Raw genomic sequence first — 144179 nt, 5'->3', positions numbered from 1 at the left:
ATCCGGTACAGACGTTACTCGCTGACGAGTATTCGACAAACATAATGGTCACGCAAGTCTTTCATGAGCTTTTCTGTGACTGAAAAGCCCGACACGTGATGTTATCTGCCTACCGTACTCCGTACATTCAAAAATCTCATTGCTCTGTTGCCTCTTTACTTGTTGGTTGCCGCTGTTAACTGAGTTTACAACTCTTCTCCATTGAGTTCTGTTGTGAGCTGCTTTTTTCCACTCATTCTGCATGTTAATTCCCTTTAAGTTTTCGTGGAAAATGTTCTTGTACCTTTTCAGTTGTCCACCCGGCCTCCTCTTACCGTCTACAAGCTCACCGTAAAGCAGAGATTTTGGTATGCGGTTTTCTTGCATTCTGCATACGTGACCAGCCCATCTTAAGCGGGATTTTGTGACCATGACTTCAATACTCTCGCAGTTAGCTTTTTCAAGGACCGATACGTTTGAAACATGATGGAACCACCGGACTCTTAAGGTGTCTCTGTTGCAACTTGTTTAATGCGTTCATGTGACGGCGCAGTGTATATTATTCCAAAATAACATAATATGTAAGGCACTTACATAAAACATGCTTAAAAATCATTCTCAATTTCTTCTCTATCCATATACAAGAGCTCTTTCGCTTCCGGAAACAAGTCTACTTTTTTATTTTTAGAGTGTTTTGGTCGCAGATGTGAAAGTAGAGGACCTGAATATATCAATAAGTTGTGCAATATATCTTCAATAGTTTCCTTACGACCACTCTTCCTGGAAAAAATTTTGGGGGAACGATCGAAATTCTTTGTTACTTGATTCAGATGCTTCTTCGGACATTTTGCCGATGGGTATAAATTGAAAACGTTCACAGCATATCTGCACCATGAATCAAAAGCATATGAATGCTTGAAGGCATATAATACCAACCGTAAAGGGAAATAAACAGATCTGCTGTCTCTTTCATGTGACCAAACTACGGTCGAATCAATGGAAAACGTAATTATTGCCGAAGAAATTTATTTTTTTCTTCCAGGTTCGGGTCTAGGTGGATGAAATTTATATGTAACAGTATACTAGAAGGTTCACTCTATGATATTGTTACGTTTTTCGTCGGTTCCGTGTGGATAGAAAGTCACAATTTATTTAAACACTGTTTATTTAACACTAATTAACAAAAACAATAACGATAAAAGACTTATAGAACTATTTACAAACGATTTATAACTAAGAATTTATTTTGAATTTTAGCGCGTCAACTGCACTGGTATATTTATAACTGCCCCCTGTAGGCCACAGCCGCCGGCTTTTCATAGATCGTTAGGTGCGTAGAGAAGGTTTTCGAATGTTCTCGTATGTACTAGTCCATTCCAGTGGGACTCGATTTTTCTCGAACGAATGAATCATTACTGTGTCTATTCTTTAATGCGATGTTAAGGTCATCTGAGGGCGGGACATATAGTTAGGTTACGTCGAGTCCACACGGGTCCGCAACAATATTTTGTATATATAACCTTGCGCGAATGTATGCGTTTTTAGTTATAATAAACATGTAGAAACTAGACTTGAAAAAAATTGGGACATTTTTTCAGATTTGTTGTTGGTAAAAGACCTCTCTTTACGGAAAAAAATTGTCGGAATTGAACAACACAGGGCAACTTCTGAAAATAATAAATTTCATTGTATGAAATTTTTGTACAGATTTGGTAAATTAAGGAAACCATAACTTTAACCCGCCATAACTCCCCGACTAAGTCCCGCATTTCCCGATTTCGTTACACTGTGCGCCGTGATATCGGTATCTAATGCCCAATCCTCTCTCCTGCAGTTTGCTGATCACTATAATGGAGAGCGCTGCCATGAATATGTTGAATAGGAGAGGCGCTAAGACACATCCCTGTCTAACTCCTGTTCATTTCCTAACTCCTGTTGTTAGGAAATGGGTCGCTCAGTGATCCATGATGTGTGTTGTTGTTATGGAGGCTTTTACACACTGTAAGAAATTTGTTGAGTATTCCGAACTTTTTCATAATTGCCCAAGGCGCATCTCTGTTCACAGAGTCGAAGGCTTTTGTCAGATCGATAAATGCAACATAAAGTTTAGACTGCTGCTCTGGGTCAACTAAGTTAATAAGTCTTTCAAAATCAGTAGCGGATATGCGATAAAAATTATTAAAAAACATTCTGTCTGTTTGTAAATCGCGCAGAAGTTTACTTCCACTGTGTTGGGATCTACTGTTAAAATTATTAGACCTCTAACACCGCCTTTTTTTCTCTTTGCCTCCTTCATTTTGTAATAATGATCGCACTAATAGCCGCTATTAAAAATAATTCGGTATCATCTTTGTCCGAACACCACGAACGCAAGATTCGAAAGATCTTGAGAAACACGACAAACAGGAAGCGCAAGCAACGCAAGCACAATCAGAAGCAAGAGCGGACCATAGAGTCTATGGAAGAACCTATTCAACATCTTTGATATCAACTATTATCTGATCAATTACCTTTCATAGTTTTGTTAGCTGTTTTTGATTTATTGTTTTTTTTTTGTAATTCAAATTTATAAGAGTTCATGATTTAGTGCCTTTAAGTATATTATTGCATTACATAAATAAGAAATATTCACTTAAAATTATTTTTTGCAAACTTTGTGAACTAAACTGCATAAGCTACGAATAATTCAAATAAATATATTGATGAAGCAAGTATCTATCATCTCTCTTCTACAAAGCTGGAAAAGATATATTGTTGTAATATACGTACATAATGCTCGTTATATTCTTATGGGTACAATCGATTTCAATAATTATTGCCACACAAATGATGTTATTGCACAGATGCTCTACTTAAATGGTAATAAATATTCTTACATACCACTGTATCAGAATGGGAAAAAAGTTAGTAATGGTAATACCGACACAAACACAAACTAAATAAGAAAATGCATAGACATATAAGTATAATGAAGAATTTGTAATCCTTAGAGATTCTATAATTTTATATTTTCGAAGTTTACTTACCTTAAATTATATAAAATCTATTGTATTACTACATTGCTAAGTAGTTTTTAAAGTCTATATTATTATCATTCGATAATATTCTGAAATAACCTGTCCCCCCCCCCTCAATCTACAAGCCTCATGTATAATAGATTGTATGTATGATAACTCAAGAAAGAGGGACACAATAGATCTTTAAGGTCACGATGATTAACCTACTCTTACTCATTCTACTAAAACACCACTGCGTTAAATTCAAATAAAATCCAGCTTGTTAGTGGCTTTTTACTTTGTTACTACCACCTACCTAACACCTGTATTTAAATAGTTTTTCTCTGTTTGGTTTTTTAATTTTGACGACGAGATTAGATATACCTTCTGAAATTTTAAGCATTTTTATACTTATAATACCGTCGCAACCAAACCAAGCTGGTTTCCCTTTGGATTCAATAACGCATTGATGTTAAAAAATAAAATAAATAATAAAAATAAAATAATAATAAAAATAAAATAAATAATATAAAATAACTTTTTTATTTTGTAGTTTTTTGTAGATTACTTTCTGAAAAATAAAAAAGAAACTAAATATCTTCATAATAATTTAACCCTCTTTCTTACTCCAGTATAATCTCCCAAAAATATACCTTTTTTCTGAGATTATTTGACATTTAATTTAATATTTAAATATCATGCCATAGGAGACAATAAAACTTTTCTCGTATTTATAATTTTCAAGTGATGACATTAGAAGATACTAAAGTTACTAAATGTACTAATTTAATTACTAAAGAATATTTTGATGACCGTTTTTTAAAGTAAAACTAGCTGACCCGGCCAACGTTGTTTTGTTATACAGGGTGGCCCATCGAAAACGTTCCGCAAGGCATAATGGCCAGGGTATTTTCTTTTTCAAAAAATCCAAAAACATGTCAATTTTGTTTGTAAGGGGAACAACTTTTGCTCCAAAATGATTGCAGAATCTTCAACCCTCTAAGCGGGGGTGTCATCCCCCAATTTTTTTCAAATGGGATGGGGGGTCAAGTGGTACGGCAATGAAAAGGGCTTTCTATTCTCTATACTTCCCCGCTTCGTTTTTGAAAATCGATCGAGTTATTGAGAAAATATGGAAGGATTGAAATTTGCAAAATTTATTTAAACATTTATCAGAGTAAATGATAAGGATAAATTCCTTCGATTAATTTGCTGTTTTTTCTTATTATTTCTAGATGCTTACGCATTTTTTCACTTGCCACAAGATTGAAGATCAGGTAGTTGCTAGATAGCTGTTGTGTGACTTGAGCGTTGAAGTTCTTCTCAATATCGTTAAACTTTTTAACAATTATGGTGTAGTCACTTGCAGAAAAAGTAGAAATAATCGAAGTTTATTTTGAAAATAATGAATATGGCAATCGGGTTGCGCAGATATTCAATGAACGCCATCCTGACAAACACCTTTATGGCAAAATTGTTCGCGAGTTTGTAGCAAAATTACGCGAAACTTGTTCCGTTATGAACTCGTTCGTTATGGTGTACTCACTTGCAGAAAAAGTGGAAATAATCGAACTTTATTTTAAAAATAAACTTTATTTTACTTTATTTTAAAACGTCTTCATTGAGTTCTTGTACCAACTGAATTTTGTACGGGTGGAACTTGTGTTTTTTTAATATCCTTTGGACGCTTGTACGATTCACGCCGGTCTCATTGGCTAATTTTTCTTGTACTCAGCGTACTATCCATGGCAACTTGGCCCAATATGAATACCTCCATAGCTTCATTTACTACAGGATTTTCCCTCTGCCTCTTTTTATTCATAACGGAACCAGTTTCGCGTAATTTTGCTACAAACTCGCGAACAATTTTGCCATAAAGGTGTTTGTCAGGATGGCGTTCATTGAATATCTGCGCAACCCGATTTCCATATTCATTATTTTTAAAATAAAGTTCGATTATTTCCACTTTTTCTGCAAGTGAGTACACCATAATTGTTAAAAAGTTTAACGATATTGAGAAGAACTTCAACCCTCAAGGCACAGAACAGCTATCTAGCAACTGCCGCACCTGATCGTTCAATCTTGGGGCAAGTGAAAAAATGCGTAAACATCTAGAAATAATAAGAAAAAACAGCAAATTGGTCGAAGGAATTTATCTTTATCATTTACTCTGATAAATGTTTAAATCAACTTTTCAAATTTCAATCTTTCATATTTTCTCAATGACTCTACCGATTTTCAAAAACGAAGCGGGGAAGTATAAAAAATAGAAAGCCCTTTTCATTGCGGTACCACTTGACCCCCCATCCCATTTGAAAGAAATTGGGGGATGACACACCCGCTTAGGGGGTTGTAGATTCTGCAATCCTTTTTGGGGCAAAAGTTGTCCCCCTTACAAACAAAATTGACGTGTTTTTGGATTTTTTGAAAAAGAAAATACCCTGGCCGTTATGCCTTGCGGAACGTTTTCGATGGGCCACCCTGTATAAATATCCATATAAATATGTTTTTATACATCAGACAACAGTAATTTTTATTCAAGGGGTTGAAACTTATTGAATTACTAAACCGCTATTAAAAAATAGGAGGTGATGGTAGAAGGGTGAAAATTTAGGGTTGTATGTATTTTTTAATGCCACAGTTTTAGTTACCATACTCCTCCGAAACGGCTTGATTGATTTTGATAAAATTTTATGCTGGGTGTGTCTCAAAAGTGGCTCACCGCTATAACGTTTTAATTTTTTCAGTTAAAAAAACGAAATTTGATATGTTAGTATATGACATAAATTAGGATTGATTGACGTATTCAATTGTTTTCAGTCACTTCCTGTTTCACCGGAAATGACTACAACTTTTGATTTTTAAATGGCACCCTCGGTATTTTTTTACTTTTTTCGATAGAGAATAACACTCCGAATAGAATGACATATCATATGTCAACTTTTGACATTTTCGCATATGACTTATTTGAAATTATAACTTGCGGTTCGTAATGAAAATTTGACTCGAAATACCAAGTGTGTGGTATCAAATTATTGGTAAAAAAATGCTTTTTCCAAATATGCTAATGAGCCACCCTCGTTCCATTTGAAAAAAATGAGATATGATTAAAAATACGATTTGAGCATTTTCTAACTGGCCAGGATAAGACACTAAAAAGATTAGACGATCCAATCTAATTTTCCAAGTCTCCTTGTTTAAGAATTAGTGTTTTTAACATAGCCATGGCACTCTAGATTGAAATTTAAAATACAATTATTTTTTATTAAGCGAGAATATCAAAAGTTGACATATGATATGTCATTGTATTCAGAATGTCATTTTCTATCGAATAAAGTGAAAAAATACCAAGAGTGCCATTTAAAAATCAAAAGTTTGAAACAGGAAGTGACCGAAAACAGTTGAATACGTCAATCAATTTAGTAGTCATATACTAACATACCAAATCTCGATTTTTTATCTGAAAAAATAAAAAAGTCATAGGGGCGAGCTACTTTTGAGACGCACCCGGTATGCATATTCGGTAGGTCGTTTATAGGTCGGAGAATAGGTTGTTTTCTTTTTTTTTAAGAGTGGTCCAAATTTTTTTTTGGACAAAATTTTTTATTTTTATTTTTTTATGATATGGCATTACAAAATAAATAAAACCCTACATTATCACCCTTCTACCATCAACCCCTATTTTTTAATAGCGATATTGGTAATTCAATAATTTTTAACCCCGTAAATAAAATACCTGTGTGTCTCATAAAAAAAATTTATATGGCAAAACAACGTTTACTGGGCCTAGCAAGTAAAGAAAAATAAAAAAAATGGTGTCCAAAAAATTAAAAAAACTTAACGGTATGAAAAATAGATAACAACCTATTCTCAGACCTTCAAAGAATTTCATCAAAATTGATCAAGCCGTTTCGGAGGAGTATGGTAACTAAAAGTGTGACACGAGAATTTTATATATTAGATAAATAGGATTCTTACGTTACTTTGTTTTATAAAGATCTTTCAAAGGTTATTTAAATAAAATCTACTAAAAAAACTACTTTAGACACACCAATTAATATAAGGCTAAATATTTTTGTGTTTGATGATAAACTATTTTTAATTCACGACTTGTTTTCTTAAGATACATAACAAACAGAAAAAAATCGAAGAATCGTAGAGGAAGATCAGAGCCGGATGGTGTAACCTTTCGAACAATCGAATATTGTTCCGGCGACAGGTTCAATTCACATGGGATTGGTTGTTTAAAAATAGTTTGAATTAAAACACCAGGTCTGTAATAGGATTTTTAATCATATAAGCTTCATTCAGAACCTCGTAATTACTGTGGTGTTTTTAATGTTTTTTTTTATTTTTTAGTTATAAACATAATATCTTGGTATTATGGCAACGTAGGTAGAAGATTAAATTTACAAGAAAGAAACCCCAAAAAAGCGGTTTTCAAAATTTTAGCAAAAAATCCTTTTTTATTTTCATAGTACTCGGTAACTATTTACTCGGTTATTTTGGACTTATTTGAAAAACGGTATATATTGGAATAAATGAGTGGTTTCAATTACACTTTTTACTTTACGATCATTACGATTGTTCGCAATTTCTAGAAAACACAATTAAAATTAATAGAATACCCTAGCAACAGCTTACGGTAGTCAGTTGTATCCATAGAAAAAGCCAAATATTTAGCTTATAAAACACTATATAGACTTTTGATATCTATCTACAATTTCTCTTGATAAATGATAATCAACCGATCAAAATAACCAAACCGCAAATTTTGAAGTATAATTAGTGGAAAAGTCAAAAGTTTGTTAACTTTTTCCACTAATTGAAAACTCCTACCACTAATTTAGATGTTCTGAATGCTTACATTGAAATTAAAGGAACAAACGTCTACGCTAATTGAAACCAACTAAGCTAGAAACATTACAGAGGCACTAAATTCTATCGTTTCACAAACAAATTATCGAAACAAAAAAAAATGTGTATGTATAAGACGCTATATGGTTAAGAGTACACTTAATACACACAAATTATGTATGGCGTTGAAGTATAGGAGATAAGCAAGTCCATGGAAGGCAAACTTTTAACAACAGGAAATAATTTCATCAGAATTTCGAGAAAACTAAAATTAAAAAAAGAAGGAATAAGAAGAATAACACACAAAGAGTGAGATAACCATCATAGAAGAAAAAAATCTAGTATGAATATGTTAACAGAACAGGAGAAGAAAGATTACCAAATAACTTTCTGTCTATCAACTGGGAAACGGAAACGAAGAAGACCCCGAGAAATTTGGACAAAAGAAACAACAAAGCCAATGTTGTTATACGGAATTTACAAGTTGACGACTGGATCACGCTCTAGAACTGATCTTTTGATGTTATATTTGATAATTATTATACAGGGTGGTCCGAACTGTATTCCGGAAACTTCGGCAGTATATTCTGCAGATAAAAATAAATAAGAAAGTTCGTATAAATGTAGGTCCTAAAATGCTTAGTTTCAGAGACAGGGTGTAGAAGTTTCATTTTTATTTCGATTTTTTCTAAATAATTTCTGAAATAACGTCAATATTTGGATGAAAATTGGTGTCTGGGAGTTTTTTCACATGAGAAATTTGATTTTGATATCAATATGACTCCTACTAGTAGAGGGCGCCACCTACATGTGTTTTAACTGTTTTGAAGCGTAATAACTTTTTGTCCGTACCTGTATAAGACTACCGAGCAAAAAATATACATCTCTGTGATTTTTTACGTAAAAAATATCTCTTTGTAAAAATCACAACGAGCAACCGTTCTTAAGATATTTAGAGTGGAAATAGTAAACACATGTCATTATTGACGAAAAATAAGCACGTTAAGTAGATAGTTATTTCACTGAAATAATAAATTTGGGAAATTTTTATTTTTTTAAATTAATCATAAATTTTTCTGCAAAAAATGACGATAAAACAGTTTCTGTTGAACATTTGGTACAAAAACATTTCAAATTTATGATTTGAGTCTAATAACTATTTAGTCAACATGTTCAATTTATGTCAATGATGACAGGTATTAATAATTTCTATTCCAAATATCTCGAAAACCATTACTCGTAGCGATTTTTACCAAGAAACCTTTTTCACGTAAAAAACGTCGTAAATGTATATTTTTTTACTCAGTAGTTTTATACAGGTACAGACGAAAAGTTATTACTCTCCAAACCAGTTAAAAAATATGTAGCTGGCGCCCTCTACTAGTAGGAGTCATATTGACATCAAAATCCAAATTTCTCATGTCAAAAAACTCCCAGACACCAATTTTCACCTAAATATTGACGTTACTTCAGAAATTATTTGTAAAAAATTCAAATAAAAATGAAACTTCTACACCCTGTATCTCCGAAACTAAGCATTTCAGAACATACATATATACGAACTTTTTTACTTATTTTTATCTGCAGAATATACTGCCGAAGTTTCCGGAATACAGTTCGGACCACCCGGTATATTAATAATTATTAATTTAACGTAATTTGTTACATATTTTATTAATTTTTACACTGTCAAAGTCAATGCCTGATTTATAATAAAATCATGTATTTTTGAACAATCCAATGATAATCCACACATTCTCATAAATACCTGATCTTCTAGAAAAGAAAAATAGTGTAACATCTTATCATCTTATTTACATTGATTTATTTTTTTTATCTAATTTGATGGAAATGTATTGTATATGGTGCATTCTTTGTTTTGCATTGTATTATTTTATTGGTACGATTGGTAGTGATGAGCGAGACTGGTCTTGGTCTTGTAGTCTTGGTCAAAACCAAGATGCGCGTGTGATCTGCAAGACCAAGACCAAGCATGCAATGCTCTTGCGTCTTGATTTTTTTGTGCACGTTTATGTGATATAAGAAATCATTTATTTGTTCAAAATTATTGTTTTAATTTATTACAAATAATGTTTTCTCAACTATTATTGCATACAATTTTAAAGAAAGAAATGCTGTCTTAATATAATATTTTAAAAAATATTTTTTTTGTGAGATTAATATTGTAATAATGTATTTCTTTAAAGCTTTATTTGCATTATAAATTACTATTAATACAGGGTGAATCTTAAATAAGTGTTAAAATACTTTTAGGGGTAGTATATTTCGACCCCAGAAATACGATTATGAGGTTTTGAAATTGATTTTTTTAGTTAACAAATATAATTTCTTGATAATTTGACAACATAGGTAGTAGATTAAACTTATAAGAAAGAAAACCCGTAAAAGATCCAGTGGTTTTCAAAATTTAAGCAAAAAATATATTTTTTTGGAAATTTTCAGAGTAAAATAACTCGATTATTTTAGACTTATTTGTAAAACGGTAAAGAGAAAATATGTGTCTTTTTCGAGATCTACCAGCCCTGAAAATATTTGACAGGTATATACTTGTTTAAGACCCACACTGTATAAAAATATACTATTAATATAAAGATATTCTATGTAGAAAGTGCTTCTAGTAAAATTCTCTTAATAAAATGCAATACTTGAAAGAGTCTGGCATCAAGACCAAAACTGGGCCCTGAAAGGCGAAGACCAAGACGACTTATTACCAAAACCAAGTTAGTTTTGGTCTTGGTCTTGCATTTGATCATCACTAATGACTGGTCGATTTGTGTGTCCTGAAAAATATTCTATACCCACTACTCACAAAATTTTTTATTACTTAAGTTAAGATCAGGAAATTATCAGTTTTTTGTTATTTAATATTTTTAATCGTCGTTGGCAGACAATGCATTTTGTATTACTTTTCAATTAATACATTAGAAAGATGTATAACTAAAAATATATTCTTTCATTTATTAAGGTAAATTGTATATCGATGTGATAAATTATCAAAAGATTAACTAATCCTATATGATATATCCCTCTTTTATAAAGGCCATTCAAATTAATTCAAATAAAATATACAGTAAAAAAATACTACTTTAAATACGTCTATTAATATAAAGTAAATTCGATGTGCGTGATGATAAATCGTTATTAATTCATCACTTGTTTTTGTAAGACTGAAAAGAACATGAAAAAAAAAAACGAAGAATGGTAGAAGAAGAGCAAATCCGGATGATATAACCTTTTGAACAATTGAATACTGTTTAGACGACAGGTCCTATTCACATGGGAATGGTTCTTTAAAAAATAGTTGTAATAAAACCATCAGATCCGTAATAGGATTAAAGACAGAGGTAGGTATATTTTTTAGTGTGCCTTAATAAATAATCTATTCGAAAATTTGTTTTTTAAGACTTACCGTTCTGTAAACGACACAACAGATTTAATTATATTATTATTCATCATCATTTTCTGCTTACTCAACCATTTCCAATTATGGTTAAGCCTCCCTCACATACCGGGTGTTGCATCGTCGAACGGGACATAGGAAATCCCATGTAAATTTTAATGGGGTCAATTATTGACTTCCCTAATTATTTTAGAAAATAATTCTATCTGGTTTATTGAAGAGCACTAAAACCCACATTCAAAAGAATAACTTTAGATATTTTTGATTAACTCGTTTACGAGTTATCGCCGATTTCTTTTTAAACATTTCTCCTTTCTTATGGCCCTGTATTTACTTATGAGCACCAGTCAAGGTAAAAGATAACTGTCAAATGAAGTTGTCATTTCAGAAATTTATCTATTTAGTGGTTTATTATTATTATTAAAAACTCATACCTACATCAAAAATATTAGCCATGAATTACACTACCGAAGAAAAAGTATTGATGATTAAATGGTATTATCAAGGAAATAGTTATCAAAAGGTGTCGGACATGTTTGCTGCTCTGTATCCGAATAGACCGATACCTGGAACATCTACAATCGCAAGAAATATCCAGAGATTTGAGACCAAAGGTACCCTAATAAATAACTGCAGATGTGAAGCAAGGCAGGAACAAAGAGAAGATGCAAGAAATGATACCGACTTGGAAGTTTTATTGTGCGTGGAAGAGAACGATGGAAAGATCAGCACAAGGAAACTTGAGGATGAAATACGAATAGATCACACTACAGCGTTTCGAATTTTGAAACGACATAAATATTATTCCTTCAAATATGAAAAGCACAAAGGGCTACGAGATGGGGACGAAATACGGCGGCAGGCGTTTTGTTTTGATATGATGGAGAGAGCAAACACGGATAGGGAATTTTTAAAAAAACATATGTTTCACTGACGAAAGCACGTTTACCTTAAATAATGAACCCAATGTTCAAAATTATCGATATTCGAACAAACAAAACCAACACAGGTTTGTCGAAACAAGGACGCAATATCCACAGAAAGTAAATGTTTGGGCAGGGATATTCGGACACAATATTATCGGGCTATTATTTCTTACGCGAAATTTAAATGCAGAATATTATTTGGAACTATACTCGAAAATCATATTTTACCTGCTTTACATGATGCCGCTAGGGAAAATCAGGAAATTTGGTACCAAATGGATGGCTGTCCGGCACATAGTACCTTGGCTGTTCGGGAATATTTAGACAATAGTTTTAACGGAAACGTTATTGGCCTAAATCATACAGTAAATTGGCCAGCAAGGTCTCCTGATATTTCGGCAAATGATTTCTTTCTCTGGGGCCATTTAAAAAATAGGATATACAAGGATAAAAAATTCCCAAATCTAGACGAGTTAAAAAATGCTATTTCTGCAGAATGCAATAGAATTTCAGTTTACCAACTAGCGAATGTAAGAAGAGAATTTTATGATCGCCTGGGTTATTGTCTAGCAGTCGTTGGGGGAATATTTGAACATCTTCTTAAATCCTAAAGGTCTAATAATTTAATAGTACCTAAATTAATAAATTATTGAATATTGTAATAATACTATAATTAACCTTGTAATTGATTACTTTATTTTACTTTAATTCATATTAATTTGTATTTATAAATACATCTTTAAGATTTCCAATGTAGGAATGAGTTTTCAATAATAATAAAGCACTAAATAGGTAAATTTCTGAAATGACAACTTCTTATCTTGTTATCTTTTACCTTGACTGGTGCTCATAAGTAAATACAGGGCCATAAAAAAGGAGAAATATTTAAAAAGAAATAGGCGATAACTCGTAAACGAGCTAATCAAAAATATCTAAAGTTATTCTTTTGAATGTGGGTTTTAGTGCTCTTCAATAAACTTAAATAGAATTATTCTCTAAAATAATTAGGGAAGCCAATAATTGACCCCATTAAAATTTACATGGGATTTCCTATGTCCCGTCCGACGATGCAACACCCGGTATATTATTTAGATACTCCTTTTGTAGTTGGGCCCAATGTTGTCAATGGTTAGCTACGCTGGCCCAAGTTATCCTTGCTAATTTTCTAATATTATTGTCCCATCGCAGGTTTAGTCTTTTTCTAGGTCTCTTCAACAGATTGCGGTATTAAAGTCAACGGCGAAGTAATTAACATTAGATTTGCCTATCACACAGTTCTTATTGCCGACTCTGATACCGGACTCCAGAGTTTAGTGGAGCGACTTGAAGGATCCTATAAGAGATACGGAATGGAGATCAATTTCTCTAAAACCAAAGTCATGGTATTTGGAAAGAACCAAAATGACAGTTTTTTTTTTGTTCAATGATGGCGCAGTTCGTTAAACAGCAAGCAAGGGATGGTTTTCAAAAGTAAAATCGATGAAAAATTGAGGTTTAAATGAAAATAATATCAAATTATTAAGTAGTAATCAGTCATGAGAAAATTAACCTAAACACAAACATGATCATAAATGACCCAAAAAAAACACCTCAAAACACAATTTTTTGAATTATTACTACAACTAACAACCAGTATTATTACAACCAATAGCAGTACACAGTAAGGCACTCATTTTTTGTCAATCCGTCTCTGTGCTGAGACGCAACGCTCGAACCTCGTAGGTCGACGGACGGAACACAACTGAAACGCTCTGCAATCTGCCGATATTCGACAGATTGTAAAAACTGGCAGAAAATATTTGGGAGAGTGCAACTACTCTTTTCCTTCTACTATGGCTATAACACAGGCTGTAACTAGACCAAAGCTAGACGTTAACCGAAGTTAGGGTCCACCGACCGTCAACCTATTACTGTTTTGGGTACCTCCATTTTGTTGAGTACCAAAATTGACCTCGTTGTTCTCGGGCGGTATTCATCTTAATAAATTATGAAAACTCTTCTAAAAACGGTCTTTTTTCGTCAATTGTCTATACCACCGGCTGTAATTTAGCCAGTTTTTATTTAAAATGCATACAAACTTGTACGAATTCCTAAAATTTATCGTGAATTACAAAACCACACATGAAAATACATACATACATACCGCCATTACTCGCTGACGAGTATTTAACACGCATCAGAAGATGGTCACGCAAGGCGTTTCCTTTCGTAAGTTTTTCTATAACTGAAATGCCCGATACGTGATGTTATCTGTCTACCGCACTCCGGACATTCAATAATCTCATTGCTTTGTTGCCTCTTTACTTGTTGGTAGTCGCTGTTAACGGAGTTTACTATTCTTCTCAATTCCGTTCTATTGTAAGCTGCTTCTTCCCACTCATTCTGCTTGGGATTTTAAGTTTTCGTGGAAAATATCCTTGTACCTTTTGAGTTGTCCACCCGACATCCTCTTACAAGCTCACCGTAAAGCAGATATTTTGGTATGCGGTTTTCTTGCATTCTGCATACGTGACCAGCCCATCTTAAGTGGGACTTTGTAATCATGACTTCAATACTCTCGCAGTTAGCTTTGTCAAGGACAGATACGTATGAGACATGATGGAACCATTTGATTCTTAAGAGTTGTCTCAGATGTCTCTGTTGCAACTTGTTTAATGCGTTCATGTGTCGGCGGTACGGCACCCAGGTTCCGCTTCCATATAACATGGTGGGAATTATTATTGCTCGGTACACTGCAAGTTTTGTTTTTGTACTCAAGTCATGATTGTAGAAAATCCTGTCTTTTAATTTCCAGAATGCTCTTGAGGCGCTACTAATCCTGTGCTGAATTTCAGAGTCGATATTGGCCCTTTCCGAAATCAAACTGCCGAGGTAATTGAATTCCGCTACATATATACAATAGTTCTTCTCCGATCTTTATAGCAGTGTTGTGATCCTCCGGGGGAGTGCAATGCACATGATTTTAGTTTTATCGATGTTCAGCTTAAGTCCCAAAGCCTCGTATGCCCATGTATATGTGTTCAACATTTCTTGCAATTGCTGTAACGTATTTGCAACTAGAGCACAGTCCGTTATTCCGACGTATTGAAGTTCTGTGATGAATTTTGTACGTGTTTTTGCCCAGAGTCTTTTTATGTTGAACAGACCGCCGTCCTTTCTGTATCTAATGTCCAAACCTCTCTCCTGCAGTTTGCTGTCCACTATAATGGAGAGCGCTGCCATGAATATATTGAATAGGAGAGGCGCTAAGATACATCCTTGCCTAACGCCTGATGCGTTTGTAAGGAAGGGATCGCTCAGTGATCCATGACACTCTTGACTTGTTGTTATGGAGGCTTTTACACACTGTAAGAAATTTGTTGGGTACTCCGAACTTTAAAGAGACATGAAGACATGAAAATACACACTTCTTTACGACATCTTTAGAATTCGTCGACTAAATTTTCGTACATTTTCTTATCCAAGGTAACCGTCGCCTAAGGTTACTTAAATTTGTATAAACAATTTACAAACAAAAATATCCGTCCGGTTTCAGCTCAAGAAGGAATTATTTACATAAGTGGTTATTGTAGTCGATTTTACGCTAGACAATTAAATATTTATACACACAACAACCGTAAGAAGTGAAAGCAGTGCCCTGTAGCAGGAAGGCAAGGCTACGCGGTTATTTATAATGTTCTGCGGCTGAAGATGCGACTGCAGAGATGGACTTAATAATGGTTATTTAGAAATATATGTACAAGATTATAGAAATAATGGCCAGAGTATATCGCGTAGCAAAATAGAAATTGGTAATGCATGAGTTTTATGCGGAATGTTGTTTTTCAAAACTATTTTAAGCGATCATAAATGCTTAACGATTATTTTGTTTCAGTAATTTGACAATAAAACCACATGAAACTTTGAATAATATTTTACAAGCAAATGCCAAAGTTTGAAAAATTTTTAGCTGCTGATTTAGCTAGACATGTTTAATTTTTTGTGACAGAATATAATTATAATTATTTTTTATACAAGACGATAAAATGGTATTTTATCGTCCACCGAAAAGATTAATTCACGAGCGATGAAATCGCTAGTGAGTTAAATTCGGGAGACGATAATGCAATTTTATCGTCGTGTATAAAACAATTTTTTTCCATAGCGAGTTACGTTTTAAAAAATATTCAGAAATTATTATTTCAAGGAATTTATTACGAGTAGAGAAAAAATTGTGCTGGGTTGGCGCTGGTTTCTAGATCTTTAGTTGTCAGTTTTGAGTCAATATTTTTCAATTCTCTTTCGTGTCGATTGCTGATTGAATTGGAGCCAGAAATGGCTCAAAGCGAAATAAGTAAATTACCAACAGATAACAGATATTCAGGCTGAGGCGACAAATCCCATATCCAAACTATTTCCGTTTAAATCCCGAATAACTTATGAAAAGGAATACGAAAATTTTCAAAAATGGAGGCAATTAAAAAACGTGCTAGAAGAAATAAAGTTTGGTTTGTTTGAAAAAAAATCAAGTGCCATCTTTCATAATATAGAAAAACCAACAACTTCAGGACTGTAATTTTATAGTTTGAGTAAAGGTAATCTATACTAATATATAAAATCATTAAGTGACTGACATACTGATTAATCACGATCCTGCTCAAACCAATCAACGTAAGAAGCTCAATTTTGGCATACAGGTTGACTCTAGGGTTTAGAGGTTCGATAAGAAGGGATTTTCGAAATTCCAGTTCCAAGAGGGTGAAACCACCCCACAAATATTACAATATTTTTTATTTAAAAAACGGGCAAGTTTCCGAAAAAACGCATAAATACGTATATTTTATTTTGTTTTTTTACATATTTTAAGATTTTTTAAAAATGTATACAGGGTGTTTCAAAAGATCTGGTTGTTGATTAATCACGATCCTGCTTAAAGCGCTTGACGTAAAAAGCTGATTTTTGGAAAACAGATTGACTTTAGGGTGTAGAGGTTCGATAAGAAGGGATTTTTCGAAACTGGAATTCTAAGGGGGTGGAACTATCCCTCAAATATTAAAATATTTTTATTTAAAAACCGGTGAGTTTTTCGGAAAAACTCTTAAACACGTATATTTTATTTTGTTGTTTTACATATTTTAAGATTTTTTATAAATTTATACAGGGCTCGATACAGGGTGTATCATAAAATATGACCGTTGAGTAATCACGATTCTGCTTAAACTGCTAGACGTTTAAAGCTGATTTTTGGCAAACGGATTGACTGTGGGGTGTAGAGGTTCGATGAGGGGTTTCTCGAATCTCAAATTCCAAGAGGGTGAAAACGTCCCTCAAATATTACAATCTCTGTTATTTAAAAAACGGTTAGTCTTTCGGGAAAACGCTTGGACAAGCATAATTTATTTGGTTTTTTACATATTTTGAAATTTTTTAAAAAGTCATCCAAAAGTCATGAGTGTTCCAAAAATTTGGGTAATTTCTTAACCACGATTCTGCTTAAACTGCTTGACGTAAATAGCTTATTTTTGGCAAACGGATTTTTCGAAAGTCAAATTCCAGCCAGATGAAACTACCCCTCAAATATTACCAAGTTATATAATAATATCGCCATATTGTTTTTTCTCATGCTGACATAAATGTGAGAAAATTTTATCCAGTTTGTATGTTAATGGAAATTCTTGCTTTGCTTTATCATCACCATTACAAATGATTAATTCGACGCGAGCGAAGTCGCTGGTACAAGCTAGTAATTAATATAAACTAATAATTCTGGTAATATTTGACAAATAATTGCTAACTAATTACTAATTAAGTAATAATACAAAAACTTTATGTACTCAAATATTCTTGATTTGTCATGGCGTCTATGACGTTTTAGCATAAATGAATTGAAAAAAGAGTAACAAAAACAAATTAGTCGCAAACTGTCAAAAATAGTTATATAATATGCTTTATAAGAGTTGAAGAATTTTGCAAAATCTGTCAGAATAAATTATAATATATAGGGTGTGCTAATACTTTTAAAATGTGCACGTTAACCATCCCTATAACTTTTGTATTTAACATTTCTTTGTACATTTCAAAACAAATGAGATAATGGACTTACAACTACTCTATCGTTGATTCACCCTGTACATGTAATTCCAATAGTGAGACATATAGAAGACCAAGACCAGTCTCATCAGCTGTATTGAAAAATAATAAAAAAACTAGATAGGTCTCCTGTGAATTAATAAAACATTTCTAGTTGCATTAGACTAAAAATTCAAGTTCTTTGTGGTTATTTGTGCACTAGTTTTTTTGTCACCCTATGTAGTAAGGAAATGAGGCTGATTAAATCTGAAAACAATGCTTAGAGTTTGCTAATTATCTATGAAGACTGGAATCGATGTCAAATGTTAAATGTTAAATAACAAAGGGATACAAGAAAGTGGGAGTTGTCTCTCATATTAACAAATCTGTCATTTGTATTCATTTTATTTAATTTGTTTACAGGTACATTTTAGGCTCTGTCTATATTGGATCTCTTCTGTCGAATATTTCTTCCTTGACTTGTTGGTCAGACTTACTACTATCACCGAATTGTGCTACTATAGTTCTTCATCACAGCTATAAGTTTGATTAACTATGGATTTTCGGAACTAACTTGTATAACGGATATATTTTTAACACATCTCGTATAGCAAGATCGTATATCTAGATCGTTTGCAAGAAAATGTTTTGGGAAATAATAAGTAATTGTTTAGACATTATCGTCCATTTAATCTTGCTTGCAGCATCCTTTTTAGATATTATGATATAACATTAATTATTTTATTCGTAATACTCGTAAAATAATATTCGATTGTAAATGAATTAAAGGAAAAATTAATAACAGTTCTATAAAAAAGCAGGAGTCTGGGAAAAACAAGAATTAAATTATTATAAAACTAAATACCGTTTCGTCTGTGTTTCATTACCTAACATAGTTTCCAAGAGCAAGCGAGATCTTCCTCTTATAGAAAGTAGTGAAATGATGATGAGAATTACTTAGCAAAACAATGTATTAGAATTACATTTGACTTTGGCTTACGTAACCCAATTATGAAGCGTCCGTATGGTAAGCTTCCTCTGGCATTCTTGTGAGATAAAATTTGCTAGTTATACCACAGATTAGGTATCCTATAAGTATACAGATAAAAATCTTGTCCGTAATTCGTGGTACCAAAGAAAATTTTTAAAACTCCTTTAATTTTAAGGCCCATTAGTATTTTTCAAAGTAGAAACAATACATTTATCAATAAAGTTGTTTGCGTTTAACTTTTTTGCCTTGGGTAACGAGTTACAAAGTCGGTTAAAGTATATCAATAATTCTGATCTTCAAACATCCTCCACACTTAAATACTTTTGTTTTGTTTTCCTTCACTGTCATCTGACATATGTCTCTAACTAAATCATAAAAATAATATTTTTACTATAATTATCCCAATTTAGGATAAAACGCGACTTAGACGCCATATTAGTTTTGTATTTCTGTGAATTAGGATTTTAAACAACGTTGCAGTTATTTATTTTACTAAATTAGGCTTCTAGCCAACGTCGGTATCCAACGTCGTTTCGACCCAAAAATTATTCTCCAAACTAGTGCAGACTAGGGTTGGCACGAGGTTGTGCCGACGTTGCGCCGCGACGTTTGGTCGCGTGACACAACGTTGTCCCGACGTCCAAATGCTGCTTGGGTACATACATACATACATACAGCCGTTACTCGCTGACGAGTATTCGACACACATAAAGCAGATGGTCACGCAAGGTCTTAATTTATAGTTATCGGAACGGAAAGAATTCTGTTCGCGTCGCTTCCGCTATTTAAACTTAACCTAACTTTGAATTTAAAACTTTGAAATTGTTTTGTTTACTAGGTATTTTAAAACTAAAAGGCTAAAGTGCTTATTTCCAGTGCTTTATTGTTCAACGTCTGCCAGTGGGTTTAGGGCAACAAACGACAAAGTCTCTTAGAAGGGCTTCTTTAATATTGGAAGAGGTGGAATCCATATTTTGAGCCATATTTATTTATTTAAAACTAATTGCAGCTACTTAAATATCAAATTACCTAATAAAGCTAAAGTAATAATTCAAAACAATTCAAACATAACCTAAAATAAAAGATCTCCCCGACGGGCCCCGCTTGTCAAATACCCGCACTTGCCCATTTAAGCAATTTTTAAACGTTAGTTAGAAATAGCGCTTCGTGTAATTGATCCGCAAATTACGTCAGGCGGTAACGTTATTAGCGGGTGTTGCGTTAAAAAATGACTCGCGCATATCGTAACTTGTCGTAACCATGATAAGGTACGCGTAAATACTGCATGACGCTATTTGGTTTTCCGATATCTCTCTAATAACTGTGCCGGTCAGGCGCTGTGCACAATTTTAGAGGCCATAAGTGGGCGTGCTATGTGCGCAAACTAGTAATCTAACTAGTGTCCGATACCGAAAATTGGAACCACGAAAAACAATAAAGAAAAAACAAAGTTTATAATCTGCATAATCTGTGGTTATACCCGGTAGTTCAGAATTTTATAGGTCATAGAATAGAGGTTATAGGGAACCTCTTATTAGCGTAACCCAATTATGAAGCATCCGTATGGTAAGCTTCCTCTGGTATTCTTGTGAGATAAAATTTGCTAGCTATACACGGTCGTTCAGAATTTTATAGGTCACAGAGGTTATAGGAAACCGTTTATTAGGAAAATGGACAATATAAATGCGAAATTTAGTGTACAGTTATAATTCAGAGATTTTTAATAATGGTGAATGTGATGTCGTTCACAGAGTTTACATTGGAAAACGGCCAGCGATACATGTGACAGAAACGTGCAAGTTAAATTAGATAAAGACAATGAAAGTTAGAATTTCTTTTAGTACCGATACTGTATAATTGTCTCCTTCATTAAAAATGTTGAAGTAGTTAGAGATTATTGCATTTATTGTACGAGATTACAAGGAAATCGTACCGCTTTGCACAAAAGTTAAAAATTTACCAAAAATCTTGAATTGGGTGGTGGTACCATATTGAGAAATATTTAGTTTAAAATCCTACATATCTTGTATATTTATTTCAGATTTTTATTAGCATTATGTTAACCGAAATATACATTTTCAAAAGCTTTGCAAATGATGCAATTCAGGTAAATGGCTGCTGAACTATAGTCTGCCCAACATCGGGAAAGATTTCGAGAGCCGACACCTAAAAAAGAACAGAAAATCCAATTGGCCAGTGAATTAAAATGACAGACCCAACTGTCACTGTCACGGATCCTGTCGTTGGACAGGCTATAGTACCATTATACTTCCCATATCGTACCTACCATTTGAAACATATCTACACGTTCATATACTTAACCATAGAATCGTATATGGGTATTTCGCCACTGCAAGAAGATCTACAAAATAAAATAGTTTTTTTGTAAACTCTGCTGCGTTAATCCAAACGGAAACTAAACGGCAGTTAATAGGTTTACAGATATACAAATTTGCCTAACGAACAAAAAAGAGTGCCATGGCTATGTTAAAAACACTTATTCTGAATCAAGGAGCCTTGGAAAAATAGATTTGATCGTCTAATGTTTTTAATGTCTTATCCTGGCCAGTTAGAAAATGCTCAAATCGTATTTTGAAATGGAACGAGGGTGGCTTATTAGCATATTTGGAAAAAGCATTTTTTACGAATAATTTGATACCACACGCTTGGTATTTCAAGTCAAATTTTTGTTATAAACCGCAAGTTATGATTTCAAATAAACCATATGTGAAAATGTCAAAGTTGACATATGATATGTCATAGGTACTATTCAGAGTGTCATTTTCTATCGCATAAAGTAAAAAAATACCGAGGGTGCCATTTAAAAATCAAAAAGTCATTTCCGGTGAAACAGGAAGTGACCGGAAACAATTGAATACGTCAATAAATCCTAATTTATGTCATATACTCACATACCAAATCTCGTTTTTCTAACAGAAAAAATAAAAAAGTTATAGGGGTGAGCCACTTTAGAGACGCACCCGGTATATATATTTTTATTGTTATAAAATTGCCCAAACCTTTGTTCTTTTAGATTCAACCCAATGTCTGTCATTTAAAAAAAAAGGCTAATAAAATTATTAAGAGAAAAAAAGTCAGTGGCGCACATGTTTTTTTTTAGAAAACTATTTTAGTGATTACCAAAATGCTGGTCCCTTGTGAATCTGTCGACACTTTTTTAGCATTAAAATATGTAGTACTTTAGTAACTTTTACCCTCAAAATTTCATTCGAATCACTAAAGGTCTTTGGAGAAAATTATAATAAATCGAAAAAAAAAACTAAAGACTTTAACCCGCGAAACAAATCAGAATCGAACCTGTTGATATTAAAAGTAAGTCTTATTTAAGGAATCTCCCCACGAGAGATGGAACATATTTTTTGAAACACTCAGTATAAAGTCACAAACTTAATTAAGTGTTTATAGCAATAACCAATTTTAGATTTTAACATTGTTCTTATAAAGTAGTAATGGATTTTGTGAAAAACACTTTATAGACAAATACAAATATACATTTTTTTATCTAAAAAATAGAATAGTAAAAAATATATAAAGTAACACAAACAATTAGTGGTTTATAACAATATCCTCTTTTATAGAGTTTTGTCAGTTGCTAAACAAACAAAAAAAAACAACGTCTTGTTCCTCCGTAATAACATCGTCTGCGTGTCGAAATAAAGCGCCATAGGCAAGGTTGAAGGAAATGTTCTTCTTAGCTGATAAGTAGTTTGAATTTCAACAACGTTTTGTTTCATTAAAAACGTTATTATTTCAATTAGATTTGTTGTTTGTAACAAGGGCTTATCGTGGCGAGAATCGAAGTGGTACAGGAAAGATTATTTCTATGGAAATCCTTAATTGTTTAGAAAACCAATCTAATTCTGTGTTTATTGTATTTTAAGGAGTTTAGTTAAAAAAATAACTACTATCATTTGTTGTATTGGATATGGCTGAGTGTAATAGATGGGGGAAGTTAGCAATTCATTGAAAGCAGGAATTATAAAATACGATTCTGCTTGGGCTGTTACAATCCTGCTTTATCCTGCTTCAAATCCCAACACAGCCACATCTACCAATTTTCAGCTATAGTTACTTTTATTTTGGTTGCTTACTTCCCAGTTGGCAACACTGGGAAGCAGGATCGCCAAAACTGGTTCCTGCTTGCGCTGCTATACCCCTGTTGCATCCTGCTCTAAATTTTATGCCAGCAACACTTGCTGTTTTTAAGATACAGCAAGTTTAAGTCTGATTGGTGACGTCACACATAGCAACACAATAAAAGCAGGATGACTGAAACAAGTACCTGCTTTTGCTGCTATAATCTTGCCTCATCCTGCTTCAAACCCTATACCAACCACTCTTGCCATTTTTGAAAAACAGCAAATTTCGTTTTGATTACTGGAAATCGGGAATTGGAGAATTGGAAACTTGTTTGCAGTTTTCCAATCATGTAAAAGATAGTAATCTGTAAAAGATCAAATATAAAATGCTTCTAATGATTCCTTTCACAACGAGACTGTCAGTAAATTACGTAAGAATACCCATGGGCTCATTGGGGATGTGAACTGGAAAAAAACATTAAACAAATATCTATGGAAAATGAAATTTTTATTAAACAAAAAATTAAAAAAAAAACTATAAATCACCAAAGATCACCATCACGTGACAATCACCATCACGTGACAATTTTACTGTTTATGAAAAATAATCGATACCGCCAATTCAAATGTTAGACAGAGACAAAAACAAACAATCCAAAAGCCGCGGGAAATACATACATATAGTAAACGCCACGAATGTTTGGGAGTGATTAATCGCTTGATGAAGTTAGAATCGACACGCGCGCTATCATTTTTACATTAAAAACGTAAATTTTTACCGCAGACGTAGGTTTTTACCGCAGACGTAGGCCTGCGCTCCTCCTACTTATTCTAAAATGTTAGCGTGATTGACAAAGACGATACTATATCGCGTTTCTTAGATTGATTCGTTTTTGTGCGTCAGTCCATTGGTGTGCTTACAGTGCGACCAATGGGGCATTCCATTTTATATTTATAATCAAATATATGTTTTGACAAGACTTTGACAGTTAAAACAACAAATTGGAACAAATTATATATTGATTATTATATGACTTGAAACACCACGGCACTGGAATTAAGTTTTATGTGACCTTGAACAGATTAGTTCACATGGTAGCGTCCGATGAATCACTCCCAAACATTCGTGGCGTTTACTATACATAGATAAGCGCGCTAAACCTAGGATTTACCAAAAGCATTAACTAATTAGGTTAGCTTGGTTATATTTGGAGGGTGTTAATGCATTGGTTAGCCTGGTTATTTGGGGGGTGTTAATGCATTGGTTAGGTGGTTATTTGGGGTGTGGGTTGGTTTTTACTACCACTTGATTTTGGTAAATCCGAGGTTTTACCGCATTTCGGACATTTACAGTAACATAAACATACATTGCAAATTAAATAAAAGCTTTTAAAAACATTTTTTAAAACAAGCTTTTATTTAAATGCTCTAAAAAGAAGAAAATAATTTTCTGTAACACTTTTACTATTAACTTATAATCTCATTACACAATTTATATGATACAAAAGCTTAGAGTTGAGGCTTGGAACCTTTGGTGTTACACAGCAAAATAAAGACACTAAATCACCACAATACACCAAAATACTTTTACTTTTACACTAAACGCGCGTTTCGCTAACCATTTTAGCATCATCAGCAGATGATTATAATCTGGTTTTTAGTTTATCGTAAGTAACTCCTTCATTAATCGATAAAATAATTAGAAACCGTAGGTATAAGTTTGCGATTTTTGCAAATTCGACTTTTCAAGTGGAGAAAGATACGTCAAAATACAGAGTGTCCCAATATTCCGTGAACATAAAACTATTAAAAAAAAATAATTATCATTACTTGAAAAAAGTGCAAAATTGTTGCCGGCAAGTTCATATTTCGCTCTTAAAAACTTAACCAAGGCATTTGTTGACACGAGAAAAAATGCTTAGGAGAGATGGTTCTGGTAGAAATATAATGTAATGTTTTAGCAAAAATTGCTCACGAAATTATTGCACAGGGTGTTTTAAACTTAAGGCAAAAAACAACCATTCGACAAATCTTGCATAATAAAGTTCAATACTAAAGTTTACAAAAAACTGAGTTTACGAATGAAATTTGATATATTCATATACAGTTTTCCAAAAAAAAAATCCTAAAAATTGGGGTAAAAATAAGAAAAATATAACACTTTAAATTTAAGGAAAAAAATTCTGTTGCGTTTTTTTATATCTGAGTGTAATAATCAGCTAACAACTTTAATAAACATGTCGTTCCAAAATAGTATTTTTCCAAAATGTCTTAAGACGGCAATAATCTTTCCTCTGCATAAAGGAGGAGACAAAAATGAAGCTTCTAACTATCGCCCAATTGCACTCCTTCCAACGCTATCTAAGATCATAGAAAGTTTGGTTAAAAGAAGGCTGGTATCTTTTCTGTTTAAGTACAAAATACTTACTGAATATCAATTTGGATTTCTAAGCAACAAGTCCACAAATGACGCTATGTTTTCCCTCCTTAATAAAGTTTACTCCAGCCTAAACAACCATCATTCTACAGCAACACTTTTCTGTGATTTTTCTAAGGCGTTCGATTGTGTAAATCATAAGATCCTAATTAATAAACTGCAGCACTATGAGTTCAGGGGATCATCTCTCGAATGGTTTAAGTCGTATCTCAGCAACAGAAGTCAACTTGTGAGGGTGGATACCACGTTGTCTTCTAGCAAGCCAATAGAATGTGGAGTACCACTAGGCCCTATTTTGTTTCTTCTTTTTATTAACGACATTGCTAACATAAACATCAGTGGCAAAATATATCTTTTTGCGGACGACACTAGCTTCACTTGGAGCAACAAGGACATCACGGCACTTCATAGGATTATATCAAATGACTTAATCACCATTAAATCTTGGTGCGATTCGAACCTCCTGAGTCTCAACATTTCTAAAACTAAAGCTTTGTCGTATAAAAACTCGTTGCAGCTTTTTGTATTTAACAACACTACCATTGACGTCGTAAAATCCGTAAAATTCTTAGGGCTTGTTGTGGACAATTCTCTGAAATGGGATATCCATATCGAAGCTTTGTCGAAAAAATTAAGCTCTGCCTGTTTTGCATTAAGGTCTGTTTCTAAGGAGCTTAACTTGTCAGTGGCTAGAATTTTGGCACTTTTTGAGTCGCACCTCAGGTATGCCCTTCCATTCTGGGGTACGTGTTGTGCGACTCAATTCGAAAGAAGAGAGCTGTTCGATATGCACTGTGACTAAACAGCAGAACTCATTGCCGGGACTTTTTTAAAGAATTAAAAATATTGACTCTTCCTTCCTTATTTATATTTGAATCCGTTTGCCTAATACGTAAGCATGTATCAGCTTCTCAAGAAAGGCCATCAATCTCACACTTATCCACTCAGGAACGCGGAGCAAGATCTTTATCTACCTACCCCACGCTCAGAGTTAGTTAAAAGTTCAATATTATACAACTGGAAAAAAAATGCACAATCACCTGCCAATTGAAATCAAATCCATAACATCATTTTTTTCATTTCGCAAAGCATTGAACTCTTATTTACTAGACAAGGCTTTCTACGCCGTAAATGAATTATATTTTGAAAATCGAATTTGATCTTGTAAACACTGGTCTAATGTTTGCTCTTGCTATATTTACTAATGACATCGAAATAAATTTATTTAGAGGTCATTGATATTTTACTATAAACTAACTAAATATTTTTGAATATTATTTTTATTTTTTTGTTCTTTGACATTGTAACATTTATAAATGTTTATTTTAAACAATAAGACTGACAATATTATTTGTATAATGTTTTGTATTATCTTTTGTTTGTTTGTTTGTGTACCTTGTTTTTTTACTTTGTTTGTTAGTTTACCTTTGTCTACAAATTGAAACATTTTTTGACAATAAAGGCATTTATTTATTTTATTTATTTATTTATTTATAATACAATTTAGAAACTTTACAAACAGCGAAAAAATTACAGCTTGCCTATATTTATTAAACTATAATTATTTTATACACTTATGGTTATGTGCTCGGTTATGTGGTTATAAACAATAATTATGAACACTTAGTAATTAACTCGACAAATTTGAAATATTGCTTTCTACTTTGGGAAATATCCAACGTGATTTTCAATATTTAAATAAGTTTTAAATAAACTACTTATTTGGATACTAAATACAAATTTGATAATACCTTGCCCCTGCCTTTCTCTTTTCCATTCTTGAGCTATGATCAAATTACGCCTAAATTTGTAACTGTCATGAGAAAGTGTACATGTTAGGTCGTGCCCAGAGAGTTCAAAACGAAATTCTGTCTTACATGACTATTAATCATACCTTAAGTGAGTGTCTATATGCATATAGGGTGACTAGTGTCCCAAAAAATCTCGATAGAGCTTTTTGCACAGTGCCGTCAAACATCTACGGGTTGTTCACGCTATTCGACAAGGAGTATTGTAGCCAAATGATTATATTTTTGGAAATTGTTAGTAATGGGATAAATAGAGGACTACTAGAGCTACAATTTAAAATGATTTGCAAAAGGCACAGAGTCTCAAATAAATACAAAATAGCAAAGTTGATTTTTTATGGAATACCCTGTATACCTGTATATTAACATATTTTTAGTTTCTACGATTAAAATAAAGATAAATCTGATTAAGTTTACGGTACTTTAATCTTACCGTTTTTTAAATATTTGCCATTTTGTGAAAATTTGACGCTAAATTTAACGTTTAGGCTAGACTGGGTGGCGTCTCTCATACGCCGCGGAGGATCCAAGGAGAACGACAGTTTTTATTGAAATTAAATTTCTAAGACAATCATTTTATCAGTTAACAGGAAAGGAAGTAGTTTGAGCATTTGAATTCATCTAGCAAAATTTTGTAGTTTTAATTCTGTAATAATTAAAATATGTTTTAAACGTACATCTTTTTATTACCGTTGAGTATTTTACTCTACAATCTTTAATTTTTGTTAAATTAACAAAAGGTATATCACACAGCCACCCTAGATTTTTTCAAAGGAACTTGGTACCTTTAAAAGTGACTAATGTTCCATATTAATTTTGTCTCCCCCTGTATAACTTTTCGGATCAGATTTCAATTTGGTTTAACATACAATGGTTACTGTAATTAAATATCAGGCTATACGAGGTCAACTAAAATTTAGGTAGCTTTTATCGAAATTTAAATTGTACTCTTCATTTTCACAAAATGTAAAATATGTCAAAATCCTTAGATTTTAGGTATATGCTTCTTTTTTAAAACTTACCATTATTTTTTTCCTAGAATCCGAAAATCAATTAATATATAGCGTGTTCCATTAGAAAAAAAAAACTTTGATGTGTAACTTTTTTTGGGGACACCCTGTATATTTCAATATATTTTTATAAAATGCTTTCAGTTAACCTACATATGCTGCCAAATTTTCATTTCGATATAAACTACCGTTCTCCTTGGAGCTCTCGCGGCGTATGAGAGGCGCCACCCTGTACAAATTTTTTTGACAGGCAGATCTTTCCACCAAAAATTTTAAAGATTTTTTTTTCTCAAAAATGGTTATTGTTAGGTATATATAGAGTGTTTGTGTATATCAAAATTCATAAAATTTTACAGAGAATTTAAGTATGAAATAAAAAATGGGTGTACCCATTTAAAATAAGAAAGTTGCTGTCAACTTTCAATATTTCCGGAAGTGTCGCCATGTTGAAAATGTTTTTAATCGATAGATCTCGTTGTGAAATAATGATATGTAAAAAATCCGAGATCTAGATATTTTAGTTTTCTAGAAACTTCTAATTAACGCTCAGCCTGGGACATCCTGTATACCTACTTAATTAAAAATGATAAAATTAAATATTACACAATTTACACTTTAACGAACAATCTAATAAATGCGTGAAGAACAAGATTTTGCCAGTTAAATTTGAAAAATTCCCGTGATTCTAAAAAATTGGCGCCCATACTAAAATATGTTAATAAAAAGTTGGTAGGCAGTTCTTTTAGTTTCAAAGTAAAGGAATTTTTCCAATTTTGGCCCGCGTTTATTTCCCCTATCCGCCATACCCCCTTACCAACCCCCCACCCCCACCAAGAACTAAAGGCCAGATTCTCGTGTGCCACAGTATTTTGTGCCAAATTTGGTTAAAATCGGTTTAGCGGTTTTTGAGTTGTCGTGTTACAGACAGACGGACAGACAGACACCATGAAAATATTTTATATTTAGGTCATTTAAAACCCAAATAACTCATTTTGAGTAAAATTAAAAAAAAAATTGCCGATCTTAATAGCCTACCATACCTGTTGGTATGGTCGGCTAAAAATGTATTGAAAAATTTAAGGTCAAAATAAAATTGACATTGGTTTCTCCATGATCCCAGGCGGAACCACAATGCGCCGTTTAGACTTGATGTCCGAGCATACATTTTAGCTCTAGCACATAAATAAAATTCCTATGGTGAGTGTTATCCTTGTTTATATATTCTTAAAGTTGCCCAACCGACTAGACAAAATGTGCTGCCAACTGGAGGACAAATCGTGAACCTTTCGGGGCGGAGTCAAAAATATCGATTATTTTCGTTATTTTCCTCAGAGTAATGTAATAATATAGCCCGGGTTTTAATAGTGATCAGCTGATTAATAAATTTAAACGAAACTTTTATTTTATTGTAAATTGTGGATTATTTTTGCCTGTTATTTTAAGAATTCTAAACCGTATTAACAAAGAAATTATTATTTCGATATGTTGGTACATTATTTATAATTTATGATAATGTTAATTGCTGATAATTAATATTCAAAACAAATTACCTACCTATTTTAATTTGATTTAATGCAGGTTTATTAAAGAATCATTTCATTCTTAGATTATTTTATTCTAAATTGATTGTTTAACGAATTTTACGATATTTTTTTTTTGAAAAACTTGCTTCAATATTATATGACATTAAAATAAATATATTGTACTTAATACACCATGTAAATCTTTATTACACCAATTAAATCTTTATTAATGTAAAATATGGCCAGAGTTTTAAAATCAAGTTTGCTTTAACTTTGTATGTGTGAAGAATTATAAAAACTAAAAATTTCATTATTTTAACTCACACACAAATCCCGTTAAATCATAAAACTTTCTAAAAGCAGGATACATCTAACTGAAATAATTCAAGTACATTTTCATTAAAAAAATGTATCAGGAAAATAATTTAATTAGATAATGCAAAATTTATTTTTTATTCTGTTTCATATTATGGTCTTCAGTATTTTCAATACACAGGGTGTTTTCTACGACGTTCTCTATAGGTTTCTCGAAAACTACTGCAGATAGAGAGTCGGTTAAATGGGGAAAGAATTGCAGTTTTGTGAGGTCATATAAATATGCGCTTTCAGATTTTTGAAAAAGTTCATGGATTATTAGATATTTCGAAAAAAAAACTTTGGCTATTTTAAAAATTGTCCCTAATTCCATTATAGTCTATTTTAATAAAAAAGTTTTCAGATAAAAGTTGTAGATAATCGCATCCTTAATGAGATTGCGTCCTCCTAACGTCGTGAACGTTATTTACGTTTTTAAGAGAACGGTTTTCAAGATATGTTAGAAAAGTTAAATTTAGATAGTCGAACATCAATAGGGTGGTTGCAATATGACTTTCATTATGAAAATCCCCCCCCCGTAATGAAAGAAATGTTAAAAATTATTTATAGCACAATTATGCAAACGCAGGGATCGGAAGAGGTGGATGGTGGACCAATTGCATGGGCCCCCTCAAAGTGGCGGTACGGGAGAACATTTTCTAAAATAACTTAAGTGTATGGGGTAGTGATATGAAGTTTTAGTTTGCATAATGTAAATCGTAAAGAACCGTTTAATAATATATTCTGTGTTTTTATGTTATAAATCATAACAGAGTAAGAATACCATGCCCATTAAGTGAAATTAGCCAAGTAAGAAAAGAATTGGCTATAACTATAACTCTGTATCTAACTGTAATTTTTCGATAAAAACACATATACCTATATCGCTGAAAAGCTTAAAAATGGTGATTTTTATGAAGTCATGGCCAACTATGGTCAAAAATTACAGGCTTTAGAAAAAATCAGAAAACACAAACTCATTAGGTATGTAATTATCTACAACTTGTATCTGAAAACTTTTTGTCTAAAATATATTATAATGGAATTAGGGACAAGTTTTAAAATAGCCAAAATTTGTTTTTTTCGAAATATCTAGTAAGCGATAAACTTTTTCAAAAATCCGAAAGGCGCATATTTATGACCCCACAAAACTGCAATTCTTTCCCCATTAACCCACTCTCTATTTCCAGTAGTTTCCGAGATACCCATAGAGAACATCGTAGGAAACTCACCCTGTATAGTATTTTGAAACTAACTATTATTATTATTTGACTAGTTTAATTTGATTAATAAGACTAGATTAATTTAATTTCAAATAAATTTGATCAATTTTTTTTCGCATATTCTGCTACCAGAAAACCAAGATTATATATGATAACGCACTTTTCAACGAAGTTTAAGGAAGATACAGTGTATCTATCACAATACTTAATAGACTACAATTAGTAGTACTATTACAATTACAAGAAAAACAAAAAGAAGAAATACCCAAATACCCCTTCAGCTACTACTCAACTACAAAATAAACGAATATAATCTCTTAAAAATACTACACAACTACTTATTCTTGTATTCTACACTGAACAAACTATCAATTTGATTACTAATTTATCAAACAAAAAGAAAAAATAACAAAATTATCCCTTCACCTACTACTTAACTACAAAATAAACTATAAAAACACTACTAAACTATTTTTGGTAGACTACACTTACATGCTACACTAAACACTATAATTAAACTTATTAAACTTAATTTTTTTTAATCTAATTTTACCCTACAACTGCAAAGAAAAAAGAAATAAGAACATTTTCTAAAACTAGAAGAAACAGAACTTCCATACGTGCGACCAGGATAATAGGTCAAGGGGACAAAGAATATAAAATACTTTAAAATGTGCATTCAGAAAGAAAATTATCTAAACAAACATTTTTATTTCTTATCAGTGAGAAACATCGGAATGGTCCGCGTTGAAGAATTTGTCGGGTATTTACAATGGTCGAATTGTATAATTGCCAGCTTTTATAGCATATCTAATAGACAAAAAGTATCTGGTCGATTAGTAACCAATTGGCACAGTTCGAAAATTATCGATTTTTATTTTCTCTGTTTTTATTGGTAGCTTCAAAATTCAGAGTAACAAAAAAAATATTTCTGTAGGGAAACCGGTCCTGCCATCTAGTAGTCTTAGTCCATAAACGTCTTAGGTTGATCTACTTTAAAAATATATATACAAGGGTGTTATATTAACCCGACGCGACAGCTTGACGCACTGGTGCAGTACACTGTTGATAAAGATTTCAAAAATGCATATTCACATATTTCGACGGTTGATATACGGTCGACTGGCATCCTTGTGTGCCCCTACCAGAGGAACACACTCTGAGGACGATGCTACGTCGTATATCCTTTCACCTGACGAAACATCTTCTCGAAGCATCTTCAGATAGTTTAGTTCTTCGTCTTCGTACCAGCGAATAACTTGTCGCAATGAGGGGTGTTAGTGTTTTGTTGATTCTGGGTGAGTAGGTCGATGGTGGTGCAATGTGAGGGTGGTGTGTCATATAAGTTTTGGTAACTACACTTAATATATTTACGTATGTTTAAATTTGAGTTTATAATCTATTGCTACTATTAACGATTACTGTTTTTTATCATTATAATACATTCAATCCAAAAAAAGTGTCATTGATCGTCATTTCAAGCCAACTGGAGGCCGTTTTTGTCGATCATACGGTTATATGGAAAAAAATGAATGTGTACTTTATTTCTTACCAAATTATTGAATCTCTAAAACAGCGGTTGAAGCGTTGATGTAGATACAATAATTTGATCTTAAATATATTCCTTTTTTCAATAATATACCGGGTTGTGCATCGTCGTTGTATGCATGTTGTATGCATACGTACCTACATAAAAAATCAACAATAATATAATTTTGGACAAGCCGTTTTGTTTGTAAGAAAGTGCAGTGCTTAAAAAAAAGTAAGAAAAAAAGTTTGTTAAAATGCAGCTGAAAAACTGCATTTTTTAAAATTAAAACTGGACAAGTAACTATGCAAAACCAGTCAAATGTCAATATACTTTAAGTTGTCAACCTATGATTGAATGCGATTTGTTTTGCTGTATACATTACTACGTACAGGGTGGGTCAAATTCGACGCTTTTAAATTGAAACACCCTTTTCTATAAGAGATAGACAAAAACTAACATCGGTGTCTGGAGCTGAATTTTTGTCAAAAACATGATGGTGAAAACCGCATATCGATATCTGTTACCGTTTCGGAGTTACGGGGTGTTTTTCAAAAATGTGCATTTTTAACAAATCGCTGTAACTTTTTTACTATGGAAATTTTTGTCAAAAATCATATTTTTGACAAAAATTGAGCTCCAGACACCGATATTAGTTTTCGTCTATCTCCTATAGAAAAGGGTGTTTCCATTTAAAAGCGTCGAATTTGACCCACCCTGTACAGGGTGGCTCGAATTCGACGCTCATAATTGGGATTTCGGAAACCGTAAGAGATACAGGATCGGTTCAATAGAGGCAAAGTTGTGCAATTTGATGCTCAATAAAATGCCGTACTGCATTTTTTTTGCATAAAATATCCTGGTGATGGAATTTTCTGTACGAAACGTCGGCAAATATCAAAGTGACTATATAAGTGTTTTAAGAGTGATGAAAGGATTTAATTAAATTGAATAAAAAATCAGGTTCGTATTTAAAAAAATTAAGTTGATGATGGTCGCCAGAAGCCGAAACGTCAGAGTCAATATTTAATCACACAGAGTTATAGAGCATAAAAAGCCATGAAAAATGTGTTTTTCATTTTAAGTTATCTTAACAAATAAAGCCAGGAAACAATAGAAAACAAATTTGAAAATTCCGTTTTTTTTTCGAATATTCGGAAGTATTCTGAATTTTTCACAATGCAATACGGCATTTTATTGAGCATTAAATTGCGCAACTTTGCCTCCATTTAACCGATCCTGTATTTTTTACGGTTTCCGAAATCCCAATGATGAGCGTTGAATTCGAGCCACCCCGTACCTACGGTTAGCGTGCCCGTTATGCATTTTTGTAATTTAAAACTTTGTCAAATTAAACAAAAGCCTTAAGCTTCATTCAGAACCTCCCAATTCGTGGAATAAATTAGTGGTTTCAATTACACTTTATACTTTTTAGTTTTTCACAATTCATTGTATTCACAATTTTATTGTATTCACAATGTCTAAAAAATACATTTAAAACTATATAAAATATCCTAGCAACCGCTTGCGGTAGTCTGTTGTATCCATAGAGAAATACTAATATTTAGCAATTAACAATAAACTTTTGATTTCTAACCAAAATTTTTCTTTACGGGTGATAATCAAAGGCCAAAATGACATTCCTCGCAAATTTTGGCCACAAAACATCCCCCTTTAGAACTTTTTCTTTAATGGCCATAAGCGGGAGTAAAAGACCAACCGCCCGAACAAACACTAGAGGCGCCACCGGTCATCAAATGGTGTAAAAATTGCGAAAATTTAATCATCTAATTTTGACACCAGGGGTCGCGTTTAACTTTTTCAATTTTAATTCAATATTCATTGTTTTCAAACTATATTATTAGACTTTGTTGTATTTTGTGAATGTATAAATGTTTTCTTAGTATAAATTTGCATTATAGTAATTATTTAAATTATATTACATATATATTTAAGATTGAAATATTATGACATATATGTCAGTTGCCATGTCATCTTGATAACAAAAAGTTAGTTCATAGATAAAAGACTTATACTATTAAATAGATAGGCAACTTATAATACATTTCAATTTTATTATACAAGGGCGCCTCTGGTAGACGGAGGAAGAAATACTAATGGAAGAGAGGGGTGCGGGGAAGGGGGGTTGTTTTAGTTAATTTAAAATATATTTAGACATACATGTAAGAACACTTTGTGTGCTTTTAATTAGGTCGAACATATTATAAACGATAATCAACTGAATTAAAAGCATACAAAGTGTTCTTATATGTCGGATATTAATTAAAAAATATATTAAAAATACTAGAAATAGCATATATTAAGTTGTTACAGTTATAATTTAATCTTTGGCGGTTTTCAGCAAATAGCAGGCAGTTTTACATAATTTTCCTCCCTTTGAAGTGAATTGGAAACGGCTAGGTATATAATTTTGGTGTAGGCAAGATTCCCAGTTTGTTTCTGTTTGGGACCTGAAATAATAAAAACAAATTAAATCAGATGTAATCATCTGCTGATCATGCTAATATAAAACGCGCGTCCTTAATTCCTTACATGCACCGTAAAAAAATTTAAATAACTGCTCTGCAGTAGCATTTATTAGCAGTACTAATTTAAAAAATCTATAACTGTTAAGTAGATATGTTTAATTTACTTACCATTGTATCCTTCGGAAACCAGGTGTACAACAATTAAACTCCATGAAAAAATAATTAAGAGTTATTACAAAACACAAATTGTCCCACCATTTTTAAAAAACATTGTCTAAAACAGAATACTGGCAAAAAATCTGAAGGAATAAAAATTAATTTACAATAATTCGACAAATCAAAACGAAATCAAACCGTAAAATCACAACAAAAGCGTCTCTGAGTGACAGTTAAAAATCAAATTTTATTATTGTCAGATATTGACATTTGCATTGTTAATATTGACAGTTTTAATATTTTGCGCCTCTGCATCTTGGAGGAAAAACTATTTTTAATGGACTGTCATTTCCATTTAAGTTTCCCAGCCATGAGTTAGTTATTGTCAAAAGTAGTTAAAATCATGTTGAAATATTAAAATTTACAAGTTATAATTAGATATTTTATATTATTTCAACAACAAACACATAATAGTACAGCGTAATGTTGATATGCAGGTCCAAAACAAAAAGTGCCGTTATATTTTTCAGTTTTCGTTGTCAGCCGCGGAAGTTTCAGTTATTTTAGTGTTGTCGGATATGTTTATTTGTGAAATAGAAATATTGCGTTTGGATTAGATATAGATATACAAATATAGATACATATATTGAAATTTTATAATTCGTTTTATTTAAAAAATGTTAGAAAACAAGCTTGTAATCCTTTAATTGACATAATTGTTATGTAATATATTCCATTTAAATGTAATATATTACTTTACAATTAAAAAAATGTAGATTTAAAATATATATTAAAGATATATACAGGCATTAATTGACATTTTTTGAGTGCGAACAAACATGAGAGGCGCGTTATTATTTACTTTCATTTCTTAACATGACAGACGAAGTTCTAAAGGGGGATGTTTTGTGTTTTGAAAAGACCGACATATCAAAATATCACAAACCCGTCGCTTTTTTAAAACACCAAAATGTAGGTTTTCAGCCAAAGAAGTCTACTATTTTTACCTTCAACAAATAAATGTAAGATGTCTTGAATTATTATGTTAATCTTCTTGTTTATTTTTGTTGATGTTAGATAAGTATTTAATAAAAATATTACAAGAATATTTTGCTTAATTAAATGAGTAGAGAAATAAGAAAAACCGAGTGAGAGAAATGGGCGAGGGAAAGAAATGTAGATAATTTGACAATTTCAAATTTTTAAAAGTCAGTAATGTCAGATTATACAGGGTCCGGCAATAGTGCGTCGGGCATCTGTAGCTCCTAGAATAAAAAACTTGAGAATTTTGTTTAAGTGCAAACCTAAAGTATGTACCAGGATGTATTTCCGGAAAATATTTTAACTTCTATAGGGTGGCTCCTATAGGGAGGCTCCTATAGGGAGGCTCCTTCTATAGGGTTGGATACTCTAACGAACTTTAGAGGATCTCCAGCAAATAATAAATAAGATAGGGGACATGGGAAATCGTTTCGGTCTTAAAATCAACGCTGCCAAAACCAAACTTATGGTAATAGGATGCCAGCCTACAATCAACACCGCATTGACCGTGGATGGAAATGTTATAGAGCGAGTTCCACGACTTAAATATCTGGGTGCCATGATCAATGAACGATGGGACTGCGATGAGGAAGTTAAACTTAGAACGAATTATGCAAAGTCAACATTTTTTAAACTTAAAAACTTCCTATTAGCACGCCGTCTCCCGCTAACACTTAGACTATGGGTAGTAAAATGCTACATATGGTCTATCTTACTATACGGCGCAGAAACCTGGTCACTCAAGGCTAGAACCCTGAACCGCATCGAGGCTTTCGAAATGTGGACTCTCCGGAGACTCTTACGTGTGCCATGGACCGCACATGCAACCAACGAAGAAGTTTTAAGAACTGCAGGCTATGAACGAGAAATGCTTAATATAGTTAAAGAAAGGGAAGTCTCAAAGCTCGACCATATCCTTAGAGGAGACAAATATTACATTCCTAAGCTGATTCTACAAGGAAAAATAGAGGGACGGCGAGGCCCAGGAAGAAAACAACATTCCTGGCTAAGAAACATACGGGATTGGTGTAACATCAGCGACGCAGCCACCATATTTCGAAGAGCCGAAAACGGCACTCTACATATTGTATGAAGAGTACAGACAATCGCCAACGTGCGGCTAAGCACAAGGCACAGGAAGAAGAAGGGTGGCTCAAAAAAGTGTGAGTGGATCTGGATAACTTTTTTTAAATAGAACATCCTGTATATTATTGCATGTTTGGCTTCCTTTCAGATCGTTTTACATAATCCTAAGATATGAGTAAATCTATTTCGATAATTTCAGAGATATTAATAAATAAATAAAAATTATATATTTTTCAGCCTTTCTTAAAAAAAATATTAATAATACAAGAACTGTCCTGAAATCAAAACTGTATTAGATATTTACTTTAGATGGTCTGTACTTACCTTGCTAAAAATATGGAAATCGTAAATCATACAGGATGTTCAAAATTCTACGACAAACTTTCTAAAATATACAATAATTTTTCTTTGTTTTTTTAAATGGGACACCCTGTATATTATTTTTTCAATAGATTGAGAATTAAAAAATGAAAATTTTTTGCATTTAGAGTATTTCAAAATTTTTAACGGTTTCGCAGGTATTCCCGGTTTTGTATTTCATATGGCATTTTCCACAGTAAATTTTTATCAAAGCCACCCAAAGATTTTTTCCTCGTATTTTACCATTGAAAGCGCCATATGAAATAAAACTGCGTGTATCCGAAAAACTATTAAAAATTTTGAAATACTTTAAATACATAAAATGTTCATTTTTTAATTGCCCATCAAATAAAAAAAATAATATACAGGGGCCTGTTCCATTTAAAAAAACGCGGTAAAATTATTTAATATTTCTGAAAGTTTGGCGTAAAATACTGAACCTCCTATATGATTTACGATTACCATATTTATAGGAAAGCAAGAACAGGCCATCTGAAGTAAACACCTAATATAGTTTTGATTTCAGAACAGTTCTTGTATTTTTAATATTTTTTTTAAGAAGGGTTGAAAAATATATATTTTTGATTTATTTTTTAATATCTCTGAAACTATTGAAATAGATTTACTCATACCTTAGGATTATGTAAAGTGATCTGAAAGGAAGCGAAAAATGCAATAATATACAGGGTGTTCCATTTAAAAAAAGTTATCCAGATCCACTCACACTTTTTTGAGCCACCCTATAGAAGTTAAAATATTTTCCGGAAATACATCCTGGTACATAACTTAGGTATGCACTTCAAGAAAATTCTCAAGTTTTTTATTCTAGGAGCTCAGATGCCCGACGCACTATTGCCGGACCCTGTATAGGTAAGTGGTTGTAAATAAAATCCTATTTACGACTTCGCTGTCATACCACTATTTGGACAGTTCTAAATTTGCATTGGATTTCCTCTGTTTCCAACACCGATGCACCACCGTGGATATATAAACAAGGTCGTTACTAATATACTAGGAGAAAACATTACATATATACGCTTATACCGATACTTTATCCTCATAATCACAATGGTCGACATTACTTTCGCTGGGTAATATACTAATATTAAAAAAAAACAGAATTATCATATTTTGTTGTAAAGTACCTAGAGATTACCCTAAGCCTAGATACCCCTAAGGCCCTCGCGGTCACTCTTAGTAAATTCAAATACCCTGTTTAAATATAAATACACATAAAAAAGCAATAAAACACAAGCCATAATATGCGAGTTAATAAATCCTTATATTTTATTTTAAGTAAGTTTTAATAATTAATAATCTTAAAGTTAAATGAAGATTTCTGTTGTAATAGCTTGCGGACAATTATGTAAATTGGAAAATAACGACTGACATCCTTATATAACGCCAAACGGTTTCTCTTTCAGAACAACAGAGGTGTATCCGCCATTTTTATTGAATCAATTGAATTTCCGAATCCTGATTCACTATTGTTTGTTGGTTAATAACCGGATATTTTAAGAAAATTATTTAAATAATTACAAAATACACCTATTTTGCAAAAGGGTTCTATATAGGGTTGTTCACCACATATGACACGGAGTATTGTAGCTAAACGATTAGATTTTTAAAAATTGTAAATTTTAGGTTCGTTGAAGGGCTATTAGAGCTACAATTTAAAAATATTTTTACAAGATACAGAGTGTCCCAAATAAGTAAAAAAATGTTATAGTTGTATTTTTTTTAATGGAACACCCTGTATATTATTCTATTTCTAGATTCTTCCTTTGAAATAAAGGTAAATTTGATTGGGTTTATCATACTTAAACCTTACCGTTTTTGAAATATTTTCAATTTTATGAAATTGCAGTAAAAATTTTAAGGCTTCATTGTCATTACCATTCCATTCAAAGCGTTGGAAAATTTTGTATTTTTGAGGAAATATTTCTACCGCAGTAGGTATGGTATAAGTATATTTTTTTAAAATTAATGATTTAAGAGTTATCTACAGAAAAACATATTTTTTATTTGGGACACCCTGTATATTTTTAATTAAGTGAAAAGAACCTATAATTACCTTTCCAAGAAAATAATACATATGATGTTTTGCTATAATCCCCTTCGAAATACAGAATTTTTAAAAGTTCGCTGCTTTTAACTGAAAAAATCATATTTTCTGTTGATAATTCATAAATTATTAATTAAAAAAAAAATGATACTTAGAGAATTAAATTCTACGTAAAAAGATTGGAAATGTTTTCATAAAAATACAAATTCTTCCATCAAAAAAGTTACAGCGATTTGTTAAAAATGCATATTTTATATGTGGTTTTCACCATTATGTTTTTGACAAAAATTAAGCTCTAGACACCAATATTAGTTTTCGTCTTTTATCTTTTATTATCTCCTCTACTACCCTGTACACGAACTATTTCATATTCATTTAATCATGTATGCGACTGCACATACAACCCCAACCCGACAACAATACTATCGATTTCCTCATTGCAGGTTTAGTCTACACTAGAATTATTTTACATACATCAGATTAACATTCTTAAAGCAAACGCCCGGAGATATCGCATTCTTCGAACGCATCTCATTAAAAAGATGTTTTCCCATTTACGTAATAACTTTATTAGCGTATTCGTGCCACTTCTTCGACATCTTCTTACCTGGTCACGTAATCCTTTCAAACATATGTATAATGCAACCGAGTTAGAGATCTATCATCGAGCATATACATGGTGCAGTTTACACATACGATACAAGAATATAGAATGAGTAAGAGGGGGGGGGGGTTAATCACTGCGGCCTTAAAGATCTATTGGATTTGAGGTCAATTCCTATTGTAAGGACCTGACCATGCCCCTCCTCCCTCGAGTTGATGACTCGCCAACTCGATGTCCTTACATTGAAGTTCTGACCTTGGACAAGGCTCAGCAGGTAGGTGGTGTCTTTCCCCTTGCTCCTCGGCAAAAAGACCGTTATGGCCGCCCCTTTAGGGATGTTTTCTGCAACCAGTTCCGGCCCTTGCCAATTTTTAAGCTTATGTGCGATTTCCACCCACCAATTTGCCGATTCTTGAGATACACAATCTATGAGGATCATGTCCACCCGAAAGTGTATCCCCGCAAAACGCAGCTGACCCACATTTTGTAGATCGTTGTGTTGCGATCCGATCGTCACTACTTCGTCCAGTATAGCCTCTTCTAGAGACGTTTGCTGGTCGGTGGTCAGAGTAGTACTCTAGGAAATCCTTTGGCAGCACCGCCATTTTCACTTGTCCAGCAATACATCAAGCTGGTGATACGTCCCTGCTTGCCACCCGGTGTTGGACGGCTTTCCATCCTGGCTTTTTTCTCTCCCTGCCGGAGAAGAGGTGAAAGATTCTCGCTCCCTCTCTTGCCCTTTGATGGAGATGAGTCAGGTTGTTTCTTGGTTTCTATACTCTCTCCTTTTCGGAGGAGTCGGGTAAACGAAACGGTAGCTTATTGGGTCTAGAGGTAGGCTCCCGACCCTTGCTAGAGAAGGTGGTAGCTTATGTGCCACTTGTGGAGGATGATCCCAAGCAAGTGTCAGCCGCCCCTCCTGTAGTTTCCTTTGAATTTGGTCCCTTGGAACTTTCATTTGTAATGTTCCCATTGTCGCATGTCGCTAGGGGCTTCCCACAGCTTCACCGGTGGTGTTTTTAATACTAGATCTCATAGTGTTCCCACGAGTCGCTAGGGGTATATACAATGGGGTGCCCCGGGTGCCCCCTGATGCCCCAAGGTTGAGGCCAGTAATAGCTACTCCTCTATCTAGCCACGCATCCCTTTGACCTGGTCCCGCCATCGTAGGATTTAGGTTTTTGGTGGGGTTGTCTTCTCTTGGTCCAGGCGGTTAAGCCAAGACCCCCCCACACCCTCTACCCGCGAGACATGACCACAGTCAGTAGAGGGTGCCTGGTATGACGGACAGGGGTAGCCCCGTCCGGCATCGTTATATGTCTTGGTGCAATTTCCTGGCATCGACACTACAGTCAGAGAGGAGATTCCTCCAGCACCTGACAAGGAGCTTCCCCACCAACGACAAGGTCTTGCATCTCCTAGGACACTAACTACGAACGAACGAAAATATCTAAATTCTACAGGATGTCAAAAAAATAGTGTATCTAAATAATAATATATAATTATAAATAGGCGTACCTCTCTTTTTTGGGTGATTATACAGATAAAAATAAAACAAAAAGTTCCTATGAACGTATGACCTAAAATACTTCACGAAGAAGTTACAGCCCTAGAAATATTAAATAAATATATAATATACAGGGTAGTTCGAACTGTATTCCGGAAACTTCAGCAGCATATTCTACAGATAAAAATAAGTAAAATGCTTAGTTTCTCAGATACAGGATGTAGAAATTTCATTTTTATTTCGATTTTTTCCAAATAATTTCTGAAGTAACAAGTAACGTCAATATTTAGGTGTCTGGGAGTTTTTTGAGAAATTTGATTTTGATGTCAATATGACTCCTACTAGTAGAAGGCGCCACCTTCTACTAGTACTTAAAACACATGCAGTTTTAACTGTTGTTAAGAGTAATAACTTTTCATCCGTACCTGTATAAAATTACTGGGTGAAAAAATATACATTTCCGTGATTTTTTACGCAAAAAAATATCTCTTGGTAAAAATGGCCACGAGCAACCGTTCTCGAGATATTTAGAACGGAAATAGTCAATACATGTCATTATTGACAAAAAATAAACATGATGAGTAGATTAGTTTTTTGACTGAAATAGTAAATTTGAGAACTTTTTATTTTGTTTAAATTAAAACATAAATAAAAAACATTTCAAATTGATGATTTCAGTTTAATAACTATTTAGTTAAGATGTTTAATTTATGTGAGTGACGACAGGTATTGATAATTTCGATTCCAAATATCTCGAGAACCATTACTCGTAGCGATTTTTAACAAGAGATCTTTTTTACGTAGAAAATGTCGTAAATATATATTTTTTTCACCCAGTAGTTTTATACAGGTACGGACGAAAAGTTATTACTCTTCAAAGAAGTTAAAAAATATGTAAGTGGCGCCCTTTACAAGTAGGAGTCATATTGACATCAAAATCTTGGAAACAATTTTTGGAAAAAATGAAAATAAAAATGAAACTTCTACATCCGGTATCTCCGAAACTAAGCATTTTAGGACATACATTGTAGGAACTTTTTTACTTATTTTTATCTGCAGAATATGCTACCGGAATACAATTCGGACCACCCTGTATAGAATTCTAATTGTCGTTTATTTTAGGGGTTCTCACGAGATGGACATCTACGGCAGTGTTTTTGAACCATCGGCCATTTCCGACTTACAGCTTGGAGAACATGCCAAGTACTCAGTTTTCTTGCAGAGAGAAAATACTAGGAGGATACTACGCTGATCCAGATACGCAATGCCAGATGTTCCATGTGTGTGTGAAAGTTGCGGGCATTGGGGTGAGTGGTTGTAGTTCTTTAAACAATATTTTCTTGTGTATTTCTGAAACCAAAGTTTTGTTTAATTTTAAATAAACAAATCGAAAAAAGTTAAGGATATTTTGTTTTCACTACGAAGAAAATTTTTCAGAAAAAATATGTTATAACTATTAATACCTATGTTTAAAAAAATACTGTTTGTAAAAATAAAAAAATTGCACCCAAACAAATAAAAAGCATTATCATCAAAACTGTACATTTAATTTTTAGGATAAAATTTGTTTGCGTGTTGCTAAGCGGCAGTTTGCGATATTGTGGTTATTCTGTCATCGATAATATGAACAGACGTCATTTAACAATAGAGGAAGCAAATCAAGCCATTGGGTTGGTTCTTTGCGGTGCGCGACAGATCGATGTGGCTGATCGATTTAAAGTCATCTAAAATGTATTCTAGACTTAAAAACCGATTTAATGAGACTGGATCTGTCATGGAGAGGCATAGGGGGGGGGGGTCGACCAAGGTCTACTAATGCTAGGAAGGACCGAAGCTTACTCAAAGGATCTAGGATGGATCCTGCAAGAAACTACACGTTGCTCAGCCAGGACCTTTTGGCTGCCAGCAGAGGACGGTATACCCCTTGGACGGTCCTAAATCGATTAGAAAAGCAGGTTTACATTACTATAGGCCTACAAGACGCCCTCCGTTGACCGCGAGAGTCAGGTTGAGGTTATAAAGTTTTTGCTCTGGTGTAATGAAAGAGCTAACTGGAATGATGAGTGGCCTATATTGGTCTACCCTCTCTATGCCTCTCCATGGCAGATTCAGCCTCATTAAATCGGGTTTTAAGTCTAAAAATTACACTTTAGTTGACTTTAAATCGATCTGTCGCGCACCGCCAAGAAGCAACCCAATGCAATGGCTTGATTTGCTTCCTCTACTGTTAAATGACATCTGTTCATATTATCGATGACAGAATAACCACAATATCGCAAAGTGTCGCTTAGCAACACGCAAACAAATTCTATTCTAAACTAAAATTAAATGTACAGGGTGTCCCACTAAGAGTAGCTCTGGGCTGTATCTCGGAAAGTATTAGCCGTAGGGCCTGCGGAAAAAAATATTTATAACTAAAGGGGCTATGAGAAATTGCTGGAAATTATTTTCAAGTTTGTAAAACGGCCGCTAGAGGGCGCAACAGCTATGGAAAATAAGAAAATAGTATTTTTACAGAATTTTGCCTAGATAATGGGTACTATAAATAATAGATTTATAATCTTCAGTAAATTTTGGATTTTTTTTGTCAAATCTATTTTCCTCTACCTGCTAAAATAAAGTGGTGGGGGAAGGTTATATTTATCTTTATTTAGATGTTAATAACTCGGACTGGATGAACGGAATTCAACAAACGAGGGCTCGTTTAAAAGAACGTTCCTTACTCTATATTATACCATAAAAATAATAATAATACGCTTTTGAACATAAACGCTAGGGGGCGCTGATTTACAATTTAACAAATATTGCGCGTTTTTTCAAAAAAATTAAATACGATAGTATATGTAATTTTAGCTGATAGTAAAGAATAATAAAAGCTTAAAAAGTCAGCAAAAACCGCATCTTGATATATTCTTTCAAACCGAAGATTCCGTCGAAAATTGATAAAGATCGTTATCTTTTTTCAGTACCCACAGGCACATTTTTGACGTGTTTCAGTCAGGTTTAAATTATTTTTTAAAGCTATATCACTGCCCAAGCTATATTAAACATATTAACCATAGATCACGAGATATCACTATCATTGTTGGAGATCTAAATGCTAAAGTAGGGAAATGTCAAAGACAATGGACACCTTAAACATGACATGGTTTGTACTAATGTTTCCACGACATAAGACATAAGAATGGCTCTACTCAAAAAAGTAATAATGCTGTTAAACGAGAACAGGCTGGTTTTGTGAATGGTAGAGGCACCCGAAATCAAATTGTTAACATTAGAAAAATGATAAAAAAATGCCGCGAATATAGTAGCTTAAAATACTTTATACCTACTTTTTTACTTTTATTAAATAAAATACCAGTAAATAATGTGACAAACTAAAATGCTATTTATATTTTTCTAGGTTCAAGATTTCCGTTTCTTGTGTCCAAATGGTACTGCCTTCGACCAAGACCATCAAATCTGTGCGGAATGGGAAGATGTGGATTGTGACGCCAGCACACTATATTACTCCAGTGATAATTTTGATTTGTACCGCATCGGATCAGGTAAAATATTTTATGTACTATATGTTTTGGAAAATGTTTATACACGGTGACCCATATACGGTAATCGCAAAACAATTTCCGATGCGTTTCCGATCAACGTTGAGTTACAAGCCATGGCGACAGCGCTGCCAGATTGTGATGGATTAATCTAAATATAAAATTGGGAAACAATATATTTATTATATCATTTTTAAAGTTTTATTTTAAATTTTTTTCCCCAACAAGGGACCGTCCTCTGCCGGAAACACTGCGACCTGTGAGGCCTATTGTGTTTGTCCCCTTTCTATATCTGCACCCATTCTCCTATCCCTGTGCCCTGCACTAACTTATGCAGGTCCTTGATAGGATGGGAGCATAGTTCCTCCGGTTCTAGCCTAGCTTTCCCAAATAAAAAGTATCGCTTGCGATCCTGAGCCTCGCAGTGATATATTATGTGCACCGCTGTTTCAGGATCTTTATCACAGAGTCTGCAGCAACGACTTCATACAGGTTGAGCTTGTTCAGGTAACTCTTGACAGACATGTGTCCTGTCAAGAGGCCTGTTGTAATCCGTACTTTATTCCTGCTAAGTATTAGCAGTTCTTTTGCGGTTTTAGAGCTAGGTCCTAGATAGATAAAGATAAAATCAAGAGCTCTTAAGTATTCTATTAATTGGGGAATGCACACTGCATTCACCAACTAATGGAATCATATCAATTCTCTCTGATGTAGAATAAGTTTGCATTTTCGACAAATTTCTCAAATTCTTTTTTTTTAACTGACACAAAATGATAATTAATTGTTAAAGTTGGACTAATTAGATAGCTATGTTGAAGTAACGTCAGACATATTACAGCCACCTAAATTTTATCAAATAATAAAGATCTACTCAGCTCAAATCATGTAAATGAAAATATCTAGGAAAATCTTTGTTTGAGGGGTAGGCAACCTTAATAGTATTTTAAAGAGACATGAATCCTTTATTGAATATCGGAATAATTTACTGGATGTTCCATTTAAAATAAAAGAGTAACATGCTTTTAAAGGTAACCAATGTTCAATATTAATTTTGTCTCACCCTGTATAACTTTTAGGATCAAGTTTTAATTTGATTTAAAGCACAATAGTTAATTTAACTACATATTAGGCTATACCGGGTAAATTCAAATTTAGGTAGCTTTTATTGTAATTTAAAAAGTTTTCTTTATATTTAGAAAATTTTAAATATGTCAAAAATATAGTCTTATAAAAGTCTCTTATAAAACTCACCTTTATTTTTTTCCCAGAATCCGAAAATCAATTAATATATAGGGTGTTCCATTACAAAAAACAAAACTTTAATATGTAACTTTTTTTGGGGACACCCTGTAGACCTCTCTATATTTTTAAAAAGTGTTCTGAACTAACTTACACATCCTCACAAAATTTCATTTCAATACAAACTGTCGTTTTCCTTGGAGCCTCCGCGGCGTATGAAAGGCGCCACCCTGTATTATTTGTGCGAGCTTGTACCGTATGATCGAAAAAAACGGCGTCCAGTTGGCTTGGAAATGACGATCGATGACATTTCCCATATAATTTTACATATAAAATGACAGCGATCTTCATTTCATAGCCATCGTTGACGCCGTTTTTATTCAATCATACGGTATTATATGCGTTGGTCAGATATCTTTGCTCTACTAAAAGATCATTCATCAAAAGCCGTAATTGATTAGATCGAGGTCAAAAACCAGCTCAAAATTTCAAATCGCATCCAAACTTGTTACTTTTTTACTTGTCTACGCACCTGTAAAATACCGAATATACTACTTCATTAACATTTCGTTTCCTTGGTGGTATCTAGTATTCTCGCAATTTTTCTAACCGCATTCGTACGACCTTTAGCATATATATGGAGGATGCTTTCACTTCTTCATTGCTACATGATCTTCCATAATACGAGGATCATCGTCGGAGCCATATCTCACCATCGCGAGCCTACTATGTAAATCACAGGCCGGAGAAAAACACCTTAAAATGTATCTAAGGCCAGTCATTAATTTTCTCCTTTCTTATTTTTTGTTTTTATTTTCTATGTAGAGACATACTAAAATTGTCAATATGTAAATAAAGAACAATAGAATTTAAAGCAACAAAATTTATATTTAACATAAAATATAATACAGGCATTCATTAGTTTCGCATTTATTTATAAAATGAATGTGTGAGAATAAATCTTTTATTTCTAAATAAATTCTTAAAGATTTTTATATAAAATTTATCAATTTAGCGTTTCTTTGCCTCAAAAGTTGCTTGATTGTAGGTATACCTAACCTAACTGAACATAGGATTTATAAATGACGACAAAAGTTCTTTATTTTGTTGTAGGATAAAGCTTATTAGAAATATTTTAAATAGGTAGTCCAAGAAAATAGGTCTTTAAATACGAAGTTTCGATGGTGACAATGTCTGCAGGATATCAGTCGCGTCTCCTCGCAGTGCGACAGTCAAAGCGGTAGCCTTTTCAGCGATTGTCCATCCGTTCGCTCTCGCAGCGGCCTCAAACTGGCACAAATAATTGGCCCAAGCGGTTTTTCCGTCAAACTGTGGAGGCTTAATAACTGACTTTGAGATATACTTATTTTCGACTAGTTTCGGTGCCTCCGATGTTTCTTGACATTTTGGTGAATTTGCCTCTGCTATTTCTTGTTTTAAAATTTCGATTTTTTTATTTACATCGTCCTAAATTTGTGTTATTTTGTCTTGTAATGGAACTAAAATTTTCTGTTATATTTTCTTCTAAATTAAGTATTTTATTATTAAAGCTGGCCTGTATGTCTTTAGAATTTTCTGCGATCTTATCTTCTAAAATATTAATTTTATCACTGATTTTCTCTTCTAAATTAACTTCCAAGTCAATTATTTTACTATTCAAATTGTTCAAGTTCTCGTCTAATTTTTGAGAATTCTCTGTCATTTTATCATTCAAACTGTCTTCTAATTTTTGTAAGGACGAGTCAAGGTCACCTTCCAACTCAAAGCAAAATGTGTCAGGATCCTCACCTTCCTCCACCAAAACGTCTCTCAGTCTAGCTTGCAAAATGCTTTTCTTTCCATCTGTCTCGCACTCTCTCTCTTCCAGTATACATTTTAATTCCGACACTTTCAAGTCTTTCAACAATTTTTTCGGAGCCATTGTCTGACTTTTTATTTTCCTAGTCTATCACACACGCCACACTTGACACCAATTGTTACGTTTTTCGTCGGTTCCGTGTGGATAGAAAGTCACAATTTATTTAAACACTATTTATTTAACACTAATTAACAAAAACAATAACGATTTATAGAACTATTTACAAACGATTTATAACTAAGAATTTATTTTGAATTTTAGCGCGTCAACTGTATATTTATAACTGCCCCCTGTAGGCCACAGCCGCCGGCTTTTATACCTACAGCAAAAGAAATCTAGAATAGTCCATAGGTGCATAGAGAAGGTTTTCGAATGTTCTCGTATGTACTAGTCCATTCCAATGGGACTCGATTCTTCTCGAACGAATGAATCATTACGGTGTCTATTCTTTAATGCGATGTTAAGGTCATCTGAGGGCGGAACATATAGTTAGGTTAGGTCGAGTCCACACGGGTCCGCAACAATATATAAAATCCTTAAGTGACTGACATACTGATTAATCACGATCCTGCTCAAACCACTCAACGTAAGAAGCTCAATTTTGGCATACAGGTTGATTCTAGGGTGTAGAGGTTCGATAAGAAGGGATTTTTCGAAATTCCAGTTCCAAGAGAGTCAAACCACCCCTCAAATATTACAATAATTTTTATTTAAAAAACGGTCAAGTTTCCGAAAAAACGCTTGAACACGTATGTTTTATTTTGTTTTTTTACATATTTTTAAAAATATAATACAGGCATTCATTAGTTTCGCATTTATTTATAAAATGAATGTGTGAGAATAATTTTATTATTTTTAAATAAATTCTTAAAGTTTTTCATATAAAGTTGATCAATTCAGCGTTTCGTTGCCTCAATAGTTACTTGATTATAGGTATACCATGTGTTACATCGCTGAACTGAACATAGGATTTATAAATGACGACAAAAGTTCTTTATTTTGTTTTAGGGTAAAACTTATTAGAAACATCTTAAATAGTCCAAAATAGGTCTTTAAATACGAAGTTTCGGCAAAAACTTGAATTTTTGATATGTTATTTTGAAAGATCTAAAAACGAATTGTGAAAGAGATTTTTAAATTCACCCCCAGAAGGCGTGAAATAAATAAATAAAATTATTTTTTAGAAATTTTAGAGAATTATTATTAGAAACTTTTGGTAAAACTAGAAAAAATATAGGGTAGCTAAAAGTTAGAGGATGATAGTAGAAATAAAAAAAAATATAAAAGATGCTGAAAAAATAATTTATTTAATATTTTTTTCAATTTGTTTGGACAAATATAAATTTCACTTATGATTTTTTTTATTCACCCCGAGAAGGGGTGAAAAATATAAATAAAATGTTTTCCAAATTTCAGAGAAACAAACGGTAAGGACTTTGAAAAAAATGTTTGTAAAAAGTTGTCTCATAGCTTCTAGCCACTCTATCTCGGCAAATTTTGATTTGAGCAAAAAAGTAAAGAGACAATTTTTATGTAAAATTGAACGCTCTAAAACTTTTATTTGAACTTTTTTTCTAGTCTTTACCGTTTCTCCAAAATTTCGTCAAAATAATAATTTTATTTATTTATTTCACCCCTTCTTGGAGGTGAATTTAAAAAAAAATATCACAACTCGTTTTTAGATCTTTCAAAGTAACTTTACATATTTCAAAAATTCAAGTTTTTACCAAAGCTTCGCATTTAAAGGCCTATTTCTCTGAACTAAAAGAACTATTTAAATTGAAAGAAACTGTTCACTGTTTAAATAATTTATAGAAACTCGTTTTTGACTGGTGTGAGATAATTAAAAAAATACTAAATTAATCGAAATATTAAAATAATCTGGTACTGGTCAAACAAACATAAATAATCACAAACTAGATCACATTGACAAGTCTATTTTACTATCTACATATTTTACGATTAATTTAATGATATTTGACGATTTTATCTGTCAAAGACATCCGAAATTATATTCTCTATAATAATTATATCTCCAAACACTAAAAATAATAGAATCTTTAAAAAATCAAACATATTACGTAGATTAGGGAACACACTGCTTCGAAATTAAGAATTAAACACTAAAAACTTTACAAAATTAAGGACTTGTTATTTATAGTAAGTTGAAATAGGGGTTGCACCACATAGGGGTTGTCAATTGGGGTCGCACCACTCTGGCACTTTGTGCCTTTGTATCGCTTTTTTAATCGCGGTGCGATCCCTTTAGATACACATTTATTAAGAATAATTATTAATCTGTAAAACTTAATGGGGTCTAATAAAGAAATTTGAATTTGAATTTGAAATATTTAAATGAATTAAAATTATGGTTCTTCAAAATTTGAAATAAAGTAGTATGATGTTTTAATACTATTATTCTATACATTAATTTTCTATTTCTTTAAGCATTTTTTCTTCTACCACTTTTAACAGAATATTTAATTTATTTTCATTTATTATTTCTCCATGATCCCTATCTGGTCTGATTTTTACATATTATGTTATTAAGACAGCTATTAAAAAGTTATATTTAATCAGTCAGACAGATTGTAATAACTAAACATTCTCTAAACACAAAAATTATTTAAAACTAGCGTGTATAGTCTATAAAATGAATAACTTTGAAATTTGACCGTTATTTTTTACCAACATGGCAAATATAAAATCCCTCTGTCAAAAAAGTTACTGATATTCTTTATGTATTCTTTAAATTGTGTGCCTGAACGAATCAGATAGGTAACTCTTTTTACTTTCGTGAAATAGAAAAGGAAAATAACAAAACAAGTGACAGTTCTTCCTCTTCTTGCAAAAATCAACACGAAATGGCATAATTGTCAAAAGTAAAATGTCATCAGCTTTTGACATTTCTAAATATCAGACCAATGCCGTCTCTAATAGAACAGCCTCGGGCGAGATTTATGACGTCACGCTAATTAGATACGGATTAATAAATATGTTGTAGAATACATGGAAAACATAATTATTCCTCGTATTTTTGGTTTGTATTTTTAAAATGATATAGTTTACATGAAATATACATAATATACAGTTAATAAATATAATATATATATATATATATATATATATATATATATATATATATATATATATATATATATATATATATATATATATATATATATATATATATATATATATATATATATATATATATATATATACCTATTTATAGTAATAAATACTTTGGCAAATAAACTATGAACCATACAAATGCAGCAAATGTTTTACAATATACAAATAATGAATAGGTGGTACATAAGATAATGGGTAAAATGTAAAATATATTTTAAATTTTGGGGTTTGAAAATCGATCTAATTTAACAAAAAACATTCAATATATACTAATAGTAATGTATTATTATTTGCATTCACAAAATTTATATGTACATATATTTTGCAAGTTATCAGTGTTCGGAAAATTATATTTGCAAATAATACAATATCATAGAAAAATACGTTAGCGATGGCTATGAAATAAAAATCGCTGTCATTTTATAATGTAAAATTATTCTAAAATTTTTGATTTTCTTGGGATTTAGGTTCGGGAAAAACGCTGATTAAGTTTTCATTTGGTTTTTCATTATTTTTTTGGTTTAAAAAAAACGTTTCGGCTAACATTATAGCCTTCATCAGTGTTGTGTCATATAAAAAAAATAGTGTTGAATATAATCCAAAAATTGCATATAAAATATTCACACCACACACCACATAATGTTTACTGTAATTAATAAACTAATATAAACTTGTCAAAAGATGACCACATATTTTTTAAAATTATTATTCTTAACACTAAAACTATCTACATTGACTATGGAGTACGATTCCAGCCATAGTCAAATATAAGGAATAATTATGTTAGCGTGACGTCATAAATCTCGCTCCGAGGCTGTTCTATTAGAGGCGGCATTGCGTCAGCATGGCCGCAAGTTGCTAACCTAATAAAATTAACACTAGAAAAGCCCGCGGGAACTGTCAAATTCAAAGTTATTCGTTTCACGGACTATACCAGCGATTTCGTTCGCGTCGAATTAATCATTTGTAATGGTGATTATAAAGCAAAGCAAGAATTTCCATTAACATACAAACTGGATAAAATTTTCTCACATTTATGTCAGCATGAGAAAAAACAATATGACGATATTATTATATAACTATATTTGAGGGGTAGTTTCATCTCGTTGGAATTTGACTTTCGAAAAATCCGTTTGCCAAAAATAAGCTTTTTACGTCAAGCAGTTTAAGCAGAATCGTGGTTAAGAAATTACCCAACTTTTTGGAACACCCTGTATGATTTTTAAAAAATTTCAAAATATGTAAAAAAACCAAATAAATTATGCTTGTCCAAGCGTTTTCCCGAAAGACTAACCGTTTTTTAAATAAAAAATATTGTAATATTTGAGGGGCGTTTTTACCCTCTTGGAATTTGAGATTCGAGAAACCCCTCCTTATCGAACCTTTACACCCCACAGTCAATCTGTTTTCCAAAAATCAGCTTTTTACGTCAAGCGCTTTAAGCAGGATCGTGATTAATCAATGACCAGATTTTTGAAACACCCTGTATACATTTTTAAAAAATCTTAAAATACGTAAAAAAACAAAATAAAATATACGTATTTAAGCGTTTTTTCGGAAACTTGACCGTTTTTTAAATAAAAAATATTGTAATATTTGAGTTTCACCCTCTTGGAATTGGAATTTCGAAAAATCCCTTCTTATCGAACCTCTACACCCTAGAATCAACCTGTATGCCAAAATTGAGCTTCTTACGTTGAGTGGTTTGAGCAGGATCGTGATTAATCAGTATGTCAGTCACTTAAGGATTTTATATATTAATATAGATTTATTCAGAAAGTATATTATTAAACTGATATGAGGAGTTAAATTCAACGAGTGTATCCACAGTTTATTAAATTAAAATTACTTTTTGTGTCTCCATTGTAATGCCGGACTCCTTAATCGCGCTGATATTTACGGCTGAATATTGTTTTAAGGGATGTTTGGCTATTACCATTTATCTGACTGGTTAAATATAACTTTATAATAGCTGTCTTAATAACATATATGTTAAAATCAGATATGTAAAAATACGTAAAGTTCATTTATTTCTTGTGGATTTTTAAAGCGTCTGATAAAAATTCGGTCCATAAAAAGTGTTTGACGCTTTTGATACTACTTCAGAGTAATATTCTACAAAATATATTTAAAAATCAGCTATACCAATTTAAGTAATTCTTATTTTTCGTTACCTTTCTCACCTGGTATCTGCCCAGTGAGTTACAGGGCCAACCCCACAAGCCCGCAAATATTCGAGGCGCATGAGATACTACCGAGAGCCTAAGGTTTATTATGTCTGATCGCTCTGGAATCTCGCACTAATAGCACCTAATAGTGTATATAAAAGTTGTCTACTTTTTTTCTGCCTCTATATGCAAAATACAAAAGATCACCCTCGTAATTAATTAATTTTTGACAAATTTGTTATGTCAATTTTTAATAAATACTGGTTAGCCTGCTTGGCAGGAGTTATCTTTGATTGTCATTTTGAGGCCACTGTGATGACGGCACTTGTATTACGGCCGATTCGAACATATAGAATGTCGTGAGAGCTATTTTACGTTTCGCGATGGATCGTATCCTCATTGAATACCATTTATTTCCCACATCGTCGCGGTTCTACGCGATCTTGCGACACTTCTGGTTTGTTACGTTGTTTTTGCAAAATAATTGATGAAGAGAAAAAAATACTGATGTATATTTACTATTAGACAGTTAAACTCATCTCAAGAAGAAAATAGACAAAAAGCAAAGCGAATTTGAATGCTATCATTCACTAGTAAAAGTTTGGTTCAAAATTAGATGTTGAACTTTTACTGGCATTGTATTAGGAAATCAGTGAATGTGAGCTTTTACCACTAAATGTTTTAATTCATTAGTTTATGGATTTAACTGTGACATATACACTTAATAAAAACAATTTTAAATCGGAAAGCAAATTTTATTTCAAAACTTACATGGTAAAGTTTAAAAAGTAATATTTTTATACTCGCATCAATCTAAACATATTTCTCTTGGGCAATGTAGACAAATGTTTTTTTATAAACCGTACAGATATACCGTCTTCTTTTTTTTTGTTAAAAGTACAGAGAGAGCAAAAACGTCTCATTTTTTGTATAGTATTGTGTAGAAATTTCCCTTGAAATTTTTTTGTTGAGCAATCTTTTTTCCTTCAAAGGAGTTGTAAGAGCTCTGACCAGACATGTAAAAATACATATATGTTCCATTTTCAAGGCATTTTAACTTTAGATTATAATATATGCATTTATGGTGCTAACTTTTATATAAATAAATTCGGGTCAGAACGTCCTACGACGTTGTCCGATGCCTAACTTCCACCCTGTGCGATTGTCCCATTGATCTTCGGACAGATTTTTCTCGCTCATCGACCTTCTTATTCCTCCCATCCATATTTTCTTGGGACGTCCTCTCTTTCGTTTACCAGGTGGTATCCAATGAATGACTTGTTTTGGAATTCCTTCATTGTGCATTCTCTGAACGTGGCCGTACCATATTAATTGTTTTTGTTCTATATCATTTACTATTGTTCCCTCTATTCCCATCTGTTGTCTAATGTCTTCATTTCTGATCTTATCCCTCCGTGAAATTCTCATTGCTCTTCTAATCGCGTCCATTTCTGTTGTCTCTAATTTCCTTTTATTCCTTTCAGTGAGTCGCCATGTTTCACATCCATAGAGTAATATGCTTTTAACTAGTGTCTCGTATATATTATATTTCCTGTTTTTGTAATTTCAGTGCTCCATAGAATGCCATTTATGCATCTGATAACTCTTCGTGCCTGTATTACTCTGTTGTTTATTTCTCTATCGTCCGTTCCATCTCCTGTAAATATCGATCCCAGGTACCTGTAATCTTCACATGCCCTAATTTCCGTATTATTGTCTAAAATAAGATTTTCTGTATTGGCTCTAATTGGAAGGTATTTTGTTTTTTCTGTATTTACTGTGAGACCCCATTTAGCATATTCTTCAATTATTTTCCGCACCATATATTCCATGTCATCTTTGTCGTTTGCAATTATGGCCTGGTCGTCTGCAAATTGCAAGGTGTATAGGCATATGTCATTTAGTTCTATACCCATTCCGTTACATTTTCTTTTCCATAGATGTAAGGCCTTGGCAATATAAATTTTAAATAGTGTTGGGGATATACAGCAACCCTGTCGGAGCCCTTTAGTGATAGAAATTTCCTCTGAGAGACCGTTGACCGTTTTTATTTGTGATTTTCCTCCATGGTAAAGATTTTGTACAGCTTTTATCAGAGCTGCGTTAATTCTTGATTCGTGCAATACTTCCCATAATTTTATTATTGGCACTGTATCATATGCTTTTTGTAGATCGATGAATGTTATATGAACTTCCTGGTTCATTGCAGATTTCTTCTCGCTTCTGAAACCATTCTGCTCTTCTTCTTCGTAGCTGGAGTATTCCTCTTCAATTAAGTTCCTCAGTATCCTTCCATAGAGGCGACTCATAGTGCTGGTGACCGAAATTCCCCTGTAGTTATTGGGATCCTTCCTTGAGCCCTTTTTATATATAGAGGAGATATATGCTTTTTTCCACTGTTCAGGTACTGGATGACCATTTAAGCACTGGTTAACTATGTCTGTTAACATTCTAAACAGTTTTTTGCTTCCAGATTTTATGAGTTCCGCATATACTCCCTCTGGGCCACATGGTCTTCCATTCTTTAAAGACATTATAGCGGTCTTTATTTTGTTGGTATCCACGTAGATTTCCTCTCCTTCAATGTTTATTTCTGGCTGTGGCGGTTCTTGATACTCAGGTCTGTTCTCTGACAACAATTTGAAATAATATTTCACCCATTCTTTGTTGGTTATTATTTCTATAGGGGCTGACTCCTGTTTTTCAGTTGTTTTTTTTTATTTCCATACTTCATACTTCCGTGCTAACTTTTACCATTGCTTGGTGCTAACTTTTACCATTTGAAAAAAATTGTCATTGCCCATCAATACAGCTTTTCCAGTATGTATTTATACATACAGGGTGTCCCACTTAAGATGGATACAAGCCAATATCTTGGTTGTATGTTGAGCGATCTTTTTCATTTTTGGCAGGAGGCTGTATGGCTATAAGACGTACATTTTGCCCAGGGTCAAAAATGCGATACCTCATAGACGTGCGTTTTAATGGGATTTGATATTTTTCGAGTCAAGAGGTTGATATTTTTCGATAAATACTGTCCTAAGGGTAGTTTATACCCTTAGGACAGTATTTATTTCAAATCTGATAAATTATATTGAATCCTCCTTACCTAAGATACTTAAGTTCTAATTTTTGTAAATATTGATACAGGGTGTGTCATTAAAATAAGACATTTTTATTTTTATTATTATTTTTTGAGTACTTACGACGCCACTGGATAAATAACTGGTTTATTATCAATAACCAATTATATCCAATTATCATTTTGCAGAAAGGTTATAATTTTTGGGGTAATTTGAAAATTATTTGTAAATAATTTGTCTTAAGCATCGAAAAACAGCAACATCAGCAAAAACATTGAAGTTTGTTCACCCTGTACAGTGAATGTGTCTGACCTCTTTGCGACAGCTCTAACAAGCACATCTTACTTAATCAACTAGATTTCTTGAAATGGAATTTCGGAATAGCATACCATTTTTGTACAATTTAATTCTTTTTACATCTGAAACATTTTTCTTCTAAAGAATTTAAGATATTCTTGGAAGTACTTAAGAGCCGAATGAGAAATAAGACTTAATTTCAATACTGTATTATAAAATTGAAATAATAAAAAAACGTCGCTGGGTATTTTTGTATGTACTGGGTATTTTTGTTTTGTACCAACAGGTATGGTAGGCTATTAAGATCGCCAAATTTTTTTTTAAATTTTACTCAAAATGAGTTATTTGGGTCATAAATGACCTAAATACAAAATATTTTCATGGTGTCTGTCTGTCCGTCTGTAACACGATAACTCAAAAACCGCTAAACCGATTTTAACCAAATTTGGCACAAAAATACTGTGGCACCCTAGAAGGCCATTAGTTTTTCGTGGGGGTGGGGGATTGGTGGAGGGGGTTAAATATTTTAAAAAATCGTAACTCTAAAATTACAGTAGCTAGCGAAACGCGGTTTTCAATTTAAGTTTAGGAATAATATTTGCAACAAAATTTGTAATAACATCAAAATCAGTCAAAGTCGCAGTTTTTGAGATATTCCGTGTTTCTGTAGTTCGTTTTTGAGAAAATCCGTGTGGAGAACAACAAACTCCCATCGGACGCGACCCCAGGTGACGGATAGGGGAAGTAACTGCGGACCAAAATTGGAAAAATTCCTTTACTTTGACACTGAAAGAACTGCCTACCAACTTTTTATTAACACATTTTAGTATGGGCGGCACGTATAGCCTCCCCGCGCCACTTTTTTTACTTTATTCGATAGATAATGAGACTCGGAATGGAATGACATATCGTGTATCAATTTTTAACATTTTCGTGTCTTAGCTAGAGAAATGGTACAAATGGAATTTATTTGTCACGTTGGTAAGATGCGCTCTTTCTATAATGTCCTTACTTGTATACGGAAATGTCAACGGTGAATAAACTAATCCATTCAGGACTTTTTAAAAGTTCACTATTCTCATCTATTGTTTATCTTCTTTATTGATGGTTCCAAATAATACTATGCGACTGTCTTTTAACATTTTGCTCTTGAACTTTTTAAAGTTTACTACAACTATTGCTCATCCTATTTATAGACACTTCTGAATCTTATTAAAGATTACACACCTTTATTTTTGTTTCTTGAAAGTATATGACAAAATAGTTCACTAATAGAATATCGATTTTGGATTTACTTTACTTTTTTCCATAGCAACTGTTAAAATTGCCTAATATCTATCAAAAATAGTAGATAAAATAATACTTTAACCGCAAGGGTAGATTAAATGATACTTTAACAGCGAGGATAGGTTAAAAACTTTATTTCTTCTCGCACGTTTTGTAATTGCTTCCATTTTTGAAAATTTTTGTATTCCTTTTCATAAGTTATTCGGGATTTAAATGGAAGTAGTTTGGATATAGCTTTGTCGCCTCAGCCTGAATATCTGTTGGTAATTTACTTATTTCGTTTTGAGCCATTTCTGGCTCCAATTCAATCAGCAATCGACACGAAAGTGAATTAAAATATATTGACTCAAAACTGACCTCTAAAGAGACAGCTTTATGTATTTTTGTCAAATTACATAGAAACCAACGCCAACCCAGCACAATATTTTTTCTACTCGTAATAAATTCGTAATTAAACCGTAACTCTCTATGGAAAAAATATTGTTTTATATACGACGATAAAATTGCATTATCGTCTCCCGAAATTAATTCACTCGCGATTTCATCGCTCGTGAATTAATCTTTTCGGTCGACGATAAAATACCATTTTATCGTCTTGTTTAAAAAATAACTATTATATCAATTTAATTTTGTAGTACAGCGTGTCTCAGGGTATATTTTCATGTATGGGGTTTCTTGTTTAGTAGTAGAGATACAAAGGTGGCAGTTTTTCTAGCCCCCAAGGGAAAACCAGTGGCGTAACTAGTTTTTTGATGGGAGCTATCATTTTTGAAATATGACCCAAATTTTTGTTGTATTTTTAATCGAATACCCTGTATATTAATTTTTTATTTTATCTGCCTTGTAATTAGTTTTCTAAAAATATAATATATTCTATACTTATTTTCATAACAAGGTTAAAAATTATATTACCCTTTTAAACAAAAAGGTAATATAATTTTATTTACTTAATTTAATTTAACAAGATAATTTTAATTTCGTTAAGTTGTCATAATACCAAGATATTATGTTTATAACCAAAAAGAAACATTCAAAAAACACCGAATTTTGAAATAGTTTTTACAAAAAAATCTCAGAGACGTGTTGCTGGTGTCAAAATAAAGCACCCCTAAAATATTTGCGCTTGTTTAAGACCCCCATGTACACAAAAAAGTAAAAGTGAAAAATTAATTTCCTATTTTTTTTTCTAGGTTTTGAGTCAAAAGCAGTCCGATACGGCGAAGAAGAAGAAACTTTTGCCCTTCAAAGAGCCGAGACCGGTGACATCAGACTTAACAGAGAACCTCAAACGCAAGTAGTTAACCAACAAAAGGACTACCGCAGACCTGCTGTGAAGAAGAACTACAACAACAACAATAACAACCAGGAAAGGGACATCTTTAAGGGATCCAGCAGCTCGAACTTTTTCAATAATAGAAACAACGGAAAAGAAAACGACGATGATTATGACGATAATGTCAATATTAATCAAAATAATGACTATCAAGGAAGGAAAATTGTTCGAAAACTTCAAAGAAAACCATCGCAACAGAACAATCAACAACAAAGTAGTCAGCCGCCTAAACAACAAGTTACTTCAAGCCCAAGTAATAATTTAAGAGGACGTAATCAACGTCCAAGAAATAACGCAGTGAGTCAAAATGTGAACAATTCTCCTACCCCAACTTATACTGTAAGCACTCCTGCTCCCTTCAGACAGAATCCTAGCACATCTAACAGAGCAAACACTCAGACTTACACTACTACAACTACTTCAGAAAATTATCCTAAATCTAAACCCACCACAGCTCCTGTTAATTACAATTACAATTTCGACGTTCAGAAAAACACCAAACAAACTGAAAACTATCCGTCAAATAATCCCATTTATTCCAAAACAACTACACCCGTAGCTAATAACTTTAACACAGCTTTCAGTAAAGAGCAGAGTAGTGTACGTCAATACGATAACCCAAGACCCACGACGTTCTCACCAAGTGCAAAACCGTTCAGTTTACCAAACCATGCTTCCCAACAAAATACACAAACTTCCAACACATTCCCCACCACCTTCGCACCAAGGACACAACAAGCTTTTACTCAAATCGCTCAGAAAACAATACAACAGAACACGTATAATACTCAAAATCCTAGCACTTTTAACCAACAGTTCACCCAAAGTACGACACAAAAATCATCCCCATTCACACAATATACACCAACTGTTCCTAAAATCTCACCTACCACCCCTGTGAGCAGATCAAACAGATTTGATGAAACTCAATATGACGATGGATCGTACAATTCTAAATACGACTACAATGGAGACGATGAATTTTTGAAAACAGCTCACAGTCAAAATATCGCCAGTAGTAGAAATGAACTTGCAAAAACACAAAAGCAAGCTCAAAGCACCAGCATTACGCAGAAACCTTATGTATCATCTACTTCAACGTCATATCCCACGAGACAAACTGAAAATTATCCAAAACCAACTCAATATGCTGCCTCTAGGAATACACAAGTCACTCAAAAAGTTGTAGAAAAAAGACCTAAAGAATCAAGTCCAAAAGCACCTCCTAAAAAGGTTAAAGATGTCAGTTATGATTATGCTTATTATGATAGTTTAGCTGCCGAACCAGACTACCAATTAGATTTGGACATCAAAAAGGAGAAAAACTAAATCTAGCTAAGTCATTCATATAACCTATTGTATTTTTGTTGCGTGTGTTGTCAGAAAATGAAAAACTAAGTCATTCATATAACCTATTGTATTTTTGTTGCGTGTGTTGTCAGAAAATGAAAAAATATTGTTGTAATGACTTATTGCCTCTTACTGAAACTCTACTGATCAACAGTGCAGAGGAAGCGATTTTAGAATTAGAAGCAGTGTCATACTCAAAGGGTAAATGGTTGAGTTTCAGTGATAAGGCTAGTTTGTAAAGATATATTATTATATGACCAGTATTTTCCAAATTAGTGTACTTTTATGTAGATGTAGATGAAAGCTTTGTACATATGATTTTTTTATAATAAAAGTACTGTTATTTTTATAAAGTTTTTTATTCTATTTAAAATAAATTGGCTTTTAGTAATATTCACAACTTCTTAAAGATACCTAATATTTTACCGAATTTTGTTAATATTAAGTATTCTCTCTAAATAATTCATACAACAAGTAATTGCAACTTTTTAGAGATACCTAAAACTTTAACATATTATGCACAGAAAAAACACGAAACAAACAGAATTTTTTTCAATTAATAACGTCAATACCAACTCAATATACTGCCCTCTATAAATACACCACAAGTCGCTCAAAAAGCTGTAGAAAAAAGACCTAAAGAATCCAGTCCAAAAGCACCTCCTAAAAAGGTCAAAGATGTCAGTTATGATTATGCTTATTATGATAGTTTAGCTGCAGAACCAGACTACCAATTAGATTTGGACATCAAAAAGGAGAAAAACTAAATCTAGCTAAGTCATTCATATAACCTATTGTATTTTTGTTGCGTGTGTTGTCAGAAAATGAAAAATATTGTTGTATATGACTTATTGCCTCTTACTGAAACTCTACTGATCAACAGTGCAGAGGAAGCGATTTTAGAATTAGAAGCAGTGTCATACTCAAAGGGTAAATGGTTGAGTTTCAGTGATAAGGCTAGTTTGTAAAGATATATTATTATATGACCAGTATTTTCCAAATTAGTGTACTTTTATGTAGATGTAGATGAAAGCTTTGTACATATGATTTTTTATAATAAAAGTACTGTTATTTTTATAATGTTTTTTATTCTATTTAAAATAAATTGGCTTTTAGTAATATTTACAACTTCTTAAAGATACCTAATATTGTTAATATTAAGTATTCTCTCTAAATAATTCATACAACAAGTAATTGCAACCTTTTAGAGATACCTAAAACTTTAACATATTATGCACAGGAAAAACACGAAACAAACAGAATTTTTTTCTATTAATAACGTCAATACCAACTCAATATACTGCCCTCTATAAATACACAAGTCGCACAAAAAGCTGTAGAAAAAAGACCTAAAGAATCCAGAACAAAATCACCTCCTAAATAGGTTGAAGATGTCAGCTATGATTATGTATTTTGTAATGTTTTTACTCTATTTTAAAGGTGCCCGGTAGCGTAGAGGTACAGGCTCTCGTCTACCAATCTCAAGGTGTGGGTTCGATTCCCACACCCGGCATTTCATCAGCCGACTATTTTTATTAAAATAAAAATAGTTTGGGTACCTAGGTCAACTCAGCCTTAAATGAGTACTTGGGATTCACAATCCTGAGGTAATAATAGGCGGTTGAAGCGTAGTGCTAGCCACATTACCTTCCTTGTATACCGAACGTCTCTAGTATAGCAAGCTGTACCTTGCTACTCCCAAGGCGTTAAACGCTATATACGGGAGCTATTATTATTATTTTACTCTATTTTAAATAAATCGGTTAGTAGTTTCTCTTAGTAGATTTGACAAACATGTCAATGTAGTATTGAGCAATAAGAAGTATTGGAAGAGCGAAACGCTTGCCCAGCAGTTAAAAGACCATACCATAACTTGGTATACTGATGCTTCCAAAACCAATACGGGAACAGGGATCGGAGTGTTTGGGCCGAGAGCTAATTACTCCGAACCAATGGGCACTTACTCTAGTATCCTACAGGCAGAAATCTACGCTATCGAGAGATGCGTTCAACTTATCTTAGATAGGAACTATCGGAAACAAGAAATAGCCATCTTGTCTGATAGTCAAGCAGCGTTAAAGGAGATCAACTCAGTATCAATCAATTCGAAATTGGTCAAAGAATGCATAGAGAAGCTGAATAAATTAGGCAAAGAAAACAAAGTCCTCCTACACTGGGTGCCTGCTCACCAAGAGATAGAAGGCAATGAAAAAGCAAATAATCTAGCTAGGAAAGGAGCGAACACTCCACTAACTGGACCAGAACCGTTCTGCTTTCCAAGTGGTAACCAACTCAAGGCGGAACTCAAGAACTTGGAAGATTCCATCCGCAACCTGGAATGGAAATCTTGCAATGGTCTAAGACACTCGAAGAAGTTTCTGAGGGCTTATGATCAAGAAAAATCACAGATCTTCCTGGGTCTGAGTAAGAACAATCTTCGGATTGTCACGGGGTTTTTAACGGGACACTGTCTCCTCAATGAACACCTCAGTAGATTGAAACTAAGAAGAAACGGCGAATGCAGATTCTGTGGGGAAGATGGGGAAACACCAGTACACCTCATCACTGAGTGCGCCGAGACGACAACCATTCGTGCCATGAATTTTGGTACGACTGATATTGGAGATGGAGAACTACCCTCTATAAAACCGTCCCAGATACTGGCTTTTGTCAAAGCCCTGGGACTGTATGATGAGTTATGATTCAAGAAAGGGGGACACAATGGATCTGTAAGGTCGAAGTGATTAACCCCCCTCCCACTCATTCTAAATTCTAAAAATTCTAGTAGTTTCTCTTAGTAGATAGTTTAGAAAGTTTATTAGAAAATTTGTTACTACAACGGACACAACGGTTGCTAAAATTTTACCAAGCTACTCGTACATGCTTAAAAAGCAAGGATTATGCATATAGTAGCTTTATTATTCCATATTTACTACACTTTAATTAGCACATCCCTTAATAAAGAGCAGAGTCGAGTAGGACACTATGAAAACACAAGACTTATTACAAATTGTATAAAGCCATCCGGCTTATCACAATAATGGGTTGTAACAAAATTACGTTTTAAAGAGGGAAATATACTAAATAGGAAGATGAATATTAAGAAATAATTAATACAAAGTTGTATAATAGAATAAAAAAGTTATACTCTAGAAATATCTACTTTAAGAAAGTTTTGTTTACTAACTTAAGAATTGTGGTACCTAAGCATTTAAGAAAATCAAAAACAATAAATCAAATTTACTATAATAGTTTCACCATAAAGGCATGAAAACTAGATCCATCAGATTTGATATCGTATCAATGACGAATATTCAAGATTCATTTGAGATATAAAATAATTGTTTAATAGTGTCACTTGAATTAAATAATTGTCATTTAAGTAGGTATAGTTTCATTTCTATCCTGAATATAGAGAGAAATAATTTTTTTTATTTCACATTATAAAATATAATCATGCAATAAATTTATTTTTTGAAAATTAACTGGACCTACCAAACCTCTCAGTATATAATAGAAACGTCAAAGAAAATGTTAAAAAGTGTTAAATATAGTTTTTTTCTTGAAGTCTTGAATTATTTTCATTTGTATTTCTTTGGATTTTATTTTACTGTGCCATCTAGTTTAAGAATAAAAAGTTAGTTAGGATAAAAGTTTAATATCATCATACATAAGGAAAGAGCATTATTATATTTCAAGTAGCTCTTTTAAAGAATGTTCTATTTTTTGTATTTTTGAAGTCTTATTTCGATTCTTTTTATATATTTATTAATAGAAATATAACTTGAATTGATGAATGTGATGACTAAACATTTTATATAACAATATTTACAATATAATCAAATATATTTTTCCTCAAATTAGAATAATGATAAAATGAGAATCATAACATCATATGTTATGATGATATATTTTAATGTATCTTTGTAAATTGTAGATGTTAAGTATTTCTTGATTATATATCTAAAATTATTAAGTAGTCTACAGGGAAAATAAACAAATACTAGAGTTCTGTTCTCATGTATCAAATATATTAATATATAATTATTTTTAACAAATTTACAATACAAAAATATTACAATAGTCTATAAGTAAATATAAAAAGTAGTAATACAAAAAGCGTTTTTACAAATTTAATAAGTTTATATGCTATACAAAGTCGTTTGCAATAATTGCAATAAAAATAAACATTTGTTATAAATACTAAAGATAGATCTAGAAATGGAAATAAAGTGTTTTATTAAGCATATTTACTTGCTTAATTTATATAATTTTGTTTCTCCTCTTTAAGAGAATTCGTTTACACAAATTACAATATTTCTAAAAATATTTTACAATATTCTGAAGAAATTATTGAAACTTGAAAAGGTCCTATTGTACTGGCAGTACCGTTATACAATTAGAAACGAAATAATAATTTTAGAAGAAAAATCAGTCAAACAATTTACACATCATCCAAATTAAAATACAATTCAGTTTCACATGCACTAAGATAAACTCTTTTAATCATTAATTTAATAAATACATATACATTTTATTAAATACATCTTTCTGGTTTTATTTTAGTACAAATTAATTTGTCCTCGTCAAAGTACGTCTTTCTGTCGCATACATATTTCAGGTCTAATAGCTGATTTTTGCTGTAGCCTTTTGTACAATAATGGAACAGTCTACAGTCTCTAGGATCAGCGTAGAATCTATTCATATCTTTACCGAAACAGTTAAATACATAATTTCTATTAACTTTAGTTGGTCTACGATGAACGCTTTTAGAGGATATTGGAGTAGTTTGCAAGGAAATCTTTTTTAATTCAGATCTCGTTGGATTGGCACTTCGATACAGAGGCGCATCAGTTGTGTTTTCTGTCAGATTCACTGACCGACTGGTGTTCGTTTCTTCAGTTTTTAAATAAGGATTTTGTGTAGATAGGTCTGTACTAAATCTATGTCTACCGAGGTAATTTCTTTGACTACCAGTGGGTTTTCTTCTGGGTGGCCTGGTACGTCTAGTGTTTGGAACAAAAGTAGTCGTTAAAGGTACTTCTTCTGGATGAGGCGATGTTGTTTCAATCATGACTTGAAGCAAGTGACTAGAATTAACTTTGATTGGTGCCTCCATGTCAACAGTTATCGGTAGATTCGTGGTTGAAGTCGTATCAGGTCTCTCAAAATCACTATTCTTTATAAATAGAATTTCAGTAGTGTTATGTCCCACTTCTGATACTCCATAAGTTCGAACAGTGCTTTCTTCAGTCACTGTTTTGTTTGGATCTGTGTGTTCAGTAGTTAGGAAAGTTGTAGGAACAGTTTCTGTAATAGTTTTCCCATAACTTTCTGTTGAAGTGTATTTTTCATGATCTTCTTTGGCAACTACGCTTTTAGTAGTAACCTCCACTTCTTCAATAAACTCTTCAAGCTTTTCAGTTGTCATGAAGGTATTTGGGGTACTTGGTAACGTTGTATGAGAACTACTGTCATTCTCTTCAGATTGAGCGTTGTTAACATCATGAGCGATATTAAAAGTAGAGTCGAATATAGATACTGGTAATGATATTGATTTTTGTATTTCAACATTAGGTGATGTAGCTGTATTTACACTGATATAGTCGTTTGTACTGCTACCATATGAAATTAAATTAGTCGTGCTATCTATTCCAGAAGTTTCCCGTGACAACTTCAAGTCATATTTATTCTCAGGTCTATAATATCTATCTAGACTTTCTTCGGAACTTTTCCATGGATGACGACCTTGGTAACTTCGTGTCGTTAACTCAGGAACAACAAAAACATCATTCTCCAAATTGTAGTTGTATTTTGAAATATTTTCCGGTGTAATAGAGGCACTTGATTCTGTCGAAAGATGATACGATTGAGTTACTTGCTTTGTATTATCCAAATGTTGATCATGTAGATCCACAAATTTCGTGGGATTGGTAACACTTGATTCCGTAGTACCGAAACTTTCCGGAGCTTCATAACTGAGATAGGGCGTCGTGGCTGTTGTGTCATCTAAATTTAAATTTGTATCTACATTTATAGGTTTAGTGGATAAATTTTGCTCTATAATTTGTAGTCTGTAAAGTAAATTTGTCTTTACATCCTCATCCTTCTTGTGACTTGGTTCAACCGTATCCACAACTCTATTCTTATTTCTCAAATATCCATCCGTGTTTTGGTAACTGTAACGACTCTTATGTTCAAAATCGTTCGTAATTTTATCATCTTGGACTGTGTGGTTATATACATCACGTAATGTAGGTAAGTTAATATTAGATGCATTTACTGCAGAGCTAGAGCTAGTATTATAAATGTTTGTATTCGACTGATATCTTATTGGCGAAGGATTAGTAATTGGTAGAGTTTCTGTAGTACTGATACTCTCGATCTCCGTTACAGGGTTGTACAACTTTGGTGCATATTCAGTAGTAGATTTCGGCCTTCTGGGCCTTTGAGATTGAGCAAAATATTTAAAAAGTTTTGCTACAAAATTTTCCGTTGTAGTTCGTGGTCTGTGAGTCGTGGTAAAGAACTGAGTAGTAGTACTAAATGCAGTTGTCGATGAAGTGTGTATATTTGTAATATCTGTTTCTGTACTACCCCCGTATCTCGTATATGTCGTTTCAGTTTTGGTATGACTTGGTAAGCTCTCTGATTTAGCGTCAAATTTATAAATTTTATGTGTATTTTCAATGACGTTATTGTTTTTAATACTTGACTCTTCAAAAGTTGTATGACTAGTTACTGGTAAAGAGGAATCGCCCAAGCTGTCGTAAGCGTTATCCACCTTCAAAGTTGGTATTTCTGTTGTTAACGTTGTCTCGTATATAGTTGTTTCGGTGTTACTTTCAGTAAGAGGAACGGCAGTTGTCGATGAAGTGGTACTACTGTAATCTATAAACCTTGATCGGCCACGTTTCCGACCTCTACGACTTGACGAGTTCGAAACAGAAAATTGTGTCGTACTGCTACTATAAGCTCTCTCACTATCCCCTGTATTGTAGGGTCTTTGCCGAATCCTTCCCCGTCTTCTGCTGGGTTTTGTCTCTGTTGTACTCGTTACTTCAGTGGTAGTGGAGGAAATCGTTTCTTTATTTAGAACTGGTTCATTATTTAAGTCTGTTGTACTGGAACTTGGATATTCAGTAATATTATGAGTAGTAATATTATTAAAATTATTTGTAGGTAACTGATTTTGTATATCTGTTGATGTATTGTATCTAAGAGCTTCAGTGTCATTATTACTGGAAATGTCATTAATATGCAGTGCCGTATTATTATCATATTTGGAATGCGTTAAATCAATTGTATCCTCACCAAAATATTTATAGTACTGTGACATCGTATGAAGATCAAATATACTTTTATCTGAAATCAAAGGCACTTTCTTTCTCTCATTTGGTAAAGTAACTTCTTTATCGGAATATATTTCTTTATTTCCTGAATTTGTATTATATAAACTATCTTGTTTAATGGAATATTTTTCTTTGATTTCTGAATTTGTATTACTATGTGAAACACTTTCTGTGTTCGAATTTACGGTACTATTATGTTCTTTATAAACTGAACCTTCATAATTATCATCAACATAGTCATAAGGATTAAATGACGGTTCTTTCGAATCCTTGATAAATGTTGTATCTGCGTTATCTATTTTGCGAACTAATAAATACGTGCTTCCATTGGTACTTGTAGGATTTTCTGTTGTTATATTAATTCCCTTCTTGATATCTTCTTCTTTTAAATTTGTTTCCTTTTTGGATACATCTTTTTGTTGAGTACTACCAATGTTTTTATACCCTCCCACAATACTGAACCTGCTATTTTTGCTAAACAACTCACTAACGTCCAATTTAATCGGTTCAGTAGTGGAGGGCTCTTTGGAACTGCTGGTATGAATTTCGCTGCTCTCAGACGATAAAGACTCAGATTTTGTAGGAGATAAATTGTAGTTAATTTCGTGTATTAAATCGGGAGCAACTGGAATGGTAACTGAGGGCATGGTAGCGGTAGCTTGGTGACTTTGGTACCAAGTATATAGGAACTTTAAAACGTCAACTGCTTCTTTTTCATTTTTAATTATGTCGAAAGGGTTCACCTTTTTCGTTTCGGCACTTCTTTTTCGGCGCCTGCTATGTTTCACTTTAGGAACATCATGGTAGAATGGGTCCAACACTACATCACTTTCTTTGTATTCATCATAAGTAGAAGGAGGGGATTCTAAAATTTGGGCGGCGTCTATTGTGCCTAAAGAATAATTCAACCGTCTTCCGCTAGCGTCGCTGACGCTAGCACTGGCACTAATAATTATCCTCGGTGGATTCTGATGCTCTTTAGTAAACCTCTTGCTTCCTACGTGCCTCTGAAGCGTAAATGGAGCGGGAGAACTAAAGATAAGAGGAGGTAGAGTGGGGAGTAAAGGTATGGGAATCTGAACTCTTTGAGGAGGTTTTTCTGTACGCGAATGTAATGTATAGTGATGATGCTGATGTACAGTAGGTGCTTTAGGTGTGTGAATGAATACTTTTGGGGTGGACGACTGAAACGATTGGGTGTTTCTAAAGTCGTCGCTAGGGGGAAAACTCTGACTATGTCTGAAACTGTTTGTCTGAATAAGAAATTGTTGTTGGTGCTTTCTATTCGGATCGTTATGTACTTCGTGTCGGTGAAACCCGAAATCAACTTCACTGTCTCTATCGCTGTCAATATCCAGCGTATAAATGGTCTTTGGAGTGGTCGACGAGCTAACTTGCTGCTTTATGTCTTCATCACTATCACTATTCACCGATATTTTACTACCGTCACTGAAACTTTGACTCAAAAAGTGCTTTGTCCTTATGTCGGGAGGGGCGTGTGGATTCAAACTAATGTTTATTTCTTCGGGATTGAACCTGATGTCAGGGTTCACGGGGAAGTGATGAGTCGAGATGACGTTGGGTTTACTCGTTGTGCGAGTAGTTGATGTGATCACGGGAGCTCTGGTTGTACTGAAGAACGGCGTGTTCATAAACTTGGTTGGTCTTTTGCTGGTTGTAGATGTCGTAGTGGATGGTGTGGTTGATTTGATGATTAATGATGGTGATTCGGTTTCCTGGGATGGGTCTGCCGATTCTAAAATATAGAAATAATAAAGATTAAAACAAATTAATTGTTGTTGTATGACGCTGATGATGATTTGCTCTAATTCTAAAGTAAATAAATAGTGCAGATAAGATATAAATTTGATAATTTTGACCAAAAAATGACTTGAAGATCTTTTAACACTGAATATATTTCTGTTATCTTATGAGACCCCAAATAGGTATGAAGTGCATGCGTGTGAGAGATACATAGTTTGAAATAATTTTCTGTGTACACAGGGTGTTCAAAAAATGCATTGCCAAATTTCAATATGATTCCTCATCAGAAAATATGATTTTTCTTCTATAAACATGAATCTGGAAATGCATAGTTTTAAAGATACAAGATGTTAAAATTTTAAAAAAGATTTTTTTTGTAATTATCTTGAAACCATTATTTATTTTTGGAATTTGCTGTAGATAGATATTGATAGATGGTTAGTATTAATTTTAAATTATGTAATTTAATAGAGGTGGCTACCATACCACTCTGTAGCGATTAAAGGAGAATTATTCAGCCTGTGATTCAACCGTAATTTCGTATTTTATTCATTGAACATCAATTTTACAAATAATTAGTACTGAGTCTGTGGTTGGTTCCTTGTGAAACATCGTTGAAATATTAGTATACTCTGTTTTTTTTTCTCAGGTAAGATTTCGACAGACGAGGACAGAAAAAAAGCAGATGACTTCCATACCAATTCATTTATTTTACTAAAAAAAGTTTCTAATATTTTTTAAGTTAACTATGGATGGGTTTATAAATAAATACGTCACGCGTCGTCTCTTATTGTTTGTAACCCGTTTTATTGGTTTATTTCAAAAATGACAGATCATATTTCAATATTATTGTTTTGACGCAACGATGAACGACAAACGGACGCATATGCGTATGAACTCGACTTAAGATTTTTGAGAGTTGTCAAACTCTTGCCAAATTATAGGTTATAATTTTCTGCCAAATTATGTCAAATAGAGATGATAGATATTTTGCATTTTGCATTTTGGATTGTGTTTGGTTTGGTTGTTACTTGTGTTTCGTGTTTTTTTAAAATTAAGTGGAGGAAAACTCGAGGGAAAATTAAGTGTTGACCCAGACCATAGTATTACAGTTAATATTCAGTGCACAGAGACCGCCAGAGATACAGTTTGCCAGAGACTATGGCCAGAAAGTTGTATTAGCTACAAATAAAGTTATATACCATCTCGTATATGGTACCAAAAACTGGAGTATCTGTAAAATAACATCACACGATAGGTAAATAATACATTTTAGTACTGCAGAAAAAATAAGATTAAAGTTAATTAACCAAGATTAGATTTTTTCAGTTTCATACGGTTTTTTTTCACAATATTTTGAAGTAATCACATGTCACTCAAAATTTAAATACACTCGCCAGCAAAATTAACGCATAATTTGATTTTTTCATTTTTTGGAAAAACTAAAACGAATTCAAAAGTAAAATTATTATGTATTTGTTAGACAACTCGTTACCAAAATAATAAATTTCAAAGAAATTTTATTAACTAGCTAAAGAAGAAGATACAGTGGTTCAAAGAATAATGTGCAAAACGCAGTACAAAAGCATTACAAAATAAAATAATCAGAAGGCACGGTTTAATAACGGGTGTTGCCTCCCCTGGCACGGATTACGGCCTGGCAACGTCTGGACATACTGAAAACCTCATTCCTGATTTCATCTTGCTCGATAGCGTCCCATACTTCCTCTAGTCTTAGCGATAACTCATTTAAATTGTTGGGTGGATTTGGTAGAGCTCGTAGACGCCTATCCATCATGTCCCAGATAGGTTCGATGAGATTGAGGTATGGGCTATGCGCTGTAAAATCCATCGTCTCGATTTGGACCTCCTCCAAGTAATTGTGGACAACTCTGGCAATATGTGGCCTGGTGTTATCGCGCATAAAGAGAAAATTGTCCCCTATAAAAGGAGCAAAAGGTACCACTTGAGGCTCCAAAATGTCCACAATGTAACTGTGAGCAGTGAGACGGCCTCTCTGAATGATCACCAGTTCTGTTCGAGCTTCCATATTAATGCCGCCCCATACCAAAACTGACCCACCACCATAAGCATGTTTTGGTTGTATACAGAATTGCGCAACTCGTTCGAACGGCCTTCTGTATACTCCAATACGACGATCGTTGCCATATAGGCAAAATCTAGACTCATCTATGAATAATACGTTCGACCATTGATGGTTATCCCAATTTACATGCTCTCTAGCAAAAGCCAGTCGGACTCTTCGGTGCTCTGGGGACAACGGTGTTCCAGTTGCAGCCATTCTGGGTCTCAGATTATCCGCTCTAAGACGTCTTCTTATCGTATCGCTGCTTATTTGTTGGTTATATCGCCTTATAAAATTCTGGCGGAGCAATGTAGCTGTCACAAACATTTCTCGCAGAGCCTGAAGTCTCAAAAATCGATCCTGATGGGCATCGGTTATTCGGCCACGGCCTTGGCCTGGTCTTCTCTGGTTATTTCCAATGTCCTGGAATCTTCTTCTTGCTCGCGAGATCGTTGATTGTCCAACATGAAATCTTTCCGTTATTTATACCTGAGACAAGCATTCTTCAAATCATGCAATAACTATAGCACACTCTTCGGGGGTGAGATTGCGATTTTGACGTACGTTAGGGTTCATTTTACTGATTTAAATGTTTAACAGGCAACAGCCGCGCACTCAAATAAAATGATCTTAAAATAAACGACTTCGAGCATTTCAGCGAATAAACCTGTTTTGGGAATTTATAAAAACTATTGATAAATTCGTATCATTCATGAAAAAAAAAAGGATCACCTCAGCAAGAAATAATAAACAGAAGTAATTTTAGGCCAATATAACTGATCTAAAATACAGACCATAAAACTTATAAGACAATATACGATCATGCGTTAATTTTGCTGGCGAGTTTATATTAATTATGTGTTCCAATTGTACCAACTTATTTCTTTGTAAAATAAAATAAACTAGGTGCTTTGAAATTAAAATGACAGACACATCTATCACTGTCAAGGATCTTGTCGTTGGACAGATTATATATTAATAAAACACGCTTTTTCAGATGTATCAAAAAAAATACAAATTGTAATATGTTACTGTTAATTTGTTAAGTATATTAATACTTTTTAAGTATTTTTATACTAATGTGCATTCAATATAAAAAAATTGATTATTTCACAATGGTTGTAGAGAAAAATAAAAAATATGAAATTACAGTTGAATTTTACAATGAAAAAATTTAGTATTCATTCATTGATAGATGGTTATTATTAATTTTAAATTATGTAATTTAATAGAGGTGGCTACCATACCACTCTATAGCGATTAAAGGAGAATTATTCAGCCGTTAAGGGTTATTATTCAACCTGTGATTCAACCGTAATTTCGTATTTTATTTATTTTTCTCTAAAATGGTACGAAAATTGGGAGATGTAAAACCGTGATTAACTATTTTAGAAGAAGTAAAATTTATTATAAAGAATGCATTTTTATCGAAATTTGAATGATTTTTTTTTCTCTTGTAAAGGCGATGGGGACATACTGTAGATAATAAACAACTAATAAAATATCAATAAAAAAGAATACAGTTGTCGATAAAATCTAACGCCAGTCATCATTGTGCGGAAACCGGAAAAAGTACTTATGTAGGTATAGAGAAGTGCTAAGTTTGTTTAAGTCATTATCAAACTGAAAGCGAGAGCGACTTACTATTTACCAATTTGTGCTTTAGTGTTTGCTTAGTACATTTAACATATTGATAAGAGAATTAAAGAGAAAGCTTACGCAAATTAATGATGATATTAAAACAATTTTTTATTTCGAGTACCTACATATCCCCTTTTAAATTATAATTAATATTTACGTTATATTGTTAAGTTTTAATTGAGTCTTAGTAAAATTAGTTTATTTCAGTTGGTATTTCTAACAGAAATTTGCCACCTGCTCGTAAAAGAGTATGTTTCATTACAAACTCGGTTTTCATTTACACAAGATTACGAACAGTAAATGTAGTAAGTGTTATATACAGGGTGCTACAAATTCGAGATACGAGCATTGGTATCTCCGTAACCGTAATAGATACGAACATGCTTAAATTGGGGCAAAGTTGCGCTTTGTGATGTTCACCAAGATGTTATCAAAAAAGTTTTAAAAATTTCAAGGATTGCTGAGTTTTTTGGAAAAAACTGTTTTTTTTTAAATCAATTTTATTTTTTCCTGTCGTTACTTTTAAGAAAATCAAAAAACTAATTGCATATTCTCATAGCCACTTTATTAGGGCTATCTGATAGTATTTTTAGATTTTCAAATTAGCTGATAATTTGTGAGATACAGAGGCCAACTTAATTTTTTTAAATACGGACCTGCATTTTTTCTCCTGAGTACAATGATATGCCACACTTTATACTTTTTTTGTTTTGGGTACCTTAACAACATAAAACTATATAATTATTATTTCAAATAATTTCAAGTCCGACTCTGGTTTTTTTAATAATTTAATCTGATTATATTCATCGTAACAATATTGATCAGCGCTAATTAGCATTGAATAACGAAAATCGAGCCAATTGGAAGATTCAAATAAATTATATCCAGGTCGCAGCAATTTAAAGATATTATTTTTATTTTTTTTTATTGTGAATTTGAAATCTCAATGTGCCATCTAATAATATGCGTAATATTCATCGTAGTTATTATAATTAAATAAACTTCTACACAAACTAGTTTCTAATGTTCTACGAAAGGGTTACAACCCTCCCTATTGCACAAATTTATTTTTCGTTCAATTTTATTTATAGCTCTTTAAACTTTCTTCTTATACGTCCTAAAGCTTTTTGTACTCTTTATTGTAAATGTTCAGATGTATTGATTTCACTTTTACAAATGACGTGAAGTAATGTATTCATTTGTATATTATTTTTTATTATTTTATTGCATTTGATTTAATGTTAATATTGAATGTTTGACGTCATATTCAATGTTTGTCGTTATAAACGTCAAATAGTTATTAGATAATCATCTTTATAGTCTTAGCAGCGTTTTTTATGTTTTAAATGCTTTTTCAAAATGCCTTTATTATTTGAAATAGTTGAAGTTGTTGGCATTTTGAAAAAGCAATCAATAGATAAAAAACGCTGCTCAGACTATCAAAACGCTGATCTAATAACAATTTGACGTTTATACTATTACGTCAAAAGCAACATTTTTCCAAAGCCTACCATGACTTCACTGAATCATCGTTTCTTGTTTACTATTATTAATATCTTAATTATTAGATATTAATACATCTGATATGATATTCTGGTACATCGTCGATTTTAAAATAAACTAACTGTTTCAATCTTATTTTTAGGTTAGAATGGGCATAATCAAGAGGGCTACTGATACCGTGTTGTAAAAGTAAGGTAATTAAGGGCTTATTTTTTGGTATTTATTATAATTTTGCTAATATCTTCGGTGGTTTGAAAGAAGATATCAAGATGCGGTTTTCGCTACTCGTGTGAAGTTGGCACCCTTTTTTCAAAAAATGAACTGGAATTTGAGAGTTCTGGATAGATTTACAATAGTTCTATAGTTCTTGATAAGTTAGAAAAATAGTTCTGGTTAATTTCGGGAGATATGACAGGGGGGTGCCAACTTCACGTAGCACCCTTTTTTTATTCTGGAACAGTTCTGATAGTGGAAATATATTCTAGAACAAGAGTTCTATAGTTCCTGACTATTGATCAAAATAGTTCTTTGTATGAACAAAAATAAAATGGCAGCCTGCGCAGTTTAAATCGATTTTCTAGGTCAAAAATGATTTAAAGAATAGTTCTGAATAGAGTTCTGAATAGCACCCCAAAAGTTCTATAAGATGTACTATTTGATTTTTTAAAAATACCCATAATTAAAAATTTCATTGATGCACGACTCTATAGATAGACATAAAAATCGACATTACGGAGGAAATGCAATGGTGAAAAACAGTTCTGGTTAGAGTTCTGAATAGCACCCCAAAAGTTGTATAAGATGTACTATTTGATTTTTTAAAAATACCCATAATTAAAAATTTCATTGATGCACGACTCTATAGATAGACATAAAAATCGACATTACGGAGGAAATGCAATGTTGAAAAACAGTTCTGGTTAGAGTTCTGAATAGCACCCCAAAAGTTCTATATGATGTACTATTTGATTTTTAAAAAATACCAATAATTAAAAATTTCATTGATGCACGACTCTATAGATAGACATAAAAATCGACATTACGGAGGAAATGCAATGTTGAAAAACAGTTCTGGTTAGAGTTCTGAATTGCACCCCAAAAGTTCTATAAGATGTACTATTTGATTTTTTAAAAATACCCATAATTAAAAATTTCATTGATGCACGACTCTATAGATAGACATAAAAATCGACATTACGGAGGAAATGCAATGTTGAAAAACATCTTATAGAACTTTTGGGGTGCTCTTCAGAACTCTAACCAGAACTGTTTTCCAACATTGCATTTCCTTCGTAAAGTCGATTTTTATGTCTATCTATAGAGTCGTACATCAATGAAATTTTTAATTTTGGGTATTTTTAAAAAATCAAATAGTACATCTTATAGAACTTTTGGGGTGCTATTCAGAACTCTAACCAGAACTGTTTTTCAACATTGCATTTCCTTCGTAAAGTCGATTTTTATGTCTATCTATAGAGTCGTGCATCAATGAAATTTTTAATTATCGGTATTTTTTAAAAATCAAATAGTACATCTTATAGAACTTTTGGGGTGCTATTCAGAACTCTATTCAGAACTATTCTTTAAATCATTTTTTACCTAGAAAATCGATTTAAACTCTGCAGGCTGCCATTTTATTTTTGTTCATAACTTGGTTAATACAATAAAACTATTTTGATCAATAGTCAGGAACTATAGAACTCTTGTTCTAGAATATATTTCCACTATCAGAACTGTTCCAGAATAAAAAAAGGGTGCTACGTGAAGTTGGCACTCCCCTGTCATTTCTCCCGAAATTAACCAGAACTATTTTTCTAACTTATCAAGAACTATAAAACTATTGTAAATCTATCCAGAACTCTCAAATTCCAGTTCATTTTTTGAAAAAAGGGTGCCAACTTCACACGAGTGTTTTCGCTGACTTTTTAAGATTTTACTACTCTTTACTACCAGCTAAAATAGCACATACTATCGTATTTAATTTTTTTGAAAAAACGCGCAATGTTTGTTAAATTGTAAGACAACGCCCCCTAGCGCCTACGTTCAAAAGCTTATTATTATTGCTTATATGGTACAATATAGAGTAAGAAACGCTCTTTTAAACGAGTCCTCGCTTGTTGGATTCCGATCATCCAGTCCAGAGTTATTAATATTCAAATAAAAACAGATCTAACCATCCCCCACCACTTTATTTTGTTGTCATCCCCCACCACCTTATTCATTTATAAGGGAAAATGGCTCTAACAAAAAATATTCAAAATTTACTCAAGATTATGAAGCTGTTACTTATAGTACACCTTATTTAGGCAAAATTGTGTAAAAACTCCATTTTCTTATTTCTTGTTGCAGTTATGCCCCCTAGCGGTCGTTCTACAAACTTGAAAATAATTTCCAGCAATTTCCCATAGCCTCTTTAATTATAAATATTTTTTTCCGCAGCCGCTACGGCTAATACTTTCCGAGATACAGCCGAGAGCTATTCTTAGTGGGACACCCTGTACAGGTCAGGTGATTTAAATTATCCTGTATTTCTTTGAAAATATTTTGAAAATTTTCGCTCCTGTTGCCTTTTAATAATAGAAAATCTAATAGAAAAAGCGATAGTGGTGCTTTTTCGAAATACTAGAAGACTATAATTAATAATTTATTAATAATTACAGTATTACATTAATATTTAAACGCAATAAATTGACGAAGAAGGATAGGTTAGTGCAGTTTGAGATCTGATTTAATGCTCTTTAATAGGTTTTAAAAGCTGTTTAAGATTTAAATTACCCATAGACAAGATTAAAAGCGTTGTGAAACAAACGCCATTATTAATGTCATTATTTTTATGTTGCAGAACTTGATTTTTCTGCAGCAAAAAATTAAATAAAAAAATACATCTGAGTAAGTAGGTATATGGAGAGTAATAATCTTGTCGAAAATTGCAAAAGAATATTATTTATATAACCGGTATTGCATTGTAACGATTATTTTTGACTAGGAGTTAAGTTAATTCACATCTCCATAGAAAATGGTTGGAAAATAAATTACTTTGCAGTTTTGCATCTGCTAATTAATTATTGTTTTAATTTTGCAATTTCCTGATTGTTGGCGGTTCCGTATTTGGATAGTGAATTAATAGCCTCTTTATGTATTTAAAAATAGAATAATTTATTTTCAAAAACTTAAATAAAAATACTAAGTAAAATTTTCTATTTTTTTTTGTAACCAGTGTTTAAAATTTGCAAAAAAATTTGTTAATTTTTATTATTCGAACATCGAAAAAAAATCATATGTGAATACTCCCGTTTGTGAAATAACTAAGAAATAACATAGTGTCACAGATAAAGTATAATCCCAAGTGGCACAAATGTGCTTAAAATGGTTATATACAGGGTGAGTCTCCTACGATGTTCTCTATGGGTATCTCGGAAACTACTGGAGATAGAGAGTCGGTTAAATGGGGAAAGAATTGCAGTTTTATGGGGTCATAAATATGCGCCTTTCAGAAAAAACAAATTTCGGCTATTTTAAAAATTGTCCCGAACTCCATTATAAGCTGTTTTAGACAAAAAGTTTTCAGATAAAAGTTGTAGATAATCACGTCCCTAATGAGACTGTGCCTTCCGTATTCTTCTAAAGCCTGTCATTTTTGACATATGATACAAACATATATTTTTTTAAATGGAAACCATAGTTGGCCATGACTTCATAAAAAGCGTCATTTTTTAAGTTTTTCAGCGATATAACCTAAAATATATTTTCTTCGGAAAATTACTGAGTTATAGTCAATTCTTATAATTTTTAAACAATTTCACTTAGTTAGCCATGGAAACAAGTTTAATCGTCTTTGCTCTCGGAAATGTGAAGCTGTCACATCCAAACTTTGTAAATTAAAATAAGCAAAAATTGTAAAAATTAATTTTTCAAATGCAGAAAAGCGTGTAGGATCATTGGTTCAACTTTTCTTGACCATACATTTTCGAGGATACGTTAACCGGTGAATGTTACGTTTTTTAGAGAACGGGTTTCAAGACATGTTAAAAAAGTTACATTTAGTTATAGCCAATTCTGATCTTTCTTGATTAATTTCAATTGGATTGCATGGTATTCTTATTCTATTATGATTTATAAAACTTATAAAAAGTTAGAATATATTACTAAACGGTTTCTTACAATTTACATTACACAAACTAAAACTTAAAAAATAATATCACTGCATACACTTTAAGTTATTTTAGAAAATCCGCCATTGTTTTGAGTTGCATCTTTTTGAAACTGAATTACTAACTATTCTCATAGAACCTCGTACCGCCACTTCGAGTGCCTCTCTTAATTCACAAATTCTTTTGTAAACCTTATTATTAACCATACCGCATAAAAAAAATCTAAAATGGATAAGTCAGGTGATCGAGGAGGCCCATGCAATTAGTCCACCTCTTTCTATTCCTGAGTTTGCATAATTATGATGTAAATAATTTTTAACATTTCTTTTATTATGAGGGGGGGGTCGTAATAAAAGTCATGTTGGAACCACTCTATTGATGCGTGAGTATCTACACGCTTTTCTTCATTTGAAAAATTCATATTTACAATTTTTGTTTATTTTAGTTTACAAAGTTTGAATGTGACAGCTTCACATTTCCGAGAGCAAAGACGATTAAACTTGTTTCCATGGCTAACTAAGTGAAATTGTTTAAAAATGATAAAAATTGGCTATAACTCTGTAATTTTTCGAAGAAAACATATTATAGCTTATATCGCTGAAAAGTTTAAAAAATGGCGCTTTTTATGAAGTCATGGCCAACTATGGTTTCCATTTAAAAAAACATATGTTTGTGTCATATGTCGAAAATGACAGGCTTTGGAAGAAAACGGAGGGACAGTCTCATAAAGGATGTAATTATCTACAATTTTTATCTGAAAACTTTTTGTCTAAAATAGCTTATAATGGAGTTAGGGACAATTTTTAAAATAGCCGAAATTTGTTTTTTTCGAAATATCTAGTAAGCCATGAACTTTTTCAAAAATCTGAAAGGCGCATATTTATGGCCCCACAAAACTGCAATTCTTTCCCCATTTAACCGACTCTCTATCTCCAGTAGTTTCCGAGATACCCATAGAGAACATCGTAGGAAACTCACCCTGTAGAGTGTTATATAACAATTCATGATAAATATGTACTATTTTTAAGTGCTTTATAAACTCTAATACGATAGTTATAAACACAAAAAAGGCGCAGGTTTATAAAACAATATACTTATTTAGAAGTACGTTAAAAACTCTCCGATAACGCTTTAAAAATAATATTGTGTACATTACAAAATATTTATAAAACTGTTTTATAAAAGATTTATAAATATTTTAAAAATAACATATTTGTCTCAGTTAAAATATTTTTGTAGCATGCATCTGCATTTTTGTTTTTTAGTTATCAAGAATAAAATTATAATATCGTGTATTAATGTGACCAAGATAAAACTGATTTTAAAATGGCAAAGTACACATATATTCATTTAAATGACAGATATGGCTAATTTAAAGAAAGATGTAAATTGTATAAAAAGTTTAGGCGATATCTAAAACGCTCCAGGAGTCAAATTTTCCTGCGGAGCAAATTTTACTGATGTTATATATCCATATTTGTGGAAATATTTTAAGGCGCTTTCATTTTAATAAGATTTTGCAGTTATAATAAATATTTAATTTTTAGGAAATTACTGCAAAATTACCTGTAAACTGGAAAATCGACATTGTCCAATATCCGATATTATTGGAAACTAATTCGTTTCTTATAAATACGTTTATTTTGAATTAAATTTCGATTATTTTGTTTTGCAAATCCCGACTCGATAAAATAGCCGACATACAGTCGTCCAAATTCAACATAAAATCATAGCGTCGACTAGCAAAACATTTTTGTTGCTCAGAAAGACATTTTAAAAAATTTAAATTTTCGTCGATTTTTCTACGGCCAAATAATTAGAAAAAAAATACATAATTAAACACGAATTTGACTTTTAATAATTATACTTGCAGACTTTATTTTTATTCTGGCAACATTGGATGACTTTCTTTCCTTCACCTTTTAGATAGGAACGCCACAGAATAATAACGTAGAAATGGGCCTCATTACTATGTAGTCGAACCGGGTTTTAATATAGCAATATTATTGCACTTCACGTGTTATCCCGCTATTTCAAAACCTGATTATTTTTTATTCATTTTGCTTATGTTATTTATTTTTTGAAAGCTACACTTAGACACAAATATTATGTTTAATATCAAAAATAAAATCTTCCAGTTAGAAATACTTGACATTTTAAGTTTTAGAGATAAAATTACAATTTTAAAATTACATTTTAAACTCTGACCAAAACCAAAGTTTGAGGTTAGTGCTATAGTATGTTTATAAGGTTTCCTAAATAACATTTTTGTATTTGGTGAAACACTTTTGTTTTTTAATCGCTTTATAAGAATTTTAATTCTTTCTTTAACAGCAATTATAAAATTGTTTTCTTAGAGTAGCGGTCGCGACTAAATTATTGCGAAGACCAAATTGTTTTATAAATCAGTCGTAAAAACAGCTATAAAACATGTCGATAATGTTTTAATAAACTAAAATGCATATTTTTATAGTTTTAATAAATCGTATATAAAACACTTTACTCTCATAATAATTTATTGTGCTACTTGGGATATCTCTCATATGAGATTAATATTTTTAACCGATTTTGGTGAAATATTACTTGGCCAATCCTTGGCAACAATTTCTGCTTTCAATTTTAATTAAAGATAATGAGTTTTAATTTTTTTTTCTACTAATTATACTTCAAAAATTGCAATTAATATCATTTTGTCCTTTGACATCATCTGTCAAAAAGGTTGAAGTGATTAGAAAGAAAAAAGTATAGTGTTCTACAAGCTAATAGTTAGGCTTTGCCTATGGATACAACACACAACTAACTAACGTAAGCTGTTGCTAGGATAGTTCATTAACATTAATTATATTTTTTAGACATTGAGAGTGATCGTAAACGTCGTAAACTCTTAAGTATAAAGAATAATTGAAACCACTAATTTATTCCATGAATTTCGAGGTTCTGAATGAAGCTTTAACCTAGATGATATTCTTCAGAGATCGTGTTCTGTAATAATAAAAATTTAAGGTAACTCATAGACACCGAATATAAAACAATAACGAAAGTTAGAAACAGAATACAACTTAAATGTTTTAAAAAAAGGGATATTCTTCTAAAATATTAGAATTATATCTAAATAATTTTTCATTTATCTCTTGAAGTTGCACATTCTAAAATTTATGAACATTACATTTTGTCATTTAAACTGGGCTTCCAATTGAGTTATCATAGGTAGGTACACTAGATGTAGTAGTAAAAAAGCATACCTTCTAAAATAGGACCTGAGTTTCCATATAATTCTAAATTTAAACTATAAAATTGTTCCGATTTGGAACAATCTACTTCGTCTATCCTTTCGCATACTCTCGTTTCCTAAAAATTAAAAATATGGTTAGTTAATATTAATAATATAAAAAACAATAATTTTATACAGGGTGAGTCTTAAAAAAGTGCAATTTTTTTTTCGCTTTTTTTTTTAATTGAAAATTTAGAATTAAGTATCCATAATATGGCAACATAGGTATTAGATTAAATTTACAAGAAATAAACCCCAGAAAAAATTCAGTGGTTCTCAAAATTTAAGCAAAAAATCACTTTTTGAAATTTACAAAGTTAAATACCTCGGTTATTTTGGACTTATTTGAAAAACGGTAAAGAGAAAATATATGTTTCTTTTATCGAGATCTACCAGTCCTATTTGCACTTATTTAATACTCACTCTGTATAGAGTTAAGCAGAATATAAAATATAATTGTTAAATAAAGTAATCTTGTTTAATCTATTTCTGTTTGTTCTTTGAAAAATAGGTGGCTGAAGCAGTGGCCGACTAAGCCTGTCGGGAGCCCTGGGCGGCGAAGCTAAATGTGGCCCCCGGTCTGTTCAGATAACGATATACTTCTAATGCACATTTTGTAAGAAATCAATGACGTATGTATCATGGTTGACAAAATTCAAGTATTTATACAGGTTGTCCCAGGCTAAGCCTGCATTAGAAGTTTCTAGAGAACTAAAATATCTATATCCGAGATTTTTTGCACATCATTGTTTCACAATGAGATCTATGGATTAAAAATATTTTCAATACGGAAGTACCGGAAGTTGACAGCAACTTTCTTATTTTAAATGGGTGCCCCCATTTCTTATTACATACTTAAATTCTCAGTAAAATTTTATGAATTTTGATATTAAACACTGTATACTTAACGTTAACCGTTTTTGAGAAAAAAATATATAATTTTTGGAGGAAAAAAACTGCCTGCCAAAAATATGTATATAGCCTAAACGTCAAATTTGGTGATTGCCACAGCAACTGTACCATAAAGAGAAGACATGTGGCTATTTATTTCAAAAATTAAATTGTCCGAATGTCATATAATAATGCCCGCAGCTGTCATGGAATTGAGCGATTAAAAAATTATCATAAATTATTTCTTTCAAATGAAAATCCACTTTTTTTTATTTCACTAGTGAAAAGGTTTTTCAATTCGTTACTTTTTGAGTATACATGTTCCTGTACCTAAAATAAATCGTTTTTAAGTTATCTAAGATTTAGTTTTAAAGCCTATATTTTTCTTGATTTTAACAAGTAGCCTATGACAGTATATTATCGATCATTATTTCCAAGCCAACTATGCGCTGTTTTTTTTCGATCATACGGTATATTATTAAAATATCAACTATTAGGTATCATTAAAGAGCGAAAATACGAGATATATTTATATAAATACACATTTTAAACTTTTAAGCAGTAGTATTTATTATATAGGAAATTCAAATAATTCGTTTTCTGACAGATGGAAATAAATTGTCTGACTGTTTGACACTTAATATCAAAGAAAGCTAGATAAAATCAAGAAAAATATACGTTTTCAAACTAAATCTTAAATAACTTTAAAACGATTTATTTTAGGTATAGGAATATGTATAGTTAAAACGTAACGAATTGAAGAACCTTTTCACTAGTGAAATCAAAAAAGTGGGTTTCTATTTGAAAAAAATGATTTATGATAATTTTTTAATCGCTCAATTCCATAACAGCTACCGCCATTATTATATGACATTTAAACAAATTAATTTTTGAATTAGATAGTCCACGCCTTTTCTTTATGTCACAGTGGCTATGATAACCACTAAATTTAACTTAATCTTGACAGGTAGTTTATTTTGGTCCAAAAATTTTAAATATTTTTTTCTAACAATGTTTAACATCAATATTCATAGAATTTTACAGAGAATTTAAGTATGTAATAAAAAATGGGGGCACCCATTTAAAATAAGAAAGTTGCTTTCAACTTCAGGTATTTCCGGAGGTGTCGCCATGTTGATTATATTTTTAATCGATAGATCTTGTAAAACAATGATGTGCAAAAAACCTTCGATCTAGATATTGTGGTTCTCTAGAAACTTCTAATGCACGCTCAGCCTGGACACCCTGGATACTGAAATAATTATAATAAAAATCGATATAGATTTAAATATGTTACCTACTCATCAGCAGTGCCGTCTTAACGTAGGAACCTGATGGGCTCTGGCCCCCGGAGTATTAAGAGCCCCAGTTCTAAAGAGGCATCAAAAACGATAACATCAATTTTTTAAAACTTATAATAATATTTTTAAATCGAAAAACGAATGCAATTTGATATAATAAAACAAGCAAGTGCAAAAGTAAAGTGTTTTGGTATATTGTGGTGAATTAGTGTTTTATTTTGCCCTGGTAACACCAAAGGTTCCAACCTCAACTGTAATAAATTAGAGGTATTAAATTATTGAACATAATTTTGCTAACGAGCCATATACTACCATTCATGGGCCATGCAGTACTAGATCGGGAAATCTCCGAGCGAATGTTCGCATGTATTTAATGGCAACTTATGATGACAAAGTGATGGAAATACCGGTTCCACAAATGAGCCGCGTTACTTTCGCGACCGTTCCAGGAAAATACCGCGACAAAATTTCGCGATTTTGTAAGTCCTCCAAGATCCGAGGGGCTCCTTTGCTGTCTCAGACCCGTAGCCCCCGTTATACTAAAGACGGCACTGCTCATCATCGGTAAAGAAGCTAGAATACAAGTTATGCTGTGCATTGGTTGTAATTTAAAATGTTTATTCAGTAAAAATAAATAATGAAACCATTGAAAAATAACTTAAAAGCTAAAATAAATAAATTCAGTCTCAAAATATATAAAATAATAATAATTATTCGATATTTTAAACAAAGAAAATTAACCCTTGATTTAATTCTTAAATAGAAAATGCCATTGACAATTACTGGGGCCTGATAATTGTTAATTAAATAAATATCTTCTTCCATTTATACTGTTTATAGTTTGCGTATACGTATGGTTTGCATACTCTACCTACAAACTACTTCATAACTACTGAACACATATTGGCCTTGTTTGTCAGTTGAAGAAAAATTACTTATTAAGATTCGGAGGCCCCCTAAAAGACGGGGCCCGGGGCGGACCGCCCCTTCAACTATGCCGCCCCGTTCCTACCATGAACAAATGTACAACTTGAACCATTATCTGTGACTAAACAATTTGTATAGCTTATTTGATTTTGAGAATATTCCGAGGTCATTAGTTTGAACTCTGATCTGATGAAGCCATGAGTAAACTGATGTTTATCCAAAGAAAGCATTGTTTTGCAAATATATGGAGAAGAAGAAATCCATGGGGATTAGTTAGGGGATTTATTCTGGAGGCTCAAAACATCATATAGTGTAATAATCTTAAGTATCTTCGGCCTGAGCCTAGATCTCTTTTATTCCTGGCAGATGAAACTGACTAGGTAGACAGAAAAAGGATTTGTGGGTGGGAACATATGGACGTAAGAACAAAAAAAAGGCATAGTAAAGGAGAAGTAAAAGACGACGATATTTAAGAGAAGGAGTTTCAGAGAGACAGAGCTGGGGGTTAGGAATGTTTTAAATTCATTAAAATCTAGTATATTTGAAGATGAATTTAGGAAAATGTATTCTAGTATGCTACAAAATAGTTTTTTTAATAAAATTATGAATAATTGATTTTATGATTGATAATAAGTAAAAACGAGATATCTTGATGTAATTCAATAATAATATTTAAATATGTTACCTGGTCAAAAACCGTGCCGTTTAAACAGAGAAAACGTATGTCCATGGGTTCGTCTAGTTGGCCTATCGTACAAACGTGAAACATCTGACAGTTCGTCTCCAAATCTGCGTAGTATCCGCCGATGACTTTTCCGACGCAAGTGAAATTCGTTTCCGGCAGATTGTCAAAATCCAAATACTGAAAAAAATAGCAAAATAAATATGGAGTCTTAATTATTAATGTAAATATCAAAAAAAAACTTTAAAAATGTATATCATAAAGCAACATTAACTATAATTATAATTAAAATATGTAAATAAAAAGTTGGTAGGCAGTGCTTTTAGTTTCAAAGTAAAGGAATTTTTCCAATTTTTTTTATCTGCAAAAACTGCGACTTTGACTGATTTTGATGTTATAACAAATTTTGTTGCAAATATTATTCCTAATCTTCAATTGAAAACCGTGTTTCGCTAGCTACTGTAATTTTGAAGTAACGATTTTTTTAAATTTTTAACCCCCTCCCAGACAGACAGACAGACAGACAGACAGACAGACAGACAGACAGACAGACAGACAGACAGACAGACAGACAGACAGACAGACAGACAGACAGACAGACAGACAGACAGACAGACAGACAGACAGACAGACAGACAGACAGACAGACAGACAGACAGACAGACAGACAGACAGACAGACAGACAGACAGACAGACAGACAGACAGACAGACAGACAGACAGACAGACAGACAGACAGACAGACAGACAGACAGACAGACAGACAGACAGACAGACAGACAGACAGACAGACAGACAGACAGACAGACAGACAGACGAGACAGACAGACAGACAGACAGACAGACAGACAGACAGACAGACAGACAGACAGACAGACAGACAGACAGACAGACAGACAGACAGACAGACAGACAGACAGACAGACAGACAGACAGACAGACAGACAGACAGACAGACAGACAGACAGACAGACAGACAGACAGACAGACAGACAGACAGACAGACAGACAGACAGACAGACAGACAGACAGACAGACAGACAGGCAGACAGGCAGACAGGCAGACAGGCAGACAGGCAGACAGGCAGACAGGCAGACAGGCAGACAGGCAGACAGGCAGACAGGCAGACAGGCAGACAGGCAGACAGGCAGACAGGCAGACAGGCAGACAGGCAGACAGGCAGACAGGCAGACAGGCAGACAGGCAGACAGGCAGACAGGCAGACAGACAGACAGACAGACAGACAGACAGACAGACAGACAGACAGACAGACAGACAGACAGACAGACAGACAGACAGACAGACAGACAGACAGACAGACAGACAGACAGACAGACAGACAGACAGACAGACAGACAGACAGACAGACAGACAGACAGACAGACAGACAGACAGACAGACAGACAGACAGACAGACAGACAGACAGACAGACAGACAGACAGACAGACACCATGGAAATATTTTGTATTTAGGTAATAATAACTCATTTAGAGTAAAATTAAAAAAAAATTGCCGATCTTAATAGCTTACCATACCTGTTGGTATGGTCGGCTAAAAATACTTGACTGTCGTAAACAAAGTTTCATTTTAAAAGAAATTTATATTAGGTGGGCAACATCCATTGTCTTTTATTTTAATTGCTTTATCACTCAACGCTATAATAATTTGATATTAATAGCTACACAATTTATATACGAGTTGTAGTTAGTAAACACGATAGAATCATCCATCGTGAGATTGTGTTTTTTTTTTAGAAAAGGTTTCCAAGCCATTGGTATTTAAATTTTTGATTTGCTGAAAGGGTTTAGAATAGAATATTTAAGATAATTTAGCTTCAAGAGGTTATTTATTATAAATGCAATAAAAAAAGAAAAATAATATTGAATAAAAAGTTTAAAAAATTATAATAAAAAATAAATTCATATAAAGCATATCATGCCTGGAATAAAAATATAAGATAATCTTTGTGGGTATCCTTTAAATTACTCACCTAAGATTATAAATCTTTTCCTTTTAACAGGAAATCTAAGGAGTCGCTACTAATATTAAAATTAAAATTATTAAACTGCACAAATAAATAAATTCATATCAAGCACTTGCTATTTAATAATATATACGGTTATTGAATTTTCATGATCTTATTTATAAAGATTATTACAGTAGACGTAAAATAGCCGCTATTTTATGTACATACTTGTGTCATTTATAACATTAATGGTATTTTATAGGTATTTACATATGAATTTCTTGATATTACATAAGATTGGATAATAAGTAATAAAAATCGTTATATATAAAATTATTGTTGTGATTTGTTTATACTTTATTTCTCAAATTGCATTTTTTTTCCAAATTTTTTCATGCTTTTTGTTGCATATTTTTATAAGTAATATTTTACATATATTATATACTGTTCTATTAGTGGGATGACACTTTATTTTAACAATAGTTTTTCACTAGCTTGCCCAATAAGGCATCCGTTGCATTTCATTGATGCATTCCATATAAACTAATTGCAAGATCTGTAAGATGATTCATGTTCAGTCGCACGTAGGACTCGATCAAACCTACTTGAATGGAAAATTAACTTAATAAACATGTGCAATTAGAGAATGTTAATACTGTTATACCTTAGAATAATTCAAAACAAATTATTATATTGACTTTTGAATTAATATTCAGCTATCCGCATTTCTTGAAAGTGACTAAAATGTATAGAAAACTTATCAAATTTGTTGTTGTCTTTGGAAAAAATTTGAAAAAAATATACAGGAAAAAATGCATTTTCTAATCACAAAAAAGGCCAAAATTTATTTAGTTCAATGCTACGGGAAGGATCATAAGAGTTATCAAAGAATGTTATACTTTAACAGCAGCACAAAATATGATGTTAATCAGAATTAATAATAACAATCTATCTAAAAATGAAGTCGAAATTATATTACCATAGCGTTTTGATTTTTAGAAAAAGTTCAACCATATTTTTATGTTTTTTTATAATTTTCTCTAAAACGGTATGGAAATAAATTATGTGATTAAGTACCAAACAAACCCTCTTACTTGTTAAATAAATAAATGTCACATAATAACGCTTAGAATAATCTTCATAATGGAGTAGTTTTTGCCAATTTGTAATAATAGTACGAGAGCTAGCAACATCGGAAAAAAAGTATTTTAAAACGTCTGGCTCTTTGATATATCTTTTACTACGCTCTCTAGAACAGCATGCGGCTCATCTGGCTGCCGGTAAACGTTGCAGGGCAAAAATATTTTATTTTCGTTTATATTCTGGTAGTAAAGTATTAAATATTTGATTTTTTTTTAATTACCAGAATTATTTAATACTTTACTATCAGAAAATAAACGAAAATAAAATAAAAATGTCTTTGACCTGACCCGGATGGTCGGAAACTCTACGCACTGCGCTATGGAGACATGTTCGATTTATATTCAATACTAGAATTTATAGGACTAAATTAATAAAAAAATATAGGATCTTCTTCGGATGCGCAGTAGTGAACGCAACGGGTATCGGCAGCCAGACGGGCTGCATGCTGTTCCAGAGAGCATAGTAAAAGACATATCAAAGAGCCAGACGTCCTAAAATACTTTCTCGAAAACGTTGCTAGCTCTTAGACTATAAGTAAAATATGCTATAAAACAAAGTCACTTTTAAATTAAGATTCATCTCATAAATCCATCACAATCTGGCAGCGCTGTCGCCACCGCTTGTTACTCAAAATTGATCACGTGCATCGGAAATTGTTTTGCGATTACCGTAGATAGTTATTTGACTGAAATGATAAATTTGGGAACTTTTCATATTTTTAAATTAATCATAAATTTTTTTTCGTAAAGATGATGATTAAACAGTTTTTGTTGAACTTTTGGGACAAAAACATTTCAAATTTATGATTTCAGTCTAATAACTATTTAGTCAACATATTTAATATATGTCAATGGTGACAGGTATTGGTAATTTCGATTCCAAATATCTCGAGAACCATTACTCGTAGCAATTTTTACCAAGATACCTTTTTTTACGTAAAAAATGTCGTAAATACATATTTTTTTACTCGGTAGTTAGTTTTATACAGGTACGAACGAAAAGTTATTATACTCTTCAAACCAGTTAAAAATATGCAGGTGGCGCCCTCTACAAATAGGAGTCACATTGAAATCTAAATCAAATTTTTTATGTCAAAAAACTTCCAGACACACGGGAAAAAAGCTAAACTGGCTTAAAGATTATTAATCTTGAACCAACGATATGCTAGTTTCCCCATTCCGCAAATCTAGTTATACTTCTTTTCAAGAAAACCTTATCCTTAGAAGTTAAGAAAATTTATCTTTTATTTAAGATTTACCTAGTATTGAAATTAAGATTATAACTACACTCCAGACAATTCGAGATAAAATCTTGTTTCGAGTACTACTTATACTTATTTGTAAATTAGCAAATTATTGCATTAAGTATAGAAATTCTTTGTGTACATGTAATAATTACTTTATTCAAGTGTAATATCAACTACTATAAAATAAAGCCTCTTCTTACTTTTAGGTTAGTTACTAGACGCGCCGACTAGGTAGTTTATAAAATTATAAAGTTTTTTTGTTATCGTTTGTTCTTGTGATATGTGAAAATGGAGGACCTTCTTCAGGCATGGGGGATGACGATTTGATCCCAAAATTTCAAGGTAAGTTTAGCAATAATCCTACATTATTTGATGACATTGGTTTGAGGTTAGGGGGACTCCATTTTAATATGCATTATTTCGTATACACTGGTGGTAAACTAGGTATGTACGCGTTTGGAATGATTCAATTATGTTTTAACAATTTTTATTATTGTCTCTCGTTTTTAATTAGCGATGCCGCTGTCCAATATCTACCTATATTGGGAAATTACACAGTTTTATTGTATTTTCTTATTACGAAAAGCATATAATTTGGTAGGTGATGTTTGGTTAATCTAATTTAAAAAGTATTAACCATATTCGGGGTTATTCTGGTGATATTTCAAAATTCCATACCTATTGTAAATGAAAATTAAGAAAAGATTCTACCAAAACAAGAGTTTCTAACAAGATCGAACCCGAACCTCCGAAAGCATAGGGAACACACCGAATTTTGTGAGAACTATATAGTTTTTCGATCCCGGTTAATATTCGTCCTAAGAAAAATTAGTTTATCCTAAAATCGGGTTTGTCCGGTAACATACGTGAATATAATAGAGTTGGGACATGCTAACGAAGAAACGATAATAAAAATTGTTAAAACATAATTGAATCATTCCAAACGCGTACATACCTAGTTTACCACCAATGTATAAGAAATAATGCATATTAAAATGGAGTCCCCCTAACCTCAGACAATTTCATCAAATAATGTAGGATTATTGCTAAAATTACCTTGAAATTTTGGGATCAAATCCGTCATCTCCCATGCCTGAAGAAGGTCATCCATTTTAACATATCACAAGCACAAACGATAACAAAAAAACTTTATATAAAGTACCCGGCGCGTCTCGTGTCGCAGAGGAGAAACAGAAACCAAATGAAGATAGGAATGCACTGTTGCGTTGTTGCTGTTGGGGATGGTCACTTAATATAAGAATAGTAACTCTTGGAAATGGGGTGTTATTCTCGCGCCGAGAATAATATACTTATTTAAAGTCTTAATACACCGATTTCAAGTAAAAGTTTTAAAAAAGTTAAGAATACTACTTATTATCATATAACAGCATTTATACTTCATTTAATAATAGTTTCTTAGTTGCTAAAGGATTTATTCACTTGATAGTAATATAAGTTTTTCTTAAATATAAGTCATTTTATTCTTTTTTTTAGATTCCAAATTACTTAAAATGACTAACTATATTTAAAAAGCAAGTGTAAAAGTAAAATAGTTCCAAATATTTGTTGTACTCATGGAAAGAATACTATCCTTAAAGAAAGTGTAAAATGTTAAGTGTATGATTGTTCTTGAATATAGAAATGATTTTTTTCCGTGCAGCAGTTTTCAGAAATAAAAATGAAACTTCTATACCCTGTATCTCAAAAACTAAGCATTTTATTACATACATTTATAGGAACTTTTTTCATCTTTTTATGTGCAGAATATACTGCCGAAATTTCCGGAATATAGTTCGGACCAACCTGTATATTAGGTTCTTGGTTTGTGATGTTTATTTCATTTTTTTCAGGATATGGGTTTCAATACTAATTCGTGTTTATATTTATATTTAATCTTAGATCTTTATCCTTTAGAATAATAAGTACTTTTACTACCATAGCACTAAAGGTGGTACTTTGATATTAAACAGTACCCGAACACTTACTCACACAATGAATTCTAAGTTTCCCATGGTATATAAAAACAGGAATGCAGCACGGAAACACATGCATGATTATACCTACATTACAATTATTATTAATCTAGAAAAAGCGTTTATATTTTTTATCTCTTCGAGCAAACGCAATAATAACACATAATAACATAATAAAAGCTTTTAAATCGGTAGCGTTTAAGAGTCGATTCGATCGCATTTCTATGAGCAGGAAATCGATCTAAATAGGCAAAACCGGAAATTTTCTCTCCGAGACATTTTTAGTATGGGCGAGCCGGATTACCCGCGTCTCAAACTCTGTTTTCTTTTCATCAAACATAAATATTTATCGATTTTTTCACAATGGAACGATCGAATTTGGTATTCCAAGCGGAATTTGCGATATTGAATTACTGCTGAAGTTCAAGGTGCGGCTTGGGACTGTGATATTTCATGCCATTCATAAAAATCGCTTTTTATTTATATTGATTTTACGGTGTGTTATTTGAATTATGTATCACATTAATTTTTGAATTTTTTTCTTTAAATTTTAATTAAATAATCCCATTTTAGGTGTTCGGAGCATTAAAAATAATGGGTCGTAATTAAAAGAACATTCGTCTTCCATTAGTATTTTAATAGAGCGTGTCTAAATAAAAACAGTATTATCTATTAATTAATGCTGTCTAATGTATGAAGGTTAGTCGAATTAATATATTAGGCACATTTTTAATTATAATTAATCTAGATTGAATTTATGACTTTTTTTGTTAAATCATTTATTTCTATTGAAAAAGTATTTGAAATAAACTTAATATATCTAAAATATGCGGAAATAAAAAATATATTATTTAATGGAATTCCGTGGGTACATGAATTCCGTGGGTACACACACACAACCAAACTTAGGGTACCTACATAGTGAGGTATCTCGATGGTTTTAAGTTATCGAGATGCCCCACTATGTTTGTACCCTAAAACGGACCACATATTATACGATTTATTGTACTACAAGTTGTACAACACCAAATCGTTTCGACCGTTGGATCAATGGTTGGATAATTAGTGGCATTGTAGCACAACTTGCAGGTCGACTCTGTCGTATCGTACGGATGCACAGCATGCATAAAATCTATACTATAGTACAACGCAGTAGTAGATACGATAGGTTTCATAGTTTGTGTGCAAGCACTTCTTGTTGAAACGAAATCTAAACATTTTTTCATGGCAAATTAAATACAATACAGTTCAGAAAAATTGAAAATAAAAAGTTTTGGTCAGAATTCATAAAAATATATCGTTTCCATGCATGGGTGTGTGGGATGTAAAAAATTACGAATACTTAAACAAAAATTAAAGAAGTGCATGTTATGAGAATCTATTGGAAAAATTGAAATAAATAAAGTAGATGCTACTTTGGAATATTTAATTACAATTTTTGGGAGGGTTTTTCGTCTTCGACTAAAAAAACTACCACAATTATAGCTATTGTCCTTTTTGACTAACACAAAGCCATGGCGAACGAGACATAATCAACTAGGAAGCAATTTATTGTACGACAGACATTAAACTAGTAGTTTAAGTTCGTGGACAACAATGCATCCGATCTGTCGTTAAAACGGTCGAATCAAATTTGTGTTGTACAACCTGCTGTACGATAAATTGTATAATGTGTGGCCCGTTTAAGGGTACAAACATAATCGAGCATTTCATCTCGCCGCGATGCTCACCACGATGCTAGAGCCGCGATGCTTACATCGCATGCCTACGCGCCAGGGTTACTACAAGCTACACAATTGTGTATTTTGGCCAAATTTCACTGCTCAAGTACATCACTGTAGATCGCAGTTTCATTTCCACTCGTTTGCATACGTGAATATTATCGAATTCTTATTTCACTTCCTCCCACGTCAGCAAGGACTGCAGTTTCTATGGACAAATGGACAAAAAAACGAGTGGAAGCGAGTAATCATGCTTTAAAATTTGACTAACGTACGTCTTATTGGATAGATTACAGTTATTGGTCATGGATGGCTACACATTTTTATGGTGAAGTTATGCACAATCAAAAATTTTCTTGTGACAACCCTGCTACGCGCACTTACTCGCCGTCTTCAAGACAGTGCGCGACGGCAGGCGATGTAAGCATCGCGGTTAGCATCATCGCGTCGAGATGAAATGCCCCACTATGTTTGTACCCTTAATATGGGAATCACTCTTTATTTCTGACTCAACTTTTTGCAAGGAAAAAATGGTATACAACTTTAAGATAAGGCTTTTTGCTGTAATTGCTGCTCTTTATTTTCTTGTGAATTTTGTGTTCAGTAGTAAAATCACGATTGTCCAGTAATTATCATTCGATCCCGAAATATAAAAAAATGTCTTATTATGGATTAACAGATGTAGATACACATGGAAGAATTACTGCTCTCATTGAACAAGGAATGCCCCAAAGAGACGTAGCAGAGATAGTAGGCGTTACCAAGGGTGTTATATCGAAAACATATATACAAGGTACTTGGAACTAGGAACTTTTAAGTCGTCAAAGAGTCACAACTGAACAACAAGACTGCTTTGTATGCCAAATTGCTAGAAGAAATCTTAATGTTACTACAAAGACAATTGCTAGCAGCTACAGATGTGAACGTTTCAGTTGAAACCATAAGAAATATGCTTCGTGTTCGAGGGTTGGTCTTATAGGAGAGTGTTACGGGTCCCACAGTTATCCTGGTAAAATAACATTGATCAGCTAAATGGTGCCTTCAACATCAAAACTGGAAAATTGAGAATTGGCAAAATGTTCTTTTTTCGGATGAGACCAGAATTGGTCTAAGATCAGATGACCATAAAATTCGGGTTCCCAGAGCTCCAGGAAGACGAGCGATACTCCAGGCTGCCAAATCTGTACCAAGATATAAAGAAGGAACTGTAATGGTCTGGGAAGGTATTATGTTGGGAGCAAAAACTCCATTGTTACCACTTCAACAAACTTTAACGGGTCGGAAGTATGTTGATTTAGTGCTAGAACCAATCAATAGGCTTTGGAGAGTTGTAATTGGGGATAACAATAATGCACCTCCCTATACCAGCAGAGTGGTTCCAGAATATCTTGGAACAGAAGGTGTCATACTTTTGGACTGACCTACATGTTCACCAGATCTAAACCCTATGGAACATTTTGGACTTATTTGATAAACGGTAAAGAGAAAATATGTGTATTTTATCGAGATCAATCATTGCAGACATGAAAATATTTGCACTTATTTAAGACTCATCCTGTATAATATTCCAGTCCACATACTATACTATCAGATCAAGAGTCACTTAAATTTTAAAGTAAAAAGTATTTTCTTATTTTTTTCTTTCATTTTTTCGGAGTGATATATCTAAAATACTTTACATTCCATCAGCGATGAATAAGAAGTCAACCTAAAGTTCAAGAAACGCCTTTATTGAGAGCCCCGCTCCCTGCGAATATCTCCGGCACGAATAATTCGATTTGAATTTATTAAACTGTCCCTCGTCTGGCTGAACCGAACATTCTCCTGGACATTTTTTTCCTCGTCATTTTTCTAGCATGCATCGAAAAGGTTAATTGATCGTTTGTTAGCGTAGCGGTCACACGCCAACGATACCTGCGTTTCTAGTGCCGTAATTCAATCCCGACCGCCGATTTGCTTAATTGTTTGTTATCTGTCGAAATCGATGATATCATCATCATCATCGGTGATAGTTGTTGGCGCGATTCTCTATTTGTATTAGTGACATCATATGTCAGAAGAATATGTATCTATTAAGTTGTAATTGTGTTCGTATTGACTTGATTTGATATCGATTCTATATCGTCAGATTTTTTTGCTAGAATGACAATAACATTGTTGTGGTAACTTTCTTTTAATTCTTATGATTTTGTACCGGGTGTCCCATTTTGGCTGAAATCATACGGTATCTCCGTTATTAACCAAGATAGAAGGATGCGGTTTGCACAAACCTGTCCTACTTTTTTGTCAAATAGAAGATGCCGCAAACAAAATTTTCATAGACCTCTTCGTTTCTGAGCTACAGTTTTTTTTTTGGAAAATCTGCACTTATGGACCCCCCCAAAAAGAACTACTTTGTATATTTTTGTGGATAAAATAATAAATACTTACTTATTAAACTATTGTAGGTAAATCAAATAAAAGTAAACTGTTATAAATTTAAATTAAAGTACATAAACAAATGTCGATTTTCAAAATAGCTAATAAGTGTCACTAGCAAATTGCCTTGGCGACACCAGTCTTCTTGATTGCCATTTTATTGAAAAATCGCTTTTTATTTAAAATCTGAGCTAGATAGGTATAGGAAACCCTAATATAGTTTGAAAGAGCATTTAAATCTGCTTCGACTTTTTCATAGTGTTGCATTTGAAATAACAAAGTTTTTATGTAAAATAAATATTTAAAATACACCAGCAATTTTTGATACCCCTGTATACATTTTAGAAAGCAATAAAGTTTTTTAGTAAAGTTTATTTCTCTGGCTTCAAAGTGAGCACAATAATTAACTCTGAAAATTAATAATGCACAGGGTGTTGACAAACTTTTTTATTATAGCATGCATATTTAAAAATCTTTAAATATCTCAAAAACCAAAGCATTTAAACATATTAAACCCTTATAATAAATGCCTTATTTTATGTCCAAGAATCCAAAAATAAAATAAAATACCTGGTATTCCATAAGAAAAAATATAACTTTGGTATGGATTTTAGTTCTGACACACCCTGTACATTTCAAAATAATTTTAAATTATGCATATTGCCTTCCCACATATACCCATAACATATTTTGTTTCTACATCTTTCAATTTTTGTATAATCAACCGAGGCGAATGAGGTGCGCCACCCTGTATAAACCTATAATTATGCGACAAAAAACAGCTAAACTATATTCAAATTCAAAATGCACCGGTATAAACAAATGCACAGTGCGTGATCAGCACGTGTCAGACGAGAGCCAGCGGCGAAATCTACCCTGATTGGCCGGCCAGCCATAGAGCCGTTGAGGTAGGCGGTTAAGATTTTTTACAGGGTCGGCTTGCATAGCGCGTTAAGGAATACTGTTTGATAAAATAAAAATGCTTTTTAAATTTATTCCCAACCAAGCGAGTAAAATCAGAACGGTCAACTATTTCAATAATAATTGTTGATCACTTCGTACAAGTTACAAATAGAGAAAATAATATTTATGTTTGCATAAAATATTTTTACAAATAGTACACACCTATCTACTACAAAAAGTCAAAAGTTATATATTTTATATAAAATTATTATTTTGTAAATGTTAATAAAATTATAAATTTTGTAAATCTAATGTTTAAAAATAGATGTTTTTATTTGACTAGTTTTTCAAAAAAAAATATCGTTATACCTACTTTAAAACGGATAATACAGCAGGCTACGAAAGCAAGTTAAAACTAAGTGCTTTTTTTGTCAACTAAAATGTATTAAATTATGTTATAATGCAATTGGTCTATTAAATGATGTAAAAACGTTTACATCATTGCATTTTTTGCAAATAGTATTATAGAAACAGATACCTATTTATACCGATATTCATATATTGCTGTCAATAATGAAAATAAAAAAAAACAGTAGTACCAAATAAAAAGATAATTATTTTAAAGGACAAATAAAGCCCTTTTAAAAAACACCAAATTTGTTCCAAATCGGTCGTGCCAAAGAGTGATGTAATATTTTAATATTCCAGCCCCCTTCCCATCACTTTATTTTACTAATTAATGTAATTTGATAATAATTAAAGGTAATTATTGAGAAAACTGGAAATCGTCCGATTTTCACCAAAATTGATATACACCCTATTTTGAGGTCGTAGATTAGAATCTGAACATTTTTCCTGGCGGCCTCTTACCGTTTTTCAGAAAAACGGAAAATAATTTCAAATTAGAATTTTACTTAATTTCTCATATTTTTAAGGTTTTCTAGCACATATTTTGTTAGGTATTCAATAAACAATGAGGTTTTTGCTATTTTCTGTTATTTTTTTAACCAATTCTATGCATAATAGAGGAAAATTTGCTAAAATAAATTTGTAAACAATCTGAAAATGTTGAGTTGTGTGTTTCTGGCATTTAAAGCAACGTTGCCAATGCTAAACGTAAATTTAGCGTGTTTTTTTCGCTCATTCTGGGATTACGAAAGGCGGTAGCCTGAGGAACGGCTCCTTCCCATAACTGCTATTTTACCAACAAGATCTGACTATTTATAACCACAAAGTGGCACGAAAGAGTTTTGTTTGCATTGGTTACAACTTCTGTGCGGAGGGTGTTAATCTTTTTTTGTTATATTATATAAAATAAAGATTAACCCCCTCCGCAAAGAAGTTGAAACCAATGCAATCAAAACTCTTTCATGCAAATTCGTGCTTATAAATAGTCTTTATATCACTTTTTTGCGAAGGGGTTTAATCTTTTTTTTAATATAATATAACATAAAAATATCAACCCCCTAAGCATAGAAGTTAAAAGCAATGAAATAAAAGTTATGAGTTATGAAATAAAACTCTTCCCCGTAACTTTGTGGATATCGCTATATTTAACTGTTGTCAGATCTCATAATAGGTAATTTATTTAAAATCCCTAATCACCAGAAAAAATTCAAGATATGGCAACGCTGTGAAATTTTAAAATTTATAGATTAGGTCTAGAATATATTTGTCTCTCTCATTACATAGGAGAGAGAAAGAAGAATATATGAAATGTCAAACTTCCATCTGGTCTCAATTTTCTTTGTTATTTTGTAAGAAAAGTGTTTTCACTAAAATTTTGGACATTTTTCAATCCTCAATCAAGTGTGGCTTTTAGATAAACTATGATATAATAAAAATATAGTGAAATTATTACTTTATAGGGCTGAAATAAAAAAAAATCAATGTTGAAATTATTTTCCGTTTGTCTGAAAAACGGTAAGAGACCGCTGGTTGGTTAGGTTTGGTCAGATTCGTAATCTACGACCTCAAAATAGGGTGTATACCAATTTTGATGAAAATAGGACGATTTCCAGTTTTCCCAATAATTACTCAATTATATAATATAAATTTCCATCATAAAATATAAACAATTATAAAAATATACATAATAATTTTATGATTTGAAATATCCGACCTTAGTGCGGTTCTGGTTATATTCACTCATGTCTCTGTTTACGTTTGGTGCATCTTGGGGTTGAATTTACTATAGATGAAATCACATACTCGAAGTGCTTCCTTTCCTGTTAACTGCATAAACAGATTGTCTTTTCAAATGAATCTTTTCATTTTAAAAGGCATATATGGAGTTCTATCTCGAAAAGCAGCTACAATAATTTCTCTCCTGTTGTCGACACTAGTTGGTCAAGTTTTGTAAACACTGTCTTTAACATATCCCCATAAAAAACAAACTAGATAAAATCAGGAGCATTGAAGTATTCTATTAATACTAATTATTAGTAAAAATATACGTAGAAGTAACTAAGAAGTAAAACTAATACAATCATATCAATTCTTTATGATGTAGGATAAGTTTGCATTTTCGGAAAATTTCTGAGATTTTTTTTTGTTTTAACTGACACAAAATGACTACTGAACTAGTTGTTAAAACTGGACTAATTAGACAGCTGTATTGAAGTAGCTTCAGACCCATATCACAGCCACCTAGATTTTATCAAATAAAAATCTACTCAGATCAAATCATGTAAATGAAAATATCTAGGGAAATCTTCGTTTGAGGGGTAGGCAACCTTAATAGTATTTTGAAGAGACACGAATTCTCCATTGAATATCGGAATAATATACTGGGTGTTCTATTTAAAATAAGAGAGTAACATGCTTTAAAATGTGACCAATGAATAGTAATTTTGTCTCACCCTGTATGACTTTTTGGATCAAGTTCTAATTTGATTTATAGTACAATAGGTAATTTAACTACGTATTAGGGTATACCGGGTAAATACCAATTTAGGTAGCTTTTATTGTAATTTAAAAATTGTTCTTTATTTCTAGAAAATGCTAAATTTGTCAAAAACCTTAAATTTTAGTCATACACTTCTCTTATAAAACTCACCTTTATTTTTCTCTTTGAATCCGAAAATCAATTAATATATAGGGTGTTCCATTACAAAAAATACAACTTTGATATGTAACTTTTTTGGGGACATCTTGTAGAACTCTTTATATTTTTAAAAAGTGCTCTAAATTAACCTACATACGCTTACAAAATTTCATTTCAATACAAACTATCGTTCTTCTTGGAGTCTCCGCGGCGTATGAGAGGCACCACCCTGTATAAAAATAAATTAATTATTTTAAAATTTATTTACAGAGTATTTTTTAACAAAAGTTATATTGCGTAATTTGCAAAACATAATTTTTCAAAGTGCTCTGACGACTTGTCAAAAAGATAAAAACGAGTTTTTCTGGAACTTCTTGCAATCTACTAGCATATTTAGTTTTTTTCTTAATATTTAAATTTTGGCAATATCTCTTATTTTAGAGTAAGTCGACAATCTATATTTCTATTTCTTCTAATATCTGAATCACAATTAACGCATTTATTAATATTTGTAATTAACAAACACCACATAATTCAGTTCTTGTATCTAATTTTGTAACGCAATCCCGTGCAGGAATGCATGAAAATTGAGATATGACTTAACATATATTTTCCTGACATATGATATCATTATTACCAACACAATCGCGTCAATTACATTCCCCAAAGTTGATGATATCATCGATTTGTACAGATCAATTAACAGATAGAATTGAACTGCATCTGGTGAAAGCCGTTGTGAATTGATATCTATTTATAAGGAACGAATAATATTAATAACTTAAGATAATTCAAATTGAGTGTTAAATACAAATAATTTCAACAATTTTTGATTGCCACTGAAACAGAAAACTAAAAAAGTTATTTTATATTACGTAAAAAATTGGACTAAAAAAAGGCACTTTCTGAGCACATAATATTTCTGAGGGTAGATATATTCACGAAAATTAAAACATCAAACAAAATATTATTTTAGATCTTTTGTAGATATTGGTCTATTTAATATTTAGGCTAAAACACTTTTGACAGCAATAAAAAATGGGAGCAATAAATTGTAACGTGCGGTTCATAATAGTGCTGTACATCAGATCCGGATCCTTTTTCAATCGAATTTTTTAAAGTGTACAATCCGGAACCGGATCGATCCGGGTATAAATATTCGGATTTAAGATCCGGATTTAAGACCCCGATTTAAGATCCGGGTTTAAGTCCGGGTTTAGGATCTGGATCCAAGATCGTCGTATTCGTATTCACTGTTGCCACTGTTGCCAGTCGTCGTTCCATGCATAACATGCGCATGCCGCATCCGCATACTTGGTTGTATTTTTTTGTTTTGTTTGGTTGGAAGGAAGTACTTCATTCAAGAAACATGGCCATTTTTCCAATAGCTAAATACTCTTTTGATGAAAAATAATAACGACAAGCAAAGACGATGACGAAGGACGGTATACAATCAGTCGGCAGTCCGATCAGTCGTACGTCGCATTTCATAGGTCGCACATCATAGTACGTACGCGTTTTGTTGCTTGGAATTTTCCACTTGGAATTTAGCATAATTTGCTTTTTAAACGCATATCGTATAACAAATTAGTGATCGTTATTAACATGCATTTGTCATTTTTTATGGACAAATTTTAGGATATATGGATTCTTTAAATGAGTTTCTCAAAAAATGGAAATTAGAGCATTTATTTGCTATATTTGAAGGTAAGAGACATTTACATAATGCGCCTGTTTAGATAATGTATGCGTGACTATAGATAGAATAAGAATATAGGGATCAATTTTGTTATGCAAATAATTACAAAAATTTTAGAATTTCAAGTCGTCGTATTAGAAAATTCAAAATGTTACCAAAACTTATAATTTTAATAATTTATTTGTGCTTTACTTTGATTAATCCTGATGTAACATTTTTTTTGTAATTTGTAGAGTGATGAACCACCCCAAAAAATACCAAGGAGTGAAGAAGCAGAAATAACTACTATCGAGAAAAATAATATCACTTTACTTACTACAGAGTAGTAAGTAAAGTAATATTATTTTTCACATAAATACCAGGAAAACCTAAATTTATCAGAAAATAATATACCTCGTAATATGTCTGTATATGATGTATAGACTTCTCTTAGATCAAAATAAATTTTAGTTGAGTCAATATTATTCGCTATTGGTTTAAGAAAAGTGTCTCTTTAATCAAGAAATGTCCCTTTTCATTCAAGAATTTTTGCATGAATCAAAGAGACTATTGTTCTTGTAGCAAGAACTTCTTTGCATATTCATTTTGGGTCAAGAGTGAAATGCTTTTGACAGATAGATAATTCTATACTCTAAAGTAATTTTTTAAAGCTTATGAAAAGATAGTTAATGCTTTGGGCAAAGAAACGTCGTTCTTGGCCCTATTGAAAAGCGCCAATCTTTTGGGTCAAAGTCATATTCATTTCGACTGAGAGATCCTTTTTTTCAGTGCATAATTTATAAATTACCCTCGAAATTACCATAACCGGGGTGTGGGATCCGAATTTGAGATTCGGATTTCAGATGCGATTTTAAGATCTGAATCTCAGATCCGAATCTCGGATCTAGATCCGAATCGCATATTCAAATCCGGATACGGATAAATCCGGATCCGGATTTTTTTAAAGGATCGCTGATCCGTTTAAAAACTCGGATCCGTACAGCACTAGTTCATAACGACAATTTGACTCGAAATACCAAGTGTGTGGTACCAAATTATTCGTTTAGAGTGTCATTTTCTATCGAATAAAGTAAAAATAAACCGAAGGTGCCATTTAAAAATCCTTCTTGTAGATGTTTGAAAAAATGTTGTAGTCATTTCCGGTGAAATAGTGAGTGACCAAAAACAGGTTATAGCGGTGAGCCACTTTTGAGACGCATCCAGTATTAGAAATAGCTACTTATCCTTACGCTTCTTAAAAACGTGTTTTTTTTTTCTCTCGGGCAAGCTTCTTTTGGCTGTTTTTCTGTCATATTCGGCTAAAGAAATATAGAGATCTTTCTTAAGGAGATCTTTAATGTTCAATAGTAATGGACCATCATTTTTCTGTTCCAGTGTCTAGTCTTTAATATCTTGATGTATCTTTTCCATCTTTCTAATATCTTTTTTTATTCAGAAAACTATCCTATAGGAAATTCACTACAATTACAAACTCTGATCTAATGTATCTAGATCTACAAGTAATTTTTTTCAAACTTAAATTACTAATACTTAAATATATTAAACCTAGGACTTATTCATTAGGGTTCATTATTTTTTTTACATATTAACATTTTATGTGTTATTTTAACGTGTCCACAAGCATACTTTGCCTTTTCACTAACACATACTAAAAATAAAGTTCCATTAGTTCCAAGGGTTTGATCCGTTTAAGTTTTCTGATGTGGATGGTATTGTCAAGTAGCTGGATGCCTTCAATGTTGACGTGGCGGAGAAGTTTATTCTTTCATTCATTTCATTATTAGTGTCTCTTGGCGAATAAGGTAATAATTCAGGTAACTCTGGCCACTTCCAAGTCCCTGTAGAGGTCACTGTTTCTGAACTACTATAGAAGGCGTTGATAATGCTTCTTAGTCCTTTGTTAACTTTTTCTAGCACAACATTTGGTAAAGTAGTAATTTATTGTGTATTAATAAGGTTTAATTTTGTCCAAGAAGCCAATACATTTTTTTTAAATTTGACCTTTAGGTCTTCCCTTTTCTTTTTGATGTGTCTCTTCCAACGTCAGCTTTACATCCAATGTCATTCCTAAATATTTCGCCTTATTAGCAGATGGTACTTGTGTATTGTTTATGCTATTAGGCATATATTCATTCTTTTTTGTTTGTAAAATTAACATACATGGATCTTGTTCCGTTCAGTTTGATTCGCCATTTCCTGATCCAGTTGATAATTTTATTTACCGATGGTTGGAAGCTTCAATGCTGCTTCTTCGTGATCTAGGAAGTTCAGGAATAGGAATATCGCTAGTATACAGGGTGTTTCAAAACAAATGCGAAAAACTTCAGGGGGTGATTTCTTGTTCAAAATAAAGGGTAGTTTGCTTCACAAACGTTGGGTCAAAAGTCATCCATTAGGGAGATATCGCGGTACAAAAATGGCGGAAAAATAATGTTTTTATTTTTTATCTTGAAAACACACTTTCTGGTAATGTTTTCACTTTTTTAAAATGAGTGGAAGGGGTTGAAATAAACTACCCCTATCATTCCTGTTAACGAAATTTAAAGAAAAATCTTATCAAACACATGCAAAAAAATTAATTTGGATAGCTTGGTTTGTTTAGAAACTTTTTTATCTCTTGTGTTTCTTTGATAAAACTCGCCGATTTGAAATTAAAAAATAAAATGTAAAGCATTACATGTCAGGATAAAAAAAAAATTTAGATAAAGAATCTAGTGATAATAACGATAATAATAAGAATCTAGATTATAACGTATTGCAGTAGAGTAATGTCAATAAAATAATATTAGAAACATCCTAAAAAGTGACAGCGGCCGACTAGATTTTTTCCTAAAATAATTAGAGCAGCCCACTAGATTCTTTATCTAAAAATGTTTTTTGTCCTGACATGTAATGCTTTACATTTTATTTTTTAATCGGTGAGTTTTACCAAAAAAACACAAGAGATAAAAAGTTTCTAAACAAACTAAACTATCCAAATTAATTCTATTGCATGTGTTTGATAAGCTTTTTTTTAATTTCGTTGACAAGAATGATAGGGGTAGTTTATTTCAACCCCTTCCACTCATTTTAAAAAAGTGAGAAAATTACCAGAAAGTATGTTTTCATAACAGTAATCCTTCCATAAAATTTCATTAGTCTATCGTTTTTCGTTTTCAAGATAAAAAATAAAAACATTATTTTTCCGCCATCTTTGTACCGCGGTATCTCCCTAATGGTTGACTTTTGACCCAATGTTTATAAAGCAAACTACCCTTTATTTTGAACAAGGTATCACCCCGTGAAGTTTTTCGTATTTGTTTTGAAACACCCTGTATAATAATAGTCTTTAATATCTTGATGAAATCTTTCTCCTTGCTCTCTTCGTGGATTTATTATTTCGGGATGGATTTGCAAATATCCAAAAGCTTACCTGGTAGCATTTTCCAGGTGTTTGACATTGTTGTAGTTACCACAATATATTTCATATTTCAAAAATCCCCAAATACAAAAATCGAGAACGGGCAAATCCAGGAATCAAGGAGGGCATTGGTTCCAATTCATTGATTTGAAAAATAGTCATTTAGCAAAATCCTAATATATTCAAAGTTGTGAGGGGGAGCCCCATCTTGCTGAAAGTATGTTTCACGTAAATTAGCTAAAAGAATATTTAAGAGTTCCGTTATGATAGCTTCCAAAATTTACAAATAGTGATAGAAAGTTAAATTTCCCTGATATATAACTAATTTATAAGTGATTCCCAAGATAAAACAAGGTACAGATAGCAGTATACTTTTACTAATTCTTTAATTTCTTAAGTTTATTATCAATCATGACCTACTAATAATAAATATGCTCTTTGAATAAAAACTTTTAAATATTGCAGTAAATAGTGAAAATAAATATAGAGTGATATATATTTTTGAGAAGCTTATGGCAACCCAGATCATATAATTTATACATATACAGGGTGTTCCATTTAAGAAAACATAACTTTAGTTCATATCTTTAAAAATATTATTTTCGTAGATTAACAGATTACAACGAACAGTTTTCATCTTCTCCAAATTTTAGTGAAGTGAAGGAAATAAAACTTTTCGATTGTCATTTAGACCTTCGCAAATTACATTTTTAGTTCCAGATGTTGTCGTTTCTTCTTGTGGCCAGTCTATTTTTATTCAATATGTATGTTGTTTTGTCCAACCACAGAATATATTTGAGTTCATTCATGGAATTTAAAGTCCTACAATCATTTTAAAATGTACTAAAATGTCTGTGACATGATTTCTTTGTAAAATACACTGTAAACAAAAGAATGAGCTTAACAAACAAAAATCACGTCATCACAAATATCACGCAGGACTGTGAATTCTTACTACCTTAAAGATTTATTTGTAATTAATATGTATTATTTTAATTAATTTTGCATACATATTTTTCTCGTAATACTTGGCTAATCCAGCTTTGTAATGCACGTACCGTCACCGGTGAAAACTCTCCTTGATTGACTGGTTCGCTTTCTTTCTTTCGTACGCAATATAATTTAATTATATAGTCTGTCGTTGTTTTATTTTCTTTGTTGTCGTCGTGCACCTGTTTCTTGGCAATATATCGTATCGATGTTTGCAAACAAAAAGAATAAAAGATTTAGTAGTGACGACTGATCAAAGAAGGATAAGAGAAACAAGTGTTACTCTTATCCTTCTTTAGATCTACTATCCTGTTCCAACTGTTCCAGCTGTTTCAAAACACTGCGGCCACGAATTAGCGTAGAAATTAAATATAAAGACGAGTGTAACTGGAACTATTTTATTCATGTGGAACAGTTTAGGACTTGGAACAGTTTGGGACTTGGAACAGTTTGGGACTTGGAACAGTTTGAGATGTGAAACAGTTTGGGACTTGGAACAGTTTGGGACTTGGAACAGTTTAGGACTTGGAACAGTTAGGGACTTGGAACTGTTTGGCACAGTTAAGTAAAAAGAACTGGTTTGAGTTGAGAATCGAGGTCGTATATCGCTTTCGCTAGTCTAGCGGACGGGACCGTTCAGCTGTCATATGTTATCGGGATAGAGAAGAGAGACCTAAAAAGAGCAAACGTGACGGTTTGCACGGCGTTGCCGCTATTTAATATATTTAGTTAAAATTCAACTAAATCTTTATTATAAATATTTTGTAAGAGTTTTTTTAATGTAAAACAGAATAGGTGAAGAATAAAAAAGTGCTTGTTATGATGCCAAATGCAATAGTTTTTTTGAAAAATACAGTGTAGAACAGTTGGTTATTGTATTTTATAATAAATATAGCAGATATGATTTAAACACTTCCAAGAATGTATTTTTTAAGTAAACAGAATTATAAATATATATTCATATACAGGGTGAGTCTTAAATAAGTGCACATATTTTTAGTGGTGCTATATGTCCATTCTCATGAGGTTTTTTCGCGAAAAAATGTTTTTGAATAGTTTCTATTTTTCGAAAAATTTTTGAGATTTTTTTTTATTTTTAGTTAAAAAACATTATATTAGGTAATATAGCAACAAAGATAGTAGATTAGATTTGGAGGAACAAAAACAGAAAAAATCCAGTAGTTCTTATTATTTAAGAAAAAATATTTTTTATATAGTACATTTAAAAAGAAAAATAACGCGGCTATTTTGGATTTACTTGAAAAAAGGTAAAGAGAACATATTGTTTCTTTTATCGAGGCCCTGAAAATACGTCCAATGTCAGCGACAATTTGGAGAGCACTCTGCTGCTACTGAAACAGGAAGAACCGAAACAAAATGGTACCAGTACGGTATTAATTTACGTTTTGGAACAGTTTGGAACTGGAACAGGTTATATCTGTTATTAAAAAATCGCTGTTCCGGCCATGACTATTAACAAGTACCAGCCATAATAGATTTTTTATAAGATATTTTGACGGAAGATGCTCAGTACAACCCTGTTGGAGTAAATTAATACTTTCAGTAAAATTTCCAGTGATATTGCAAAATACCTTAATATTAAAGATCCAATGGAATATACAAGAATTGTTTCCGCAGATCTTCTGCAACACTTTTCTAGAATCTGTGCTAGACATACCCCATGTTACCTCTAAATCGTCATGGTGGATGGAAGTCTTCAAATACAGCTGAATGTTACATTCCGAAACAAACGAGTCACTTTCCAAAAAAAACGGAATCGCTGCTCAAATCCTGGAAGGTAAACCAAGTACCAGTACTGGACATCTAGCAGAAACATTCCGGAAAAGAGATTTAAGTGATGAACAAGAACCCGCTGGAAAGACTACTGGAAATGAAGTTTGTCCATCAATTACCTTAGCGAATTGTTCAAACTGCGACATTAAAATTAAAATGAACTCAAAAAAAGTTATTAAAAAAAATAAAAATGATATTATTTGTTTATAGTGTCATTTTCAGTGGTAATATTATTCTGAGAACATATTTAGTTAATTAAAAGATTGACCACCGCCAAAATTATCATCGATTGTAATTCCCAGCCGTCTTTGACGCCGTTTCTTTCGATCATATATACAGGGTTGTTCACCACATACGACACGGGGTATTGTAGCTAAACAATGAGATTTTTACAAATTGAAAGTTTTGGGTTCGATGAAGGACTATTAGAGGTACAATTTAAAAATAATTTTACAAGATACAGAGTGTCCCAAATAAGTAAAAAATATCAAAGTTGTATTTTTTTAAATGGAACACCCTGTATATTATTACATTTTTAGTTTCTACGATTAAAATAAAGGTAAATTTGATTAAGATTTATTATACTTAAACCTTACCTGTTTTTGAAATATTTTCAATTTTGTGAAATTGCAGTAAAAATTTTAAGGCTTCATTTCTCCAAGGGTATCAAAGTTTTTTAATACTAAATATTTAATGAAGTTTATTTACTGATCAGTTATTGTGTTTGCAATAATAAAAAATAATACTACCTTATACAGAGTGTCTAAAAATGTATTTTAAATAATTATTAGCTTCAAACGGCAATAACTTGTTTTAATTTAATGAACACCCTGTATATTTTACGAGAATCAGATGCACAATTTAATTGTCTATCAAATTATATTATACCATTTTTTACCTATCTCTTTAAGTTTCCGCAGAAAATGCATTTTCTTGTAATTTAGAACTTCAATATACCCATGGACTATTGACATTTTAGATTATTTTTAAAGATGTACCAAATTTTTAAAGAGTACAGGTACTAGTATTGTTGATATAATTCGTTTATTTCATTAAAAAACTAAAAAAAAACTGTTTAAATATTTGTTAAAGAGGACCAATTAATATGATTCCAGTATTCAAACTACATTAACTGACTGTTTGCGTTGATTAATAATAATTGCTCCAAATACTAAAAAACTGAATTTTGTATGGGCATTAGACAGTGTGATAAAAAGTAACACCTTAAAAATGATATTTCATTTTTTAATAAATGCATATTTATAACAACAAAGACTTTAATTTGATAACTTATTATTATATTGATTTCTGACTTAAAAATCCACATATATTTATAATAATTTATTAACGAACACAAATTTCATTAATTAGTATATGGGCGGAAATAATGGTGTTATATTTAATTAATGGTATACTCTTTTTTAAAGATTTAAATAGTTTTCTTTTTGCATACAAATGGGCTAGTAATATTATCGTTTTGCTAAAAACGATAATATTACTAGTCTGTACATTTTGTACATTTGTTGCTTTAAAAACAATCTAAAATGTCAATATTCCATGGATATATTGATAAATGAGGTCTAAATTATAAGAAAATGCATTTTCTACGAAAACTTGAAGGGATAGGTAAAAAATGGTATAATACAATTTGATAGACAATTTAATTGTGCATCTGATTCTCCTAAAATATACAGGGCATTCCATTTATATTAAAGAAGTTATTGCCGTTTGAAGCTAATAATTATTTAAAATAAATTTTTAGACACTCTGTATAAGGTAGTATTATTTTTATTATTGCAACACAATAACTGATCAATAAATAAACTTCATTAAATATTTAGTATTAAAAAATCTTGTCGTCAAAGAAAGTGTTGTAACTGTATTAGAAAATGAACTTATGCTGTAGAAGACACACCAAATGCGTATCTAACAAAATCTAATTAGAATTTAATAGATCACACTAAAATACGTGACTTAATTTAAGACACTTTGCAAGAAAGGCTCTTTAGACGAGTAATACGAGTATCAAATCTCACTGAGTCGTAGGTGTGCAATTAGGTCAGTTAGTAGAAAAGATTATTCTTGTGGTTTTCAAAAACGTTGACGTAAGTGAAGCGTTTGCGTAATTTTATGTTTGTGAATATAACCCATAAAAGTTTAAATTCAACCCTAGAGGTTTTTAGAATAAGTAATAGTAAAAGTTTAATTAACTTAAGCTAATAATTGGTTAATATTTTTTTAGCAATGAATATACCTACATAAATAGGTAAGAATAATTATTCAATTAATTGATAACAAGTATGGAAAATTCGCCTGTTTAATATACCGGGTGAGTTTTCTTCGATGTTCTCTATGGGTATCTTGGAAACTACTGGACCTAGAAATTCGGTCAAATTATGGGGAAAGAATTGAAGTTTTGTGAGGATAAACATATGCGCCTTTTATGCTTTTGAAAAAGTTTATGGCCTACTAGATATCTCGAAAAAAAAATCGGTTGTTTTAAAAATTCTCCCTAATTCCACTATAATTTATACTCTATTTCTTTTTCTCAGGTAAGATTTCGACAGACGATGTCAGAAGAAAATCAGATGACGTCCCATACCAGTCTATTTATTTTACTAAAAAAAGTTTCTAATAATTTTTAAGTTAACTATGGATGGGTTTAGATATAAATCCGTCATATGTCGTCTCTTGTTGTTTTTAACCAGTTTTATTGGTTTATTTCAAAAATGACAGATAGTATTTCAATTTTATTGGTTTGACGGAACGATGAACGACAAACGGACGCCGATGCGTATGAACTCGCCCTTAGATTTTTGACGCTTGTCAAAGTCTTGCCAAATTATAGGTTATAATTTTGTGTCAACTTTTGTCAAATACCCTGCGTTTTGGAAGATGATGCATTTTAATTCGTGTTATTACGTGTGTTTTGTGTCTTTTGAAGTCAAGTGGAGGAACAATCGAGTGAAAATTAACTGTAGACCCAGAGCACAGTTTATGGTTAATACTCGCTGCCCAGGCAGAAAGTCTTATACACCAATAAAGTTACCATCAATAAAGTTCGTATACCATAATCTCGTCGTAGATAAGTGCATCTCGAATATGGTAGAAGGACCATACCGAGGACCATACTAAACACATACTAAAAACTGGAGTAGCTGTAAAATATCGACATCACAAGATAGATATATAATGGATTTTAGTACTGCAGAAAAATAATGTCAAAAGGTACTGGTTTAAAAAAATTAATATTAAAAGTTAATTAATCAACCTTTAAAGTATAAAATTTGGTAAGTGTTATTATTAATAAAATAGTTTGTTTTATTTATGTTGTTTTATTTATTCCTGTGGAATATTACAAATTTGTATTTGTACATAAGTTATATTGATAAATATAATCATAAATGCGGGAAGTTTCATAAAGCTTGAAAGTAAGAAATAGTTCTTTTTTATATTTTTTTGGTATGTGGTGTCTTGTCCTTGTTTGTTTTGTATTAACACATACCGTTTTTTATTAAATAAAATAACTCGATTACATTTTTCCAGTTTTATGCTGTTTTTTTCACAATATTTTGAAGTAATCACTTGTCAGTCAAATTTTAAATATATTAATTTCCTGCTATGCGTTCCAGTTGTACCAACTTATTTCTTTGTAAAATAAAATAAACTACTTTGAAATTAAAATGACAGACACATCTATCACTGTCAAGAATCTTCTCGTTGGACAGACTATATTTTAGACAAAGGGCTTTCAAATAAAAGTTGTAGATAATCCCATCCTTAATGAGACTGTGTTCTTCGTTTTTTTTCTAAAGCCCGGGATTTTTGACATATGACACAAAAATATGTTTTTAAAATCAACCATAGTTGGCCATGACTTCATAAAAAGCTTCTTTCGAAAAATTATAGCCAATTATTATCTTGTTTAAACATTTTCACTTAGTTAGCCATGGAAGCATTGAAACAAGTTCAATCGTCATTGCCTCTCAGAGATATCAAACTGTCACATCCAAACAAAAATATCCAATCGAGATGCAACTAAATTGTAAATATGAATTTTACTAATGAAGAAAAAAGTGAATAAAATAGTTATAATAACCAACTAAACGTGAAATTTTAGGTTACAAAATTTGATGTTAATAATATTTTTTTTAACTCAAATTTATTAAAATTAAAACCTGGAGACTAAAATAATCAATCAACTTTATTATTGATTCGCAGGAAACAAGCAACTAAGTGTGTGGAAAATTGTATAACCTAGATTTCTCATTGACGAAACAAGAAAAATATTGTTACTTAATGGTTTTAAATTATTATAAACGTGGTATTTCACTTTAATTATTAATGATAATAATAACATGCAGAGAATAATTTTAGATTATTTTAATACTGCATACAAAATCATTTATGTTTTCACTTTAATTAAATATAAAGATCACGGAAATTTTTTTTTTGGCATTTCAACGGATTATTCTTAGATAGAGAAAGTTTTTAAGCTTTAGTTTTTAACGTAACACACGGTTAGTGTTGTTTTATTTTAGATTATATCTTTTCTTCAAAACGTATAGTATTTTCAAAGTCAAGGGTCTCAGTCTTAATGGTAAGTATATTATATTAATTATGTTTATATGTAGTTTCTGTAAATATACAGGGTTGTTCACCACATACGACACGGAGTATTGTAGCTAAACGATGAGATTTTTACAAATTGTAAGTTTTGGGTTCGATGAAGGACTATTAGAGGTACAATTTAAAAATAATTTTACAAGATACAGAGTGTCCCAAATAAGTAAAAATATCAAAGTTGTATTTTTTAAATGGAACACCCTGTATATTATTACATTTTTAGTTTCTACGATTAAAATAAAGGTAAATTTGATTAAGGTTTATTATACTTAAACCTTTACCGTTTTTGAAATTTTCAATTTTGTGAAATTGCAGTAAAAAATTTTAAGGCTTCATTTCTCCAAGGGTATCAAAGTTTTTAATACTAAATATTTACTGAAGTTTATTTACTGATCAGTTATTGCGTTGCAATAATAAAAATAATAATACTACCTTTATACAGAGTGTCTAAAAATTTATTTTAAATAATTATTAGCTTCAAAACGGCAATAACTTGTTTAATTTAAATGGAACACCCTCTATATTTTACGAGAATCAGATGCACAATTTAATTTTCTATCAAATTATATTATACCATTTTTTACCTATCTCTTTAAGTTTCCGTAGAAAATTTATTTTCTTGTAATTTAGAACTTATTTATCAATATATCCATGGACTATTGACATTTTAGATTATTTTTAAAGATGTATCAAATTTTTAAAGAGTACAGATACTAATATTGTCGATATAATTCGTTTATTTCATTAAAAAATAAAAAAAAACTGTTCAAATATTTGTTAAAGAGGACCAATTAATATGATCCAGTATTCAAACTACATTAACTGACTGTTTGCATTGATTAATAATAATTGCTCCAAATACTAAAAAACTGAATTTTGTATGGGCATTAGACAGTGTGATAAAAAGTAACACCTTAAAAATGATATTTCATTTTTTAATAAATGCTTATTTATAACAACAGAGACTTTAATTTGATAACTTATTATTATATTGATTTCTGACTCAAATCCACATTTATTTATAATAATTTATTAACGAACACAATTAAGTATGTAATTAATTAGTATATGGGCGGAAATAATGGTGTTATATTTAATTAATGGTATACTCTTTTATAAAGATTTAAATAGTTTTCTTTTTTGCATACAAATAGGTTAGTAATATTATCGTTTTGCTAAAAACGATAATATTACTAGTCTGTACATTTTGTACATTTGTTGCTTTAAAAACAATCTAAAATGTCAATATTCCATGGATATATTGATAAATGAGGTCTAAATTATAAGAAAATGCATTTTCTACGAAAACTTGAAGGGATAGATAAAAAATGGTATAAAACAATTTGATAGACAATTTAATTGTGCATCTGATTCTCCTAAAATATACAGGGCATTCCATTTAAATTAAAGAAGTTATTGCCGTTTGAAGCTAATAATTATTTAAAATAAATTTTTAGACACTCTGTATAAGGTAGTATTATTTTTATTATTGCAACACAATAACTGATCAATAAATAAACTTTATTAATATTTAGTATTAAAAACATTGATACCCTTGGAGAAATGAAGCTTTAAAATTTTTACTGCAATTTCACAAAATTGAAAATATTTCAAACACGGTAAGGTTTAAGTATAATAAACTTTAATTAAATTTACCTTTATTTTAATCGTAGAAACTAAAAATGTAATAATATACAGGGTGTTCCATTTAAAAAAATACAACTTTTATATTTCTTATTTATTTGGGACACTCTGTATCTTGTAAAAATATTTTTAAATTGTAGCTCTAATAGTCCTTCAACGAACCCCAAACTTACAATTTGTAAAAATATCATCGTTTAGCCACAATACTCCGTGTCGTATGTGGTGAACAACCCTGTATAAGCCAGCCCTCTTAGAAAACATAATGCCCATTTAGTATAATTATTTGCATTTTAATTTTAGCGATTTTTTTTATGTAAACATATAATTGCTCCAAGATCTCTCTATATCAACATATCTCAAGTATTATTTATTTTTTCAGACTGTGGTTCGGAGGACAAATTTAATAGAGGCCCTGAGTAGAGGACTCTCTAAATCCATAGTCTCTAAGTTGGCAAGTTGACTGTTTTGATTAGATACCTTTTTCTTGCATGTTTTTTTTTATTTTGTATCTAATGGCAATTTTGTTTCTATTTAGGTTAGGCTCAGAATTCCAATAAGGTTCTTCTAGACAAGAAGAGATGGCAATGAGTGTCTTACATACATGTTAGTAAGTTCTGTTTTGTGATTTTTTATTAACTTTTACAATAAATATTATAATTATAAACACGTGTTTTATTAAATTTATTAATATTTACTAACGCTTTGTAAATTTACAAAAGTAATTGTAAATTCACTATAATAAAATGTTTAAATTTGTTGTTATGTTAATAAATTTTTAAATTTGTTGTAACAAATTTACCACTAAGTAATAGTATAAGAAGTAGGCGATTTTAAAAGATAAATTTACAATGAATAGGTTAAATTTATTATGAGATACACATTTTTTACATAAATTCACACAGGGTATTGGTGAATATAAAGATATATTATAACATATTTACAAACATGCCACAAATTAGTCATACAGCGATTTTACAAATGAGTTGTAAAACTAAAGAACGGATAGTAAATTTACCACAATAATCTGTGGTAAGAAATAACCATTAATATTATTATTAAATTCACAAATAAATTTTTCAGTGTATACAGGGTTGTTCACCACATACGACACGGAGTATTGTAGCTAAACGTAACTAAAATTTTTACAAATTGTAAGTTTTGAGTTCGTTGAAGGACTATTAGAGCTACAATTTAAAATTAATTTGAAAAGATACATAGTGTCCCAAATAAGAAAAAAATGTTATAGTTGTATTTTTTTAATTGAACACCCTGTATATTATTCTATTTTTAGATTCTACGATTAAAATAAAGGTAAATTTGATTGGTTTATCACACTTAAACCTTACCGTTTTTAAAATATTTTCAATTTGGTGAAATTGCAGTCAAAAAATTAAGGCTTCATTTCTCCAAGGGTATCGAAGTTTTTAATACTACATATTTACTGAAGATTATTTATTGATCAGATATTGTGTTGCAATAATAAAAAGTATACTTCCTTATACAGAGCGTTCAAAAATTTATATTAAATAATTACTAGCTATAAACGACAATAACTTGTTTAATTTAAATGGAACACCCTGTATAGTTTATGTGATGCAGATACACAATTTATTTGTCTATCAAATTTTATTATACCATTTTTTACCTATATCTTCAAGTTCTCATATAAAATGCATATTTTTTATAATTTAGACCCTCGTTTAGACCTCATTTATCACTATACCCATGGAATATTAACATTTTAGATTTTTTTAGAGCAACATATGTACAAAAGTACAAAAATAATAACATAGCAAGCCCATTTGTTTACAAAAAGAAAACTATTTAAATCTTTGTAAAAGAGTATACCAATTAAATATACCACCATTATTTCCTCCCAAAAATTAGTTAATTAGATACTTTTTTAATTAATAAATTATTCTAAATAAATGTGGATTTGACTCAGAAATCAATATAATAATAAATTATGAAAATTAAAGTCACTGTAGTTATAAATAAGCATTCGTCAAAAAAGACACATACAAAATTCAGTTTTTTAGTATTTGGAGCAATTATTATTAATTAACGTAAACAGTCAATTAATGTAGTTTGAATACTAGGATCATATTAATTGGTTCTCTTTTTACCTAATTTTTCTCTTGGTTCTCACAAATAATATTTAATATTTAATTTTTTTTATTTTTAATAAAATAAGCAAACTATATCGACAATATTAATATCTGTACTCTTTAAAAATTTGGTACATCTTTAAAAATAATCTAAAATGTCAATATTCCATGGGTATAGTGACAAATGAGGTCTAAATTATAAGAAAATGCATTTTCTACGAAAACTTGAAGAGATAGGTAAAAAACGGTATACTACAATTTGATAGACAATTAAATAGTGCATATGAATTAAGTAAAATATACAGGGTGTTCCATTTAAATTAAACAAGTTACAGCCGTTTAAAGTTAGTCATTATTTAACATAAATTTTTGGACACTCTGTATAAGAAAGTAACATTTTTATAATTGCAACACAATATCTGAACAATAACTAAATCTTCAATAAATATGTAGTATTAAAAACTTTCATACCCTGGAGAAATGAAGCGTTAAATTTTTTACTGCAATTTCACAAAATTGAAAATATTTAAAAAACGGTAAGGTTTAAGTGTGATAAACCTTAATCAAATTTACCTTTATTTCAATCGTAGAATCTAAAAATAGAGTAATAGAATAATATACAGGGTGTTCCATTTAAAAAAAAATACAACTATAATATTTTTTACATATTTGGAACACTCTGTATCTTGTAAAAATATGTTTAAATTGTAGCTCTAACAGCCCTTCAACGAATCCAAAACTTACAATTTGTAAAAATCTAATAGTTTAGCTACAATACTCCGTGTCGTATGTGGTGAACAACCCTGTATAAAAACCTTTAATATTCGACAAAAACTGCAATGTGACAAAGAAAGTGACGAACACTGGTACAGTGCGGATTACTATTACACTTACCTTATACTTCAATTATTAATTATTACATTTTAATTTAGTCGAATTTTAATTTAACTAATCTAGTTTCTTAATTTTATTATTCCATTAATTTCTGCGTAATTTCTCCGTGCTCATAAATTAAATATCGGCCTTTTACCATTGATTTTAATGAATTTCATCATCCCCAGGCAATCATCTCGAACCATCTCTTCTCTGGCGGCTTCCGTTTCTTACAATTTTCATATTCCCACGCAACTCTTACCAAACACCATCAAATTGCACGGTAAAAGTATCATAAAGTATATTACAGCCATTGTAATACGAAAATGTATGGTTCTGATGAATTAGGTAACGCATTTTTCTATTTCATCAATTAAAAGAGTTTAGATTTCGGTTACTTTTGCGGTTGGATTTTGGGGAAACATTGAAATATGTTGTAAATGGAAATAGTTTTATGGTTGACAAAAGAATATATTTCATACTACGTCTTTGACACCTGCTTCGATTCTCGTGGCTCATTCTTTTTTTGTATTTTTTAATACGGTTTATTTTCATTAAATTATGAAATATCTTATAATCAAAATTACTTTATTATACAATAGTGGTGCAAATAAGTTGGATTAAACAATAATACCAGAAGTATATAAAAAAATACAGTGTAACTTCAGTAGTCCGGCAGATATCGTTCCGGCATACGCCCGGATTATCGAGGTGCCAGGATTAATAAAGCTACTTAAATTTATTTCTTTAGAAAATGAAAACAACCCAAAAATTGTCAAAAATAACGTTTATTAATCTAAATTATAGATACTAGTTTCCCATAAAAACTTGATTCCTCGCTGCGTTGCAGCACCCTTATACAGGGTTGTTCACCACATACGACACGGAGTATTGTAGCTAAACGATGAGATTTTTACAAATTGTAAGTTTTGGGTTCGATGAAGGACTATTAGAGGTACAATTTTAAAATAATTTTACAAGATACAGAGTGTCCCAAATAAGTAAAAAATATCAAAGTTGTATTTTGTTAAATGGAACACCCTGTATATTATTACATTTTTAGTTTCTACGATTAAAATAAAGGTAAATTTGATTAAGATTTATTATACTTAAACCTTACCGTTTTTGAAATATTTTCAATTTTGTGAAATTGCAGTAAAAATTTTAAGGCTTCATTTCTCCAAGGGTATCAAAGTATTTAATACTAAATATTTACTGAAGTTTATTTACTGATCAGTTATTGTGTTGCAATAATAAAAATAATACTACCTTATACAGAGTGTCTAAAAATTTATTTAAATAATTATTAGCTTCAAACGGCAATAACTTGTTTAATTTAAATGGAACACCCTGTATATTTTACGAGAATCAGATGCACAATTTAATTGTCTATCAAATTATATTATACCATTTTTTACCTATCTCTTTAAGTTTCCGTAGAAAATGCATTTTCTTGTAATTTAGAACTTATTTATCAATATACCCATGGACTATTGACATTTTAGATTATTTTTAAAGATGTACCAAATTTTAAAGAGTACAGATACTAATATTGTCGATATAATTCGTTTATTTCATTAAAAATAAAAAAACTGTTTAAATATTTGTTAAAGAGGACCAATTAATATTATTCCAGTATTCAAACTACATTAACTGACTGTTTGCGTTGATTAATAATAATTGCTCCAAATACTAAAAAACTGAATTTTGTATGGGCATTAGACAGTGTGATAAAAAGTAACACCTTAAAAATGATATTTCATTTTTTAATAAATGCTTATTTATAACAACAAAGACTTTAATTTGATAACTTATTATTATATTGATTTCTGACTCAAAAATCCACATTTATTTATAATAATTTATTAACGAACACAATTAAGTATGTCATTAATTAGTATATGGGCGGAAATAATGGTGTTATATTTAATTAATGGTATACTCTTTTATAAAGATTTCAATAGTTTTCTTTTTGCATACAAATGAGCTAGTAATATTATCGTTTTGCTAAAAACGATAATATTACTAGTCTGTACTTTTTGTACATTTGTTGCTTTAAAAACAATCTTAAATGTCAATATTCCATGGATATATTGATAAATGAGGTCTAAATTATAAGAAAATGCATTTTCTACGAAAACTTGAAGGGATAGGTAAAAAATGGTATAATACAATTTGATAGACAATTTAATTGTGCATCTGATTCTCCTAAAATATACAGGGCATTCCATTTAAATTAAAGAAGTTATTGCCGTTTGAAGCTAATAATTATTTAAAATAAATTTTTAGACACTCTGTATAAGGTAGTATTATTTTTATTATTGCAACACAATAACTGATCAATAAAGAAAGTTCATTAAATATTTAGTATTAAAAACATTGATACCCTTGGAGAAATGAAGCTATAAAATTTTTACTGCAATTTCACAAAATTGAAAATATTTCAAAAACGGTAAGGTTTAAGTATAATAAACCTTAATCAAATTTACCTTTATTTTAACCGTAGAAACTAAAAATGTAATAATATACAGGGTGTTCCATTTAAGAAAATACAACTTTGATATTTTTTATCTATTTGGGATACTCTGTATCTTGTAAAAATGTTTTTAGATTGTAGCTCTAATAGTCCTTCAACGAACCCCAAACTTACAATTTGTAAAAATCTCATCGTTTAGCTACAATACTCCGTGTCGTATGTGGTGAACAACCCTGTATATAACAATTAAGGCAAATTCATTTACGTCACTTCCAATGACAGGTTTCTGCCTAATAGGTATTTCATATACCACACTATCAGCTCTGCGAAATAGGAACAGTAGTTTTTCAAAGGAACACTTATCAAGAAAGTTCCTATTTGGACATCTTTGAGCATAAACCCTTCAGGCCAACAAGCAATTGTCCTCACAAAATAAAATCACTAGTAACATATGCACACATTTTGAGTTATGCTGATGATACAGCAATTTTCTTCAGATCAACGTGTTGGAATCAATTGAAAGCAAAAGTAGAAAAATCAATGGAAATAGTGTGCAATTTCTTTAATAATAATCTTCTTACTGTTAACTTTAAAAAAACTTTCTTCTTACGTTTTGCCTGCTATTCAGATACTCTTCCAAAATTCAATTTAGATATAACTTATAACAATAAGCTAATGACAATAAGTCAACAAAAAAATTTAGGTATCTTGGAGTAATATTTGATAACCACATGAAATGGAATTATCATATTCAGTTTGTGACTAAAAAGTTAAGATCACTTATTGTAATATTTAAGTATAATTCCTATAGAATTACTAAGAAATGTGTATTTTGCTTTAGCTCAGAGCCATTTACAGTACGGTATTGTGGCCTGGGGCTCAGCAAGCAAAAATCAATTATCAAGTGTAAATATAGTTCAGAAATGGTTGCTGAAAATAATATACGATAAAAACTATAGATATCCCTCTGATGCCTTATACAAAGAAGCAGCCATTTTTGACGCTAAACAATTATTTTGGTTTAATACATTATCTATAACATTCAGCAATAGAAGTAAAAATAATCTAATCCCACTTTCATACTCACTACGTCGACGCGAATTAACTATTAATGTACCTCAGATGCATAAAACTATCGGACAAAAAAGTCATTTATATGTAGAACCTAAAATATTTAATGTTTTACCTAAAGAAATTGTTAAAACATTAATATTTAAAAAAAAAGATTAAAATAATGGATACTTGGTAGAACAATAACCGAAATGCATACATTTATACTCAGCAAAATGTGAAATATTAAAAACCATCCACAATAAATATAATATTTGAAAAAAAAAATGTAATCTTATATGCTTTAGAACTTGCAATCTACCCTATGTCAATATCTGACCGCTGTGTAATAACTTGTTTTTTAGCGTGCTTAAGTGTTGGAAAATGAAATAAATTAATTTGATACATTTAGATATAGTTTAAGAATTTAGAATAAAATATTGTAGTTATTATTGTAGAAATAAAACTCCTCAGACAAGGTTCTACCTTAAGAGGATATTATGTTTATTCACTATTTTGTATTCGTAAGTTATGCATAAGTCTTGTATATACTTTGTAATTGGATCAGTTTGAATAAACATTATTTATTTATATTTATTATTTTATATCCATTCCTTCCGCCAAGCGATACTGCTTTATTTTTCTTGATAAAATAATAAATACTTACTTATTAACCTTATTGTAGGTAAATTAAATAAAAATAACCTGTTATAAATTTAAATAAAGTCCAACTAATGTAGATTTTGAAAATCCCTACTAAGTGTCAATAGAAAATTGCCATGGCCAGAGGCGGATACAGGAATTTATTTTAGGGGGGGGGGGCAAATAAAAAGTAACGTAGAATATGCTTTTTAGAGCGCCATTTTTAACCCAAAATTTAACTCAATTTATAGATTTTAGTTTGGTTTGGTCGCTTTTTATTTAAAATTTGAGCCAGATAGGTATAGGAAACCCTTATATAATTTGAAAGATCATTTAAATCTGCTTCGACTTATTTTAAAAAATACACACCCTGTATATTCATAATAATTTTTTTAATTATGCACGTTGTCTTCCCACATATAGCCATAAAAATTTTTGTTTCTGCATCTTTCCGTTTTCGTATAATCAACCGAGGCGAATGAGGTGCGTCACCCTGTATATCACTACTAAAATTCCATAAATTAAAGCTGACCATTTATTACAAGGTGTTGAAAAAATTCGTCCTCCAACTCATCGGAATGATTTACGATTTAGTTTTAAAACAATTAAAATTTAATAGGTGTGCTCTCAGAATAGCTAAAGAGAAATGGATAAATGAACAGTGCGCTGATATAGAAACCCTGGAACAAAAACACGACAGTTTTCACCTTCATAAAAAGATCAAAGAGGTGACACATACTTATAAACGTACAATACCGGGCAAACTTATTGATAAAGGACCAGACATACTAAAGGAGGAATTAGTTAAAGCCTTGGCAGAAACTAAAAATGGAAAAGCTGTAGGTCCTGATGATTTAAATGTTGAAACCCTCAAACTGTTGGACGAAGAAAATATGAATCTTCTGCTTAAATTGTTTAATCGCATCTACAACACCGGAGAGATACCTAAACAATGGCTGCAATCCACATTTGTAACGCTCCCAAAAAAGTCAAACTCCAAAAGATGCAATGAGTATCGTCTGATAAGCCTTATGTGTCATACATTAAAAGTGTTTCTGCCTGTCCTGCACTCTAGACTATGGAGAAGGATTGACGAAAATATAAGTGAAACTCAATTCGGCTTTAGAAGTGGGCTGGGAACCAGAGATGCTTTGTTCTCAATACAGGTTTTAGTCCAAAAATTCCTCGATCAGCAGACAAGTGCCTTCGCATGTTTCATAGATTATGAGAAGGCATTTGATAACGTGAAACATGACAAGCTGATACATTTACTGAAGCGGATTGGGTTAGATGGCAAAGACATCAGAATCATTAGAAACTTATATTGGAATCAGTCAGCTTATATAAAAATCGGAAATATGTCAACAACGGATATAGAAATTCTTAAAGGCGTCAGACAAGGATGTATATTATCGCCACTTCTGTTTAATTTATATTCTGAATCGATATTCCAGGAGGCGTTGGAAGATTTAGAAGTGGGAATAAAGGTAAATGGTAAACCTATTAATAACATCCGATATGCTGACGATACGGTGCTCCGATATGCTGACGATAGCTGGCAATGAGAAGGATTTACAGTGCCTGGTGGACAGAGTTAGCAGTATTAGTCAGAGTCATGGTCTTAAAATAAATATAAACAAAGCAAAATTTATGATTATCAGCAAACAAAATATCGTTTTTTATCAGCAATCAAAATATAGAAAGGGTAAGAAGATTTAAGAACTTGGGTTGCTAGCTGAACGATAAATGGGATCCTGATGAAGAAATCAAACATAGAATTGAAATAGCCAGAAACACTTTTTTCAAAATGAAAACTCTACTCTGCAACCGAGACCTGAATCTGACTACTCGATGGCGAGCTACCAAATGCTATGTACTCTCTACATTGTTAGACGGAGTCGAGGGATGGACGTTGAAGGCACGGACCATGTCACGCTTGGATTCATTTGAGATTTGGTTATACCGACGAATGTTGAAAATATCCTGGACCGAACGAATAACAAATCTCGATGTATTAGAAAGAATGTGTAAGGACCAAGAACTATTAACTACAATAAAACGACGGAAAGCAGCATATTTTGGTCATATTTTTCGAAATAACAAATATAGTTTCCTACAGCTGATCGTTGAGGGAAAGATTGAAGGACGACGAGGCATCGGGCGTAAACGGTTTTCCTGGTTGCGGAATTTGCGTCAGTGGTTTAATATAGGAGAGGCCAGTGCAATTATCCGTTTGGCTCAAGACAGGGAGAAATTCCATTTGATGGTCGCCAACCTCCGATGAGGAGAAGGCACACGAAGAAGAAGAAGAAGGTGTGCTCTGTTCTAAATGAGCCTTAGCCATTAATAAATTTTAAATATGTATATAGTTAATAAATATAATAAATGAATAAAATTAATTTAAGAATTTTTATTTGTGCAAATTTAAAAATGTGTGTTAAACTTATAACTTAAAAACATACAAAATGTAGATAACGTAGGAGGTGGCAACATTGTATTTTCTCGAACTCCACTATAAACAAATTTCCGGAAACTGAACAAGCGACACTTAAAAATGTTAATCAAAATTTTCTCGAAATTGTCAAAAAAATTTAAAAATTTCAACATTTTTTTTTCGCAAAACACCTCATGGGCGTGTTTCTGGGGTCGAACTATACTACCACTTAAAAAATTTGCACTATTTCTGAGACACCCAGTATATGGGAGAATTTTATTAATTCAAGAGCGATATTCCCAGAAGATTGCACCAACGAGGAATTTCCTTCCTACGTGGCGCAATCCCCCGTTTCGGCGGTAATTCTATCAGATATCTAAGATCGTTTCCAAGGAATTATGTGTTTCACTTAAGCGGAGTACAATAAAAAAACAATAACAACAGCGAAAAAGTAATTCCGCTTCTTTGCTCATCAGTCTCACCACCGTTGTTGGCGCGTTTTCGCAACCGGCGACGTAATATCGTAAATTAACGAGGTGATTAAATCCAAATTAAGAGGTTAAATTGGACGAGACGATGTTGAAGATTTCACTAAATATTTCGATTCGACGGGTTTTTTCACTAATTGAATATCGGTCAGTGGGTTTAACGATTTTTTTGTTCGTTTTGTTAGAATGCGTTTAAAACCCAATTAAAATTACATAGAAATAAATTATACAGGGTGGCGCACCTCATTCGCCTCGGTTGATTATACGAAAACGGAAAGATGTAGAAACAACATATTTTATGGATATATGTGGGAAGGTAATGTGCATAATTTAAAATTATTTTGAAATGTACAGGGTGTGTCAGAACTAAGATCCATACCAAAGTTATGTTTTTTCTCATGGAACATCCGGTATTTTATTTCATTTTTGGATTCTTGGGCATAAAATAAGGCATTTATTATAAAGGTTTAATATGTTTAAATGCTTTAGTTTTTGAGATATTTAAAGATATTTAAATATGCATGATATAATAAAAAAGTTTGTCAACACCTCGTACATTTCTTTTCAGAATTAATTCTTGTGCTGACTTTCAAGCCAGAGAAATAAACTTTACTAAAAAAACTTGATTGCTTCCTTAAATGTATACAGGGGTATCAAAAATTGCTGGTCTATTTTAAATATTTATTTTACATAAAAACTTTGTTATTTCAAAGACAACACCCTGTATTTTTTTAAATAAGTTGAAGCAGATTTAAATGCTCTTTCAAACTGTATTAGGGTTTCCTATAATACCTATGTGGCTCAGATTTTGAATAAAAAACGATTTTTCAATAAAATTGTAATATGGCTGGTGTCGCCATGGCAATTTTCTAGTGACACTTAGTAGCTATTTTCAAAATCGACATTAGTTTATGGACTTTATTTAAATTTATAACAGTTTATTTTCATTTAATTTATCTACAATAAGGTTAATAAGTAAGTATTTATTATTTTATGAAGAAAAATGTAAAATAGGTCTTTCGTATAACCTAATTTTGTCTATTAATTAGGCAGGAACGTGTTGTTGGAAGTGCAGAAAATGAATTTGCCTTAATTGGTTCTTTTATAGAAAATCCAATATTTCTACAAGTCATCGTAATATAAATCAAAAATAACTACTTCTTTATTTTTCTGGATAAAGTAATGAATACTTCCTTATTAAACTATTGTAGAAAAATTAAATAAAAGTAAACTGTTATAAATTTAAATAAAGTCCATAAACAAATCTCGATTTTGAAAATAGCTAGTAAGTGTCACTATATATAATTGCCATGGCGACACCAGCCATCTTGATTACAATTTTATTGAAAAATAGCGTTTTATTCAAAATCTGAGCCACATAGGTATAGGAAACCCTAATACAGTTTGAAAGGGCATCTAAATGTGCTTCGATTTATTTAAAAAAATACAGGGTGTTGTATTTGAAATAACGAAGTTTTTATGTAAAATAAATATTTAAAATAGACCAGCAATTTTTGATATCCCTGTATACATTTGAGGAAGTAATAACTTTTTTCAGTAAAGTTTATTTCCTTGGCTTCAAAGTTAGCACTAGAATTAACTCTGAAAAGTAATAGAATAATAAAGAATAAAATTTTCCTAGATATTTTCAATTACATGATTTGATCTGAGTAGATCTTTATTATTTGATAAAATCTAGGTGTCTGTGATATGTCTGACGTTACTTCAACATAGCTGTCTAATTAGTCCAACTTTAATAACTAGTTATCATTTTGTGTCAGTTAAAACAAAACAATTTCTCAGGAATTTGCCGAAAATGCAAACTTATCCTACATCAGAGAATTGATATGATTCTATTAGTTGGTGAATGCAGTGTGCATTCACGAATTAATAGAATACCTAAACGCTCCTGATTTTATCTAGTCTGTTACTTACTTTAGTTCAATATCAGGCTATACAAGGTCAACTAAAATTTAGATAGCTGTTATCGAAATTTAAAATTTACTATTTATTTTCACAAAATGTAAAATATGTCAAAATCCTTAGATTTTAGGTATATGCTTCTTTAATAGAATTTACCTTTATTTTTTTCCTAGAATCCGAAAATCAATTAATATATAGGGTGTTCCATTAGAAAAAACACAACTTTGATGTGTAGCGTTTTTGGGGACACCCTGTATAATTCTATATATTTTTAAAAATGCTTTCAGTTAACCTACATATGCTGCCAAAATTTCATTTCTATATAAACTACCGTTTTCTTTGGAGCTTCCGCGGCGTATGAGAGGCGCCACCCTGTATTTAGGACAACTAATGCACAGCTCGGGATCTCTACTACCAGAAATCAACAGAAGAATTAAGTTAGCATGGAGTACTTATGGAAGAAACTCCATCATATTCAAATCTAGAATGCCACTTTATCTAAAGAAGAAAACATTCGACCAATGTGTACTACCAGTCATGATCTCTGAATGCAAAACCTGAACACTCAAAACGGACATTATCAGGAAACTGCAGGTCGCACAACGCTCAATGTAACGAAATATGCTGGGAATAACAAAGAAAGACGATAAAATAATAGAGTGGATACGACAAAAGACCGAGGTAATAGATGTCATCCACAGAATCAAGTCACTCAAGTAGAAATGGACAGGACACTCTTAGCAAGAAGGACCACAAAAATTACAATATGGTACCCACGGGGAATTAAGAGACCTAAAATAAGACCAAATCTGAGATGGAACCATGGTATTAGGAAATTAGCAGGGATAACTTGGGCCCGCGTAGCCAACAATAGACAACAATCAATGGGCCCAACTACAAAGAGAGTATCTAAGTATGTGAGGGAGGCTACACCATCATTGGAAATTCGGTTGAATAAGCTGACGACCCTTCGGATAGTCAACGGAGAGATCAACAATGACTGATGACTTACTTCTTGACAACTTAAAGCTTTGACTTAGCTCTTTATGAAGTCGACATATTTTGTTAATCTATAAAAATTACTATTTTCTAATACAAGTATAATGTGCAAAATAGAAAATAAAGGGTAATATAATCATGAATTATTTCCAACACAGCGTTCAAATTTAGGTTAAAAAATGAATGTAATTGGCAAAGTAACTTTTAATCGGTATAGAATTGAGCACTGTTTATTTTTTTTTTCAAAATACTTGGTGCTGATGGAAAAGCAATATGATAAGGCCATATAAAAGGTATTTTTTTTGTTGAGGAGGGGGGTTAATCACCGCGATTTTACAGATCTATTGTGTGTTCCCCTTTCTTGAGTTATAACGAGTTATAACTCATCATACAGTCGTAGGGCTTTGATAAAAGCCAATATCTGAGACGGCTGCACAAGGGCCAGCTCTCCATCTCCGACATCAGCCGTAGCAAAGTTAAGGGGGGTGCAAGGGGTATTGAAGCGATACATATAGCCTAGCTTACCCAAAAGTCAACCTCACCTTCACGTGATGCACCCTGTTTACACAAACGAGGCTCTGACGTCCGAGTATAGGCGGTATAACCTTATGCAACCCTCAGACTTACCATCTTCTGGGGAAAAGGAGTAGTAAAGTACACCTAGCTGGCCGAGAACGTAGCACAAGGAACTATCGTCGCGGTCCTCACTGTGCCATAGCCATCCCGTGCTACAGTTGCAGCCAAAACTGTGCCGCAGCGTAACCGCCACAGTTAAACCTTTTCACGCAGCTTACACACAAAAATGATGGAACATTCGAGTGGGACAAAATTATCATCCGGAGGTAAAATACCCCCTCAATCGGAACTCCGGGAGGGGGTGCCTACTCGAGAGTATCATCGGAAAAACAAAAAACATCAATGTTTCACGTTTGCGGCGTGGAACGTCCGCACTCTACTGGACAAGATAAATTCAAATCGACCAGAGAAAAGAACAGCACTGGTCTCACAGGAACTCCACTTAAATATAGATGTTGCCGCTCTAAGCGAAACCCGCTTTGCGGATGAAGGTAGTCTCACTGAGGAGCATTACACCTTCTTTTGGAAAGGTCACCCCGCAACACACAGAAGAATTCATGGCGTAGGCATTGCGATCAAAAACGAAATCGCCACTAAATTAACAAAAGTACCTATTGGTGTCTCCGAACGTCTTATGACCCTAAGGTACCCCATATCAGACAAAACTTACGTCAACATCATTAGTGCCTACGCTCCCATCCTTGACGCTAAAATTGAGGATAAGGATAAATTCTACCAAGCTTTACAAAATGCCCTCCAACGAACTCCAAAGCACGAACGGATCATCTTGCTAGGTGACTTTAATGCCCGTGTTGGCAAACAACAGGAAATGTGGCCTGACGTATTGGGAAAACATGGAATGGGAAACGTAAATAGCAATGGTGAACGCTTATTGCATCACCAATACGTGGTTCATGTTGAAGGACAAGTTTAAAGGTACCTGGAAACATCCTAGATCAGGCCACTGGCATCAATTAGACCACATAATCGTTCGAAGGACGCATCTAAAAGATGTTACGATCACAAAAGCCAGAATAGATGCCGAATGCGGCACTGACCACCGACTTTTAATTTCAAAAATGAAAATCCAGTTAAAACCCAAACATCCACACTGTAAAAAGCAAAACAATATGACCAGATTGAACGTACGGGGTCTAGAGAACAACAATACCGCCGACGCCCTCCGGGAATCCATCAAAGATCACTTCCACCGATAACTTCAATCTCAATCTTGGAAGCTGAACAAGGTTGGACACAATTAAGGGATGCGATTCATAAAACCAGCGAAGCAGTACTGGGAAAGTTGAACAAAAAGAAACAACCAGAGTGGTTTAACGAAAATCAACAGCATATACAGGTTTTGTTGGAACAAAAGCATAGAGCACACCAAGCAGTTACTGCAAATCCACATAATCCAAGACTGGTAGACAACTTTAAAGAGCAGCCAACAACACACTTCGAAGAGAACTGCGCCAAGTAAAGGATAACTGGTGGTTAGAAAAAGCGAATCAGATTCAGGAGTATGCCACGCATCACGATTATCGTAAATTTTTTGAGGCTGTAAAAGAAGTATACGGTCCAACCAAGAAGGTAAGCTGCCCAATCATGGCACAAAATGGCGAACTTCTAAAAGAGGAAGAACAAATCCGAAATCGCTGGAAAGAGCATTACAGCCATATCCTTAACCAAGAAAACAACCCCAATATGGAAGCACTAAACACAATACCTCAGTATAACAGCCTCGATGTATTAGACATCCCAATAACAGAACAGGAAATAGAGACCTCCAGAAAACAGCTTAAAAACAACAAATCAGCTGGCTGTGACGCGATTCCGGCGGAAATCTATAAGTGTACAAGTAAAGAACTTATTGGTCATCTTAAGGCTCTCTTCGATGTCGTATGGGAAAGCGGAGAGGTACCTCAGGACTTTCGCAACGCGAATATAGTGAATATATTTAAGAACAAAGGAAGTGCATCAGACTGCGGAAATTACCGGGGAATTTCACTATTGGCTATGAAAATTATGTCAAACCGCCTGCACCCATACATAGAAAAAATCCTTCTAGAATCGCAAACGGGTTTTCGTACCAACCGCGGCACCGTCGATTCCATATTTTCCATCCGTCAACTACAGGAAAAAGTAAAAGAGCAGCAGTCTAAACTTTATGTTGAATTCATCGATCTAACAAAAGCCTTCGACTCTGTGAACAGAGATGCGCTTTGGGCAATTATGAAAAAGTTCGGAGTACCCAACAAATTTCTTACTTTGTGTAAAAGCCTCCATAACAACAACAAGTCCAGAGTGTCACATCATGGATCACTGAGCGATCAATTCCTAACAAATACAGGAGTTAGGCAGGGATGTGTCTTAGCGCCTCACCTATTCAACATATTTATGGCAGCGCTCTCCATTATAGTGGACAGCAAACTGCAGGAGAGAGGATTGGGCATTAGATACAGATACGACGGCGGTCTGTTCAACATAAAAAGACTCAGGGCAAAAACACGTACAAAATTCATCACAGAACTCCAATACGCTGACGACTGTGCTCTAGTTGCAAACACGGTACAACAATTACAAGAAACGTTGAACACATTTACCTGGGCATACGAAGCTTTGGGCCTTAAGCTAAACATCGACAAAACCAAAATCATGTGCACTCCCCCGGAAGATCATAACAATGCTATAAAAATCGGAGAAGAAGTATTGGAATATGTGGCGGAATTCAATTACCTTGGCTGTTTGATTTCGGAAAAGGCCAATATTGACTCTGAAATTCAGCACAGGATTAGTAGCGCTTCAAGGGCATTCTGGAAATTAAAAGGGTTTTCTACAATCATGACTTGAGTACCAAAACAAAACTTGCAGTGTACCGAGCAATTATAATCCCCATCATGTTATATAGGAGTGAAACCTGGGTGCCGTATCGCCGACACATAAAAGCATTAAACAAGTTGCAACAGAGACACCTTAGACAACTCTTAAGAATCCGGTGGTTCCATCATGTCTCAAACGTATCGGTCCTTGAAAAAGGTAACTGCGAGAGTATTGGAGTCATGGTTACAATCCCGCTTAAGATGGGCTGGTCACGTATGCAGAATGCAAGAAAATCGCATACCAAAATCTCTGTTTTACGGTGAGCTTGTAGACGGTAAGAGGAGGCCGGGTGGACAACTGAAAAGGTACAAGGACATTTTCCACGAAAACTTAAAGGGGATTAACATGCAGAATTAGTGGGAAACGTCAGCTCACAATCGAACTCAATGGAGAAGAGTTGTAAACTCAGTTAACAGCGATAACCAAAAAGTAAAGAGGCAACAAAGCAATGAGATTTTTGAATGTCCGGAGTGCGGTAGGCAGATAACATCACGTATCGGGCTTTTCAGTCACAGAAAAGCTCATGAAAGAAAACGCCTTGCGTGACCATCTTCTTTATGTGTGTCGAATACTCGTCAGCGAGTAACGGCTGTATGTATGTATGTATGTATATGGTTAGTACAAACGGTTGTCGTCTCGGTGCACTCAGTGATGAGGTTTTTTGGTGTTTCCCCATAGAATCTGCATTCATCGTTGTTTCTAAGCCTCAATCTACTGAGGTGTTCGCTAAGGACACAGTGCCCTGTACCCTTAACAATACGAAGATTGTATCAAAGAAGATCTTTAATTTCTCTCGGTCGTAAGTTCTGAGAAATTTTTTCGAATGTCTTAGACCGTTGAAGGATTCCCATTCCAGGTTAAGATGGAGTCTTCCAGGTTCTTCAGTTCCGCGTTAAGTTGGTTTCCACTTGAAGATCAGAACGATTCTGGTCCAGTTAATGGACTATTCGCTCCTGCTAGATCGTTTTCTTTTCATTGTCTTCTATCCCTTGGTAAGCGGAGCCCAGAGTAGAAGGACTTTATTTTGGTGGCCTAATTTGTTCAGTTTCTCTATTTTTTGCTACTTAAATTTCTAAAAAGATATGGAAATTCTTACTACCAATTTCATATACATTTTATACTATGCTAGATACGTACTTACAACCATTTGTTTTTTGAAAATTGTGTTCGTGATGCCTATATGCGTTTTATTATCAAACTTTATTACGAACGCGTAACCTTAAGGGATTTAGGGTGTTAACTTCGGGATTTCTACATGTAAAATCTATTGACACATACTGCTCATGCACGCCGGCTTGAGTCCGGATGATTTGATGACATTCTAGATTGAATTTTAAAATATGATTTTTTATTAAGCGAGAGTGTCAAAATTTGACATAATATGATATGTTATTCTATTCAGAATGTCATTTTCTGTCATTTCTGTCTTTAAAAATCAAAAGTTGTAGTCATTTCCGGTGAAAAAGGAAATGACCAAAAACAATTGAATACGTCAATCAATCCTAATTTATGTCATATACTAACATACCAAATCTGTTTTTTTTATCTAAAAAAATAAAAAAGTTATAGGGGTGAGCCACTTTTGAGACGCACGCGATATAAACATTTAATTTTTAATCAATGGTAATAGAGTTTTAATCAGCTTCTGTTAATCATCAAACGCGTTCAGTGTTTAAAGTGTTTTGGAGTATTATGGTAAAATAATATGGTGAAATTGTTTGGAGTATATGGTGAAAAAAGACACTATTTCGCAGTGTTAGATCTAAAGGTATTTTATATGGCTTTAAGAAAATCTTGAAATTTACAAAAATTAAAATCATTTATACGGGATTTCTTTATTATTGTATGAGACTATAGATCTTGCTAATGTCCTTATAATAATACTAGAATATTTAAATTAGTAAATCACTTAATTATTCTACATTTTGATTAAACATATAATGGTGGTACTTACCCCAGGTTCAAGTGACAGCACCGTAAGCCCAAATTGTAACAAATATAGCCATAGTAGACCTGAAACGAAATTATAAGAATTATTAAAGGCATTCGCAATAAAATTTATTTATTAATCCTCATATACTTGTGTTTCCTTGCTTTTAATAGAATATAAATAAATTGAATCATTCGACTAGAATTTCATGCTATTTTATAGCAAAAGGTTTTGCAAGTACGTTTCGAAAAGTTTAAGGTTAAAATACTTATCAGCCAACACCTGCAATTAGATTATGTTTGCAAGGTAATATGCTATAGGTTATTGAACATTTAAGAAGGAAATGTATACTTAACACAACTATTTATATTAAAAATCTACCTCATACAACATAATATACTCGTACACTGTTTGACATAGAAATTGCGACACCCAGTAAATGTAAATTTGTTTTATTAATATTTTAGGAAGTAGTTGGTATATTTCTCTGCAGAGAAATAGAGAAAAGTATTATCAACGCGAAAAAAAAACCGGATGTCTAAATGGAATATTATGGAGCAAATCAATAACAAAGCGAAGGAAATTCAAAACTATACGAAACCATGATAAAGAGCAACCTCCTGTATGTAGCAGAATAATGGAGAATAACAACTAAAAAATACAAGAAGAGGATAGAGGCCGTATAAATGGATGCCATTCGAAGATCAATAGGAATTTCAAGACAACAACGAATAAAAAATAATACCATAAAATAACAAATGGGTATAGAAGGTACGATAACACAGGATATAGAGAAAAGCAGCGGATCTGGTACGGACATGTAGAGCGAATGAAGGGTACTAGATGACCCAAGAAAATAATCAATTGGCAACCAAGGGGCACAAGAAAACAGGGAAGACCGAAACTGGAATGGCAAAAGAGCATACACAAAGCGATGAGTGAAAGAAACCTGTCAACAGAGGATTGTACGAATAGAACAGGCTGGAAATTGAGTATCGTACAACGTAGAAAAACGTTCTAAACCGACGTTGTTTGGTATAAATATGAATAACAATTTATTGAAAGGGATTCTTAACAATGCAATAGTGAGTTGCACCTCCACGTAAGTTTCCAAATTCTGTAACTCTTCGCGGCATGCTGCGAATGAGATGATCGATATCTTCCTGTGGTAGGTCTCCTAAGCTAAGGTTACCACGTGACCTAGACGTTGTACATCCAGCCGTTTTTGGCCTATCAGATCCCAGACATGTTCAATAGGTGATAAGTCTGGTGACGTTGTAATTCACGGGAGAAAGGCGATATTAGCTTGTCGGAGGAAGTTTTTAGTAACAGCGGTAAGATTTTAGTAATGCGACAGGTTGTAACACGCTATTACTGTAAGATTGCGCGTTCGAGATTCTGTCTATAAAAACTAAGGGTTGGCTGCTTCCAATTGTTATAGTACCACAAACTGTAACGCCCCTAGTAGGCGCAGTCTCACGCTCATATCAATGAATGGAAATAAATATCAACATAGACAAAATAAACTGGGATGATCACAAAAACACCCATAAATATTTTGGAATTGAAACTTAAATTTAGCGTCAGATGGACATTCCTGGAATGTTATGTCTGGTCACAGTTACTGCATTGGCTGGAAGTATGGACGCTGAAGGAACAAATAATGAAAAAAGTCGAATCCTTTGAGCTATGCTAAAAAACGAATCATCATCATCATGATGAAGCTTATTCCGTCCACTGCTGAACAAAAGCCTCCCTACTCTAGCCATATTTTGCTATTTTGTGCCACTTGCATCCAATTTCCAGCCAGTTTCTTATCTGTCCATCGACAAGGAGGTCGTCCTCTGTTTCTATAGTCTTAATGTCTCCACATACAGGATCAAACCATCGGCCCAGTCTTGGTACAGAACTGGTTCAGTACTGTAAAGATCTGGGCCAACTATGCATACCAGTTTTGGCCCAGCTTTGGGAATAGCTTGGAAGGATAACGTCGTGCCAGGCTTGGTTGTCAAAATTGGGCCAAGCTAGAACACCAAGGCGCGATGCTTGATTACCAGTGTTGGGCCAAACTTAATCACCAACCAATTTTGATCCCCAAGGCTAGGCCAAGTTTGATCACCAATACTGTGCCATATTTGTATACTAGTTTTGGCCCGACTGTGGTTATGTGGTGTTATTGTGGTTGTCGAATTAAAACATCGGGTGAGACTTTGAATCCGACGTTGGGCAATCACTGATCGTCAAGGCTGGGCCTGGCTTGAATGCCAAGGCCAAGCCATGTTTGATCGCCGAGAGTTTAATTGTCGAGTTTCATCCAGCAGCAAAAAAACAATTGTTTTTGAACCCAGCATTTGGAATAGAGCTAACACACAAATAATTACATTCATATATTTAGATTAGATTTGAGAAAAGCATTTAACAGCCGTACATCTGCTTCTGTTTAAAGCTTGCCAAGCCACAAAATAGGAATCAACTGATTCAGCTGGGTCGCCGTAGAATGGCCGGAGCTGAGATTCCCAGTGTTGGGCCAAAGTTGGGTGAATTAAGAGATGGCTAAGACTTGATTTCTCAGCCGTGGCCCAAGATAGGGTGAACATAGTATTAGCCAAGCCTGAATTACCCAGCTTTGGACCAATCTTGGTGTGCCGAAGCCTGGTTTACTGCGACTGGGCCACGCTTAGCCCCGTTATCAAACTACGGGGACTGCTGTATGGGTCGCCACATATTCTGCCCAATTCCACTTAATAAACCCTAACGTAACGGAACCTCTACGCGCTGGAGCTATGGAGACTCGGTTTATATTCAATACTAGAATTTAAAGGACTAATAAAAATATAGGATCTTCTTTCAATGCGCAGTAGGGAACGCAACGTTTACAGGCAGCCAAACGGGCCGCATGCTATTCCAGAAAGCATAGTAAACGATATATTAAAGACCCAGCTTTCTTAAAATACTTGTTTTCTCGACGTTGCCAGCTCTCGTATTATGGCACGAATGGTTGTCCTCTCGGCGCACTCAGTGTTAAGGTGTACTGGTGTTTCCCCATTTTCCCAACAGAATCTGCATTCGCTGTTGTTTCTTTGCTTCAATCTGCAGACGTGTTCATTGAGGAGACTGGGATATAGTTTTTACACCATAACATGATAATGCTAGTGACTTCAAGCAGTTGATTCTTTCCACAAATCATTTCTATATCTCGATCTCAATAAAGGCTGCATATTTTTAAATAATCGATATTGATAATTACAGCTTTATATAAATATTACTAAATAATAAGAACATAAATAATACCTTGTTTCTGCCGCAGACTGTACGATCAAGTATCATTTTCCGGTTTTGTTACGTAAATAATTATTATTTAAATTCAGATAGTAAATGGCAAATTACCGTATAACTGTAACTGGGAGGCCAAACGCAAGTATTATTTATAACATTTATTTCTGTTCGAGAAAATTATAGTCACTACAGAAATCGGTGACTTATTACTGTGCAATACGGTGCGATATTTTTTATTTATTTTTTAAATATGTTACAAGTGTCCAATATTATGATTCTATTGGTGTCATGTTTTAATTGTCTTCAAATTCTTCAAAATTCAAAATTCTTCAAATTTAGATAATCTCTATACAGTTTTTTTTTTCACAATATTTTTTTATTTAATCATTTATCATCAAATTTTAAATATATTAATTTCCTGCTGTAAAATCGCTTATATCTGGGGCTTACTCAACCGGGTCTCACAATGCAAATTCACCTCAAATATCCATTTAGTTGGTCATTTAGTCGGATCTATTGGTTAATAATCTTCAACACAACTAGCTAGTGTCACCTGAAATAGTATAGGGGCTTCCCCCGAACGCAAATCTGCCGCTAAACAGATTCGCATCCCAATCGAATAGGCTAATTGGGGTAACTCACTACCCCAACGCTGCATCGTGTCAATCGAGAAGACAAGGGAGACCTCAAACTCTCAAGACCAACCTCGAAGGCAAGGCGTCACAAGAGGTTTTCTTCTCAAGGTCAAACGACCCGTTGCCTTATAGTACATGCAACGTTTATAGTCAAAAGACTCGCAACCCCCAAATGACAGCTCTATGACAAAACACAACACAACAGCCGGCCGGCCCGTCTACTACTGACCTGCCGCTGGCAAGCTAAGCCTTCTCTTACATCACAATTTTACCTGATCACAAATATTTACATCGCTTGCCAATGAATCATACTATTTTCTCTAATCGACTTTCAAATAGAGTGTTTTAGCATTACTAGATAAATAAATAGAGTTTCCGAATTATAAAACCATAGATTATAACCAACTTATTTTCCAAGTTTTACACTGCTATGCGTTCCAGTTGTACCAACTTATTTCTTTGTAAAATAAAATAAACTAGGTGCTTTGAAATTAAAATAACAGACACATCTATCACTGTCAAGAATCTTATCGTTGGATAGACTATACATTTTACTGTATCAATTAAAGTAGTTCCAAGAGATATCCCTTATGTTTGTCATTCGTAATATTTTAACTCCAAAAGGCTCAAAAAAATATTTTTTAAAGAATCATCTTGTATTGCTTAAATAAATCACGCCTTCAAACTCTTCCTGTAATAGTTATAGGTGATATTAATAGCTAAATATTCTATTTTCATGCCAAGCGAATATAATCATTAACTCTTTAAACTAATTAAATCAATCTGGCTGTCTTACACCGTGAAATTAATTACGTAATATCTAAAATTTATGTAAAAGTTAATAAATCGCCAGTGTGTAGCAACAACAAACAACTTTAAAAGGTTAGTTGAACACGGCTGAACGTGAATCTTCAATCTTCTCTCTCCTGACATCTATAAATTTAATCGATTGAAAATACAGCTTTATCGCAAAAAATGTCAATAATTTTCATGTGCAATTTTAACAGTAGATTTTTTTTAAAAAGAAGAATTTTCTAAAGGATTTTTTCGGTTAGTAAATGTACAGGGTGTCTCATTTTCGTGTGTTGGGATACAAAGATGCGGTTTCTGCATTATTTCTTCTTCTCCTTTTTTGATGAATTTTACGACTCCCCTAGTATCTCTTTTATCTTATAATTTATCGAAAAAATGACAATTGACATTCATAAGGATTTTCATGTAGAATTAAGTGACGTAACTAGTTTTTCGCTAGAAGCTGTCATTCATGAAATGTTACTCAAACCTATGTGTGTATGTGTGACCATATTTGTGACACCTTGTGTGTGCAGTAGTAGTATTTGTGACATACGTCTCAATTATGGTATACATACACGCGTATACCACAATTTTCTGATAGCAAATTCGATATCCTCGGGTCAAAATTAGTCTGGTCGGCTAGATCCGAAAAATTACGTGTGTAAGTTTCCACAAATAATAATATTTATTGGTATCACACACTTTCAGAATTGTGGTAACCTAAACTTCCCTGTATCGCAGCGCCATCTACATTTTTATACACATTCATATTTGTGGTAAACCCGGCGATTAGATGCGTACATTCCCGAAACGTACCGATTCAGAATACACACCATATTTAATTTCTATTCTTTTTGTTTTCTGTTGCGTTCCAAATTTTTAAGAAATATTTGGGAATGTACAGGTGGCGCCTCTCATACGCCGCGGAGGCTCTAAGGAGAACGACAGTTTGTATTGAAATAAAATTTTTGTGAGCATATGTAGTTTAATTCAGAGCACTTTTTTAAAATATAGAGACTTCTACAGGGTGTCCCCAAAAAAGTTACATATCAAAGTTGTATTTTTTGTAATGTATTATATATGTATGTACCCTATATATTAATCGATTTTCGGATTCTGGGGAGAAAAAATAAAGGTGAGTTTTATAAGAGAGTATATGACTAAAATGTAAAGGTTTTAACATATTTAACATCTTCTAGAAATAATTTTTTTTTAATTACAATAAAGTTACCTAAATTGGAATTTACCTGGTATAGCATAATATATAGTTAAATTAACTATTGTACTTTTAAATCAAATTAAAACTTGATCCAAAAATTATACAGGGTGAGACAAAAGTAATATTGAACACTGGTCACCTTTTAAAGAATGTTACTCTTTTATTTTAAATGGAACACCCAATGTATTATTCAGATATTCAATGGAGAATTCATGTCTCTTCAAAAAATACTATTAAGGTTGCCTACCCCTCAAACAAAGAGATTTTCCTAGATATTTTCATTTACATGATTTGATCTAAGTAGATCTTTATTATTTAGGTGTAAAATAGCCACCTAGATAAAATCTAGGTGTGGCTCTGATATAATCTGACGTTACTTCAACATAGCTGTCTAATTAATCAAACTTTAACAACTAGTTATCATTTTGTGTCAGTTAAAAACAAAAATTTCTCAGAAATTTGCCGAAAATGCAAACTTATCCTACATCAGAGAGAATTGATATCATTCTATTAGTTGGTGTTGTTAAGTTAGGTTGTATTTGCAGTGTGCATTCACCAATTAATATAATACTTAAATGTTTCTGATTTTTTTATCAAGTTTGGTTTTTATGGGGATATGTTAAAAGACAGTGTTTACAAAACTCGACCAATTATTGTCGACAACATGAGAGAAATCATTGTAGCTGCTCTTCTAGGCAGAACTCCACATATGCCTTTTAAATGAAAAGATCCTTTTGAAAAAGACAATTATTTTATGCAGTTAGTAGTATGCAAACAGGAAAGGGGAAGCATTTTGAGCATTTGATTTCATTTTTTGTCACATAATTATAGGTTTATGTCTAGTTTTAATTCTGTCATAATTGAAATATGTTTTAAACGTGTATCTTTTTATTACCGTTGAGTATTTTACTCTACAATCTTTAATTTTTGTTAAATTAACAAAAGGTAGTATCACACAGCCACCATAGATTTCTTCAAATAATAAAGATTTACTGACGTAAAATCATAAAAAATAAAATATCTAAGAAAGAGAAATATTTGTCTAAGGGTTGGTTGTAGCCTTAATAATATTTTGAAGATATACAAATTCCCAACTGAACACCGGGAAAATATGCTGGATGTTCCTTTTAAAATAAAGGAGTAACTTGCTTTTAAAAGTGGCTAATGTTCCCATATTAATTTGGTTTCACTGTATAACTTTTCGAGTCAAATTTCAATTTGGTTTAACATACAATAGTTACTGTAAAAAATATCAGGCTATACAAGATTAACTAAAATTTAGGTAGCTGTTATCGAAATTTAAAATTCTTCGTTTTCAAAAAATGTGAAATATGTCAAAATCCTTAGATTCTTTAATAAAACTCACATTTATTTTTTATTTGCTAGAATCCAAAAATCAATTAATATATAGGGTGTTCCGTTAGAAAAAAATGTGACATATGTCAAAATCCTTAGATTCTTTAATGAAACTCACATTTATTTTTTATTTGCTAGAATCCAAAAATCAATTAATATATAGGGTGTTCCGTTAGAAAAAACATAACTTTGATGCCAAAATCTCATTTCGATATAAACTACCGTTCTCCTTGGAGCTTCCGCGGCGTATGAGAGGAGCCATCCTGTATAAGGTAGATTTTCAATCATTTAGCTGCGCATGGACAAACACAAATGCATTTTTAAATGGAGCACCCCGTATTTTGATATATTATGATTTTAATTAAAAATAAGTATTATTCATTTAACTTAATATTATGAATAATTGTACTGTTTTTAATTAATTACATTTGAAAATTGACATTTTCAGATTTTGAAAAGCAGTTCATTATTGCCTTATGAAAGACTTTTAAATAATGATATAAGAACATAGACACAACCTGGTTTTGGCTGTTAATATTTAATGGGTATAGACAAATCTAAAAATACTAAAAAATATAATTTTCAAACATAAATAATTCAAAAGTAATTGAATCAGTGTATGGTACGTTAAATGAAAAATTACAAAAAAATTTGATTAGAATCAAATCAAAAATTTTTTTTAGAATCAATATCTGCTATGAGTTTCTCCATTTAAAACAATTCAATTTTGATCGGTTTTATCTTGTCTTTCAGGTACTCCTTTGTATAAATATAAATGCGCCAAAAAAACTACATAATAAATCCTAGAATATTTAATAAAAATATATATAGGGTGTTTCTTAATGATATAGTTGGGTTCACGAGGAAAATTATTGGTTAATTTTAAGAAAAAAAACTTCACAGGAAACTAGTTCCTAAACCTATCAACTTGATAACTGAGATACAGAGTGGACAAGGTTCCTAGAATCGTTTTGGCGGAAAATTAACTCAAGAGTCGCCTCTAAATCTCATTGAGGAACACCCTTATATCATAATATATTATTAAAAGGTTAATTATACAGTAGGTCCCCGGATTGTCTTTACAAGAGGAGAAACTTTTTTATTATTGATATTTTGAGAAAAACGCATTCGTCATAAAAATTTTTGCTTGTTCTAAAATGGTTAATCCCGTTTATACTTTTCCAAATTTCCATACCGTTTTAGAGAAAATTAAAAAAAAAACTGAAAATATGGTTGAATTTTTTGAAAGTCTTAAAAATCAAATCGCGTTTCTATGGTTTTCGGTCTTTGTTGTTATTGATAGAATTTTAATTAACGTCATATTTTTTGCGTTTTAAAATGATAAAGAAACACAAAATTTATTTAGTTGAATGCTACGGAAAGGATGATAATGGTTATCGGAAAATGTGATACCTTAACAATAGCAAAACATATGTCATTAATCAAAATTAATAATACCCATCTATCAAAGAATGAAATCTAAATTATATTACCATAAAAACTCGGTTTCATTTTTAGGGCTTAGAAAAAATCAACGATATTTTCATGTTTATCATTTTCAAACGGGATTAACCATTTTAGAACAAGCAAAATTTTTTATTAAGAATGCATTTTTCTCAAAATATTAATAATAAATATGTTTTTCCTCTTGTAAAGACAATCCGGAGACATACTGTATATTAGTTATATATTATTACCATAACATATTAAAATGTACCGAGAGGAAAATCCCGAACATATTCTAAATGATATGATAGTCGGTCGCTTAGGGTTACCAAACCGGGTGCCCGGTGCATATTTATCCCCGAAATACCGATATTAAATCCCAGGATTCCGAAAATGTCGAAAAATTTTAATGCCCAATCTAAAATGATTCGAGTTAGTCTTTCAAATATCATATTTTATTTATACTAACAGCGCTTTTAGATGGAGCGGAGCGTCCGCGCGTACCGTCCGCGTGTTCCACTAGTTCAAATGAACAGTTTTACATGGGTCGCGCGTATGCTCCGTCCGGATGAGATCGTCGACGGCTATCTTATCTTGAAAAAATATCCGTGCGGACGCTCCGCGCGTACGGTCGCGCTGAGTCCTGAAAGCGCTGTTACAGCGTTTTCAGATAGGCAAGCGTCCGCGCGCTACCGTCCGCGAGTTCCATTACAGGGCTTTCAGATGGAGCGGAGCGTCCGCGCGGACCGTCCACCAGTTCCATGAATTTAAATGAACATAATTTCACATGGGTCGCATATGCTCCGTCCGGATGAGCTATCTTGAAAAAACATCCGCGCGGACGGTCCGCTCCATCTGAAAGCGCTGTAAGCCGAACGTCAATATCTAAGTGTTATATTTCCGTGTTTGCTATATTTTTTTTTGCAACAAGAATTTTATTTTTTTTTACTAACTACATATGGAATATTACTTTGTTTATTCTATTTTAATAAAGCTCTTTCCTCATTTTCTTTTTGATATATTATGTAGCTGCATTTTTATTAAATATTTCTTTAGATTAAATTTCTCATTCTGATCCCCACGATTCCGAGATTATAGGTTCTTATTCCGAGATTTGAAATAATTGGAA

At 32.3% G+C, this 144179-nt stretch overlaps 2 protein-coding genes across 2 annotated transcripts; one reads left to right on the top strand and one right to left on the bottom strand.

Annotated features, from left to right (window-relative positions):
- Positions 1-32863: 32863 nt before the first annotated feature.
- On the top strand, positions 32864-61843 carry LOC115890506 (putative mediator of RNA polymerase II transcription subunit 26). Its single transcript, XM_030910752.1, has 4 exons — positions 32864-32971; positions 43632-43816; positions 45913-46057; positions 60312-61843. Exons 1-4 carry the CDS (start codon positions 32941-32943, stop codon positions 61781-61783), a joined length of 1833 nt encoding a protein of 610 aa, XP_030766612.1. The 5' UTR covers positions 32864-32940; the 3' UTR covers positions 61784-61843.
- A 4061-nt stretch (positions 61844-65904) lies between these two features.
- LOC115890510 (flocculation protein FLO11-like) lies at positions 65905-136920 on the bottom strand. Its single transcript, XM_030910757.1, has 5 exons — positions 136752-136920; positions 134348-134406; positions 87377-87553; positions 83544-83649; positions 65905-70912 (listed from the first exon to the last, which is right to left on the bottom strand). Exons 1-5 carry the CDS (start codon positions 136918-136920, stop codon positions 66342-66344), a joined length of 5082 nt encoding a protein of 1693 aa, XP_030766617.1. The 3' UTR covers positions 65905-66341.
- Positions 136921-144179: the final 7259 nt, after the last annotated feature.

This window comes from Sitophilus oryzae, unplaced genomic scaffold (assembly GCF_002938485.1).
Source record: "Sitophilus oryzae breed Bouriz unplaced genomic scaffold, Soryzae_2.0 scaffold_87_pilon_pilon, whole genome shotgun sequence".
In the NCBI taxonomy this organism is placed as follows: domain Eukaryota; kingdom Metazoa; phylum Arthropoda; class Insecta; order Coleoptera; family Curculionidae; genus Sitophilus; species Sitophilus oryzae.
Note: the sequence above shows the minus strand (reverse complement) of the source record. Positions and strands in the feature narration are given on the sequence as shown.

Coding starts and splice junctions, on each gene's coding strand:
- LOC115890506 (XM_030910752.1), top strand. CDS start 32,941: ATGAGGGGTGTTAGTGTTTTGTTGATTCTGG. Junction 32,972..43,631: donor TAGTGTTTTGTTGATTCTGG/GTGAGTAGGTCG, acceptor CGTTTATTTTAG/GGGTTCTCACGAGATGGACA. Junction 43,817..45,912: donor TGAAAGTTGCGGGCATTGGG/GTGAGTGGTTGT, acceptor ATATTTTTCTAG/GTTCAAGATTTCCGTTTCTT.
- LOC115890510 (XM_030910757.1), bottom strand. CDS start 136,920: ATGTTCACCCTATCTTGGGCCACGGCTGAGAAATCAAGTCTTAGCCAT. Junction 83,650..87,376: donor ACGGCACGGTTTTTGACCAG/GTAACATATTTA, acceptor TTTAATTTTTAG/GAAACGAGAGTATGCGAAAG. Junction 70,913..83,543: donor CTCAGGTCCTATTTTAGAAG/GTATGCTTTTTT, acceptor TCTATATTTTAG/AATCGGCAGACCCATCCCAG.